General features: G+C 38.7%; 6 protein-coding genes across 9 annotated transcripts; all 6 read right to left on the bottom strand.

Annotated features, from left to right (window-relative positions):
• Window positions 1–37,044: 37,044 nt before the first annotated feature.
• LOC139352313 (uncharacterized) lies at window positions 37,045–37,778 on the bottom strand. Of its 3 annotated transcripts, none has more exons than XM_070994406.1 (4): window positions 37,669–37,778; window positions 37,472–37,588; window positions 37,299–37,368; window positions 37,045–37,250 (listed from the first exon to the last, which is right to left on the bottom strand). In XM_070994406.1, the coding sequence occupies exons 1-4, from the start codon at window positions 37,711–37,713 to the stop codon at window positions 37,060–37,062; spliced, it is 423 nt and encodes a 140-aa protein (XP_070850507.1). In that variant the 5' UTR covers window positions 37,714–37,778; the 3' UTR covers window positions 37,045–37,059. The 3 variants fall into 3 exon arrangements, with proteins under 3 accessions (XP_070850507.1, XP_070850508.1, XP_070850509.1); XM_070994407.1 differs by having other exon boundaries at window positions 37,045–37,244; XM_070994408.1 differs by having other exon boundaries at window positions 37,045–37,232.
• A 2,578-nt stretch (window positions 37,779–40,356) lies between these two features.
• LOC108012197 (uncharacterized) lies at window positions 40,357–41,316 on the bottom strand. The gene has a single exon (XM_017077527.3). The coding sequence runs from the start codon at window positions 41,254–41,256 to the stop codon at window positions 40,357–40,359; it is 900 nt and encodes a 299-aa protein (XP_016933016.3). The 5' UTR covers window positions 41,257–41,316.
• A 14,762-nt stretch (window positions 41,317–56,078) lies between these two features.
• beat-Ia (beaten path Ia) lies at window positions 56,079–90,715 on the bottom strand. Of its 2 annotated transcripts, none has more exons than XM_036822776.3 (8): window positions 90,031–90,715; window positions 83,887–83,973; window positions 63,375–63,583; window positions 61,853–61,988; window positions 60,076–60,209; window positions 58,185–58,307; window positions 57,914–58,109; window positions 56,079–57,358 (listed from the first exon to the last, which is right to left on the bottom strand). In XM_036822776.3, exons 2-8 carry the CDS (start codon window positions 83,948–83,950, stop codon window positions 56,904–56,906), a joined length of 1,317 nt encoding a protein of 438 aa, XP_036678671.3. In that variant the 5' UTR covers window positions 83,951–83,973; window positions 90,031–90,715; the 3' UTR covers window positions 56,079–56,903. The 2 variants fall into 2 exon arrangements, with proteins under 2 accessions (XP_036678671.3, XP_036678672.3); XM_036822777.3 differs by having other exon boundaries at window positions 56,080–57,328.
• A 1,385-nt stretch (window positions 90,716–92,100) lies between these two features.
• Window positions 92,101–98,006, bottom strand: BicC (protein bicaudal C). The gene is made up of 9 exons (XM_017089987.4): window positions 97,700–98,006; window positions 97,593–97,642; window positions 96,978–97,047; window positions 96,839–96,918; window positions 96,450–96,776; window positions 95,829–95,954; window positions 95,385–95,766; window positions 93,780–94,928; window positions 92,101–92,881 (listed from the first exon to the last, which is right to left on the bottom strand). Exons 1-9 carry the CDS (start codon window positions 98,004–98,006, stop codon window positions 92,634–92,636), a joined length of 2,739 nt encoding a protein of 912 aa, XP_016945476.4. The 3' UTR covers window positions 92,101–92,633.
• LOC108021322 (uncharacterized) lies at window positions 98,005–100,195 on the bottom strand. Its single transcript, XM_017089988.4, has 3 exons — window positions 99,725–100,195; window positions 99,009–99,179; window positions 98,005–98,236 (listed from the first exon to the last, which is right to left on the bottom strand). Exon 2 carries the CDS (start codon window positions 99,165–99,167, stop codon window positions 99,033–99,035), a length of 135 nt encoding a protein of 44 aa, XP_016945477.1. The 5' UTR covers window positions 99,168–99,179; window positions 99,725–100,195; the 3' UTR covers window positions 98,005–98,236; window positions 99,009–99,032.
• Window positions 100,196–102,197: 2,002 nt separating this feature from the next.
• On the bottom strand, window positions 102,198–131,270 carry beat-Ic (beaten path Ic). The gene is made up of 7 exons (XM_070995672.1): window positions 130,948–131,270; window positions 111,444–111,655; window positions 109,555–109,690; window positions 109,202–109,335; window positions 106,382–106,504; window positions 106,108–106,297; window positions 102,198–104,362 (listed from the first exon to the last, which is right to left on the bottom strand). The coding sequence occupies exons 1-7, from the start codon at window positions 131,096–131,098 to the stop codon at window positions 103,683–103,685; spliced, it is 1,626 nt and encodes a 541-aa protein (XP_070851773.1). The 5' UTR covers window positions 131,099–131,270; the 3' UTR covers window positions 102,198–103,682.
• Window positions 131,271–132,001: the final 731 nt, after the last annotated feature.

Here is a 132,001-nt window from a genome sequence, read left to right as displayed (position 1 = left end):
AAGGATTACAAAAGGTTAGTCGGATTATTTATATATTAAAGTACAAGGACGGAAAGCCTAAAAACATCCAATTATAATCTTAAGTTTATCAGGGTGTCACACATAAAAAACAAAACCAACTGAAGCTTTGAAATTACTAGGAAATTACGTTGTAGGTGTCTAAAAGTATGCAACATTATAATTTAAGCTCAAAAGCACAATGAACTCATTCAGCAAGATGACTATCCTTTATTCACTTTATATCCTTAACCACCTAAAATTAATTTAAAAAGTGATTTCAAAACACTCGTTATTCTTAATGGCATCATCTAGTCCCGCTTTTCACATCCTATGACATCATGCATGCATGGTGGACCCGGACAATCTCTGCCATCTTGCGGTTCAGTCAATTAAAGGACAATTAGGAGGTCCACTTGACTTACGGAAATTGAACCTAGTAACCCCCGAACCGACCTCCGAAAATGTGCACTGGCCTCTATTAAACGTACATCCCTACATCTCCCTTCATCGCCCTTCATCATCCAAATTTGCCGACAAGCCCAAATGAGTGCCGTAATTTGGTAACCTTTGTGATCTGAGTTCCGGACTTGCTGCACTTTCAGCTGCAACATGCTCTTCCCTCTTCCAATCGAGGCATTAATTGTGAGTGGAAGGCCTTTTGCAATTTTCACTGGTTCCGGCTGCAATAGTTCATTTGGATAATCAGCTATCTTCGCTATGAGTCCTCGTTTGCTCATAGGAGTATGTGGGTGAGTCAGCAGCTAGCTGAGCTCTCTAAAACTTTTCTGACTGTGGAAAATTTATGATGTTTTCATAGTTTTTCTTTTTCCACCCCCACCGACATGGGGCTGTGGAAAATTGTCGATCCTGCATATTTGAGTTTTTATCCTGTGGTTTATATCATTCGCAAAAACGACAGGGGGAGTCGGAGCCGCACACAAAACTGGGCAGGGCTGCGGGAATTCCGGGGGCTCTGAGACAGCGTTTGCGGTTTATTAATATTTTTGACTGCCTCGATTTGCTGCCACTGTCTGTGGCTTTGACTTTCACAAAAGTTTACAGACGCCCTTGTGGGGTGGCCACGGGATTGGCTTTTTGATTGGGGTTTAGCTTTGTCTGAACTAGAAATAGAAGTATACTGCATATTTTTGGCTTTTATTGAATACGAACATAAGCTTATTTTCCGGGGATCGTCATCGCTTGAAATAAGCTCATAGACACCAGAAAGCGAAAATTTCATAGGCTTAAGTTGTCTGAAATTAATTAACTTAAAACTATGGGGAATAAAAAATACATTTACTTAACAATATATTATTTTAAAGTAAGTCTTGGTAAAGAAAGGATTTTGATTAGATTGATTATTTATTTATTTATAAAATTATTGCTTGGTATATTATTAGGCCAAAAATTAACAGAAAAAGGTCTTTGCTTATACTTCTAATCCCATTTCTCCACTTAATGTTTCATATTATAGTTTTAAGCTTTTAAGGACAAAGCTTCAAAAGTGCATATCATATTTTCCGTTTCCTAGAGTTACTTGGGAAAGTTCAAGAGGAATACAATGGCAGCTGAGCAAAAACTCAGCACACCACAAATAAATATTTGAGGGAAGTATATCTTTTGTGGCACTTGTGCTGCAACAAAAGTTGAAAATGTTTTCTTGCTCTATTATGTTGAAATTTAACTGGAGCTGCAAAATGCCGACGAATGCATTTCCTCAGAGACCTCATGCCCAAAGTTCGTATGTGGATGTAATAGTATTAAATGCAGTTATAAAATATCCTTATCATTGTGTGTCTGCGAAAGTTCAACTTTTTGTCGTTTCCCGCTTTTTGCAACACTTGTTTACGAAATATGAGTGCTACAGTTTTGCCACCAAATGTCCCAAAAAAGGAACTAAAAGCCTTATTTAGTTTTCAAAAAGGATGTGTGTATATACACATGTGGTGTTAATATCTTGAAGGATGTGCGTTGGAAGTGACAAAGAAAAGTTCCGGGGAAAAACTTTTCATTTTATAAATATTTAAAAGAGTTGCACTTCATAATGTTTAGTTACACAATTTGTATAGTCTATGGTAAACTACAATTACATTTATTTCCCTAATAAACTACCTTTGATTTTATATTCAATTTATATGTCAAGACGGATATGTAATCTTATGCGTAAGGGAAAATAAAAACACATTCAAGAGTAAAAATTATGATACCTGTTTATCAGATAAGAGGCCTTCCATATAGATTGCCATCTGGTAATTTAAATGTTCACTTTTAATGGCAGCACACTTCACACCAGACACATTCAGCGTTTAAACACTTGCCACACCTTAACGCCCCCTCCTCGGCCATTGTCTGGGGCCACGCCCACTGGCTTCCCGCCCCCGACCATATAGCAGCTAATAAACGGTAAATATTGAAACATTTAAGCGCACGCAACGCAGACAGGACTCAAGTGAGACAGCACTCGTCGGTGCCAACTCAAGTGTAATTTCCATTGTTTGCGCTCGCAGATACAAATTTATATGGGCACGCACGGCACAAGGATGTATGTGAGTATTATAATTATAATGCAACGATGACAGAAGTGAAGTGTTTGCGGGGATATTTTAGTATTTTGGGGGGGAAGGCAATTAACAAGGATTGCATACCAAGACTTTAAAAATTTCAATTGGTTTAGGAGAAAGAGCGGTGAAACTGTAAGCGTGAAAACTTGAAAAATTGGAGCTGTTGTTGCGGGTGGAGATACATTGTGCCATTTATTAGGCTTATTTTTTTTCTGCAAATTATACGCGTCAAATGACACCTCATTCGTTAAAATCCGAAGCTTCATTCAAAAGTTATGTTATTATAAAAATTTTCGGGCGTTTGCGCTGCGCAGGAACCTCAAGAATGTGCATGCCAAATCCAAAATTTATACCTTTATAGTTACCGTTCACAATTCATAACAACCTCTAGGCTGTCATCAACAATTCATCTAGGCTGTCATTAACAAATCATTGATAACAGCATCAAGGCTGTCATTAACTATACGTTCGAATGATACAAATTGAGAAAGTGCATATATATAGTTGATCGTAAAATGCATCATAATTTTTTTAACTCGCATCATAGAAATCTTAATTTATTCAGAACACCAGGGCAATCATTATAAAACAGGTTTTAATAATTCCGACAGTTTATGATCCTTTTTCACTGCAAACTTTTAAGGCCCTTATGCGAACTTTTGAAATCCTGGTGATATTTTTTGGATCCACCCTATACAAATACTATTTTTATTCAATTCCTAATTTATGTAAGCTAAGAATTTAAAAAAAACCTTCTAAAGATAAAATGCCTGTAAAGCTTTGTTCATAATCATTCACTTATAAAGTGCTGACGGTGTTCTTTTTCTGCCACTCTCATCTGGGAATATTATCCCCTTGAATGCCACATCCTGAGGTTTTCAGGACCCTCCCACTTCAATCACGCTACGCTCGGTATCATGTAGGCGCTTAAGTGTTTAATGTGTTTATTAAAACTGAAATGGCCAACTACTTTTCATGCCTTCGTGCGTGTGTTTAAAACTGTTTGTTTGTTGCCCTTCGACAAGTTGTTATTTTGTTTGAAGTTGGTTGTTGCTGGTTGTTCGGCGCCCGCAGCTTTGGCGCTGGCCTTTTGGCGTTACTCACTCAGCTGGCGCGTAATTGTTGCCACTTTCGGAGTTGGTTGTTGTGATAGTAGTTTGTGGCTTATAGGTTTACACATCTGTGGTTGAGCAGTGGGTATTGTGAGTCAACGGGCGGAGTTATATGAGCTTAAATGGCTTAATGGAGAGCAGATTATATTATATCAGCCGGATTATGTGTTATAATTAAATCATTTCGTTATTTTATTATTTTAAACTTAATTATGCGAACTTTTTAGTTGCATTTGAAACCAGTTTACTAAAAAAATCTTGCCAAAACTAGCTTTATTTTAAACAAAATTCCCGAAAAATAAAACTTTCCTTTAATTTTACGATTTTTTTTAGTTTCAAAATTTTTTTTCTTAATATTTTGCGTCATTTTCCTGCTGTTCTTTCTTTTTTAAACATTTTATGACTTTAATATACAAGAAAAAAATCTGTGTGTTGAGGAATTCCAAAGCAAGCTGGGTGGTAACTGCGGTTTACTCGTTGACATCGTTAGTGCTTAAGATGCATTCTCCATTTCGGGGATTTGTTTACAGACCAACCAAAATGTCCCCCTCGGTTATATTTGGCTTATATGGGTATAGAGAAGTATCTGGAACCTTTACAAATGTTTCACGGCAATAAAAGTAACATGGTTGAGAGCGACAGAGTTGCTTGTTTTTTAAAACCCCCACACCCATCGTTTGGCCCTGTCTCAGCTGCGTTTGGCTCACTTTCAAATCAATTTGTTGTCTTTTCCTGGACAATGCAAATGACTTTGTTTTTGTTATTCCATTGTTTTCATGTGTTTTTAGCTTCTTTTTTTATTTAACATTTCCCGGAGAATTTTGTGCTGGAAGTGAAAGCCACTGACCATGAAATTGAATGACAAGCTAAATCAGTCAAGCAACGAAATAAAATGCCACACTCACAGGACACGAGGGCCAAGTGCAGATGTGTGGGTGGATGGGTGTGTGTGTGAGTGGCGTGTGTGTGGGCCATTTGCAACTATTTTGCGTACTGCCTCAACATCATTTGTTGTGAACTTCCCATATACAGAATCTATATGTGGTAGGAGCAATCAGAGCAAACATCAAATCAAAATAATGCCATCATTTATTTTCAATGAACTTTAACGCCACTTTCACTGCGAATTGCAGGCAGACATGCAGAATTCACGATGGGAAGTGGTGGCTCAGAACCGGATTTCCACTCAATCCTCTCCAGCAGCCTCAATCCCTGGCTGTCATTGATTACATAACAATGGATAAACATTCTATGCCCATTGAGCGAGGCGAGCACACACAATGAGCGGAGGCCTCAGCTGGATGCTAAAGCATTTCACATCAAAATTGTAATGAAAGTCATTCATATGTTCGGTTTTTCTATTCTCCATTTCCTTTTCCCGGCTGTTGTTTTCCTACTATTTATATTTCTTTTTTCTTGTTTTGGTTGATGGGTTTTCCTGCAGGTCGCGTGGTAGGCATGGAATTTATTGCATACTTTTAGGCGTTGCATAGTGGATTCTACGGATGTGGGAGTGACGGGGTCTGTTGTTCTTCGTTTAGCAATTAAAGTGAATGGGATTCTGTTGTTCTGCCGAAGGAAGTCGATTTAAGTTTTAATAGCTCGGGCAGCCAGGATTGAGATGTGTTCTTAGCACAATTGATGAATGGCGGATGGGAAGGGGATTGGATTGATGTTGGGGGTTATTGATTTAGGTACTAGTTTTTGTGATATGGTTTTACCTTTGGTAAACTGGTACTTCTGATATCAAGTTTCTAGGCCTGACATGTTTATTAATCAATAAAGTTATATTTAAAATTTAATAAGGCAATTTTTGGTAAGGGAGTTTTATTTATTCTCTGCTTTACCCAACGTGATTTCTTGAGCCTCATTTTATAAATTACCAAGTTAAAGAAGAGCTATCCCACCCAATATTTTGGAAGTACTTTAACGTACTTTACTAGAACAAGGAAGTTAAATTTAACAAGGAAGAACGCTATAGTCGAGTACCTCGACTATCAGATACCCGTTACTCAGCTAAATGGAGATATGCAAGCAGCAAAGCGAGATTAAAATGCGCCACCTACCGGCGGTAGACAGATTTAAGCGTTATGGGCGTTAGAGTGGGCGTGGCAAATTTATTTTTGGATAAATCGATAGGTATTGACGACACCAATACATTTCAGTTAAAATTTTTTATGTAGCATGCAAATTGTGGGCGTCACAGGTTTTCGCGGTTTGTGTGCGTTTAAGTGGGCGTGGCAAACTTTTTTTTAGGTCAATCGATAGGTATTGATGAGAACAATACATTTCAGTTAAAATTTTTTATCTAGCATCAAAACTGTTGGAGTTACAGTTTTGGGCGGTTTGTGGGCGTTAGAGTGGGCGTGGCAGTCTACTGAAACAAACTTGCGCTGCGTAGGAAGCTCAGGAATCTGTACGCCAAATCTCAATAGCCTAGCTCTCATAGTTTCCGAGATCTCAGCGTTCATCCGGACAGACAGACGGACAGACGGACAGACGGACAGACGGACAGACGGACAGACGGACAGACGGACAGACGGACAGACGGACAGACGGACAGACGGACATGGCTAGATCGACTCGGCTAGTGATCCTGATCAAGAATATATATACTTTATGGGGTCGGAAACGCTTCCTTCTGCCTGTTACATACTTTCCGACGAATCTAGTATACCCTTTTACTCTACGAGTAACGGGTATAAAAATAAATAAGGCAATAGTATGGGAGGTTTATCTATTCTCTGCTTTATCCAGCGTGAATTCTTGAGCCTCATTTCATAATTTACCAAATTAAAGAAGAACTAACTTACCCAATATTTTGGACGCACTTTAAGCATTGCTGGCCAGGAACTTTATGGCCTCAGCTCCGACCCCCACCAAGCAATACTTGACTTATGGCTGTCCAGTTCGGTTGAAATTTGACAAGCGCACATTACTCAAAACGCGCTCTACGGGGTGCAGCCACAAAATGGGGAAAATCGAGGGTCCTTTCGGGACGAGGCTCTTGCCACCTGCAAGGGCACGCACAGACACATACTGACAGTTTAACTGTCATTAATAAAGAGCACCAGGCAGCGGCACACTCGCACACTCGCACACCCACATACATATCCACATGTGCGGAGACTCCGCATAATTGATGTGTTTTTGTGAGTTATGTCTGAGCTCGTCGACCCGGCTCACTGCTGACTTGCCAACTTTCTGGGCGTCCTAGTCCTGACCTCCTCACTCATGGCCTGTTGGCCTACGTGTATACTTGGAGAAATCCATGGTCCAAAATCGAAGGATTTCCATGAAAATTCGGCCACCTTATAGATTACATTACCTTCAAAAAAAATGTGGAAGCTTTACGTTACTTAATTTTAAATATAAGCCTTATTTAAATAATTTTGTTATGAAATATATTTATAGTTATTAAAATAACAACATCAACTCACATTGTAAAATATGCAGCTTGTTTATAATTTATATTTTCTATATAATACTTGATTTGGTAAAATTTTTGCAAGTAAATTTAAGGCCAATCTTAAATTCCAGTGTAAAAGTGTGCTTGGCTGGTGTTATCAGTGCGACGGGGTGCTTAGAGCGTTTCCGGTTCCGCCTCGACCGCCGACTGCCGGCTGTTGTTTGTCCGTGCTGAGTGATGACTTCAAATTGGCCATCTCTGATGATGACGGCATATACGTGTAGTCCTTTGTATTCGATGGCCCGGTTACATGTCGAAACACATGTGCGAATGTCTGAATTTGGCTAAAAGCGAAGGAACTTCTTCATTTGTTAGAGCTATTTCTTTGGCGTGATTGCTGATTATGACGAAGAAATACATACTTAAGTCGGGAATTGAAACATATATTTTTAACTTGGTAGCAGCATTAAGATTATATAAGTAATATTATTCATCCATTGTTTTTCATACCAAATGCTATTTTTTATAATTGTTATAATAAAATGTTTTTTTTATTTAATAATTTTTCTATTATCATACTTTTACGATAAAACATAATGAATATATAAATCTGGCACAGTTTTTTGAAGATGGTATATCTTATTTTGTTACTTACCAATTACTACATTTTTTAATTTTCTTCATTTTCTTGTTAACTCAAATTGATGGCAGGGCATGTCACCGGTCGTCTTTCCTTCGTTAATTCAACCCATCTGCCTGTTATTCATGAATTCCGCACCATTACCAATTTCTCAGGTGTGTTCCGTCCCTGACCATTTGACACCCAGAACACCCAGGATGGCCTGATATACACAATCGCACCCACCTCGAAATCACACACCCACTCCATACTGTGACTTTCAGCTTGGCTTGATAAATGATGCACCATTTGTAGGCGCAGCTTTGTTAATAGAAACAAATTGCCGGCCTTTAGTGCAGCCAGGTGGCGAAATCGAGGGGGCAGGTGGAAGGTGCGACGATTAGTGTTGCTTATTTATAAAAATTATAGTCCTACAGTGGCTGGCAAATTAATTAAAATTGATTGAAAGGATGTGTGCGTTTGTGCACTGTGTGCGTTTTTCAATTGGGTTTTAGGCAAATGAAAAGGCAGGTTGAATTTGGCACACAGTACAAAACATTTATGGTTATAGTTTCTACAAAAAAAAATAAATTTGTAAAGTAATCCTTTACTATGTCTTGGTATCATAGGTATTCAAGGAATAAATTCAATTTTTATAAATACTTTAATAAAAATATTTGGTTCCAGGTTAAGATTGTAGGTATGTGGAGTTCGGAAGAAGAATTCTCGTTATCAAACTAGTAATTCAATTGATAAATCTGGGGGCTACACCATTTTTGTGCTGTGCATTTTAATTTAAATATATTTTCTCCCGGCTTGGCCTCTAGTTTCTGCCTTTCATTCTGTTGCTGCATTTAATTTCATTTAATTTTCAGCCACGCCCCACATAACATCACTTCTTGCTAGTCATTTCGGCAATCCACCACTGATCCCGCCGCCCTGCCCCGCCCCCTTTTCCCCTCCGCCCCCAATTTTCCAGCGCCATCATCTTCTGGTGGCTGTTGCACTGCACGCTTTTCACTTTTCATGAATAATAAAGTGAAAGTCTAGTTAGTTTGGCGTTTTTCAGCTCACTACTCGACGGCGGCTTCCTGGCGGAAAACTCTGGTTCGGGTTTTGGCCTCGTCAAGCCCACAGCCTCCCCCCACACCCCTCAACCACCCACCACCCGCTTTTCCACCTCACCAACACACTGCAGCGTACATTTGTAATTTCGTTGCATACTTTGGCGAGCATAAAAACTCTGAAAAGGCGGCACCTCGCAATTGTTCGGGATGCCAGGATGCAGAGGGCCAAAAAGAAAAGGTTTGGGGGGGCTTTTCCCGTAAGTTTTTCATTTCCTTGTTCCTCTGGCTGCACTTTCCCTCTATTGTTGTTGCTCGCCTTATTGTGTTCCGTATTTAATGAATAATTTTTAATAGCTTCGCTATTGCTTCTGGCATCACTTGGCTGCTTGTTGGCGCAAAGGGGCATAACGGAAACTATTGGCCCTAGAAGTGGATTAATTTGCCGGCCAAACTTTCCGGCAATGATGAAACGAAATTAAGTTTGGATTAAATCATTGCAAAAAGTTGGGCTTGATGTCCCTGGGTGTTTGTGAACGTTTCAGAGTTCAATTAAATTTAGTTTTGCAAGTGTTGAAAAGTGTTGTTTTGACTTTTCTCATTCGTTGAATCGTTAGAAGATTTTTAGGTATTTTTACAAAAACTTATAAACAAATGTTTGTTTAAATAAAAAGGTAATGGTTAATTAATTAATTATTTCAGTAGTACTAAAGTGAACCCATATTTCATTCTTCAGAGTTCAATTAAATAGTTATTCAAGTGTTAAAACATGTTGTTTTAACTTTTCTCATTCGTAGTAGATGGATAGATATTTTTAACTAAACTCTTAAGAAAATTTTTGTTTAAATTAAAAGTCAAAAGCTAATTATTGAAGGTTTATACAACGGAAAAATTAGTTCTTTAGTTTATGTTTTATCGAAATTGTTTTCAAACTGTTTCAGTAGTACTAAAGTGAACCCATATTTCATGCCATCACTATCCAATCTCTCACTTTTACTTCCTCTCGTTTTATGTTCACCTGCATTTTCCACTCATAAAATTCAATTATATGCACTTGCCGCATAAATTCCTTGAGGTGCACATTTATTCCTATTAGGTTTTATGCACCCTGACCCCGCCATCCTGTTATCCTACCATCCTGCCATCCCACCATCAGCTCCCTCTATTTTTTATTTGCCAGTGCAATTGTTGCATAAATCAAGGCGAGTTTCACGCATATAAACAGTGCAAAGTGTGCGTAACGAGCGTTTCAATTTAAGAGCTAGACTTTCATTTTTCTTTTTGATTTTCTTCCTAAATTTCTGTGTTTTTTTGGCTGTTTTCGAATGGACGAGGGGTGGTGAGCAGCACTGGTAACAAATTCAATTTTTCATTTTGAGAGCAGTCAGATTGCTGGCACTCGTGCCCCCAACTCGCCTGCAGCTCCATTCCGACAGTTTGAAAACACTAAAGTTGAATTACAATTGCAATTTTTTCTCCCTCGCACTCTGGTTGGTTTTTGTTTGCTTCATTTTTGCCGTCGCCTTGGTGTTAAGAGATTTTTATGTGCCTACGTATTTGAAATGCTAAAATGATGTATGGCACCGGGGCCAGACTGAAACTCTTTTCCCCCTCCCATTTGCCAATTTTTTTTTTATACGTTTCCCGTGTGTGTAAAGGGAGAGTGCTATAAAATGTCCATTAAGCTTTTCGAGGAAACCTGCTGAAATGCACTTTTCGCATTCTAAACTGCCAACAGGTTCACTTGACGAAGGCCAAAAGGAGTAACTTGGAGTTGGCTTTCAAGAGTGGTTCGCGGCCACTTAAATATTTTCTAGGTGAGAGAAAGTAGGCTTTGTGGGGAGAAAAAAGGACTCAGTGCACAAACAATTAGGTATGCCATTTTATACAATTACCTTTAATCATTCAAGAATATAAACTAACATTTTCTTTAAATTTTCTTAAGATTGAAGCAATTTAACAAGTAAAAGTGGATTTTGAAAAGGTATTTTTTTAAATTATTAATAAGTAATTATTAACACCTTTTCTGCTCTTCCTCTTCATACTTTCAAGATGTTTTTATTTGAACTTTGTTCGTCTTACTTTTCCAGCCATTCCTCAAGTCACGCTCTCCTTCTGGGCTAATAAAAATTTATTTATTTGGCTCTTGTAAATCACAATTACGCTGTCATCTATTAGTTATTAATATAGATGTGCCAGGGCCATTTATTATAAGCGTATAAACACATAGCTCCCACTCGAAGATTAATGATAGCAAAATATTCCACATAATCAAGTGATTTGGGTTTCCCTTTTGTTGGGCTTTCGCATTGGCCCCTCGTTTTATTTGGCTTGAGGACTTATTTTGTGAGTGGGCGGTACGCCTTGTTGTTGGTCCTGAATTCTTGGCCAAGGGGAGTGACCTCAAGCAGACACAAAAACATCTTGATTTGTCAATATTTTATTTATTGCTTATTGTGTGTAATTAGAGCAGGCGTTTTATCGTTGATCCTTCATGTCGGAAGGGGATTATTTAGTGACCTCGGGTGATTTTCTGAACTTGTGAGCTTGTTTCTTTGATTGAGATAAACGAAATTTGTGATGAAACGAAGGCATTAAGTTAATCTTTATATATCTGAGCCTTTCAAAGAACTAGATTAAATTGATTCATAAAATCTGTGTGTTCGTTCTTTTCTATTCAGAAATTCACTGCTCTATAGTTATTGCAAATCGTAAACATTCTATTATTATTTAATTTATTTAAATTTTATTTCGTATTTTATGGAAACAAACAGCCTGTTTTCCCCTTTTATCCATCTTTATTTTCTGTCTAACTCGTACGCAAAAATATAAATTGGCTCTTCAGACTAAAGAATACAAATGCCATATCAGTTACCTGTTATCAACGAGTTCTCGCATTGTGATACCGTCAATTATGCTGTTCCCTGAACAACAGTCATAACAAAAGACAATCATAATCGGCTGGCGGGAGGAAAATGAATAGAACAAGAGCCAAAACACAGAACGCAATCTAGCGGATTGCCGCGGGTTGGGGCGACCTTTGACCAGACAACCGAGCAATAACCAGACGCGTTCAGCTTGATGACCCCAATAGAAATAAAATGCATACTTTTTGCAACATTTGCCTGTACTGTCCCCTCTGCACAGAGAGAACAAAATATAAAAAAAAAAATGAGGAAAATACGCCACCCCTTTGGACTATTGAAACAAACGCAGCGCTTGAAAAGGACATTCGCTGCAAGTGTCGCGCATCGCAATCCTGCTCGCTTTATCCTGGCTTGGACATTGTCCTCCAACTGCAGATCCTGACCACCTCCCCTCATTTCTCCACTCCTGCCGACTGTCTGCCCCCTGCACATTGTTGTGGCTTTTTATTGTTTTATTTTGGTTATCCTTTGACTACGTTGTTTTCATTCGCCTTTATTGCCGGCTTTGTTTTTCGGCTGATTGTGCGCGGTTGTTACGGGGTTCTGTCTTAATTTCAGTGTGGCCAGGACCAACTATGCATAAATGTCTATAAATTTAACAGCAGCATTATGTTTGCTCGGTACCTCCTATCTGCCGGATTTTTCCACTCAAACGGTGCAGGGGAGTTACAATTCAATTTAGGACGATAACGTGACAGTGGGACAGTGACACAATTGCATTGCTTTCTCCGCCCCCCAAGTGTGCGCGCCAAATTGACTTGGCTATAAATTATACGACAGACAGTGAAGTAGACTCAAAGGGATGCAATAACACTTGAATTGGTGAATGTTTTTTTTACCCGCGAATTCTTGAGGAATTTTTATTGACGCAAGGTATCTACTTGATGAATGACCAAGTAATTGAATTTGCCTTGTCTCGGGTGAAAATAAGAATGAGTTCTGGTAAAGCAACAATAAAATGGTATACATGGTTTTAGGCACGCGAATTCTTCAGAACCATTTTGCAATTTTTCCTTGTTATGGAGAATGGGATATCGTAAGTCGTTTGAAATATATTATCTTAAATATTTTTCGCAATAAGATATTTTATATACTTTTAACACAGTTCTGTCTCAATCCATAAAATTGTTTATGTGCATTTTGACGAGCGAATTCTTCAGCACCATTTTGCAGTTCTCCTTTAAACCGAAGAGCGTGATGTCATAAGAAGACTGAAATTATAATTAACTCGCAATAAGATATTTTACACCCCCTTCACAAAGTGCTACCTCCACCCATGTCGCCCCTTTCTATATTGTAAATGCATTGCCAATTGTTGGCGGCCAGGTATGTGTGAAACATTTGCACTCCCCAGCACACGCATGCAGACTAATTTGCGAAATCTGAATTGTCATATCAACAGATGGATCCGAGCACCGAATGGAGCTGAGATTGTTCCCCCTACTGACCCGGCTCATGGCGCCTTACGTTAATTGCATTGAATTGGGACAGGTTGGACGCCTTCGTTTCGGTTGGAGGCACGAGGCAGAAGGCAGGTCCCATTTGCAACTGCATCTGCAGCTCCCTCCATCGCACCGGTGGTCTAGGACCCTTGACTGAAACTGTCTAATATGCTAATTACACTGCAGGCAACAATGCTGAGTGGGCTTCACTCCGCTTCCCCTTTCGCCATCAGTGTCTGTGACTGCAATGCGTTTTGGTCGTTCATTTGGTTCGGGATTTGAGCAGATTGAGGGACATATAGGGCATACAGAGGCGGTCCCCCGTACCCGTCCTTGTATCCATGTCCTTTCTCATTCCGGCTTCCCTGTCTAGGACTAAGCCGCTTTGGTGAAGTACCCTTTACAGAAGTATGTGTACCGAGAGAAACAAATTTGGTGCTTTCTATACGATAGAAAATGGTTAAAACCCATCTAAAAATATATGCATGAAACAGATTAACTATGGTCTGTTTTGAATACTTTTTAGGCTACTTACCCTTAATAAACTCATAATCCATGATTATAAATTTTATATACATTTATATAACATTTTGTATACGTTACATTTTTATATCAAAACCATAAACAATATATTAAAAATATACTTTGAGTAGATGGGTTTAATTGTCTTAGCACCTTTACATGAAATACAATAGGAGTACAGTTGTGGGTATTAAAATTACTTCCAATAAAGTGATTTTATTGTCCTAGCACCTTTAAATGAAATATAATAGGAATATAGTTGTGGATATCAAAATCACTTTACCTGTTTAAGGATTCTTTAAGAAGTATTATATTCATTAGGAGGTTACATTCAGCTTGATTGGATAATCCCGCAATTACTCATCCCGACCTTATGTGAACGACATGTTCCTTCAATTAAAGTGAAATTTTTCTTTCTGTACGAGTGTGCTCGACTCTATTCTTTGCACCCCGCACTGCGTCTGTCTAATTAATTATACTTTTCAATTGTATCGCAAACAATGACAATGACATTTGCCGGCACGCCCCCTTTCCGGCGCCTTCAGTCGCACTTTACCCATTTCAGTTAGCTGGTTTCGGTGCGGTTCGCTTATCTATGTGGCATACTTTTTGGCGCTTTTCGCCTTTCGACGCTGCAGCGTCAAAAGTTTTCGGCGTGTGGGAGTAAAGTTGAGGGGTAGAAATTTGCATGCGCCATAGATAAATGTTTGTCAGAGTCGCTTATCGCGATTTCCCATTCCGCCGCTGTCGCCGAAGAAAGAGACGGAAGAACGCCGGCTCTCATTGCCAGATTAGTCAAGTTTTTCACCAAAAAGATTATGGACTTTATAAATTAGTTTGCTTGGCTGTGGAGTTCGAGGAGTTTGTTGAACATACTTATAATAAAACTCGTGATTATAATTTAATATTATACAGCAATGCCCAAAAAGGATGATGAGTTATATAACTAATGGTGGTCTTAAAATCACAAAGTATGCAGTGTAATAATGGAATGCTTACAGATTCTAAAATTATTGTTGCATACTTTTAGACATATTTTTAAGCGATTTTAAAATCTCTTCAATTTCTGTGATATTATCGAAAAGTTCAGTGCATTGCAAATGAAAAAGTTACAAAAATGAATGTAAAATGACTCTGTTCTTTCCACTAGGTCTAGGTTAATTTAAACATAATCTGTGCTTTACTTAACCACAATCATCTCTAATGAGCCTCTCTTTATTTACGCCATGATTATTCTGAAAACCGATTCCCCCCACACACAACTTGCTCGTTTCATATTCATTATCCATTTAAGAGCAATAAACAAATGCTGAATGCACTGGGTATTTACCACACATCTAAATTAGAGATCCCAAACTGAATCAACCATTGATAGCCACTTCACTTCCGTTGACGCGCTTCCAGTCCACCGCTTGTAATCAAATACGACCGATAGTTTGTTGTTTGGCCAATACACATAAATATATGTTTATAGCCAGCCATTGAGCGATAAATGCAATTTTGATATGCCATACCGCAGCTGTCAATGCCGGAATAATATTTTCAATAATTTTAAAATGCTTCCCCCGCCAAATAAATTAATCGAAAATGCCAGAAATGGGCGCAAACAAACCAAATGAATGCAAATGGAATTATGGCATCATTTATTTCCACTACCATATATTAAAAAGTACATATTTTATGGAAGATAAATTAATATTCATCCGGTTTGATCCTCGCTAAAGCCAATTTAGATTTCAAAAAGTGTTTAATGGAATTTGCCGAAAGATCTGGGGAATATTTTATGACATAATTTACATAGTATTAATAATAATTAATTAAAGCAAGTATTTTAAATCTTATTATCATTGTGATTTTGCTAATTTCACTTAATTTTATTAAGAAATAAATTTAAAAAAATTAAAATCTAAGCCATGATTTATTAAAACTAATTATAGAAATACGTCTTGTCTTACATTCGGAACTGTGCCAGGGAAAGTCTAATATCCTACAGAAGCTAAGACTTCATTTATTTTATGAAATCTAAGCTCCCTTTGCATGGGATGAAGCCCGAATGATGCCAAAGTTGCCGAAACAATGTGAGCCATAAGCCGAGCACATAAATGAAATCGTGCGTAAAATGCGAACAAAAGGAACCCGTTTGTCGTACCATATTGGATCCAATATTATTGTAAAAATGGAGGAAAAAAACAAAAGTCAATACGTATGAATATGAAAATTGATGTATGAGAAAATTGCAAAGGACACGCAAAGCATTTTGTATTGCCGAGCTGAGTGATTGGAGACGGGTAGAACTTCGAACTGGGATTCTGAATCAGATGGCAGGCAATAGGTTGTTAGGGGGCGAAGTGAAATTCCTTTGAATGGCTGGGGCTGAGAATCCGAACAAAATGAGCTTTGATTTTGATTCTGGGCACAAGGCAGATGGGGGGACCAGCAGTAATAAAATTTGGACTGCCTTGGCAATTTTATGGGCTTACTGTCGAACAGGTACTTTGAGCATTTGCACATTTCTAAAGTCTTTTTTCTGCTACTTTGCATAACTAATTGTTGCTGGCAGAGGCAGAGAAACAGAAGACGATGTCGAATTGGTTGCATAATCTCGGGCATTTCGTTATCATATTACACATGTTCAATTTCGACATATTATTGAGTGATTTGCATTTTGACTTGAAGGCACACAACGTGCTGGGGATGCTTGAATAATCTCAAAAATTTTATTGAGTTTAAAATGTAACCAAGTTGGAAAATATTTATCTTGCATATTTATTCATAGCTTAATGCTTAACTAACTTTGCGTTTTTCGCATGAATAAGTTTTCAGTTTCCTTGCGAAATGCCACACAATTGTTCTTTGCAAATGTTACTTGTCACTTCTTGGTTAAACAAACGCATTAACTAAATCAACAACTTACGAACTTCTGGAGTTTCAGTAGTTTCATTAAGGAAAACAGTATTCTTGCTATCTTCCCCGTTTCAACTACTGCAAATTTTAATTAAAATTTGCAACCCAATTTTTCCAAGTTTTCCTTCTGTATTTTCTTATGGCGAATTGTCACATCATTTTTAAAGTGTTATTTAAAATGCATTTTCTAGTAAATGATGTGCGGCATTTTAATTAGCTCTCCTTCCCCAAGCAAAACTAATTCAATTTGCACTTGGCAAGCAGAAGCACAAAGAGAGGAAGAACCTCTAACACGAAATTTGGCTGCGTTTTCATATTATTTTCTTTTATTTTTTTGCGACTTCAAAGACAAGCCAAGACGGTTGGTTCTTCGCCTGGTTGAAACGACTTAACGACTTCTGCTGCCTGGCATACAAATTAGGTTTTTTTTTACGCCAACTGAACGTAGGAAATGTAGAGTAAAGAAAAATTCGCTTGAACGCTTTTTTTTATTTTTTTTTTAACTTTTTCTGTTAACCGAAAAAATTAAAACATCATCATTTGGTGCACTCAGCCAAAAAGTCAAGTCTACTCGAGTCAAGTCAAGTCGAGTCAACTCATCTCAACTCAGTCTCTGGTCGGTGTGTCTGTTGAATTTCAATTTCGCTGGCCTGCCTTGTCACCCCGAAAAGGCCGGAGTTCATATGAAAAACATTACGCATACGCACGGTTGCACAATTTTAAATGGCACGCGCACAACAAATTTTCGCCACCGAGCAAAATCAAACCGAGTTAAGATTTTTCTTTATCTCCTCTGTTTGACTAACCAGCCGTGTTTTCAGAGCAGCGGATTAGTTAACTACTTGACAACACCATCTAAATTCCAAAATCCGGCATACAACATCCAACTCCCCCATGAGTCTTCACTTTGAATCAAAGTTTTCCCACGGGAGGCTGAGACTGGGTAGACTTTGTCTCATGTGACGATGTCGACGAACATGGATAACATTTGTTGCCTCCGTGTGACTCGGCTTCTTCAGGTGATTCGCAAATAATCAAGAAACTTTTCGTATTAATTTGAGAGAAGCCTTACCCGTGTTGTTGTCTCCTATTGACCCCAATTTATTCAGACCACGTTGGCTTTTGGTTTGCTTGAGGAAGCTCAAAATTTGTCAAGGATTTACTGGCAGATATTGCGACGGTATCTGCAAATAAATATAACCACTCAGGGTAGATTCTTCGTAGCAAATTATAATTTGCAAGGTTATCTTCAGTTTTAAAATAACAAGCTGAAAAACACTTTTGTTCTTCTATTTAACGAAATGATAGACCGAACTTTAAATGTATGAAATAATATATTTTTGAAACCCATTCTAAATAATAAGAAAGCAATATATATCCTTTGATGTGAAACAAGCTATGCTGAACATGGATCGCAAGCTTTCACTTTCGTTGGAATCCATTTGCCTTTATGGAGCGTCCATTCTGGATCGACATCTCAATCAAAATCAATTAACGCCCCAACGTTAAGCTACCGATTGTTGCCATTTCATTTCCCCTCAGACATACAGATAGCACAGTCCCTTAACACCCGACTGCCCAGCTGCCTAACCCCTTCCTATAAAGCTTGTCATATGTTACCCTGGGCAACGACAATGGCAGGCAACAAAAGCGCCTGGCATCAACTCCTCCAAATGAAGCCAGAAAGCAACGCAAAACAAAAAAAAGTAAGTAAACAAAAGATGGGGTTCCAAATATTGAAGATAGCATACCCTTTATAAATGGATATATCGTATATTTAATATAGCTATTTTTACAATGTTTACCAAACGCGAATTCTTTAGGATTCCTTTGTTTCTAGAGACTAAAGATAATAAAGCTTGGTTGTGATATACAAGATTCAGTGCATTTGTTTTATATTAATATCAATCCAAAACATCTTTCTTTCTTGGCTTACTTTAATTTAAAAACATCATATCAAAATAACATTCCCTGTTTACCTTTCAAGCCCAAGGATCCCAATCAATGTTACATGCATTGCAACAAATCTGGTATACCCTCTTACTGTATGTCAACCGGAAATAAAAAAAGGGGACTCCACAAACAAGGATTCTCTTTGGGGAGTGGGCGATCGCTGAGGAGTCGCCAAATTGGGTAGCAAAAAAAAGTGCCAGCGGGTGGGGAAAACCCTTTTGTCAACATAAATGAAATGCGCCCACAATTTCAAGTTTGGCGACGCCGTCTTTTCACTCCCCCTCCGCAGCGACTCTAAAAGTATAAAATGAATGAAAAGCGAAAAGCACAATAACAACACGGGCAACGAAGAGTGGTTAAAGGTTGGTTAGGGCTTTCGATGGCTGGGCTGGGGTTTTCGGTGCTCCAGCCATACAAAAGAAATGACATTCGAGTGCAGTGCAGTGCAAAAAATGACATAAGAATGCATTAAAAGCGCGCGTCAACGTTGACTGACTACGATGGCTCTGAACGGGGGGGGCGAAAGAGACGGCAACAGGGGCGGGGAAAGAGACGGCAGTAGGGGCAGGGGGACAGAGACAGGGACAGAGAAACAGCGACAGAACGAGACAAGGAGAACACAGCCAGAAACTGCGAGAAAATGCTTTTCCAACAATGCAACAGACGAGACGGCGTCAAGTTGACTTCCACATCACAACCTCAACTCCCTCACAGGAGACATCCGTGGTCCCCGAGCCCATTCCACCGATTCCTCAACAGGAACGGGAAGGACGGAGGAGTAGTCCTCGAAAAGTGCTCGCACAAAATGACAAACAGTCATACTGATTGAATAATGGTCGTAAATCGCATTGGTGACATTGCTCCAGGTGCTTTGCCGGGGCAATATCGAGATTTTGGGCAATGGAACAAGCTTGCGAAGATGTTCAGAAGCTTCTCACTTTGCAAAAAATATATCGCATTGTAAAACATACATGTGAATTTGGTATGTGAGCTTGAAAAGCGGAAATAAAAATAGTTGTAGGTGTAAAGTACATTTATTTTTTGGTTTCAACTTATTTGTTAGATAGTTCATAACACACCAACTTTATAATTGCTAAGGGTGCACTTGGAAGGTGTATTTTTGTCCATTTACTTACTACACTGAGATTGAAAATGAACAATTTATTAATCTTAAAATCTTTTTGCCCTTATACCTTACGCATTATATTGCCGGAAGTTAGTTAGCTTTAGGTAAGGTTTACTTTACCATTTTTTGGGTGTTGTAACTCTAATACCTTTCTAATACCTCCGTTGAAGATTAGGCTCCCTTAGAATTTGAAATGATTTTTACCGCAATTTTTTTCGGGCTCTACACCTATTGAAAGTGCAGTTGTTTTTTAAGCGTTTAGCTTCGTGGAGGCCTCCCTTTCAAAAAGCTTAGGGATTTTTCATGGCCAAATACCCCGATCTAGAGATCCATATACAATATACAGGTTTGGAATTTATGTGTTCAGCAAAAATGCAATGCATTTTTTCCATTGCAGCCAAGTTCTTCAGTTTTTTTTTTTCAGCTCTGGCGATTTATATAGAACTTGTTTGGCAGCCAGCAATTGGATTAGAGCCGTGAGATGGTTGACAGGTTTTTTCCGGGGTGCGAATGGTCTGGGTGGGCTTTGGGCAACAGTAACATGTTGATGTTAAATTGATTGGTGGCAATAGGATTACCTAGACACGCCGTCTCCATCGCAAAGCGAAGTAGTTCGACGTGGACTCAATCGACCCAGTTGGTCCAATTTTGCGGAATGAAGGGTTGGAAAGTTATTTAGAATCAGAAATGCCTAGCCTCTATGGGAAGCGATTCAAATATAATTTATTTGGAATGAAAAAATTCCAAACACTCACGTCTTTATAATATTATTTATCTATCCATCATTTCCATAACCTTAACTTTACTTTCGCTCAATTTAATTTTACAATTCCTAATGGTCTTCAAACCAATAGCCGTACCCCAAATTATAAATACACCCTCCCAAAAGCCACCCCCAACATTAAAATGCATTTTATGCACTGGCACACAACATGATATCACTTTAGTTCTCCACCCATTTGCAATTTGTCTATTTATGTCTTTATATGAATAGACCTCATTTCCTAGTCCCCTTAATCAATGGATTCCAACCCCAATGTCAACGAAAGGAAGTCAAATCAATAGCCACAAATTTTGACATTTGTCCAACGACTTTGCGAAACTTTTTTTTTCCCGTTAGGATTAAAGAGGCACGGAGCGAAAATTTGCAATTTTATGAGAAGACGAAATGCGTATCGTTCACCCCAAGGAACGGAATTAATACATTAGACATTTAAGCCCCCTCGAACTTGATGTGGGACTAACCCCGAAGAGCGAAGTGCGGGCATGACGAGATCGAATGTTGCACATAATTCGGGGCAAAGTATTTTCAGCGCGTGCCGGAAAACTGGGGTGGAAACTGCCATTTCCCAATCCCACACCCATTTCCCCTGCTCAAATTCACCCCCCATGGTGGTGGTGTTCCTAACGCATTGGCTCAAGAAAGTTAAATCGCAACGGCGTCGGCAATCAATTGATTTATACAAGTCTGTGGGCGGACTGGGTAGTCTTTGATATTTATTTGCCAAATATTTGGCGTGGCTGTTGCCCCCTGTGATAAAGGACATTGTTTCATGACCCGGATATTGGCTTAGTCCGATTGAACTTCCTCGACTTAATTGCCCAGGGCAGTTAAGTTTAAGATATTTTTTTAGTGCCCCCATCGTTTATTTCAATTTGATGTTTACATCAGAAATTTTTCACTGCTCTTGCCTCCGGCTTTTATGATTGCTCTTTTATTTTATAATCGAATTTTTGTTTGGCTTAAGCTGCTTTCCGCGGCTCAGGCAAAAGTTGACCCCGGTTTATGGCTGGCAAGTCGTTTCAAAAGCATCCCGAAGATTCCCAAAGGATTAGTGCTTGTTTACCAAATATTTGCGGGATGTGCCTCGTACTATGCATGCTAAATGATAAGGCAGAAGACTTTGGGAACCGTGGTTTATGGTTCTTTAATATGTTATGATAAAAATATAATATAATAATATTTTTATTAACATTTTATATATAATCAAAATTAATAAAATATTTTAAAGTATTTAGTAAATACTATATACTTAACTTAACATACAAAATAGGAAATGTTTATTCATTTAAGCTCCTGAATTATAAATTTTCTTATAAATCATACTTACGCGGAAGACTTATATTTAAACATTTTTTTTAATCTTTGCCCACTGTTTATTTTATAAGCCCCATTTCACTCCTTACTGCAACCTTTTGCTCCATTTTTGTTTGGTTATTTAAGAAACGTCTTATCACTTTCTTATCATTTATCTTTATTATGACCTAAGACCCTCAACAAACACGGCTTCATTTACTTTTCAACAAGAACACAAAAAATGTAAAAGTAAATAAAGAAAAGAAAAGAAAAGCCGAAAACCGAAAACCTCAATGAAAGGCAACTTCCGTGTGCGTAGCCTTTTCCTTCCTGGCTGCCATTGTCATTGAAACTTTGTGTTTTGCTTGGGGTGAGATTTCGAAAAAAGAGGAAAATAACGATGGAGTGCCCCAGAGAAGAATCAAGCGAAACAAGTTTGTTATTTAGCTTTGGCACCTAGTGCCCCTTTACGTCCGGGTTATTTACGGCGGGAAAAAGGCAAAACGGATGTAGCATAAACGCCTTTTGAGGGTAAACACTTCAAAATGGAAAGGACCTGGTTCCTTTGCCAACAGTTGTACACTGGAGAGACAGCTCAATCTTTGCTAATTGATTGCCATTAGGTGGTCGATTCCCTTTCACCGCCTCTTTGGATTGAAGATACCGCCAGTTCGTATCGAACAAAAATAGTTAGAGGCAAAAAAAGAAATGGTCAAATAGGCAAACAAACCACGAAAGAGCGTTCATTCAATGGCATATAAAAAAGCGATTTAAAGGCAGTTGTCTTTGGGGCCAACGTTGACAAAAGACAGCAGCCATCCCGCCCCGTTCCTTTGGACCACCTTTGTCCAGGATTTCGGTCCTTTGGCCTATGCAAACATATTGAACTTCCGCTTGTGTGGACGCTTCGGACATTGGGTTTTACTTAAGGTTTGCGCTTCAGATTGAAATGGACTAGAGGTCTCCATTGTTGGCACTATTTGCCGAGGACAGACGAGATATTTATTATGCCATCACACAAAAGGCATGCGATCCACTCAAAGAGCTTCGCACAAAGGATTCCACTGCATCCTCTAAGCATAAATTTTGACTTCCCAGGACTTCTTCAATGCGATTGTCGTCTTCTTTAACTGCCTTTCACTCCTCAATTACGTAAGCTCATAACAAACACTTTTCTAACTCATTAGAGCCTTTAAAACGTGGTCCAAAAAAAATTTATATAATATTATATTATTCTATCTGCAGAATAAATTAAAGACTTTCCCAAAACTTTAACAAAATCAAAAAAATATTACGAAATTTAATTACTTTTAAAAGGGTATTCAATAATCGTATGTCATTCAGTGGGCCAAAGCCAAAGGCTCTTCAGACAAGTGAATCCATTTCGAGGGGATTTCGCCCAGTTGCCTGGCTCGCAGTGGGTCCAAGCTTTCTTTTATAACTTGTAGAATGTGCGCACAATCAAATATTTAAAGACAAGGAATATTTAAAAAATTTCATTACATTTATTAAAAAAGATGGGCATTTCTCTCGTGCTTAGTTATAAGTCAAGGCCGTTTTGTATGTATACGCTCATGTGAAGTTGCCCATTAGGCGTAATTCAATATTCCATTCAAGCTGCCCAAAGAACAATGTCCTAGAGTGGGAGAAAATTCAGAGAATATTATGGACAAAGGGAACCACGCGATGGACAATGGACGGTCCGACAATTACGGCTGCTAAAACATTTTCTAAAAGGTTGCGAAAATTTGTCCCCCACATTTTTAGCCCCGTGCTTTCCCGCTTTCATTTTTTAAGCGTAACTTGAACTCATTCTGGTCCCTTCCTTGACATAATGGCCACGTTATGGGGTATTAACTTCCGGCTAGCATATTTTTGGGACATTTTTCCTTTTTCTCCTCCTTGTCTGCCAAACTAGGCATCTAATAGGCCGCTTTTCCTGGGTTAATCAATCAATAACATATTTTAATGGGGCTAAGCATGTGGTTGCCTTTTTTGTGGTTTCAGTTACATGGCTTCGATGGAACTTATTATGATAATAATATTAAAATAACACAATTCTTGTTCGAGTTTATTATATTGACTACTTAATTTTTATAACTTACTTTTCATATCAATTATTTTTATAAAACAATGGTAGTTTATGCCTTTATGCGCTTTTTGTGCTTTATTAAAATTCAAATACACCTTTTTCACAAATTGACCACCAAAGACAAAAACTATCGGTGCAAGCATAATACAAATGAATTCGATTTGTGAAACAATAAAGCTCAATGAGAGCTGATGGCCAATAATGATGATGGTGATGCCGGCGATGTGAAACGAAATAACATCACGTATACGCGGGGTTGTGCAGCCAATGCAAACTATTTATTTGCCTACTTCGAACGTGACAAATAATGCACAAATTTCCAGTCCGCATGTCATTTAAATCGTGAAACCGGAAAGAGTTGATTTCGAGGAATAATGCCTCACGTTTTCATTCACCACATGGAAGGCCTACTACCACTTCCGACTTTGGTACAACAAAGTTTCCATGCCATAATCCCCATTAAGACAATAACAGTCTCAAAAGTTACTTCAATGACATGTAAGTGGCGAAATAGACCCGAGTATATTTATTTTATTGTACACCAGAAGCTGGCAAACTGGTGATGAGAGTTTGCCAAATTATTGTCATTAGTTTTCCGAATGAGACGTGCCCCGCCCACGTCCTTCCCCAAATATACGGTATACATATGTCTGGGATTGAGATGAGCTTGTTGGGTCAGAATGGCCCGAAGGGAAAGGGCGGTGTGTTTCCTGTTTGGTCTGGTATTTGCTAGTTAATTAGGCCATTTGGCTTGGAAGTCTGCCTCTCTTTTCGGCCCATATCTCTTTTACTTGTGATGTGGCAAAAGTTTTTGGGCTAATGTCAAAAATAAACCACTCGTGTAGGAGGTGATTTCTGTATCGGGCTTTAATGAATGAACTGGTTTGCTTGATTTGGGTTGGCCTTCGTCTTATAATTTAAAGAATTTAAAGAAAATAAATTGTTTTCCTGTTCATTAAAAAGCTATGTACGTCATGGAATATTTCAAAAACGTAGTAATTAGCTTTCCACTCAAGGGGAAAATGTCGAAACTAGGCACACAAACAATTTTCTGATTATCCACTGGATCGACAGGCATCAGGATGCCGAGGTTCCTGTCATTTCATGGATTTATGAACCCAAATGGGACTACCTTTCTACTTCTATGTCACTCACTCACGCACAGTTTAATTTCAATTTGCTTTTATAAAAAGACCAAAAAGGCGTTAAAATTTGATTTGCACGCTTCTGTGGCATCAAGCCTCGGGCTCAGAACGTTAATCACTTCGTTAATTAATTGGTAAATTGTGTTTGTAGCTTAAATTATGTCACCGTAGTTCCAGGGCATTAAAATAACAGAGCGCTCTCTATATATATAAATGTGTTAATACGTAATAATGAAATAAAAGATTAAATGGGATTTGATGGCAGCGAACTTACAAGCGGCTTGTCAGCGAAGTAAATGCGGATTAAAAGAGTTTATGTATATTAATTACAAAAATGGGTTAACATTCAAGGGGAAATAAATAACAGAACTTTAAAGCTTACCCATTAAGGATTCGAGTATTTTTATTTACAGGTTTATAAATTATGTTGCACCATTTTATGATAAAATTTATCTTTAAAATTATGGCCAATTAACATGGTAAACTCATTTGTCGAACTAAAATTACTCAATGTGTACATTTACCTATTAAATGACTTTATGTCCGTGTCCCCTTTCTGTGTTTGCCTGTCGGCCTGACAAAATTTCCAATTACAGCCAAAGGACGAGGCCTTCGAAGCCATAATTGCTTGGCAGTCAATTCATTCCAAATATTTTTCTTACCGTCTCGGACGCATGAGTCAAACTAGAAATATTCCCTTGGCATTTTGGCCAAACGGCAATTTGCTTCAATTAACTGCAATTACAAAGCATAGAAATGGACACATTTGGCTGCACTTAATTAGTCCGTTAGCAAACTGTTCTGTTCTGTACTGTTCTGCGATATTCAATAAATAGTTTTTCTCATCCAATGACAGATTGCTGATTGGAGTCCGTAGTCGGGGGTGAAACGAAAACAATGCAGACTTTGCAATTAAAAGAGTCGTATTTCGCGCAATTAAGTTTCAATTAAAGTTGCCTACAGTGCGGACAAAAGTTTTGCACCCACTTCAGTCTGGGCCGAGTGGCTGCAAGAAGGGAAACGGAAACGGGGAACCGTCACAATTACATAAGTAAACAAACGTTCCTCAAGTGTCTTGGTCCTCGGAACAATGTGCTACAATTTAGCAGCGCCTTTGAGCTACGTATTCAGAACTCGGCACTTGGCACTCAGTACTCAGTACTCAGTACTCGGTACTCACTACTCAGTACTCATCGTGTGCCACGCCCGTGGGCGTAATAAACACTTGACCCATAAAATTCGCAAGTGTGTGCTCCACTCCTCGTTCCCCGAGTGCAATGAAGTCCAAGTGAAGTGCGCACGTGTGAGCGGAATGAGTAGGGGTCGTTCTATGCTAATTTGCCCATTTGTTTTGGCCCGCTTTTTGGGTGACGGCGTTGAAGGGAATGATGTTGGCCAACTCGGCCTGCATTTTGGCCATCTCTTCTGGGACTCGAATGCCACTTGCTTTGTCCTCCAGCGATCCGCAGATTACGCAAAAAGCTTAACTTTACTTTGCCGTTTTGCAATTAAAATACTCGAATGGGGAAAGGCGAATGGCAAATGGCGCCGTGTAAAATGTTTTCTCATTTATTTTCAATTTCATTAAACTTTTCGCTGCTCGGCCATTTGCTCGATGTCACCGTGCACTAAGCAAGGAGAAATGTGCAATTGCGAGAAGCAAAACAAAACTTATAATTGGTTTCAGTGCTTATTTATGCCGCATTTCTTTCAAAACGAATACCCTCATCTAAAAAGGAGTGCGAGTGCTCAATGACGGGTTTTCAAAGCTCCATTAAAATCAGATCCATAACCACCTATAATTTTTTAGCCTTTGATAGTATAATAGTATTATAAAGTGATACAATTTTTATTTTAACCGTACTTACATGACATGAATAAAAAGATCACCTTATAGTATTATAAAGTGGTACAATTTTTATTTTAACCATACGGAAAAAAAACATAGGATAAGTGTATATTACACGAAAAAAAAGATCACCTTACATGCCATTTGACTTACATTTTACTTATAAAATTTATCGTAATACAGAGTTTATGATTTTATTTTCTTTATTTGCTGAATATTATATATACATTTTAGATAAGTATTTTCTTATAGTTATTCCTACGTTACTAAATCTAAAATGAATTTTTTTATACAATCAATTTTCTATCAGTGCACCTTATAGGGCTTTCAGCAAGGGCATTTAAAATTCTCCGGTAACTTAATTTCTACCCAACCTTGTTTCTTTATTCCCGTCGACCCACTAAATGCAATTACAGCATAAATCTCTGTCATTAGACCATGTTTGCTGGGCCGCAGCCATTGGAGCTTACGTAGCACTCCGGTCGAGGTGGAGAGTTGGGGTCAGCCCAGGTTCCGAGATGAACCCGACCAAACCTGTACGTAAACCCACCCACTTGCCACCCGGATTGCGGTTGCTGCGGCATACACGGCGTATGAGTTATGCTTGCTTACGGTTTCTATGAAAGTTGCACACAATGCAGAATATTTAATAAAAAATACGGACAACAATTTAAGAGCTAAGCCTGGGACAATGCGAAGCTTAATGAAAGGACACGAACCACAATAAATATGAACTCAATGTTTCAAAATTTACGCACGTACCCATCCCAAAACATGTCATTCGATGTTTTATTAACTCGACTCTAAGCCCTCCCACCACTCGAAACGGAAAGAGAAAATCTCAGCTGTCAATACTTTCCAGATATTAATCAGAACAACCCCAGAACCCGGGAAATAAGTATGTATGCAAAGCATTCTGTTTAAGCACATGGGAGGCATATTAAAAACGAGTCGGAAGTTTTCCAGCGTTGACAGGACAGGCACACACACATCAATTCCATCATCGCATATCTTCGCAGGGGAAAATGGGGAAAAAAACCCCATTGACAGGTGTCGATTAAGAATTTAGCATTATTTCTGCTCGTCCGCAATGCATATAAAAAATTTATTACACGCACGAAAACACACAAACGTGTCACATTTGCAGACATCCCCCTCCAAGTCGGTCCTCTATGCTGCAGGGACCTTCGATTGGCACTTGGAAGTGCGCTTATGTCGTGACATGTAAAATAAATCAAGCATAGGACATCCTTCCCTTTCTTGGGTTCTTTCCTCAAGACCGAAGAAAGAAATCGAAGGAATGAAGTGAAAGTTGGAAGGATTTTTTCCTGCAGGAGCAGATGAGACCGCTGAAGAATGATTTGGAAAAATTATTTGTAACACGTAAACGAAAATAAAATTCTATTGTATGAACTTGAATTTTTTGTTAATTTTCAGATTATCCGTTGACTCAATAGTTGTTGATATAACGGACAAAAATACTAATGTGGTCTTTTTCCTCTTCTCATTCATTCAAACCATATTTGTCAGTTGTCAATTTTCAATGAATTCCGGAGTCAGAAGACCTTAATTGATGGCTTTTTCTAATTGTCCTTTAATAAAACTTGATTTGTAAGTTTGATTTCACCCTCTCTGTGGTCTACGTCCAGATTTAGATTATTATTGATTTTAGTACCTGTTCTAGTCAAGTGCATTTCAGTATTTCTGTGGCTTCACGTGCAAACTTTTCATTTTGGTTTTCAATTTTTATGCACTTATCTAATTAAATGTCGATTGAACAAATATTACAGTCTATCATGTGACTTTTAGCTGAGGTCCATAATGTTTTGTGTACTCAGCGGCTATAAGAATAAAATGTTTTTTACGAACTGAAGGTCGGGTATTTTACGGTCGGGGGTAAAGACTACTTTTTCACTGGTTTATGCTCTTGTGGAACTTAACATAAAAACTGCTCGAAGCACATTTTTAAGGAAGTCCTTTTCAATCAGGATGTTTCTATACAACATTTAAGAAGAATATAATTACTATAATTTGTTTAAAGACAACGAATTTGTTCCACTACAAGAACTTTCGTTATTTAGGTATTTTAAAAGAGTATTCTAACCCTCAACCACCTCCTTTCTCATACTTTTTGTTGTTTTCCGGTCTTGGTCGAAAAATATGTGCATACACAGAAGCGCATACTATAGTATTTTGCATACTTACCTTAGTTTAATCCAAAATGTAACCACATTTGTGTACTTTGTGTAACTTCATAAAAATGAAAATTTACAGCGTATATCCTTTATGCTCATATGCTTGCCAGTAACTTCAGGCCGCAGTATCTGGAGCAACAAGAATATGCGATAGACGTGGCTCAGATCGTTTCCCCTTTTCCCCTCTCCCCTAGTTCTCAGTGCATCAACTTTTGTGGCTTTTTCGACTGCATGTAGAGTTGGTAGGAGGGGAAATGGGTGAATGGGGGGCGGAAACTTTGTTGCATCACAATGCCAAGAGCAGCGGCGAAAGGGTTGCAGCCGAATGCTGATTAGGTGTTGAGCGATTACGTGAAATGTTTACGCATTTGCTGAAATGGCTTAAATGGGCGAGCTTCTGTGGCAACTGGCAAAGAAGTTCAGGGCATGTTGTGCCGCATTAAACCGAAAGTTTACCCCAACATCTGAGGATGAAGTATGATGTAGTGGCAATAAAGATAAATCGGGAAATTAAGTAGTTCTCAACATAAAACATGGATAGGGATAGGGATAGTTCGAAAAGCGTTTTATTAAATGTTTAATTGATCAAGGTATCTTATACTTTCTTGAAAACAATGATTACTATTTAAACATTAATTTTATTGTATTTTTCTTATTCTAAAAATATTTAAAAATTAAAAAAAAATTTCAAAAATGGTTTTGGTATATTTAAAAATAAATGTATTCAAACTTATGGAAATTTAAAGTTCAAGCCCCTGTTCAGACGTTCTTAAAGCTATATATTTAAATTTTATGTTGTATTTAAAATCGGAGGATATAACTTGAGTCAAAAATGAAACCCTCTTGTATAAATAAGAAACAAGACCACTTAATTAAGTAATTCAAGACAATAGACAGAACGTTTTCTTTTCCATTTCCCCTCGACCCGGTTACTCACGCTGCGAATCTTAAACAAATTTAATTAAAGTATTTTCGAGTAGTTCGGCAAAAGAAAACGGGGCGAACAAGTGGAGAGAATCGAAAAGATTTATTTACCGAGCGTAAATTTATTTTCACTTCCCCCACTTAATGACTTTATGCTGGCAGACTGCGGGAAACACTTGGCGCGGAGGAGACATAACATATGTCGCTTCAGATGCCAGCCAGAACCCTCCCGAAAACTCACGCCCAAGCTCCTTGAGGCGGTGTCTTAAATAAAGGTGCCAGGACTTCACTTTCGCCCTTAAAACAAAAAAAAAATAAAATATATATATGTACCTTGATAGAAAAAAGAGGAGCAAGAAGGATAGCGGAACTGGGAGCTTCTTGACTTGCTCAGTTTCAGGAAGCAGCAGCAACAACACGTTGTATAATTTCCTTTTCTTTGCATTAAAATTGCGCTCGAGTTTTTGTTAAATGCATTTTCCCCCTACCATTTTACTTGCATTTTGCAGCATCCTGCTCCTCGCACACACAACAAGTTTGTATAAATATCCTTAGCCTCAGCGCGTGGCACGTATGAGTCTTGCGTTGCTTAAGAAGCATGTAATGCGAGTACCTCCCGTTTTTCCCCGCTTTTCCGCTCTGGAAAATGCAATTTTCACCTTGCATTGTCTGTTGCGTGCCATGTAATTATTTTCCTCTTCCCATCGCCCCACAAACATTTGCTCGTCTTTTCGATTTGTAGAGGGGGTTTATGTATTGCTTATCGCATTGCGTTTTTAATTAATTTGCCTCGAGCCGCAAATTAAAGAGGCAAACCGAATAGTGCCCTTGAACAGCTTGGAATTCCAAGTTTTTTAATAACAATTGTACACCTTTTCACTTTAAATTACAATTAGTTAAAAGTCTTTAAGCTAAAAAAAATGATACGGGAAAAATGGTAACACTCTTTTATATTTTATTATTAAATATATATATCTTCATTTATTAATCTATACAAATATTTTTAGTGTAAGAAAAGATAGAGAAAGACTTTATAACTTATAATTTTTTTTGGTCAATAAATTTATTTATTTAACAAATTAAGCTTATCATACAATGTTAAACTTAATACTACATTTTCGAGCACTGGCTGCGGAGGCCTTCGACAATAAATAAATGGTATGTTTTAGGTTGACTGGTAATATATATTCTATCCTATCCCAAAATTTGACTGCCATTGGCATACAACCAGTTTGTATTTAAGCAGTAATTTTAGCACTCCCATCTTCGATTGATAACACTTTTTAATTTGCTAAATTGGAGAGCTTTTTGGACGATGCAAGGATAACCTAGCCAAGGTCCTTTGGTCGCCCACAATAGAGTGGTTAAATCAAAGGATCGGGAATGGCCAGAGCTGTTCGCTCTCGGCTTTATTCTCGCACATGCTTCAGGTGGCAATGAATTTTTGGTGCGTGGCTTGATTGTAAATTGGAGCATAAAAATGTTTTACAAACCCACTCTACCTCGGACCAGTTCTTATGCAAGAAGCAGCCAGGCAAATGGATGCATGTACATCATACATTTATATTTTTGCGTTAAAAATGCATTTATTGTTATATACTCTCCGGCATTCGTATGTGTATTCCTGTTTTCCAGTGCAATTTTCATCTGGTTTTCGTCTGTGTGTTTGTGGTAAATGAAAAATGCAAGCGGTGTGAAAATGCAGCTACAAATATCCACCACCGCATTGCCGTCGCGACGTCACTCTGCCATTTCTTGCATAATGACATTGACATGCCGCATGCTGTTGGCATACTTTTGCATGCCACTATTTAAAATCCCTTAAATTGCATGTCATTAGAGGGGAAAGTAAGGCATATCCTCAAGGACGAAAGCTCTCTTCTTGGGGGGCTTCATCTTCGGTTAAAGGTGTTTGGCAGACTCGACTCAACAAGTAGACTCAAGACGACTTGTCTCCTTTGAGGTCTTGTGGGGCGTCTGTTTTTTAATGAGCAAACGGGGACAGACAGTCAACTCATTCCAATAATTGATTTTTCTTACCCCAAGCAAACTGGATAAAGGCCGAAAAGGTACGGGCTAAAATATATCTAGTACCTAATATTTTATTTACATTTTTATTTTATGTAAGTATAACCAATGTCCTACTCTCAAGACCAAAAATATTGACCTTTCTTTCCTACAACAGGCTTGTAAGGAAACTCCAGTAGCGTAACGAATTAAGCTTAGCCTTATACAATTTACTTCCGCCAATGGTTTAACTAGCCATGAATAACTCAATTTTTGCAAAACGTTTTTTACGTGAAGTTTCCTTTAAGAATGCCCAAGTTACCTTGCTCACTTATCGTTGATTTCAGAACAGCAATCTCGGTTAACGTACATTATTTAGATGCTGAAATAAAAGTTGATTCAACTATTTGAGCGCGCTCAACTTCAACTTTTCGTTCCTCCTGGAATTAAACAAAAGTTCAATTAACTTATCAACGAACAATGCCAAGCACTTAGGGTCAAAGTCACTAAGCGAATCTTTACGCTTATTTGCATTCAATTCGACGACTTTCAATGGCCTGCAAAACAGTGCGTGAATTTGTGCCAAATTTGATTCGCTGGTGGCACATAATTCACGCTTGAGGCAATTTGAATGCCCGATAATAAGCACAAAATGCCACAAGTTCTGTTCCGACTTTTATTGACTTACTTGGTTTCTGGTTTTGATTATAAATTTAACAAGTGCGCCCGGGCAATGTGAATAATTTTCCCATCATTTTGCATTTTGATGGTTGTCTGTTGAGTTCGTCCTTCCAATGCCACAAATTGGCTTAAGTTTAGATTGGTGGGGTCAATCAATAAATTACCGAATTCGTCTCGACCCACTGAAGCAGGTTTTAATTTAATATTGAATCTGTGTGTTTGCCCTGTTATGCGACGGACAACGCGGCGTATGGGTAATGGCAAAATAATCAATGCCGCATCCTTGGAAGAATCTGCCACAAAATCCTTCGGTCATGGCCCATAAATATGCCAACGATATGGTTGCCGTTCGAGTATTTTCCTTTCTGTTCGATTCGATTCGACTCGATTCATCCTGCTGCTTTTTCGCCATTTTTGCATGTCTGGGACGTGTCTTTAGTATGGCGCTGGTTTAAATTTCTAAAAGGTCAGACGAAAGTGCACTGTGGGTCTTGAATAGACTTAAATAATCATACTTATTCCTATAAATAAAAGTGTTAATTAATGTGGTTCCCCGCCAAATGGTAGTGTGTAATGATTACCTTCATAAAGGACTTAATTGAGGAGTATCTGGCCACATAACCTTACCATTTTATCCACTGTGCTTAAGTATTGTACTTTGGATGCCTTTTTGGAGCTGGGCACGTCTTGGGCCGCCTAGTTGGGCCATTCGAAGCCAAGATGTCTAGCCCGGCTTATAACAGTTCAATGCTTCCAGTTTGATATGGGTTTAATTTGCTTGTTGCATTTCCAGACCCTGTCGTATTGCTTACTCTCAGGATTCCCATGGGAGCCACAACTACAGCTTGGTCCTGACAGCCAGGGGGGTGGGGGGTGCGTTGTCCTTTTGGCCAACTGGAAAGTTATAACTTCCAGGAAAGTGGAAAGTGGGACACACCTCGGCACACGCTTATTAGTTGCCCAGCCAAGCTTTGTGTATTAGTGTCAGGTCCAATGCCATGGCATTTGTGTTGCGGCCAGTCCGTCGAGAAGTCCTGGAGTCGAGAAGTCCGGACCAGAAGCTAATGGTTGAACCGGAACCGGTCGGGCTTCACCCAACGCCAATTCCCCTGTCACTTGCACAACGGGCTTCCTCGAGAAGTCCCCGCCCAAAGTTGCATGAGGAACATCAGTCAAATAGTATACATGGAACAAGTTCTTAATTTGATTTTAAAAGGTACAAAAATAAAAGTAATTTTTTTTAAAACACCCCTCAAAACTAAGGTACAAACAAGCAATGGAAAAAAAAAAGATACATTTTTAAAAAATATTTATAAAGTTCATGTTTATATTTCCTGTTTTTCTTAATCATTTTCTTACTATTTAAAAGAAGGTAGATTTTCTAAAACCTTACCCTTTAAAGTGTATTTAAATATAATTGATACGATTTTGTCCCGTTTTGTTTCTTATAAACATTTTTTTTATTAATTTTAACCTCTATTGTTCATGTTTTAGAGGCACACAAAACCTGCTATTATTCTGAGCATCATTGTTTGAAAAGCTTCCTAAATACATTTTATCACACCCAGTGAAGTTGACGATAAATTGATTTTGATGGTTTCAGATTGAGTCTGGGAGTTTTAAGAGTTATTTAGGTTTGCGGCTGGATTGTATTGTGTTTTCTATTGCGCTTTTCAGTTTTCTTTCATCTCCAGCATATTTAATGAAACCCGAAATCCCTCAATCTGTACTTGACGCATATGGCAATACTTACGGGCTGCCTTGATAAATATTGAAATAGATGTCAATAACATTTTCACACGCTGGGCCCAAAACCCACACCTTTCTGCCTTTCGACCAGCTAGCCCCGGGATAAATGGATAGCTCAGAGACATTTTTTGGGCCTCGTGCGTGTCGCACCCGAAAATCTGTTAATAATGATGCTTGACATATGTAGGCAGTTGGCCGTAAGTCGGGCCCAAACAAAAGTGGAAGCCAACCGAAAGCCGGCGCATTTGTGCGTGTGAAATATGTTTTGTCAACTTATTAAATATGCTCACTTCCATTTCCCTGCTCCTTTTTTCGGTGAATTTGTTTTGTCTGCCCTTTTTCCCGCTGTGGCTTTCGATACGTGCCGGGGCATTTGAATGGTCGTAATGGCACAAACAAACGCGGTCGGTCTGGTTGGTCGGATCTGCATGGGTTGGCCCCGGGTCTTATGTGGCTGGGCTGAATTGATGTTGATGAAATTATAAGGTACGAGCTTGTGGGGCCGAGGGCGTGATTGAGCTCTATTGGCATGGAATTGAAATGAATTATATCGGCAAAATATTTGCTGAAACATTGATGAAGTAAGGCATAACAGTTGTGTCATCTAAATATTTTTGGGCCGCGAGGAATTTGTGTTTGCGTTGCAAAACTGCAGGGTTATGTCAGTTTTATAGCCACCATTATTTAGATCGCTTTCGGGCATTGATAAATAAATTATACAGTTTAAGATAACATGATCTGTTTAATGTCATTTGTTACTTTAAATTTATACAAAACACTTGGACAGTTTCGTAAATTCCGTAAATAATTAACACAGGCATTCGAGCGCATTTCGCGTAATTGTACACATTCAGTTAATTATATAACGGTGAATAATTCAATCAATCTTATGATGAAAACGAAATATATTTTGAAACAGAAAACAATTTTCATTATACCACCACAACCTCAACCGTTATTCAGTTTGCCTGGGGAGAATAAAATAATCATCAACCGAGTCACACATATGGCCACAGGACATTCATCTGAGGGAATGACCAACATTTTAGAGTCCTGTCCGCCTTGCCTTACCATTCAACTCCCATGTTTATTGTCAATTGCAGGCAGCAGGCAAAGCTCTCTGTTCCACAGCACTTATTTTTATTTAGCCAAAGAAAAACAAGATGGGATAAAAGTGAATTCGTGCTGGTTTCTGTCCACCGATGTCGATATACACTAAGTGATAAAATGTAATAATTCTGCAGATTAAAATAGGGAAGAAACCCGAATATGATCAGTCATACAAAAACTTTTAGGATTGTTTGATATCCAAAATTATCAACAAAACATTCAGCATGGTAAAAAATGGTCACACATTTTTGTAACTACTCTAATAAATATTTAAATTTACATTTTTTAGGTTTAGATTTAGGTTAAAAGCTAATTATAATCCATAGTTTCAGCTATACCGGACCTGCAAACTTCTCAAAGGGTTCGTAATAACCCAATCTAGGGTATGTCAATCTACCGTGTCTTAACTCGCACTGAAAAGATACTTTATCCGTTTCGAGGACGGCTGCGTGGCGATTGTCGGGCAGATGGACTGTTGTGTTGCCCCTTCGCTCGGTTGGCAGTATTTACAGGTAAAAACCCCATTGAAATGTGGCCCCGTGTTTTGTTTGGGAACAATCTGCTTTTTGTTTTCGCAGTCTCGGCGGCGCCAAGTGAGGAAAAAAGACGGCACAAAAGCAGCACAACTTCATTTTAATGGAGTAGACAACGTCAGCCATGGCGTCACAAAACGGCGCCACACTAGAATCTGGTTGGTCCTGCGGGGATCCTGCGATGCCACACCCCTTTTTGCCACATTTAGTGCGCCCTTTTATCGAAATGGTGTGGGCGTCACGACCCTCTTGCTTAATTGTGGCATTAAATTTTAGTATTAGCAGACATAACTTTCAGCCACCTTTATTTTATTGTTAGCAATTTGTGGTTGCAATCGAAAATTGGACAACGGTTATGTAATTATCAGGGATTTTGGTATAATTTAAAAATACATTTCCACACACATTTAAAAATATTGAAGCTCTAAAATTATTTTAGATATAGATGATAAAATTATTTTTTATGTTTTGTTTAAATATTGGCTAATAGTCTCTAGTTTTTCTGTTAAAATACTGTACAAATCACTGCTTTGAAAATAGAAATCCTCCTTCTCCCTCTTGTTGGTAACGTGATCATTATTTTTTATACTACCTAAAAATAAAAATAAATAATAAACTCTTTATAATTCACTATAAACATTATAGGAATGTACTTATATTTACCATCAATTTGTGGTTCGTAGATTCCAACATTATTATGATCGCCACTACCATAATGATCGTGACCAAAATGATCCCCACTTCCATGGTGATGATGATCACCACTTCCATGATGATAGTGATCGCCACTTCCTTGGTGATCGCCGCTACCTTCGTGACTTCCACTGCCTTCCACTTCTTCACTAATTTCGAGGTCCTAAAATTTAAATTTGTTAATATTTTTCACCTACTTGGACGGTAAAGAATTTATGAGAAGTGATTTTACCTCTGGGGGTGTTGAAAGTCGAGTTGATAAGGCATATTTTCTCCCTTTTTTAGTGTTGTTTAAAATCTGTAAAATGGGAATACCAAATATAAGCTTCTTCTTCTATTAAAATAAAAAGTTATATAAAAAAAGTTCAACATGAAACTATGAGATTAAAAATATGTCGGCGTTTTTTTAAATTTCTTGATTTTTTACTGAAATTCATGTAGATTACCTTCTCATTTGACTGATGAGTCATCCATAAATTTTCTGTTATAGTGGTTATTTCCTCTAAAGTACTGGTCGTCATAGTTGTTGTTGGCGTAACTGTTGTGGAAGCTGCGGCTGTAGCTTTATGATATAATTGTACAAATTATATTTACTTTTACTTACCTTCAATTTGTGGCTCATAAGCACCTTCACCACTACCACTTCCTTCAACTTCTTCACTAACTTCGAGGTCCTGAAATACATATTTTTTTAAGAATCTAGTATTGCTTTTTTTAAGGTTAAGTTAATGTTTCGGGTAGATTGCTAGGATCATATATTATCAGGAGTGGATTTACCTCTGGGGGCGTCGAAAGTCGTGTGAATGGAGTATCCATAGCTTTAGTAAGTGGTATTTCAGCTGTGCCTTCTCTAATTGTTGCTTTAGTATTCTGTATATAATTATTGTTAAAAATCTGTAAAAAAAAAACGAAAAAATGTCAGCCCAAATTGTCGAAACAACTCAGATTGCTGCTCTTGAGCATGAGTACAATACCGTAATCGATGAATTTTCCGATGAAGGGGTTGATGCTGATGTCATTATTGAATCATTCGTCCTTGTAGTTGTTTTAGTAGCGTTTGGTTCTGTTGCTGGTGTAGTTTCGAAATTCACTTGGTGTCACTTGGTTGAAACATTTTCAAATTAAATGTAATGCTCAATGTATCATTATTTGGAAGTTTTATTTTCACATCTTGATTATCAGTATAATCGTTGATTTCTATATAAATAACAGTCATATTAACATATTGTGGTATTATAAGGGCGTAGAGCACTTTAATAATATGAATTTTTGACAGCATCGCCGATTTGAATAATTTCTTTTTATTTTGCGATCCGGAAATATTTGCGTCCTAACGCGAGAGCTTTCATTAAATTTCTGTTCTCATTCAAATTAACGTTTGCCAAATAACTGGTCGGTTATCTTGAAAAATAATATAAATTCATGTATGTATATACATGTATATGGCACAGATTAAGGGCACGTGAATTCACAGAAATCAAACGATAAGGGTTCTAGCTAAACTTGAATATGAAACAATCGTGCTGAAAAAAGCAGGGAATAACCCTTTATCACCAATTAAAATTTTAAGTTCCGGATTACTATATGGTAATGGTTTCCTGGTATAATTAATTACTTGATTAGCGACAAGCAATTAAATTCAGCTGTCAAAAGCAACGAGTACCCCTATATCACCAAATCTAATTTGTACTCTCTGATTAGCCTAAGTTATTGCGTCTTTTGTGTTAGGAATTGTATTTATTAACAATTAAAATAAATCGACTCATTAAAGAAAAGTTCATGGGGTGAGAATTAATACATTTGAAAAATTAAATGGAACTAAATGTGTATTTTAAGAAACGCTAGTACTTATTTTCAACAATTTACAATTTATCTACATGTTAATTATACTTTAATACCATCTCTGACCTAACATTTCTGAATAGAGATCTGATATTGGCCCATTTAAATCCAAAAACGTATATATCCTAGCATTCCTTAACTAAAATTCCTGATGGACTCCAACTATGCTTCGACCACTACAATGCTGTTCAATGGAAGTCCGCTGTGCTTTTCGCAGGCCAGTATTCCTGAGGCCCGGCTCGTCGCGTGGGATGCAAATGTAAAAGCCATGGCCCAAAGCTTTCAGATCCCGCTCTTCATGGCCGGCTCAAGCGATTGGGAAAGGTGTCATTAACAAAGGCCACCTCGGCGAACCACCGCACCACCCGCAGCCATCGAACCGCCCACTATTTTCCAGCCGCGTCAACATAATTGATGAGTTTCGCTCTAAGCTAGAGGCGAATGTCGACATCGGTTTCCCGTGAGCAGTGTTTGTATGTTTGCGGTCACCTCTCACACAGATACTCACACGGACACTCACACAGATACCCACGCACACCACCAAACTATGCGGGTGTTCGCCGGTGCTGGTAAATTGGCTTACTTTGTCGACAGCTCAAGTCCCTCGGGTGTTTATTGAAATTTAGTTGAAAATAGCTAAACACTTAAGTTGGCATTTCGGGCCCATCGGAAGATAAATGATGGCCATGCATCCGTTTATTAAGTTCCTCTCTCTGACGTCACAAACTTTATTGTGGGTACGTCGCCGAGGCCGTTGACAGCTTAGAATGGCTATAAATTCACTTATTTTTACTATTTTTACCAACCAAATTCCCAAGTTGGATGTGTGATCTACATAACAGAGAGCTAAAAATTTGTACATTAAAATGTCAGTTCCAGCGGTATAAAGCAATAAAATAATTGCAGTAGTTATAAAATAAAGTTTTATGAAACTCGAACAAATAAATTCTCTAGCTAGATTTATTACTTGAATCCATTTTCTATATAAAGCTACAAATTAATAATGAAGCTTAAAAACCAGATGTTGCTTCTGTAAGCTCTCAAAAAAATTTTTAAATAATTCAAGAAATGAATCACGATGGACGGCAGTCCACGTAGTGACGAAGCGCACCAGGAGAGTGTTCAAGAAAAATTAAATATCTGCAATCGAAATGTTTCGTAAAAACTAATAGGATTGTATACCAAGACAAAAGTAACAACTTGGAAAATTGGATCTGTTGGGGCCGTTGTGGATAAAGGCCCCAATTTATAAGCCTGGTTATATATTTATTGAAAATACGCGTCGGGTGACACATCTTTTGTTAAAATTAGAATTTGGGGGCTTTTCGAAATGAAAATTTTATTTTATCCGTCAGTTTTTACCAAAATGTTGTTTTGGGGTCCTGTAAATTTTATATTTTAGATGATGTTAATCAGCTTAGTGTAAGAAAATTCAGTTCTACCATCTCTGGAAAATTCCGCTATCTATTTATATAAGGAAAACAGATATAAATAGCTAGATTTCGAAGGCCCGTAACTTGTGAACTACCAAAGCTACAGACTTGAGCTATATGTCGCTGAAAAGGTATTTTGAAATAGTATGTACGCTATGCTAACCTGATTTGTCTAAATACCATAGTTAAAAAAATATGGCCATTTTTTTAAATTGGGTTTTTCTTAGCTTTTTTCTCAAAAACGGCTCTTACTGCACGTACAGCTTATGTATTGAAGGTGCGATCGTTACTAGTATTTAGCTCTTTGGGAGCTGTTTTTAGTGGAGATTTCTCTACTATTTTTATGGCAGTATTTGTACTTCCTTCCGCTAAAGACACAACTGCTTTTTATAATGGAAATATATATTCAAGGCCTGCGACCCAAAAGATAATGTGCAAAATATGAAATGAATTAAACCAAGGGCAACCCACGCCCACCCCGTTATTTGCGCTGATGGGCATGGCATTGTCCACGCGGGGCAACCTTTTGTTGACCGCGCACCTGTGAGTCATGGCCCGGCCCATGCTGTCCCCGGCGAAGGATCTCAGCTGCTTGGCGACCTCGACTCCGCACAGCAGGGCGGCCCTTGTATAATAGCAGTCCAGGACATCGTTGAAGATGTGGCACACCTTGGTGGCATTCCGCCGCTCGTACCAATCCGCCGGAGCCTCGCACTCGATCATGTCCGTTCGCAGTTCCCGCAGGCAGTTGTGCGACTCCTGGAGTCCTGTGCATCGCTTCCGGTTGCTGCCATCGCCGCCCTCACAGACTTCCGTCTGGAAGTAGCTGAGACCATCCTTTAGCCGACCGTAGATATTGTCCGGTGCGAGGATGCAGTTGCGCATGGACTTCCTTATGTTGCCCAGCACATCGGTGATCTCGGCGCAGGAATCGGTGAGCGAGGGTTGGGCCAGCAGCAGGACAATCCTCTCGGGACTGACTACATAAAGACGGGCCAGCTGCATCAGGACGGGATTGTCGTCGCAGATTCGATGTCCTGGTTGTTTCGATCCTGACACCCTTTCACAGCCGGCCATTCCTCCTGTCAACCCCACCGCCGGGGACTTGGGTTCGTAGCCAGGTGGACAGGTTGAATCCGTCTTGTTCTTGTGACCTCCGCCATGTCGCGTCGAATGCGGGGCCAATCCGTACCGCTGGAAGTACCAGGGAAACCAAATCGCCTCACCCGTCTCCAAATTTCCGAGCAGCTGTAGCAATAGCAGCAAAGCTGTCCACTTTTCTGGCATGATTCTTTAATATTTCTGATATTTTTTCTGGGGAGCTTGAGCTTTATCAAAGGTAACTTGGTTAGATGGGCATTACATCAATCGTATGAGAGATATGTGTTAATATTTTCAATTTTACACCTATAAATAACAACGATTTTAGGTGCAGTGATCTGTAAACTTGGTCAAAAATAAAGTATATTAAAAGCGTTTCAAGAAAAAAGGAACACATATTTTATATAAGAACACCACACCGCATAACCACTGTTGAAACTCCAAGCAAGCAGAATTTCATATATATGATCATCAACCATACTGCACACAATAGCTAAAAATCTTGGAAAATCACAGTCGCAAAAGCACACCTCATAATACCCACTAAGCTTATGCATCGGAGATTTTATCAGGGTTTTCTTTCTTCATTCGACAACCGTTTCATTCTGTGCGAAATTATCACAGAAATTGCAAAAGGCAACCCATCCACTCCTTCTCTCCGCAGCTCTGACACAATAAATTGTTAAATTTAAAATGAAATCCTTGCCTTTTATTCTGTCCATTGGGATCTCGGCACCACTTAGTCCCCGCAGCCAAAACGGACTCGCTCCGAAGGGGAGTTCCTTATCAAAGCGCACACCTTGAAGAACTCTCTGAATTTTTTCGAAGGACTTGCGGGTTATATGTGTGTCTTGTCTGTGCCGAGTGAATTTTATTAGCACTCATAAGTTGTAAAGTGTATGGGCAGAAGGCAGCGGAGACAGAACAAGATGATTTCCGAGGATCTCCCTTCACTACTGTGTCAGACTTTTGTGCGTTTGCCGCACTTCATGTTAAACAGATTTTTATTGCAGCTTTTTATTTGCCCGGCCCCAGCTTCCCCTCTCTATGAAATTTTCTTTGTCGCTCATTTCGCCTGCCGTCGCTTTCTTTTATTTTTTTATTATTAAGCATTTCGCTGCTGGAGGAAATGAAATATTTTTGCATGTAAAAACCATTCGACTTCATGCTGTGACAATGTTTTCGCGCTGTTTATGTGGACGCTGCTCTTGCCGGCGCTTTTCTTTTTATTTTATTGCATTTTATATTTCTGTTCATTTCCGTCACGTAATAAAATAACAAGGTAAATATGCAAAGAGCAACAATTTAAGCGCATCATAAATAAAAAAGGGAGCTTTGAATTCCCAAGGATGCAGCACTTCATCACACTTACATTGTCTTCATTGGGCCCAGGGAATCGAATTCATTCCCTGTCCTACCCGAAATAACTTCATTAGGCCTTCCCGATCATTAATCTTTGGCTTCGGGCTTATAACAGATTGTAATGTGTCCTGGGCAGGACCTACATACAACAATTAACTGACCAAGAGTGAGGGGGATGGGAATAAGTGTGTCCTGGGCATTATCTAATCCAGTCAATGGCAAAATTATGTCATTAGCTTCAGCCGTGTTCAAATTTGCCCAATGAACTGTGTTAAATTTTCCGACTAATTGCTTCTGTATGCGTATGTCCTGTCCAGGATGCTATTGGCAAATTGTTGTGCGCCACAAAAAAAAAAACTACAGAATAAAGCAACCAACACAATGTATAAAAATTAATTGGTTTTTGATGTGCTGGCCAGGGAAATGAGATGAAGGGCCAGAAAGATGGTATATAATTAAAGTGATTGCTTGTGGAGCAAAAAGACCACAGAAATTCAGAAAGTTGTGGCTTTAATTGAAGGTCAGTACTGTTGAATAACCTCCATCTGTTTATTGATTGAAACAGCATTTTCTCTTAAATTACTAACTAGTAAAAATATTTTTAAAACGCATAATTGTAATGTGGATTATTCAATGGACAAAATGTAATAACCAACCCACTTTTTATGCTTTTTCACAGTGATTTGTCTATGAGCGGAAACCTACTGCATTTTAAGTGCATAATTTTGCACATAATTTAATGCAATTAATGGAACATTAAAAATTGAACGTTAAGCAACAAAAATTAAAACAAATGGCCGGATATTTAAGAGCATAAAAAAGAACTTAATGAAAGTCACTCACACGCCGGCACATGGAGATATCTGCATGATTGTTTGTTTGCTGCTGCGTCGGCGAGCATAATTAAAATGTCAAACACGGCATAAATCATTTTTCAGTTAATGTTAATGCACTTACGCCAGGAACTGTGCTAAATTTTTAATTGCATTTCCATTGCCATTAAAATCAATAAAAAAGCAAATGACTGGGGGGGTAATAAAAAGACTCCCAAAACTCTGTTTAACTACCGAGAGCACTTTTTCATACCCCTGCAAAAAAAAAGAATCTTGTGAAAACAAAATCGAAGAAAAATGACACTTAATTTCGTCCAGAATGAACTTTTTAGCCAGCTTCCAGGTGCGGCTGCCTCCGAATGGAAACCTAATGAAAAAGCCAACAAAGTAGGGTCATTTTGGTAGGGGCGGCGAATGGGTAAATGGAAATTAGATTGCCTTGGCGCCTTGGTCACCCGGCAGACAACAACTTGATACAACTTTTCGGTCCCCGTGGATCCCCCCATTCCGTTCCCAGAGGGGAATTCAGGACTTCGGGACTCCAACTGGCGGCATAACTAGTTCAAGTCGCTTCCAGTAATTATAAATTTACCTAGGGAATTACCTGGCCCCCCGTTGAGTGGCCATCCAAAAGGAGCGCAGCCGAGGTGGGTTTGGTTAAAACTTCTGAGTGCGGATAGTGCAGCCAGCTGAAGAGAAGCTAACTAACTAACTAACTAACTAACTTGCTTCAAGTAATAATATTATTGATAGATTACGGTGCGCCTCAAGTGGGTTTGTTTTCGATGACGGGTGGGGTGGGGGTCGGGGGTGCCCCGGAATGGGGTTAAGTATTTTAATGCCGAAGTTAACAAAGTGGATCCGAAAGTCTGTTTGCACTGCAGTTTCCCGAGTGGCTGTCATGCCAAAGGTAAAAGTAGTTTAGACATTTGTTGGAGCCTTTATGAAGAGCGGCTGGAAATGGCTACAGTCCTAATTAATTTTCTAGTAACGAAAATGCGCCAATGGTAAACTTCTATAAAGCAATACCGCACATGAGACTGTGAAGAGATATATTTACAATGTTTTTTAAAGTTCCTAGTAGTTCAATTGCTCGCTAAATAAAATCCCAATCACATTTTTGCCTCATACATTGCTTATTATACCTCATGTTTAGTAGCTTGTATAATCGTTTGACCTCTAACAATATTGCCAAAAACAGAATCCTTTGAAGTCTTAAATTAAAGCACACGCACAAGGGTACAAAGAGCGTAACTTCAAATCGAAAACTGAAGCCCCATTTTTTTAGACTTTTTCTCCAGAGCCAAAATAGGCCATATGAAAAGTGGCAAAAGCAAATGCAGAAGCGGAAGGTGTTAAGACCCCAGAAAATCCTCGTAGACTTTGAGCCAAGTCTTAGCTGGGTCATGCTGTTTCGGTTTTGTTTCCCAATCCCCGAATTTCGTTTTGGTTATTCGCTTCAATTGTCTTTCAGAAAAAGAAAGTGGCGAAAAAAGGCTATGAAAAGCCGTCGACGAGAAGAGTTGTTAAAGGAAACCCAAGAACAATGAAAAGCACAATAGTCTTGAAGTGCAAAGTTCTTCTCGCTTCTGCCATTTTTTGTGTCGAGATATAGTATTTTTTGAATAGGGAATGCTTGGTGTTGCATTGTTCCATTAATTAACAGTGGTCTTGAGAAGTAGTTTTTTAATAGATACAGTTTTGTTTTAATACTCGCGCTTAACTATGATAAGCAGAAAAAACACTCAGAATAAAAAAATAAAAAAGTATAAGATACCTTTCTTTGCTATTAATTAAAGAAAGCAGCAAACGGGTATTTTGCTCATTTTAATTTTTAGTTCGGCTTAGTTGTATAATCTTGCCTTACTTTAAGTAATTCGAATATTAGAGGAGCTAGATCCATAGAACATAAGGTAAAGCATTTCGGAAACTGTTTATTATACGAAATAATTCGATTAATTAAAAACGTTATAATACAAAGTAGGCATATTAAATAAAATTATAATTAATTCACAGGCAGTTTGTCAAGCTTTTCTGTCCTTTATTGCTTTATTAAATTTACTTCTGTGCTTCGGATTATTATTCCATTAGGGGAGTTCGCTAATCGGGCATTAGAATGCCGCGAAATTGCCCCCGTCCAGAGTTTATCGGCCACGAAAGACCCTAAGCGCGCTTTCGCTGCAACTTTTACCTAAATTACAATCACTTAGAACACTTTTAGCAGACATTATGCACTCATTTTAGACTTCCGTCTAATTTACATGCTATTTAAATTATGCTGTTGCAAGCAGCGGCTCCTGCAAGGAGCAGGGCCACCCAGCGAAAGCCCGCACCCAATATATAAGGCAGCTTCATCAAAATGCCTGTCTGTTCCCCGCCCTTTCACCCCGTTCTCGCCCCCTTTCCCATTGCGCTCCTTTTGCCATCATGGATGCTGTTCAAACTTGCAGCAGCTGCCGCAGCTACTTTGTAAAAACTTTTGTATGGCATGCAGCGCCGGAGGGATGCGGATCCTGAAGGACGAAGGATGCCGAATGAAGCACGGAGCGGCGGGCAGCCGCATCCCTGGGATCGCCTTGCTTAGCATCTCCAACTGCATAAAATTCTGCCCAATATAAATTAAAGAGCACACCCAAGTGGCCTTTACTACTCCTTCGTCCTGGCGGCGCTGGCTCCACACCTATATCCTTACCCACTATCTGTCTGTAAGCTTTTGCAATAAAAATGAATTAAATGCAATGAAGCAGCATCCTGCACTGGGAAAAATTGTGGAGTGTGAAAAAATAAATGTATTATATCTCAGAAAAAAAATTTTTTAATATTAATATTTACTTGAATAAATACCTTGACTTTACTTAAATAAATATACCTTACTATTTTTAATAATATTTTAATTATAAATAATTTGCCTTTGCCTTGTATGCACTCCAATTTTTATCTGCAATTTATTCAATTAAATTATTTTTTATATTTTCATTACTTAAAAATACATATATTTTGGTGGCTCAAAGATTTTAAGCTTGTTATACAAATAAAGATTGTTCTTTATTAAACTCCTTTGCATGTTGTAAAAACTATTATTTAGAGTCCCTGGCTTGTACTTATTTGAAAATTTATCAATTAAGTTTCATTTTAATATCTAAAAATTAAAAAATAAAATGGTTTTAAATTCTTTGATGGTTTATTTCAAGTGCAACATCGCCCAAACATGCCACATCCTCAGCCGGCGCTCCAGGCGCGCAAATTGTTGCAACAAAGTGGAAAGTGGAAAGAGCCGAGCAACTGGTGTCAGTTATTGTTGGGACAGCCAGGTGAGGTGGGTGGGTTGTGCTGGGGGATTCGTTAACGGCCACGCCCACCAGCCAGCAAAACGCCCCTTGTTGCCTGCATTTAATGGCAATTTGTAGTCGAAGGCGACGGCTTCATGCAAATTTGTGGCTTATAGTTTATCAAGCCGAGCTTCTCCGCCTCGTCCGACTCGTATTATGGCTAAATTCCCCCCTGCACCCGCAATCCATCAGGCATTGCGAAATGCGTAAGCTTGCATAAAATGCGTAAATGGTTAGTTTTCTGTTGCCGGGGGAAATAGGTGGAATGGAGCATACTTTCTCCCCGAAGAGAGTTTCTATTCTAGTGGCTTTTACGGGCTTCAAGCTGGCACAAATGCGTTTAACGCCAAGAGGAGATGGCGTAAGGGGCGGGATGAGCCAATTAAAAAGTTGTATTGCTGTTGTGTACTTCGATTAGGATGATAAATTGTGGAGAGCCAGCATGGCAGTTGGATGAAACAAGATGCATTGAAAAGTGGGTTAAACTGGGAAAATTGAAGCCCCAAAAAAAGTTTGGGAACAGAAGCATTTTGGGAAGTATAATAGGTAATCAAATCCATCGATTAAATATAAAGCTGTTAAAATAATATGTTACGAACATAAACTACTAGAAATTTAATTCCTTAATAATAATATTTTATTAAAAATCCAATGAAAATGTAAGTATTATTTGATGTTTTATATTTTTAAACTATGTCAGATCACTTTTGTTATAAGTACACGGCATAAGGGAATACTTCTTAGAAAAATATGAAATTTAAAAAATATATTTTAGTTTTTTAAAAACCGTTTAAACCTTAATGCTTCTATAGATGTCTCCTGCTTACATGAGCTGTAAGTTATAAAAATGTAAAACTTTGCTTACTGAAATAAAAGTTAACTAGCTGCGGGAGAATAACAATAAAGGTCAGCTAAGGGATTCTAAAATTCTATCAGTTTAAAAACAACTTTCCTGGCCATTTCTGTTTTTTTTTTCAGTTTTATTCCTAGCTGGGCAACGGAAAAGTGCGTCCCACATGGCGTATGAAAGTTGGCAACTTGTTCGCGTGTTTTTTCTCATCTTCGGCTGCCGCCAAAGTAAAAAGTGAAATAAAAAGAATTGCAAAAGGACCCGGGACCTGGGGAATTGAAGTGGTTGTTGTTGCTCGAAGGGGATGCGGAAAAAAAAACACCAGCGAATTGCAGTAAGCTATGCAAATTTTCTTGTTATTGTAGTGGCTGTGCTGGTGTTGGCGCTACTTCTTCTTTGGCAAATCAAAGCCGAAAGCGGCTAAGGAAACCGGCGGCAGCCAGAGAATCCACTCCTGTGATGTCCTGTTGCGTCGTCCGGGAAAAGGAAAACGTGCGCCAGCTGCTCCAGCACTTACCATGCTCCCACCATCCTCCACATCCCCCACATCCTTCGCATTTCCCATCCTCCGAAGATTTTCCTTTTGGCCCAGCTCTTGCCATTATTTCTGCATGCTTCGCATGGCACCTCGTCCTTGGGGATCCCCAAGCTCGCCCCAGCCTTTGTTTGCACATCCTTGTTTGTATTGTGTTTGCTCCTCCAGCTCCCTGCTATTTGTTTGATTGTGGAAACATTTGCATGCCAGTATAGTTTTTATTGGCACAGCGTTGACACTGATAAGTTCCCCTTGGGCAATCCACGGGAATTCTGCCCCCGCCTTCCCCCATGGTTGTCTGCGGGAAATTAAATAACAGCTCTGGGGGTTCGAAAATGGGAAGTATGGAGGGTGTGGGTGCCGAGCAGACCACTTGCATATTAATTAATGCTTTCGGTTATCCCAACCATCCCTTTTCCGATTTTCCTCGGTGCGTTGCACCTTCTGTCTCTGTTTTCTTTTTTTCCCTTCTGATATTCCAGATATTGCCCCTTTGGCTCCTGTCATTCGATTTGCATAGCAAACATTCGGTCCGAGTTCAAGGGAAGGGACCTTGCTTTCAATTAAAAGTTATTAAATATCAAATTGTTCTGAAGGGGACAACAATGTTCAGAAAGACGACGCAGGGGGTGTCCTTAGGAGGTAGTTTATTTATCCAAAACTTTACTCGTTATGAGACTCTAATAAAATTGTATTCGTTCTATTCTATTTTATTTGTTGTTATTAACAAGTAATATTCCTAAATTTATTTTATTTCTTGACGTTTTACTATTATTTGTTACTTATATCGAAACATATATTGTAATCTGTATCTTACCATGACTATGGTATTTAAATTCACATTGTTAAGAAGAAACCTTTTTAACTTAACCTATTTAAGACCGTCTGATCTAAGGAAATCCAAACATTCAACAATGCATTCGTTGGCCAATCCTTAAATTTTCTCAACGTTTCCAGTTAAATCGAGGCTGGACATTGGAAATATTAGACCCACTCGAGACCACTGTGAGTACTGACAAACAGTCAATGAAATTGAATCGCCGGCACAAAAAACATTGGCACAAAAACGAAAAATCGCAATCTGTGTCTTGCACACTCCCTAATAATAGACAAAATGCAAAGAGACAAACTGAGATTTGCGGAAAAAGGGAGCGAAATGGGGAAAAAGTGTTGCTTTTGGACTGCCTATTTCAGATGCATGTGAAATGGAATTGGAAAAAACGGAGAGCTCAAAAAACAGTTGAAAGTCCTAGATGAACACTCTCAATTTTTAAATACCCCGTAGAAGCTAAAGGAACATTTAGGAAAATATTTGAAGAACTGAAAGATTTTCTAGCAAAACGGTTGGGTTTTTAAACAGGATGGAAAAATAAACCAAATCCGAAAAATCATTTTTATGAAATTAGATTGAATGCATTATTATAATATAAATTGTATTACGGATCTATTGATGCATTTCTATGTGGAACCATTCCTCATTCAATTTGTCCTGAATGCAAAATGTATCGAAAGAGTGGTCTCACTACCAAAAATACAAATATACCCGAGGCTTTCTCCCAAACTCTCATATTGGAACCCACAGAAATAGGGTATTTCGGCACTTCCGTTTGCGAGGGCCTGGGACCATTCATTAGAGGACTTCGCATTTCGCGACGCAGTCAATGTCGGTGCATATTTTCGACGGCAAACAGAAGGCGGCTGGCTGTTAGATTTGAAATCATCGCCGGATTCGGTTTCATTTCGGTTCCCACAGGCGCGCATTTCTGGATGGAAATATGTACATTTTACATATGGGGCTACGTGCCTGTGACGACCGAAACTCATTTCGGCGTAACGGTATGCCTAATAAAATATTTATTCACCGCCCAAACAGGTGCGAAATTTTAAATGCATGCATTTGCTTTTTACACTCTCCTGTTTTCGTAATGTAATGTAATTTTATTTACTTACACATTCAGTGTGGAGATGTGCGAAAATTGTCCCATGTCCTTTTTTTCTGTATTATTTCAGGGCCGCCTCGCCCAAATGAAATTTGTTTCCCTTTCGTTTCATTTCGTTCAATTTGCGCTCATAGGTCGGAAATGATTTCGAGTGTGCACTTCATTAACAATCAGTTGCGTAATGAGTAGGGGAAATAAGGATATGTGCGTGCTTATCGACTAATACGTGCGCGGATTTCGCCACTTTTATTTGTATATCATCTTTTTTTTTGTGCTCTGCATATTTGAGTTTTGTTCATTATTAAATTTCAGCTTTTCAAAAGTGACGCCTGGTTGGCCCGAGGCGTGAAACAGGTGTAGCGAACATTTAATTGAATGGATATCTGCATATTTATATTTTCCTCGTTTTTTGTTCCATCCGAAATTAGTTTTGGAACTAATTGGAAAATGCTCTCACGGTTCTGGCAGTTGAAATTTGTTGAACAACTTTACAAATAGGGATAATCTGACGATGAAAGCTGGACAACATGCAGTTTTAAAATCAATTATCGTCAATCTTAATGTATTTTGCCCTTGGATAGCAAAGCAAATGGTAACCCAAAATTTTAAATTTTATTGAATGAAATTCCCTGGCCTGAAATAATTTTGAATTTGATAATTAAGCTGTTTTTTTTTTTGTCAGTACTAAAGAATTGCCATCTTAGATACAAACTTTGTTCACCCCAAAATTGGTCTAGAAATGATGGCACATTTCACTTATCATTCACTTTACACGCAACATCAACTAGTCCTAAAAAAAAGGAAGGAAACTGGAAAATATTTGTTTATCTCAACGTATCTAACTATGTTAGGCTACATGGCTGCATTTCCTGCCGTCCACTCCAACCCAACTCGATCCTGCTCCACAGTCGACCTCGGGCAAATTTGAAACCCAAAATGGCGAAATATGTATGCGAATCCTTGGCTCCCCTCAGGCGGGTTGTTCTTCTGTGCTGGCTTTGATTTTGATTTATGTTGCAGTAAACACAGCCAGCCCAAGAAGAAGGAGAAATAGCAACCTCATTTGCTACTTACTTTGTCGCATCATTTCACCATAGACGACACTCCCTGCCGGCACCACCGTATTTTATTTCTAACCGTATCCCCTGACCCACTAGAACTCAGCCCCACTGAATCTCAGTTAGACAACGCATGCCAACGCACGGAAGTTGTGATTTTTTTGGCCCTGGTTTGGGTTGTTTGGTTCTTGTTCCGCAGGATTCTCTCAGGCGACAGGCCAAATGTTCGCCATCCCTCGAAAGCTTCTCACATAATTGTGGTGGCGGTGGCAGTAGTGGCGGTGCAAAAAAGCCAAAGGAAATGTCAGTCCTTGTTCTTGGTTTCAGCTGTCTCCATATTTTAGTCGTTAATAATTAACCATAAAAACTGATTCTTACGGAAAAAATATATAGATAAATTTGGCACTGGATTATGTGCAAGACACTCTTGAAAGTAAGCAAACTTTGGAAGGATATATTTCTTTAAAAATCTTAAATCTTAAGAATGTAATAAAATCATTTTAAAAATCAATTTATGCTTAAATATTCAATATATTTAGGTTTAGTCCTTAAAAATTGCTTAATTCCTAAATCGTTTTGTTTTGAATATATTTCATATGTGGTATAGGTACTACTGATAAAAATAGATATTCAAAATTGACGTAAAACTTATTTTTTTATACTTCCATATAGAGTACAGCTCCGATTACATTAAATCATATAATATTTTATTTAAGCAGTCGAAATTTGAGAATAATTCTACTAAAAGTTCCCAGGACTTTTGCGTCAGTATACAGAGGCATCAAAAAAAAAATGAATTTGGTCAATATCTCAAAACAATGCTTTCGAAACTACTCAACAAAATATGGTTTTAAAACAAGCCATCGGTTATAAAAATTATACTATAGTCATAAAATAAATTACAAATATAATTTATTCATTCAAAAAGATCTTCATAAAATTTGAACATTTTAAATAATCCATTATTTTCAAAAAAAAACAAGTTAAAAAGTCTTTAACTCGTTACCACTAATTTTCAGATTTTCAGATTTTGAGAACATCCTAGATTAAGTCATCTTGGCAATCGCACTGTGAGTGTTTTCGCTTTATAAAGTGCAACATTTTCGGCGAAGGCAGCATTAGAATTCAGCCCGGCCTGGCAGTTGGCAAGGCGACAAACTTGCTTTTAGCCCAACTCGAAGCTTTTGGGCAATAAGACGCGTAACGCTTTGTTTGACTTGAATTTATGGTGATGTTTCTTTTTACTTCACTGCTTTTTTTGGCAAGCCCCCAGCTGACTCATGGCGAAGTGCCTGGAACGGCAGACAGTGTCTGGTTGGTTTGTCTGGCACTTCTTCCAGAAATGTTTTAATTCCTTCGCCTCGACACAATAATTTACACACTCGTGCCTGCTGCTCGGCCATTAAATCCTTGTTTGACTTGCATTCCGGCCAATAATTATGTTTGCACATTTTATGTAGTCAGCGGCATCCCTATTAAAATTTATACGACAATTCGTTAGTTTGTTGCTCAGCCATAATAATTCATGGCCTTCGTTTTTTTTTGTGTCTTGTTATTTTTTGGCTGCAATGTCTGCGATACTTTTTATTCCTTCTGTTGACTTTAACATATGCCCATCAAAATTGATTGCTCACTTTTTGGCTGCCACAAAGCACGTAGTAAAATGTTCTATCCCACTGTGACCATACTTTTTATGGTTTATCAATATATCTAGATCATAACTTTGCGCTTTTATACTTTAGTTAGTTTTATGATGCCAACACCATTGAAATTTTGGGTATATTTTTAAAGAAATAATGTTATTTGCTATGAAATTAGGAAAGTATAATCTTTAAGACGTTGTAAGATCATAACAAATATAAGTTAGGAAATATTATTTTAAAGAACGGGTAGCCCGTCAAAATTGATTTTTAAAATTAAAGATAGAAAAGTATACAAAGCCAAAAAGCAGCTAAACATATTTACCATCTGCCATCCCAAGTAACTAATTGCGTAGTAAACAGCTCAGAAGAACCCCAGGTCAGCTTAAGAGCTTTATTTCTCCAAATTTCCAAAGCACAAATCATACAACTGAAAACTGAAAACTAAAAACCACCAAAGAATAACCATAACCAGCTGCTAACCAGCAGGAAAAGAAAATGTGGGGTAATCTAAAGAGAATTTTCCATTAACGCACGTGTGCCGGTGTCGAAGACCAGGAGCGGTTCAGCTTGCCACATTGCAACAAAAAGAATTTGAAGCTCGGTTTGGGAATCTCAGTCGGAGTTGGCATTGCCATTGGTATGAGGGTTGCGTTTTGGGGCGAAAAGCCAGCTTCGCAAACTGACTGACAAAACCTCAACGTGCCACTAAAAGCATAATCATGCACTTAACTAAAGCCCGGCCAAAGGATGTTGTAAAGGATGTTCGGTGGCCAGGGGGCGGGATGTTTTCGAGGTGCTGAGGTAACGCACGTAGAACTTAAGTCATCATCATATAAATAAAAATTTATGACTTTAAATGTGTTTGTGCGTGAGTCGGTTTGTTTGTTTGTGTGCGATGTGGTTGCTGGAGTGCGGTGGAAAACCCAAGTCATGGTTTATCACCGGTGAGCAGTTTGAGTTCCAGTTCCTGTTCCCGAGTTTCCGAGCTCCTGAGTTCCTGAGCTAAGAGGGGGGTGTCGACATGCGTGACTATATTTGCACTTGCAGCTGCTGAAAGGGTGATTTAAAAGTGGTGTGATAACCGGTTGAAGTTATTTCTAGAAAGCACAAGTGGAGAAACGTTAAATGTTCAGATTTATAAATAATTCTAAGCATTGTAACTAGCATGAAAAAACTACTCTTGGTGGTCTTGAAAATAATTAAAATAACTAAGAAAAGCAAAACAATTCACTGTGAATGGCAATCCACGTAGTGACGAAGCGCACTGGAGAGAGAGTGCGAAGGAAACATGCTGGGAACATTAAAACAGGTGTTAAACTGTTACATTACAAATTTTAGTTCCACCACTTTTGAAAAACCCGCTAGTTAAGCGGGAAAACAGCTGTAATTGGCTAAACTATACAATAAAATAAGCGCGCGTTAGTAAATATTTTGCTAAGCGGGTCTAATGGGAAATAGTGTACTTATGTTTTCGCATGTAAAATCATTTGTAGTCACAATAGTTGATATCAGAACTTTAATATGCTGAAGGTGGTATCGTCACTATTTTTGTTCTCTTTTATAAGTGTTTTTGTTTGGTTTACTTTTCGTGATTTAACTTAAAAAACAATTTTACGACCTACGCAACTTGAAACCTCTGTTAATTCATTTACCTTTTGTGCGTCGTGAAACCTAAAAGTTTCATAACTTAAACTTAAATTGGACGTTTCTCAGTTGACTCTTTTCAACTGCAAAAAAGGAAAACTCAAGAAAAGTGTGGGGAATTCCACGAAAGACCCACCTACAATGGGCCACCCCTTCCAGCTGTGTCGTTGCTGATGACCTCTTAAGTGCTCCTAATCACACATAATATTCATGGCAAACATCTTGATGCCTCCGAGTTTCTGCGCAATTATGACAACAGACAGCTTTTACTTTCCCGTACTTAGACATATACCCGAATGTAAATTTCAGTTCCACAAGGGTCCTGGGTAATGCGAGAAACTAACAACAGAAAGCCGCTTGCCAGGCTACTTTTCAAGTTAAAGTTATTATCCTTGGGGCGGAGCCACTTGCAGGACTTGGCCACGCCCACGCCGCCGCCCCGCCCTCGTGCCAGACTTGACAAAACTCGGCAGACTTTTGAATAAATTTTCAATCCCCAGGACAACGAGGAGGGCGACGAAGGGCAGGGAGGAAATCGGCATTATGAATATGTAGCTACATCTTCTTAAATGTATCTGCCTGTTGTTCGCGTTGTTGGCTAAGTGAAAAGCCAAAGCCGAGTTGCGCCTGCAACATTTTTAAAAGCCGCTTTACTTTCCCTCTAAGACGCCAACTTTATTAAATTTTATTCCTATTTTTTCTATTTTTTGGCCCAGGCCAGTGAAAACTTTCCTTAGCTGCAGCCAACAAAAAAAAAAGAACTATCCAAAATAGAATGGAAAGTTCTCTGGCTTTCGTCTTCTTGCACTTCTTGTTAAATGCTTTTAGCCGCTTTTTGTTGGCAACTTTTGGCCAGAAGTTGCGCTCGAAATGGCGAACGAATTTCGTACTTTGCAGAAATATGATTTAATACCAGCTGATTTCGTGATAGGGGTTTTAAAAATAATTAAGCCACTAAACAGCTGATAACAAATACCCAATTAAGCCGAGGACAATTAATTGTAATGCCTCTAAGGCAGAGAATTTTCTTTGGGCCGATAAAATGCGGCCGAGAACGAAGTGCGACCATTTCTCTTATTGTGGTCAACCGCCATTAACGTTTATTACACCCACCAAGTGCCGGCAAAAACCAAAGAGCACATGCACAAAAATAAAGCCCCCCCTAAATGGAAAACCCAAGGAAAAAGAGCAAATGGGGGAAAAAATATAATTAAAAATAAACATTACGCGGCGACAGACAATGGAGGGAAAAAACCAAGGAAAACTCACCAGCCAAAAGGAGGTCGGTCGAAAAAAGGCGAAGAAATGTGTAATAAAATAAAAACAGGAGCCAGGTGAAAATTGCATTTGTCCAAAGGAGAGAGAGATAAAGACAAAGGATCGAGGGTCTTTCTGCAGCAGCATTTTAGGCGCCTAATTGAGCGTTTTAGTTATGCTAATTGTTTGCCAGCAACAAGGACAACGAACACGGGCTAATGTCCCCCTATCCAAGATGTCCTTTCGAGTCCCCAATTCCGGCTCACTTTTATTGTTGCCCATTTGTTATAAGTGCAAGCCCCGAGATCATTAAAGCCAGGGGCTATTGGCCACATCTTGGAGTGTTTTTCTTTTCTTATGCTACTGGGGACTGACAAATGTGAACTAATTTAATACGTTATTGTGCGGAAAAACAGAGATGATTAAGGTTTTTGGGCAACTCCTATTAAGGTAGCACTTAAGTGGTGGATGAGTTGTTGAGATGTGTGAATTAATTTCCTGAAAAAAATCTCTCATTAACAATTTCCCATTCAATAAAACTGCTAATTTTCTTTTCTCTCTTTTTGTTTTGTTTTTTATTTTGATTATCTACCGTAAATTCTTATATCATACATATCTCGATCTTTTTGGTTTTCGTTTCATTTATATAATATATACAAGTACAATACATATATACTTTTACATATATAGGCAATATTTAGACTTAAGACCTAATTGCTTACTTTTGCCTTACATTTTGTGTCTTAAGGGGGATTCTCTTTGGGGGCAAATACATTTAGGCGTAGTATGTTTATATATATATCTTTTTGTTTTCATATAGAACATATACATATATAAATATCATTTATACGATTTATAAATAATCTTGACTTTGATATATAAATGTATAGAGAACCTAAAATTAAAAGCTTAGCACAACAATTTTCATTTGCTTTGTAAAATGAACTTTGGAGTTGGCGGACTAGGCTTTAAAATGTATTCAAGAATATTCGAAAATGGCATAGAATCGTAAAATTTGAAAGCTGCCAAAAGTGTAAGCCTCCCGACCAGCTCCTTCTTAGGAAAAGTTGAACAAACAGATATCGTTGCATTAATGATGAACTAGCGTTTTGCTTGTAATTCGCTTATCTGGCTTACAATGTTTCGTATTCCCTCCTTAAATGCATTTGAAGTTACTTTGAGCTAGCTGAAACGAGTGTGTCTGTTGTGTAAGTGTAAATATTTTAGATACATCCTGCAGTTGCTTCTGGGTCTTGGCCTTGGGCTGAACTCCTTCCCACATCGCACATCGTACATAGCACATCCTCTAACTATGACTATAGCTGGACTCCACTTTAATTTCTACCCCTGAAGTGTGGCACTGGAGTTGTGTGACAACTGAATCATGTTAATTGCCTGATGCATCTGCTGTTGGTCCTGCCGATGCCGATGCTGCATCCCCATCCGCATCCGCATCCGCATCCTTTCCAGCTGCATTTCGACACCCGCAGGCAGGATTTCTCCTCCTGCTGCTTTTGCCTCTGCCTTTGCCTCTGCTTTTGCTTTGTTACGATGACCCGCATTCCAAGGGGTCTTGTCCGCCGGATTGTGCACCTTCCGCTCGCGTTGCACGCCGCACCGCCGACCTTTGTCATCACCGCCTGCAACGGCGACACTAATTGCCTGGCCAGCGTCCAGCTGAGCACCGCCATCAGCGATCCACCGACCATCCACCGGGATTGACTTGATCTGGAGCTGGACGAGCCGGCTCCTCGCCAGGCGGCTCCTCCATCACCCAATCCACCCTCGGTGCCGTCGTCTTCTTCGCCTGAGGGTACAAAATGATAGAAAAGAAAGTCTAGCGAGAAATAGAAAGAAATGCAGACAGAAATGCAGGCCATGTATTCAATGTATTCCGGTACTTTCTCCATCTGACTACAGGCGAACTTGTGTAACTTCAACCAGAAAACCCTTGCATTTTCATATGGGATATAAAAAGGTTCTAAAACCATAAAGGAAGCCATTTTGCGGCAACACATTTTTTTAAAATACTAAAGCACATGGCAAAAAAGCAAGTTGGAAAGTATTATATCCAACCAACTATAAAAACTTTTAAAACGTTGAAATTAAGTGTATTATTGTAGTTACTTATAACAAAGGGATTTTAGAATCATTTCATCTTCACATAAGTTTTAATGAAATCCACTTTTTACTTTCAATTATTAAAATATAATATCAAACGCAATCCCTAAAAGTGTTTTACAACTGGTTTTGTATTCAGTTTTAATTAATGCCTCATGGATGAGCTACCAAAGTTCGAATGTAGTCCTATGTGGGAATTTTTTATTTTTTTGGTAGTGCTTGTGTAGTGTGTGTTTTGTGTTTTGGGAAAATAATTGGCTGCATAACTCACCCTGAAACTGCGTCAAATAGCTATTCTTCTTGTTTTGCGAATGGTCTTCGTGCAGGGCATATTGATCATAGAAATCGTCGGGATTGACGTGATTTCCATTGGCCACGCTTCCGTGTTTGGGAAACAGATCCGCTTCGAGGACGATCTTCTCGGTGGTTTTCCAGTAGATGTCGTGCAACTGGGCACTGCAGCGTAACTATTAAATAAAATATTTAATAAAATATATATCTTATATTTGGTATTTCATCAAGAAGTGGATAATCCAACTCACTTTGAGTTTGCCATTATCAAAGTGCTGATCTGTGACCACAAAATGAATGCCCACAATGGCGGTTTCCATGTCATTGCGGGCATCTCGAAGTATTTTATGATGACGCACAAGCGAGGGATTAACCTGAAAAATTGGATATTAACAGGGATTAAAATGGGGAATATATAATAGTAAATTCTGAGAGGTAAGGTCATTTAGGAATAATGTAGTTTTTAAAGGGGGAATTCAAATGAATATAGAATACTTTATAATAAACTAAAATATAATAATATGTGGTGATAGTAAATTCTGAGGAGTAAGGTCATTTGCAGTTTTTTATAGGAGGAATTTAAATGATTATAAAACACTTTATAATAAACTTTTCAGGTTTCCTTCCAGGGCTTCTTAGAAATGTGCGATATGAAAATGGCATTCGTTTATAACTGTCCAGGTCTGGCATTTGAAAGCCATTATCCCTGACGTGTTTGACCCCTTGAAACTGTGACTTTGATTGACTGTCTGGCTGCCAATTAGTTTGCCCTATGTGGCCCGATTTCACTTTAAATTTGCCCAGCCATCGCAGATACTTCTATTTTTTTTTTAGCCAACTTTAGCATGTTGCAGTTGTTTCGCGTATATTTAGCTGGTTTGTTGCCTGGTTTTGGCGGTATGTCTTTGTTGGCTTATTGTTTAAGCGCATTTTGTGGCCAACAAAGGCGGGGGAGTTGAGGAAATAGTCCGCACATCCAATCAACCGAGCGTGGCCAACTCAACTCAATTCGACAACCAGTTCGGCGGCATTCGCTTTTCCATTCAACCATCGCCATATTGCGGCTTGTGTAGGTGTGGGGCTTAAAGTGTGTGGGTGTGTGTGTGCGTATCGTTTGGCTATGTATGTGTTAGCCTTGTTTTCCCAACCACCCGGTGGTACCTATTTTCCCGTTTCCGCTGTGGCACCTATTATGCAGCATCAATAAGCATTGTTTGCCGTCGGGTGATGAAACTATCACCGTCTCTTTCTGTGGCATCCCCCATCTCTCTTACTCCTCTTCCGATTGTTCAGGATATGTAAGTTCATTATTTAGCATTTATTTTTATATTTTGAACATGTTTGGCCCCTGGTTTGAAACACATTTGGTTGTGAACATTTTAATTAGACATTTGAGAAATCACAAATTGTGGGAAATATTTACGCCTAGGCAAAACAATTTTATTCCCTTAACAATCATCAAACAACGGGGTAACTATTTGCATAGCTAGAATTGCAAAATGAATGTAATCTGAATCATAATTAAAGATTTCCTATTGTGTGCACTAATTCATTTGCCACACTAAACAGAAATGTTTGGCCATTTTAGTTTCAGCTTACACGGAAGTTAATGATTTGCATTCTCATGTTTTTGCTAGAACTATTGCTCTAGTCAAACTCGCTTGTGATTAAGTAGACACCCAAAGGCACCAAAAATAATTGAGAAATGTAATATGCAAATTACTGTAAATCGTTCCCAACTCTGGAGGACTTTTATCTGCCTCTACATTTTGCACATTTCCCAGAATCATTTCCATTTGGCTCCCAATTGCCAGGATATGGATATGGATATGGTTAGTTTGAACAAAAAATTACACCTAAAATTTGACGCTGCCGGAAAATGGGCGGGAATAATAATGTAGGGCTGTGCAAGGGGGCGTGTCTCCATGCGTTGATCTCCGCGAATGCGTGTGTTTTTCTGGTAATTACAGGGGGGGCCCTTAACCCCTTCCAAAAAGCAGACGCATAAATTCCCGACAGATGCCAACGCTTGAAAACAAGAAAATTGTGTTTGCATAATTTCGGGCGCATCCAGTGGTGTTGTTTGAGAGGGGGTTTGGGTGAGTGGGGCGGTTGGATACCCAAACAGGGGGCGGTACTCACCTCTTCATTATTCACTGTCCATGTGAGATTGGCCGCTGGCCGCGAGTGTCGCGATGTGCAATTACCTCGCAATATGTCGCCGACCCGATATCGAGGACGAATGCCCGATATGAATGGCGCATTGTGCGGCGTTTCTGCAAGGAAAATGGGGAAAAAAAAGATGGGGAAATGGGGGAAAATGAGATGGCATCATCAGCATCAGTTCAGAGGTAAACCGGATCGATTGTCACTATATTTTTGATACTCTGCGGCATTCGGAAAACCGAAATCCGTACCCAACCTGTCGTCCTGTCAATTGGCATTGCCAAGTGGGTGTGTGTTACTTGTGTATGTGTGTGTGGCGCAATCAATAACCGACGGCTGTGTGAGTGAGGCCCATTTCATAATTGAAATAATTACGAACCCTCCAGATCTGCAGAGTTGGAATTTGAATTGGGTGCTGCGAGCAGACCCAAAGCAAGCCCCAAAAATTTGAAATCAGATTCTAGGCTCAGCACTCCACAAATTTATCCATCAATTAATATGATGTTAAATACAACAAGATTTCACTATCAAATTCAAGCAAGCTTATTAACATTAAACTACATTTTTTGTATATAAGGGTGAAAGATATTTACATTTAAAAAGAAATTGTTTATTTTCTCATGTTTAAGTTTACTGTTAGTGGTCAAGAGAAGATTACTCCAAAACTAGACCAAAGCTTATCTCAAAAGTTTTCAATTAGATTTTAGCTTCAACACTCTACAAATTTTATTCATCAATTAAAATTCTGATAAGTATTATTGAAATTGTCTCTTTTCTCTTAATTGAATTTAACGTGTATGATTATTTATCAACCAAAATAAGATTATTCCAAAAATAGATCGTTTAAAAAGTAATCTATATAGTTGACTTGAAATTAGTTTTATTTTACTTTAAGGTAACAGTCTGTGGGTTAAAAAAAAGTTTGTCAGACCAGCTCTATTAATTTCTTGTTAGTTAAAATTATTCACAAACATTACATAAAAATGTCTGTTTATTTTTTCCAAGTGCATATCTCTCAGGCATATCTTCTAAAATCCTTACTCCTCCTGCTGTCCATTATCCTTGAAAGTCGAAATGGAAACCAGCAGACACATATCCGCATACATGTGACATATAAACATGAAATAGACACTTTCAAAAGTTTGTCAAGCCAATTTTAGTTCACCTACGTCAACATATCCAGCCCACAGAACATACAACCCACACAGCCAGTTTGGCAGTTTATTGACCGTCTCCATTGGAATTGTCCAAATGTTTGCTCTTAAGGCTTTCACTTTGTTTGCCGGCTTAAACGTCCTCATCTTTATCTCGTTTACCCCCCAAATTTGTTTGTATTTTGTCTGCTTAACTGCCAAAACATTCGAACTTGGAGTTTATTTTTAAGTTTTGTGTCCACAATCCCCACACAAGTATTTTGAGTCCGTCTGGAAGGACGACTTCCATTTGGCCTGGCCAATTGAATAAGACACTTGGTCAAGTTGGCAAGTTTGTATCTGTCTTTGACTCCTCGCCTCGGGTAAGCTTAACTTTTTTGGCTTGGCTTTTTCTGTCTCAAGAGAAATACTCGAACTTAAAATTAATTTAGTTTGGAATTTACAATTTTGAATATCCAAATTAGTTAAATATCTACAATCAGACTCAGTTGGTTAGTTTTTGTTCGATTTTTTAATGAAACACACCAGATTCGGATTCAGATAAAGCCCTTCCGATATTTTTTGTAAATTATTTTTGCCCGACTGAATTTTTTACTTACCAATAACTTCCAATTCTGCTGCCGCTATTAATGTATGAAATGAGGGCGCATCCGCCGATACTTCGCAACTGTATTTACCGGATGTAGCCATTGTCACCGCATCGAGCACCACTTGGCTCTCGTTCGAGGACACGCGCTGCAAAAAAGTTAACAAAAGTCCAGGTGAATGAAATAAAAGGAATATTTTTATAGCTGTCCAGAGCTTACATATACCCATATTTATTTATACATATCGTTCTCGCTGGCCAGATGAAAAATTTCAACAAACGTATCTGTATCTCGTTGGATTACTTCCGGTCTCCATGTATTTATATTCTTTTTACACATGTTTAATGGGTGCATTCAATAATTGAGGTATTTTTTTCGTTTCTGGCATCTCATAAATATTTTTAATTTTACTGTCGTTTATTAATAAATAATCATTTACGCAATAGCAAAATTGGACGGTTATAAATGTTTCTCTTACTAATCCTTTCGATCGACCAATCATTGCCTTAGAAGTACCCACACTTCAAAATTATATTCTCGCAACCATCTAAACTCGTTCTCTATATTTTTATAGCGTTCTCAGCTGAACATTGTATGTTTCCGTTGTTTTTGTGCTTTCTTTCTCTATTGGAGGCAAACAATTCTATTCGGGCCCTATTTTCACCATTTTCTATATATGGCAACTCTTCAAATGAAAAGAATGCTGTTTTGTCGTATTTTTTGTCACATGGATTGGAAACAGAAATTTGAATGAAAAATACGAAATACACACAAAAGCAGTAAGCAAATAAATAAAATGCCAACGTGTTTTTTCTATACGCCTGAATAATTTTCAAACCAATTTAAAAATGCCAATATTTATTGAAAAATATTGCCAGCTACGTTGAACGCATTTTGAAACTAAAAAACGAAGCTAAAGATCCAAATGGGAATCGAAAAGTTCAGCACACGTGTGCCACATTCTGTTTTTCCGGCTCCTAACTGCCATGAAGCGGAAGTTAAAAACCGTGTTTTGATTTGATTGCGCATCGAAATTTCACATGTGCCTGCCCCTTCTTGTTAACTGTAGCGTTTCGTTCGATTTGAAGGCCCTGGAAATGCAAATGTTTTACATTGTTTAAGCCGCAACCCGTTTAGTTCAGTTTAATTTATTTGGCTCCCATTTTTGCTTTTGTTCTATTGCCTATTTTATTGGCTTTTTGAATGGCATGGGAAAACTAAAATAAAAATTCGGTGGCAATAATATAGTTTTCCAAGCCAGATTTATTGGAATGGCAGGTATGTGTTGGTTTACAAACAAAGAGGTGTGATATAGAAATCGCCGAAATGTAAAAATGTGAATAGGTAAAATATTAATCAAAGTTTTTATATATTGTTAAAAATGGGAAAATATGTTTCATTATCATTACATTTAAACAGGCGCTCTTAATTGCACATAACCTTTGCTAAGTAAGGGTATTTAAGTTATAATGGGATATAGTATTTTAAAAACATTTAACTTAATTTAATTGAAAGATAATGGTTTCTAACTTACTCTCACTTTGACGCCTGGGAAGTGAAAAACCTTCATGGGCGGCGTTTCCTTGGGAGTGTATCTGTAAAACTCTCGCCTGCCCTTATACCATTTCACCGAGTACAGGCTGTCATCCTCGATGTCGTAGAAGCACTTCAGTATGGCCTTCTCACTACGCCTCACCGCGTGCGGTACTCGAACCCGGACATCTCTTAAAGCCTCGGTCAGTTCTGAAATGAAACAATAATAACAACACGCCATTTCAGAAAAACAATCCACCAACAATTATACTTAATTATTTAAAACTGCCATGCTTTCAGCGAAAAGGGACTAAACAAACAATTCCCGGGGGCCATGCCTAATAGAAATCAACTGTAGGCGATAAAAAATCATCGCATTTCGCATTTTTAATTCACTGTTTGCCTTTATTTTATTATCATTTCATTTTTTTTATTTGGTCACTGTTGTTCTGTTTCTTCGTTTTGGTTTACGGCGTTGTGCATAATTTATTACGGACATTTTGTGTTTTATTATTTGGAATTTTTATTAAATAAATCCCAAACGGATTTTATTGACTTGACAATTCCCACGATATTTTAGATGGGCTTTTACCCTTTCGAGCGAGTGAGTATATAAATTACAAGCTAGATTTTTAATGCCTACTTTCAAGAAATAAATAACATCTAAGCCAACAACCACTTCTTAATATGAAAGTTAAAGAACTGCTTATTTTGGTGTGCTATAAAAAATATTACCAAAGAACAGAATTAAATTTTAAATTAATTTTCACAGAAAGAGTAACTCGATATCGACCACTGCCTATTGAAATTTGGGAATTTTAATATCTAGTCTGATCACGTATTGACATGGCTTTCGGCATCGTTGTATGCCAAAAATCTCTAAATGACTGAGCACTCACACAGCCATATGCTCGCACATTCATACATATTTATAAATAAATATAGGTATATACTTTCAGGATATTTCTGACATTTGTACGTATGGCTGATTTCCTGTTTTACAGCCATGCCATTTTTTCCTTTGTCCTGGCTTCGCATTATAAATCAGCTTATAACAGGCAAAAGGCAAAAATGGCCCATGTGAATTCAACCCTCTCCATGCCACCTGTTTGCATTTATTGTTTTTCCCCAATAAAATATGAATAAATTGTTGCCTGATTATGTGAGATGAAATTAAAAATGATTTTATCCGCTTGTCGTAAAAAAATGTAACGCTGCTGAACGGCCATCAAACATTTTTCGCACATTTATGAATTCGGCAGGAACGAAAAATTTGCTTTTTTATGGCTAGCATAAGTATTTGATGGGGATTAAATGTTTTATACTATAGTCTTAAGCGATTATATTTTTTGGGTGAATTTTAAAATTTATCACCTACTGGTATTTTTAAGATGTATTGTTAAGCAACATGTAAGCTGATTAATTTTTATGAATGCCAAAAAGTATTAATAATTTATAAGCTTGTTAAAAGAAAGAAAAATAAAGTAAATATAATAACGAGTCCTACAAAACCTGTCATAACCCAAAGGGTATTATTTTAATCCAATTGCATTGTCCTTGAGAGGCACTCTACCTGTGTTCAAGCAAGGTTGCCATTAAAAAGCGATTTCCCACGACTGCAACTCAATTCCATTTCATTAGGTTAGACTTTCCGGTTTTTCCTCTGTCATTTAGCGCCTTTTGCCTTCTGTGGCTTCCATTTCATGCCACACTAAATAGACAAGGTTGCAACAATCCGGCAACAAATGAATGTCCAAACAAGCCAGCACGACTGTGGGAGGTGCTTTCCAAATCCCATCAAATAACTGTAATTGCAAAGTTTTTACAGCCAGACACGAGGAGCACGCCTATGAAGACCCCAAGCCCCCATTCCCATTCCCATACAATCCCCAACCCCTAACCCAGAACCCTTCTCTCTTCTGCCCCCTAACTCGCAAGGACAATGCACATGCAACCCGGACATTTGTCGGCCGAGAGAGAGGGGCAGGTCCCGCAGGACTCCTCCGGAGGAGGAGGTGGAACAACTACGTCCCCACAACGTGTGCAATAAATATGAATAACGAGCACAACGTGAGTGGCACACAAAGTAAAAACGAGACCGCTCTCGACATCGCACTGGCAGTGAAAAGGCAGATTCAGCAGGCCATCCTGCCGAGTCCTGGCCACCCACCCATACCCATGCCCATTCTACTCCAAATCCTTGGAGAGCATCCAACCTCATTGTTGGCGACACGCGGCGGCAAATATTTGCCACTGCCGCTGCCTTTTGTTTAAATCTTGTTTATGCAACATGCATGGCATATATTAAGAAGTGCCGGCCAGACTCGAGCAAATGTCCAGCAGCGCTCTGATTTACACCAGGCCACCGGATGACCAGATGGGAGTGCTCCAAGTGCCGGTTCGGTTAACAGATTGCTCTGCGGGTTGGTTACTTCTGAGCAGGCCAGGGACTTTAGTTGGTATATAATCGAATTGTACAGTGGTCAAGGGGCCTATCTGGGCTAGTAAACCTCGTATAAGAAGCTACATTAAATTTTTTAAGGACTTTTAAACGATGTAAGAGTTATAATCATCCTATAAGAAATTACCTATATATTGTAGTAAATTTCTTTTAAATTAATTGCTCGTATTCATGTTGACATTAAATTATATAAAAACATATTGAATAATTATTTTTAATAGGTTGCTCACTATAAGAATTGAATCAAGACTTATAGTTGGATGCCACAGAAATTTTTAACGTTTTAGCGGCAAACGGCAAATTTTAATTCCAACTAAAATATTCGTCGATGTCTCAGATTCGACTACATTTGTATTATATTTTATTTTGTGACACTTCAAAAAAGCGGACAAATCAATAGGGTCTTAAAAGTATGAAAGAATATATTATTAAAATCAAGAGAACAATGAACTTTTTCGGAAAGACGATTACGTTTTGTTAACTTTTGCACACCTAAAATTTCATTCAAAAGGGATTTAAAAACCATAGTGATTTGTGTGGCTTCAGGAACTACAATAGTTTACCATTTTCGCTCAGCTGATTGCAACAACTTAGTTTTTAAGCACCACTTCAAACTTCCGTTTCTTTTTCTTCGCCTGGCTGCTAAGTTAACCCATGTTGTGAATAAATTTAATTTTGACCCTAGAGTATCCTTGCTCAGCTGCTGAAATTATGACACTTTCTGTCAAAGCATATTTCGGCAAACTTACAGCCAGCTAATTGAAAAGAGTAAAACTAAGAAGAAGCATACTGGAAAGTTTGGCCAGGACTTGACCCGAACTAGCACATAATTTCCCTTCCACATGAACTCCTGGCCAAGAGCGGCATTTGCCTGGCTGACCACATAGTATAGCATGGTATAGTATACGCAAGCGAAGGAACTTGGCCAAGAGGAAACTTTGTAAAGTACAAGTTTATGGAGCTTGGCTTTTGAGTTACACTTACACTTATGCAACAGATGGGCCAAGACGGCAAACTGGCATTTTAATTTTCTATTAGCGGGCAACTTGGGGTTGCTTGTTCTCAGCACTTGAACCATCGACCTTTAAAACATCCGGGGATGACTGGCGCCAAATTCATCATAATTTGCGCTGACGTTAAACATGTAAATTCCCATTTCGGTCTGTAACCCAATACGAGACCTAGATATAACTCCCCTTTTTAGACCCCATCGAGCACTATTAGTGGCTCGACACTGTGCAGTCATTATTCAGTCAGATTTGACTGCCATCTGGGGTTATCAGCCTCCGTTTTTGAAACAGAGGGAGGTTTATTCAGGCGGACTTGACGCCAACGCGTCGGGGATGCTGATGCCCCACGAAGGAGCTAACGTCCTTTGGGGGTGGCTTGAAAAATTGTTGACAATTTCAGCTTAATGCATTTTGATGTCACTTCTTCTGGTTTAGCGAAAATGAATGCTCCTGCTGCTGTTGTTTGTCCTGCACAAACACAAACACAAACACAGACCCACTCCGTCAGTCACAAACACATGAGTTGTAGTCCTTGCATCCGCAGAACCACCAATTCTGACCAAGTTGCCTCCTTTCCGTCCTTTTCGCAGGATCGCTGAAGCCATAGCCATTCAGCTCTGTCTGATTCTGTGTCTGAGTCTGTCCTTTGTGTTGATTATGAAATTTAAGCACAAAAACCCGTGACAGTCTGTCCGCCCCCCTTTTTTGTTTACGCTTAAAGAGTTGGCTCCTTGGCGTTTGGCTTTTAATGGCACATTTTCCACTTTTCGCTCGCCTTTTTGGGGGATGCTACATTACAATTTAATGGCTTCCGCTCTGTAATTGTGAGCAGATTCGTAGAATGGCATAGCCAATGTAAGACCGAAGTTAAAGATATTTAATACCCAAAGCCCAAAATCAGATAGCCATAAGAAATCCAACAAGTTTCAGGCACTTCTTGCTAAGAGTGAAAAAAACCCAAAGCCAACTTAACATCCTTGGCCATTTATTTAAAAACTAAATAAGACAAGCATCGCTAAATCGCCAACTAAGCTCATAAAATCCCACGAACAAGTGCCCGAGTGTAAAGCAACGTGGGAAATGTTCAAGTACGAGAAAAATGGAATAAAACCAGAATAGATAGTTGGGCGGTAAAACGAGGAGGTTGTTGGGGTGTAAAGCTATGAAAAAGTGCAAGGATCAAACAGCTGAATGGGAGGCAAAGTCACATAGCTGGGCCAAAAATTAAAAGGAAAAGGAAAAGGGTGGCAAAAAATGCTAGCCTCTGGAATGAGTCGAAAAACGAAGGGACCCGCGTTCCATGTGGTGTCTGGTCTCCTTTTAGAACCCACTTCTGCCTTGGCCCCTCGACTCTCGTTTCTAATCTAACACGGGAAATTGTGCAGGAATTTGTTGCAATGAGCTTTTTATTATCCTTTTTCGATCTCACTTTCTCTGTGTGTGTGTGTGAAATACTAGGTGCTCCTTTTCTTTTTTTCGGCGATTTTCGCTCGCTTTTGCATTCATTTTCCGATGCGAAAGGCGAAAATTGCAGTGGCAGCGTGTTTTTCCTCACACGGAGCACAGGTGGAAATTTATACTGTTACCATGTTGCCACGCCCCCAAAAACACACACACACACACAAAGAGGGTGTTGCGCCCAGACGTTCATATTATTTGAGGATTTGTTAAATTTTCCGGGCTTTCTCTGCATTTTTGTCCACCATACCAACCTATTTTATTTTTTACACAATTTGTCGAGGCAAGGCGAACAAAATGGGCCACACAAGTGTCTGTTAAATGGTCGTTTAGGCCGAGGGGAACTCTATTTGTACTCGCGGACTGGGTGGGTTCAAGGTTTCCTTTTTGTATTTTTTGCACTTTTACCTTTTCTATCGCGAAAAGAGCTGCTGACTTGTTGACCTGTAAATAACTTGAGTTTAACGAAGAGATTAACGTTCCAGATTCGCTGGCGAAATTTTATACATTTTTTGTGAGCTCCCATTTTAGGGTGGAAATAAAAAACGCTTGTAAATGGAAAAAATGTGCAAAGGAAATTTGCGAATTGCTGAATAGAACTGATGAAGCTTTAGATTTTTCCAACAAATTTAGATTGATGATAAAACTCTTGGTGCTATCAAGACATTTGTTCATTGATTTAGGCTTCTTAAACAATTTCCGATATTCTTTCTGGAATATTAAAAAAAAAAGTACGAGTATCTTGTTTTTCAACCCTCTAAGAATTTTTCATTTCTTGTCAAGTCATAGAAACCATTATGCATATTTGAACCATATATCAAATTTATCATCCAACTCTAACCATAAAAACTATTTCATATATCGGATCTAAGCGAAATAGAAACATTACCGAGCAACCCCTATGCCATTTTCTATATCTTTATTTTCTAATCTCACCCACTCAACAGACTTAAACCACCCCCGGTCCACCCACACTTATCCACCCTTGGGATTAACCCTCCTCTGCCGGAACGGAACTCTGCTTACTTGTAAGAAGTTGGGAGCACGCGTAATTTTTAATTTACCATGACATAAATCGTATAAAACTGTCAAAGTCACTAAAAGCACGAAGCAACAGCCTGTTCTCCCTGCTGACTGCAGTGTCCTTTGTCCTGCGACCTCCTTCGGGGCACAAATTACGTCCCAAACACACAGAAGGGTGTCGAAAGTCAACAGAGGAGCAGTCGAAAAAGGTAGAGGGGCCATTGGAAAGACTTCAAAACAAAGCAATGGACTCCGTTTCCCACTGTACAGGATGTCGGCCCAGGACTCGGGACCAGGACATTAATAAGTAAATCTCCAGCATGTGACGGCTATCAGTGGCACTTCCGCTTCCCCAGGATACAATATATATACATCGATATATGTACAGTATGTATGACCGCCCACTCGCAAGTAAACCGAAACCATTTATATTTTATCTTGTCCTTGCCGTCGGTTCATGCGGAGCGAACTTCTCTAAAGTTCCCTGCTCCTGTGAAATGAAGTTGCCAGTCCTCAGAAACTGGGGAATTCCCCGAACCTGTATGTATGTCTGTGTGTGTATTTTGGCCGGAAGTTGCAATTCCTGCCCTCAATGCCTATAAATTTAACTTAGTCTTTTGCGGAACTTCTTCGCCAGCCGCCTCAGTGGCTTTTGTTGTTTTGTCATGTTTTGTTATCCTATTTGTCCTGGCTAAAAACAAGCCTGGAGTCCGGAGCACAGAGTCCAGCAGATCCAACATATATATCCTGGCTTGACTTAACACTCTGGCTGTTGATTTTCGGCCGAGGATTGCATTAGTTTAATTAGGTGAACAGAGGTGACAGCATCCAAGATAGATGCGGTCAATTTGTTTGGCTTGGCTTAAAAGCCGAATCTATAAAGTTTGTCACTTTGCCTAAATTCTTAATGCAACTTGGAAACTAAATAGCTAAGGAATTGAATAAGTTGTTCATTACTTAACTGATAAATAGCAGAATAGCAGAAGCGTATGTATAAAATATAATTTTGACTTACGAATTCAGTCTTCTATTGGAACTAAAAAACTCTAAGCGGGAGTTATTAAAAGGGAGTTCGACCTATTTATTTTCTCGAGCAAAAACTAAAATCCTTTGAGAGGTAAAAACAAATACTTGACGAGAGCATTTCACCAGAATAGACATGTCTGCCCAGAACCCTGTGACTGACATTATGATAACCCGATGACAGCTATTTGCCAAATCAGACATGTTAGCGGGTGGGGGGCTTTGTGTAAATCAATTGATTGGCAATGCGTTTTGATTGCCAGCCGAAATTTGGCCAGGACACGCGACGGGAGGGTGGTGGATGGGGATGGTTTTGTGGCCGAGGGTGAATAGAATTGGTTTGAGTTCTTTTGCCATGAGGAGGGGATCTTCCCCTTTTAATATATTATTTCCCGACATGCACTCCGTACGGCCTTTATTGTCTAAAAATCAAGACAGGCAAGACAGTCGTGGGGGACTGCGATAAATCCAAATGAATCGAAATTGCAAATTAAAGCGGCTTGCGTTAATTTCCACTTGCCAGCTGCAGTTCAATGACACAAAAAAACTGGAATGGCAACATCCAAAATGGAGTTTTCTTTGGTTTTCAGAGGGGGAGTGGAAGCTGGCAACTTATTGAAAGACGAATTTCTGGCTCTGAGCTGACAGCCTTAATTCGCTTTGATTTGTTCAGCCTGGCGGGGAAACAAAATGTTCAATGAAAGTTTGCCATTCAAAGTGGAACGGAGATTTCCGATGAATGAAAAGGAGTTTTGCCAGGCAAAGTTGGCTCAAAATATTGCGATTTTCTTTGAAAATGAGTAATTAATTGCTTAGTATTTATGTAGAAGCTTTGCGTTCGTTTTTTCTTATTAATATTTAAGTCGATTTATATTACGAGTTTATTTACCGGAGTCAGCTTCTTTAATTAACTATTCCAAAATTTATTAACCTTTGAGGAATTTCATTAATTTAAGTGGTAATAAATACGGTATTTATTTGGCAGCAATCTTTATAAGGTATTAGAAGACTTATTCTTTTCTGACTTTCTCATGGCAACTCATGGATTTTACTTGCGTGACCTACAAGCAAACAATAATTGTATTAATATGAAAAAACAAGCTAGCTAAACCGCTTATAATCGAATCTCATTGTTGTCTTGGACTCACCCACTTACCCACTCACTCAACTGAGCCGTGATCCTTGTTCAATATTCCCTTAGAAATATGCTTATATGTATGTTATTTCAGGGATATACAAATTTGTTCCTCTAATATTTCTCGTACATATGTTTTTTCCTCTTGATTTATTTTAATATTTTATTATACTTCTCGTTTGATGCAGAATGCATTTTGGGATTTTTTCCCCTCCCGTTCTTTTTGCCTTCTAATATTCTTTCATATTTCTCTTAACAAGATTTAGCCATCCACATGAAAATGCGATTTTTCTTTTATTTATTCTGGCTTGTAAATAAATATTGCTTGTATTGAAATAAATTTTACATGCATTTTTCCTTGTGGTTTTTGGTTGCAATGTTAAAGGAAATTTCAGATCCTTGCATTTTGCCATGGATTTTTGTGTAAATACCTTGGCCAAAATCAGAGGTTGAATACTCTTAGAAAATGTAATTAAACTAGTAAACAAACAACAAAGCATTAATTGACCTTTCATATGATGAAAGAAACTTTAAAATTATTCGAAATGGCTGTCCTAATCGAATAAATTAGTAAAAATAGGTATGCATTAGTATAACACTGGATAAAGTGTGGTTTTTATTACCTTGACCCGAATGGCTGATGTCAAATGCACTTTTTCCCAGTGCCCCAATGAAAAGGGGGTCAAAGTTACCGGCAAATTAAACGCAAATTACTTGCCAGAAACACAATAACATCCAACTTCTATACATATGCTTAGCTGCATAGATATAGCATGCATCAAACACCAGGCAGTTTGACATTGCCTGGCCTACCGCAACAACAATAAAAGGGGGTGACCTAGTGGGTGGGCGGATTGGATGGGTGTACGGATTGGATGGTGGGTTGGGGTTGTTTTTGGGGGCCGGACAATTACCGTTGCGGAGAGAAGGCAGACACCGCAGAACAATAGTTTCCTGTTTCCTGAGTGCTAAAGTTTTCATATGTCTGACCCATGGAGCACCACCACCTTGCCAAATCCACCTTTCCCAATTTGGTACCCACCACCCACCGGGCAACCCCAGATATTTAGGCTGGTTCCATGTGGGGTAAATCGGGGTTTATTTTGAGAGCTCGCATGCCTAGGTTATTACACAGGAAAAATAAACATGCTACCTATTTTTTTTTCCATTCCATTCAAGCAATTTCTTAAACCATATCCTAGTAAGATACTATTATAGATTTTTGTACATGGCCTCCAATCTTGTGACACAATAATAGATATTAGAGTATAAAATTAATTGAATTAAAAAAAATATATCGTGAGTAAAGTTCAAAGCTTTGAAGTTTAAAAACAAAAAAAAATCCATATTAAGTGCTACTTATTGACAGTGCAGGAGAACATTGAGCCCCCTACTGGAACATTTTTAATGCAATTTTCACCTAGCCAGGGCATCTCCTTTCTCCTCCTAATCGCCCAACCCATCCCGTCGCTCCCTCGACGTAATTACTAAATACCCTTGGTGCTTCCTCTGTCCTGGTCAGGACCTTTTTTCCTGCGCTCTCTTTTCCCTTGCTCCTTGTTACTTTTTTTCTTATCGTCTCGGATTTGTGGCCGCAAAATGTTTCGTGAGCTTTTGTTTGGAATTTGGCTAGCCCGGCTTTCATTTTTCTTATTTGTCTGGATATGGGTTTTTCCTCATCGCCTCCTTTGTTTTTCCTCTTCTCTCTTTTTTTCCCTCTGCCGCCTGCGGTCTATTTTCGTTGGCATTCCTTAAGTACAAGCGTGTGCCATGTTTATTTTTAATTAATTTTCCCTAAGCAGTCTAAGACTTTGCCACCGCCGAAGAGCCGAAAATCTCCGGCAGTTTGGGCCAAACTCATTGGAGCTCTCGATTTAGTGGCTTTTTTTCTGTTTTGTTAATTTTAACAATTTTCTACTTAATTACCTAACGGGTTTTTTGAGTTGGAGCCAGTCTCTTCTGCCGGTTAGGGCCAACCACATAAATGTTAAATGTGGTAATTGCGAGAGGCGAACAGAAGTACCTAATGTTCTTTGAATTTTTATGTTTGGATTACTATATTTAACAAAAAATGTACCATTTTATATTTGGTTCATATGAAACTTGGTCGTTTTAAAAGAAATTTATTGAGCTTCTAGTCCCATTTGTTAAAACTTAGTCGATAAAAGTCTATGATTCATGGCAAACTGCCTTTGGCAGAGTCTGCGGCATTCCGTTTAGCCCTGGATTCAATTCCAGAGCGCTGATCTGTCGGAACGTTCCGCAAGTCGTGCAAATTTCAAGCACAATTGAAGCCAGCTCAATTAGACCCACCGCCATGAAAAGGAGGTGAAAGGAAAGGGGAAATCCTGTCGACGAATTCCCCAACCAAAAATTCGTTCGGGAATTCCGTTGGCCAAGTCGAATCGGGCTCAAATTAGCCTGGTTTAAAGTATAATGAGCGTATAAATGATTAATTGTTTTTCAGGAAACTGATAAGGACAGGAGGGCGGGTCAATCTGTCGCTTAATTAACTAGACTTTATTGACTGCGCGAATTAGTCTAATTGCTCTCTTGTCACTCGACACCTGGTAGAGTCCTGAAGACCGAATGTTTCTTGGTGAATTTCCATTTGGAAAAATCAGTTTCAGTCCCCAGACTCGCCACGCTGACTGCCAGACTGAAGAATTAAATAATCTTTTATCAATGCCCCTGGGCATTGTCAACAACAATTGAGGCCGGTCCTGGGGACCATTCAACGATTTGTCACAAAGCGATTTCTGCTTATTTTCACAATAATTTCATTTGTCCTTTTGATAGCGAACAACAAAAAACTTTTCCATTCTCTTTCTCGAATGACCGCAAAGTTTCAATTACTTGAACTAATTTATTAATGTTGTTGAAATGTTATTCGAGGACTTGTATTTCTGCCTCGGCATACTTTGTTGTGTATTTTGTGTCGAGTGGGGAGTAGAAATTCGGAAAATTAGAGGTCCTAAGATATTTTCGAAAATTTAAATGGAATTAAATAGTTTGAATTCTTGGGCAGATAAGTTAGATAGAAAATCTGTCGTTTATTTGGTTTGCTTTAAATACAATTTTGTTGTTTTGTTAACACACAGAATTACTGTTTAAATTATATGTAAATGCTTTAAAATCCGCTTTAAATATTTATTTATAAAATTTATTTTATTTACTGAGCTCGAACTCTTTTTTCCCCCCTTAAAATTAATGTCTGTCATGACTGCTAATTGATGGCTAATTCAGTCAGACTTTAAGCCATGCTCCTGTCGAGTTCGGGAAATCAATTTAACTTTAATTAGTATGCCAGACATGCATGTGCTGGAAGCACTCATTTTACAGAGTGCCGAGAATAATAAAACGGCCAACTGGAGCTGCATAATTTTTGGCGTTAATTCAATTTACACTTTTCAAAAGCGAGGCGGAAGTTCATCCCGTCCACGTCCACCCAGTGACCGTTTTTATAATAAAATAATTTCAAAACTGTATAGAAATTTGTGAAATTCTAGCGAAAATGTGTGCAACAGCTATAAAATATTTGACAGGCAAAGGAAAAACTTTTGCAACTAATAAAAAGCGGAAATGCCGCGCAAACCGGATGGCAAAGGGGGGGCTATTTTGACTCAGACATCAGGGGAAAATGCGTCTTGTCAGCCCGTCTATTGGCTGATTTGCCCCCTTTTTTGGCACCCCTTTGGCTGCGGGCATAAATAATAAATATGGCATGTAGTAAATGTAAATGCGCAGTGGAAATTCCATAAATTCAAAGGCCCAGCTGCGCATTCCCTTCATGACATTTAACACTTTGGCAAACAGCAGCAGCAGCCCGGCGATTCGGCGAGGCGGCAAGTTAGCAAGCCATTCAAATGCACTTGAGATTCCAGGAGCAACAGCTGCGTCCTTCCGAGGACCAAATGGAAGGACTCCCGCCAGCGGTGGCAACGTGACGCGATTGGCATGGCCAACTGTCGGGGGGAAATTAGGTGGAAACTACTCGAAAAAGCAATAGCAAATTGATTAATGATGATCCAATATTAAGAAACGTGCCTGAGAAACTTAACTTTTTGCCAAAAAAAAAAAATAAAATTAATATGTATCGCCCGATTTTCTATCTAATATTAAGGGTCTTCCAAAATTTTCCTCGAAGGCTCCTAGAAAAACTCAAACGCCTTGCATCGCCTTTTTGAACCGTGATTACCAAAAAGTTCCTTATGCAAGTATTTATAGAAAAAGGACCTTAAAGTGAAAGGAACGAAGACTTTTGCCTTTTAGAACCGCAATTACAATGAACGCATTCTATATTTTTGAATTCGTCAAAACATTTGAAAAGTGTTACTCCTTATCTATCGAACTCCATACTCAAAATAATTTGAGGACTTTTTTAAAGGAAGATATAAAGGATTCATAGGAAATAAGAATTTCTGGCAGCCATCGAGGTAAACAAGAAGGGTCCAATTTTGTAGCCCAGTGTTGTTATTTGAACGTTAAAAAAATGTCGCCTGTTTAACAAAAACATGTCTTTTTGAATTATATATAAAGTCTAACCTGCCCACTGAAAATTTTTTAACGGCTTTTTAACGATTTTTCATGTTTATTTATTATTAAAATATTCACTTGAAGGACAAAAATCTATTTTTCTGTGACCTATTTTAGATTATTCTTTCACGGTGCCATCTCTGCTGAATCGAATGGGACTTGACGTGCGGAGGAGCCAAATCCAAATTAAATAAGATTTGTTTGGCCGCCTTTCAGAGATGCCGATGCCGAACGGCAGTTCAGCTCAGTTCAGGTCGAGTCAGGTCAGGTCAGGTCCTGTTGGCCACCCGCAGGATGTCTTCGCCACATCCACATCCAGATCCACATTTCTGGCCCTCTGGCTGGGCTTTAACTTTCGTTGATGGCACCGACCCGATGCCGCGCATTTTAATGAGTCAAAAACACAGCCCGCTTGAGTTCTGGGGGCGTGAGATGTCGGATTGTTTGCCAACAAACATGCGTCAAGTTCAAGTTGGCGTGTGAAAGGCAAGAAACCGCCTTCGTCAGGGTAAATAAAAAAAAATAAACCAGAGGCAAGCAAGCATCTGAAAAGGACAAAAGTTTTTATCATGACGTCTTGGCCTTAATTTCGAGTTTCAGTCTCGGCTTTCGAGGTTTTTGGTGTCGGCCACATTGTGTCGCTTCGAATTGTTTGCTGGGCGGGGCCCAAGAAAAATGTGTTTAGAATACGGAAAACTTGTTGAAAATTGAGTTTTGTGTGAAGTTTTATTCATTGATTTGCGGGTTCGTGTGGGTGGTTTGCAAGATGCGGTTTCTTGGTGGAGTTTTGTGGCAGGCAAAGTATGCGTAAGCCGGGGATGTGTGGTTACAGGAACTGAATAAGACCCTTAATGGCCTTTTGAAACGGGGCTTAAAGTTTCCTAATATATAAAATCAATTAAAGGCTTAACTAGGAATTATAAAATATACGAGAATATATTGAAAGGATGTCTGGGGGAATCCATCAAAACTATTTACAAAATATTTTTTTTTACAATTTAAATTGTAAAATGTATCCCTCATCGTAGCTTCTCAATGCTGCTTTGCGTTTAATTAAGTAAAATGTTTTGCCAATCCTTTTAAAATGCCAACAACTTAAAACACCCCTTGGCAATAACACTTAAGAAGGGTATCAATTAAATTGACAGTAATTCTTGGAGCTTACTTGCCACACTTTCCTATAAATAGGGGGGTTCCCCGACACCCGGGGAATGTGTCAATCGCAATTGGCGAATGCCAACTTTGGACCCGGAAAGTTTCCCTTTGACCCGCTAGTGCCATTCGATACGTACGTGTTTATTGGAAACCCGGTTGCACGTTCATTATTTGAGGTCACAACAATAGTGAAAGCATCCGCCACGACCAAATGTGCAATAATTTTTAGCTGGCAAACTTTTGTTAGAAACGAATACGAAGTCGACACAATTCGACGGAACGACATGGGGAATTTTTAATCAATAACTTTGATTACTTTCGTTGTTGTCGCAGCCATAACCAGGTGTTTTGAAAGGCATCAAAAAGGGGCAGGGAAGTCTGTTAAGTTTATTAATTTGCCACTTGAGCGTTGCAATTGCGCTGTTGCAGTCTCTCGTAAATTTTGTAATGGCAAGATATTCATGGAAAATGCTTTCATTAAGCTTTTATTGCTGCGTCGTCGGCGAAGGTGAAAGGTAAATCGTAAAGGTTGGGGCCTTGGTCACGTTTTGCGCCGTTTGTTGATTGCCCCGACTTTCAGTTGCACATGTGAGGCGATATGGCCATTAAAAATGCAGCACCAACTCCTTTCCCCCGGATTGAGACCCTTTTTCCGCTCTCTCTGGGTTATGAATTGCAATGCATTTCGTAGTGGCAGTCCAAAAGGGCAGCCTGCAAAGGAATTTACCTACGACCTGGCTCTCGGCAATGAAGTGAGTGAAAAGTACCTTTGTTTTTGCCAGACAGACCGTTGAAATATTGTGTAAAAGAGTTTTATATTTATTGCAAATCAAATTTAATCTTGTTAAGTTCCACTAAACCCTTGACCCAATTTACAAGAGTTTAACTTTAATCAAACAGTTGCTAAATTCCACAAAGCCCAGGAAATGGGAAAATTATTTACTAAATTCCATTAAGCATTCACAACGATAAAGCATTTTCAAAAAATTAAATATATCCACATGGAAAGTAGTTTAGCAAATAAAAGTGATCAAACATTTACAAAAGATTATAGTTTGCATGTTTCCAAACGTGATAGGAATTGTTATGCCAAAAAATACGCAGTTTTAAATTCTACTAAACTATTTGGGGACAGAACAAATGGTTCATAAATTTCCTTTAATATTTTCATTAGCTTAATTAAATAATGTTATCGAATTATTCTTAAATTATCTATCATCAAAGGCTGCAGCTATCACTTCCCAAAATACCCGTTTTCATAAAAAGAAAAAGAAGATGCTAATTATTTAATTAAAAACTGTCGCATATATGTAGTCTTTTCACTTTATAGTGCATTTTAATAGAGCTCAAGTGGGCGGCCAGTGGGGGCGTGGCACGTGGGAGGGGCGGCTTAGCGGTTTGCTGCATAATGGAGGTGAAAATTGTTGTCTCTGCGCCCCAGTTTATGTTCATGTGCGGGGCTTTGGTGTTATGCGCCAGGCATTTACCCACGTAAATATTAATAACGATTATTAACTATTTGCGAGCGTTGGCAAGGAACAGGATCGGGCTGCAACAACAACAGAGGATAATGGCATGCATATCATATATGTATGTTCGCATGCATGCGTATATTAAAATTCTTGAGCATGCAAATCTGTCGCGAACCCCAGGGCGAGCTGGATAATTGGTGTGTTTTTAAAACAATAACGCGCCGCAGGGGACTTTAATATGATATATATCGTCCTTAATGAACTCCCCCTTTTGTAATTCGCTGTTACGTGGCGGGACGAAGGGCAAATTCAAGGTCTTGTTATCCTTTCATCTTCTCTGGTATTTGCTTTTTAATTTCATGCTATTATAACCATTATCGCCCTATTATTTAGGGTTAAACAGAGATCATATAATAAAATATTACTATACGCCGTATTTTGCTAACAAAGACTAATAATAAAATTTAAAAGAGAATATGATAATATTAGTAGATAATACCATAACACAATCTAGGGGAAAGGTTTTGTAAAAAGGGATTTCTAAAATCCTTCCAACGTATCCCTATATGGATTTTACTCTCTCCACAGCTGCTCGATTTGGCGTTCCTGCTGCATTTTGTCAAACTAACACATCGTTTTCCGGTGCATAGTTTTGGGGCCCCCTTTTGGCCAGACCCAAAGCGATGCCAATGACCGGGGTCAGATGGGAACCCTAATGGGAACCCATAGGGCACGCACTCGCACACACAGGCAAAATTGTTTCCTGTTATTATGCAAATTTCTTCATGGCTCACCCGCAGGCACATGCCATGGAAATAGTTTTCCTCTTCGAGGGCTTTGCATCCCCGAATTGACCTTACCAGAGCAATTAAGCCGCTTAACCCATGGCTGCAGCCATATTTTGCAGCCCACCCATAAAAATTGTTAAGCTTCATCCCATCCGCTTGACAACGACAACGAAAACGAAGCGAAAATGAAAAATAAAATGGCCAAAAACATTTGGCCGTTACAGCTGCAGTTTGTCAGTCGTGGCTAAAGCTTCAATTTGTTTCCCTTCCGCTCCTCCATCGCCTTCTCCTTCTCCTGCTCCACCTCTGCCTGGTTTTGGCCCGCTTTTTTTGCTCTTAGCCGAATCGAGATTTTCATGCATTTTATGTAACGATCCGACCACCTACCCATCACGCCCCTCACACAGGTCTTTGCATCAATAATAGTTGTTTGGGGGTTCCAATCGGTGCACTGACGGAAAAAAAACAATCTTAGCTTACATGGCACAGTTTTGTATTAAGAGTTATGTTAGGTATAGAAAGTATATTTTTCTAAAATTTACACAAATAACAAAAATCCCAGCCCTGTCCTATTTTTTATATTTATATATTTTTAAACTGCCATTTATATTTTAGCCTCTTAGATAACAGTTCCTCATATAAGAACCCGTTGAATCGTGTCCTAAAATTCATATTAAAATGTTAAAAAATATTTTTTTTGTTTATAAATGTGTTTAGACTATTCCATAAAACACACAACATTTTTCAACATTTTAAAATACCAATTCAGTTTTTAAACCCTTTTTACCTCAAGTACGAAGTTTTCACTTTTGTTTCTGTGTGTTTGCTGGTTATGGTTTGCTTTGGTTTGACGGTTGTCGTTTGCGTTTGGCTATGATTTTTTAGTAAACGAGCAAAGGACTCAAATTCGAAATTCCCAACACTCTGGCAGAGCTGAGCTTATTCATATTTTTTGCAATACCCATCCCGATGCCATCCCCCCGTCCATCGATTTGCCTGTTAGTTTTAAGTATGCCAAGCGAAAGGCGAAGCCAAGTCAAGCATCCTCGAAAGGGGAAACGGAAACTGTGCGGTGGCCTGTCTCGAGTGGAAAAGTGGTTGGCGAGATGACATCGGATCAGGAATCCTACGCCACCGAATGCACTGTAATTGGTTCGATAATATATACAGGAATTGATTTTCCAATCAAAGTGGTTGCCTCGATTGAGCCTTAATTAAAGTCGGGTTGGTGATGCCACTCGAGGTGACAATTTGTGACCTGTTTGTTGTCTTTTTCCTTTGAGTGAAATAAAACTATCAAAGGATATTTCTAATTGCTTGGAATGATTTATTGAAGTAATGACATTTTTATGATCGGCCGGAATTTGATATGTTACAGAGGGGTATATGTTAATTGGAATTTCAAATATTATTTACCACAAATCGTTTTTCCCCCTGACAAATAGTCAAAGCACTTATTCTCTGATTGAGCCCAGTGGAATAAAATCAATAAACTCTGGGAAAACCACACCTTTCCATTTGGCTGGCCTTCCGGTCCCTTGCAATTTAAATCACATTTGCGGCTAATACAAATTACAGCCTATTGTGCTCGATATCCACTAATTTCACCCACCGACAAACCGACAAACCAACTAACCTCAAGGCCCCGAAAGGCCCCAAATAAATGACAATTTCCCCAACAACATTAAGACGTTAAGGCAAGTTTTGAAACAATCCGAACTGGAAATAATATTGTCACAAATTTGCAAGCACTCTCGGCATGTGGTTATTAAAAGTAAATCAAGTGCACGACCGATTTACGTGGCCCCAGACTAATTAGCCACTTGTGTGTACTAAGCCCGGTACTCAGCCACAGAAGGGAACCGATTCCCCAGTCCTATGCCATCTGAAACCCATCCAAATGGGGGTACAAAAACATTTTGCTGTTTTCCCGATTGTTGTGCGTGTTGGAGATTTTTATCGTCTCCTGTAAATTGTGGGAGTTCTATTCAGTGGGTGGGTATATGGGTGTTTTTTTAGGGTAAGGCAAAGGTCTCCGGAGTCTAGTACAATGCCGTCGTCTACATCGAGTGCACTTGGGCAACCGGCTCGATAATGGCAGGTTAATAAACGTTTTTGTGCGACATTGAACGTGTGGCGAGACGCAGACGCCCAGGTGTGGGCAGACTGTCGTCCTTCGTCCTTTTTGCATGGCTAATGTCCGACCCGCCCCCTTAAAGGCTTGCCAGGACCACGTGGGCGGACTGAACTTTCGATGCAGGGCTTATGTGCATATCGCACTAAATCACGGTTCAATGGGGCTTATATTCGGCAAACACAAAGAAGGTATTGGCCAATTTAGAAAAGGGCAATCACATGTTGGTGACCAAAATGAGATGTGAGTAAATATACAACCCTAACTATAGCTTTTCTAAAATCATTTTAAGCCCCGAAGCTTTGAAATATTTTATACACATATATTAGGGAAAGCAAAACTTAATAATTAATTTGTATTGAAGAGACGGCATTAAGTGGAATTTAATTTTGACTTTTTATTTAAATATAGAACAATATTAAGGATAATATTTAAATAAGACTCCCTGGCCATACCAAAAAAATCAATAATCGATAAATTTGTATTTCATTTAAATTTCTACACTCAAATGAAACCGCAAAGAATACCTGTTTTTTGTACATCTTCGTTAGTTATTTCGTTGTGTTCATGCCTTAACTTATAATAATCCCATTTCAACACCACTTTAAGCTGATGTTATTTTGTCTCCAGCCTACGAAGAAACTAGAGAAAGCTAAGCCCGACAGTCACTTGTCACAGCATCCAGAGCCTACACAAAAGTAGTGGGCGAACTACTAAATAAAGCCCGAAAAGGTATGCTACACGAAACAAATGCCAGGCACGTTGGAGGCATTTATCAAGAGTCCCTCCACAGATGTCCTGTGGCAGAAACTAGGGGCTGCAAAAAGGCGGGGGGTAACGCTGTGAAAGAGGATAACAGGCCCAAATCCAGATCGCTCCGAGTGACAAAGAGTCGAAAATTTCAGTCACGCGAAGGGCTTAAATGTCGTTTGATGTATTCGCCGTCATTTAAGTTCCCGTTGACGAAGCTGGCGATAGATATATACCCATATATGTAGGAGAAAAATCAACTGTCAGATCCCGCTTTTGCCCATAGAGAAACGCCTAGGACTTTGGGGCCAAAGGCAAATGCATTTGTGTGATAGATTCGCCACTTTATTGACATGTGTCCTGGCAGCCAGCTCCTGGAACCGATTGACTGGGCCGAAGATGCAGATAAAACTCAAATCAGCGGCACACGTTCAAGGGTTAAGGCCAGGTGAATGGCGGTGGTGGTGGTGGTGGTGGAAGCAACTTGTGTGATTTATTGAATAAATCAGTTTGGAAGTCTCCTTCCCGAAGATGCTGAAATATTTATGTGTATGCTATGTACATACGTTCGACTGTGCGTGCGGTTTTTGAAATTTATGTGCGATGGTAAATAAAATGAGACTTCCAACGGTGGCGCAAGCCGCAAAGTCGAGGCAATAAAAATTTGGAGTGTGTGTAAAGCTCGGTCAGATATAATCCTATATGGTATGTTTGCTCGTACGCCAAAAGATGCTGACAGCATGAGTTATTGGCTGAAAAGAATTGAGATTTGAATGTGGCCACGCTTTAAATCAAATTTAAGAATTATGTGGTGCCAAACAAACTAGGAGTTATTAGCATAATTTATGCATGGAATGGATTTAAGCAGCATCGTTAAATTGTCTGTTTATTTTCTATGCACATGTGACTACAATGTAAAAGGGATTAAAATTATTTTTGATAACTGGTACTCAGTAAATTAAATTTTAGTTTTTTGTTCAACTTTATTGAATTTAAAGTGAATGCACTTTCAAAAGCTCTATTAAAGGGTGTTTTTACTCACTAATCTGATATTTATTTACAACTTAACTGTAATATGGGCTACGAATACATTTCAACAAATTATTCATATTGATTTACAAAAAATTCATTTGGTAGTGTCATTAATTCAATTTTAGACGCTTTTCTATGATATCAATTTTAATCACAACTAATTAACATTAAGGGTGTAAGCCATCAGGAAAAAACAACAAAAGTGAATATTTATAAATATTGTTTTTTTGTTTTGCTTTCTCATAATTGCATTTCAATGTTTCCTATCAATTTCATTTATTAATTTCATATTTTGTTAAGCTCTGATTAATTTTTTCGTGACTATATCTATATGCTTGGCTCTGTCACTTTTTATATTATTCTTTGTTTTACAATTTAAGTCATTAAATAAAATAATATTTTAAATATGCCGCTGGTTACCAAATCACAGTTTGAAATTAATGAGCAATTAGGCATGGATGGATTTCAATTTGTTATACCAACATATTATATAAAGGTAAATTTGGTTAATTTGGAGGAATTTTAAATTCACTTACCTGATGTGATTGCCAGAAGAATTGTGGTCAAAGCTGTTTGGTAGACAATTTGTGGAAACCGCATGTTGCTAAGTGTTCTTTGTTATGCTGAAATTATAAATGCAAGAGTTTAATTTTAAAAGGCCAAGATAGGTGAACAAATTTGTATCTAATATTTGTATAATATAAATATAGATTCTTAACTTCTTGTTAAAATAATACAAAATACAATATATATTATTAATTGGTTCACTATCTAATCTTAGTAAAGGCAACTTTAAGCAAATCAGATTACTTTTAAGTAGTAGTTAAAACTGTCCCTAAACGTTCGTTATTTCTTTTGAAATGTAAAACTCATGGGTAGCCAAAACTAAGCCCAACTAAAGCCCTAAAAGCGATCTTACCAAAAACAACCTTAACACAACGCAACCACAAAATGCCGAAACTGTGGCAGACAACAACATCGGTTCTTAATGCGTTAAACTTTGGCTGCAACACGTAACTCTCGTTGGCCACTGCAACCTGGTCGACTGGGCCTGAGCCGACTGGTTTCCCTGGGTGCTGCAGGTGTGGCAAAGTGAGTTTCTTATAGTCACTACTTTGGCCCAAAGTATTGAAAGCAATTTCGTAATCAGCAGGAAAAGAACAAGGGGAAACTGAAACTGTATAAAGTAATAACTATAAAGAAAACTGCAGCGATTTTCCTCGTCTGAGTGAAAAGTTTGGCATTAGAGGGTATGGGGGATGTGGCCGAAAAAACACATTGTTGCCTAACTGCACATCGACTTTGGGCATAATATTTTCGCATAAATTCTTCGGGTTTTTTTTCTCGGGCACATTTAAAGTTGAAAATCGGATTATAATAATCCCCTGGTCGACTTGAAAGGGTCAGTCGAAAGATTCGATGGAGGAACTTTAACAAGTTGTAATCTTTTATGGCAGCAAATTGTATTACAGCAACGGGCCAAAAAGCCAGGACAAGAAGATCTCGTATGCGAATTCCCAGGGCTGCTCATATGGCCCAAAGACTCGACACTCGATGGCTATTCTGTGTATACTCCATTAACTTTGCAAGGCCCTGGCTTAATTGCTTTGGCTTCATTAAGGTCAGCACGATACTAGCCCACAAAGGCGGAGGATTGGGTAAAAACGTTGAACTTTTTAATTTATGCATTGACAAACTTAAGCGACGGGGTGCGACAAACAAAAGGCCAAGTCTGTTCCCAATGCGATAAGCCACAAACTGCACTTCCAGACGCTCCTTTTTGCAGACAAGGCAACCGAAAAAAGGATATAATAAAAATCCACTGCCCTTAAACCCGTGTTCCTTCTCTTAATTGCATCTAAAGCAAAGCTAAGTAAGGAAGTGAAAGAAACAGATTCTTAAAACCGACTTTTTTTCTCAGAAAACCAATGCAATCTGCTGCCGGAATGAACTTGGCGATTTTCCGGACTTGTAAACAGAACTTCTATTTCTTGGTCTAAAGTTAAATTGCTAGGCAGATGCAAAGGGGAAAAGTCTTAAAGTCTAAAGGTAAATATTTTATTTTCCATCTTTCTCCACTCTTTAGTTACTTTGTTTCACTAGCATTGTTTGTTAAAATACACATAGTTTCCTAAACATTCCATTTTAATTGACAAAGGCTTTATTTCCAAAATGACAATAAGTTCTTTACATACATTCTCCAAATTTGCTCCAATTTCATGCGGAAAATATTCAGTTTTAATCTGAAAAATCAAGTTCATAAATCCTTTAAGAGCCATCCAATCAAAACAGCCCTGCTCCCTTCATCCAGAGCAATTTGCAAAACTATCATTGCAATAAATATGTCCAGTCATCCTTACCAATTGCCAATGACATCTGCTGCTGTTGAGTCTGTAGCATTTCACAGATTGCTCGATTACAAAACAACTACTGGGATCCGGCTGCACAATGGCAAGGAAATACATTTTTAAACCCACCAAGATAGATTGCTGGGCACTGGGAGCTAAATCAAAATAGGTTTTCCAAGAGGAGGAGACCGATTAAACCGCTTTTAGCCTTCAAAGGCAAAAGGCACATTCAAACAGACACACACACACACAGAGATGGCGATGGAGTTGCACAGAACTTGTGAAAATTGGTAAACAATTTATGTGGTCAAATAAAATTGCACCGAAGTGGAGCAATGGCAGTGCAGCAGCAGAAAAGCCAGACACCACAACAGGAGCAGAAACAAATTTATGACCGCTCAGTCCAATACCAGAAAATTCGCAAAAACTTCCGCCGCAGAAAAAGAGATATTTCGCAATATGAACAGAGGCGCAGTGGGCAGATATCAGCAAAACACCTATATTTTACTGCATTTTTTATGACGAAATTCGAAATTAAAACGCAAAGACATTAAGTATTTTTATAAAAAAACTAAACCTTCGTATCTACCTTTTGTATCAACGAAAATAAATTTAATTTATTACACAAATTATTTAAACATATTAATAATCATCTACTTTCGGTTTTATTAGCAATATCAAAAAATATTTAAGGATGTTTAGTAAAGAAAATACGAAAAATATTTTTATGATAACTAGTTTTCTCTACTGTTTTCTCCGAAAACCTATTCGATAAGCTCAGTAGAAGAGTCCCTTTTACTATTCCCCTTTTAATTTCCCCACCCGCGCCCCTGGGCATCGGCAATAACTGCATAGATGATACCAAAAGTCCAGGAGAAACCCGCAAACTGAAGGGAGTTTGCAAGGGGCCAAAAGAGGGGCCATTCAAGGATATAAATTACATGCTTAGCTACTCGTAGTTCCCCTGCCAGATCCGTTCGCTCATATGCAAAAGTTTTCCCCCCCATTTTTTTGTTGTATTGCAATACGGGATTTTTGTTGCAGAGATTATGAAATAAATTTCCACATGCCACAACATTTTCGCAGCCGCAAAGGAACAACAAATATGCTGGGTACAGATAAAGGGCTCGGCAAGGATTTTGCACTTGAGATGCGCCTTTAGCGCCAAAAAGTAGGCAACGAAAGTGCACACACACACACACTGCCGAAGTCAGGGGAGCCACTCCAGATCCTTGATCCTTGGAATAGGAGAACCACTGGCCATGCCAATAACAACAATGGATTTGCATATGAGATATTTTTCAATCGCCCCAAGGTCCTTTGTACCGCCATGTTTTCGTATTTGTTGAGGCGAAGTTTGAGTCGGCAGTAAAAAAAAGTTGTGCATCCCGACGGTGGAAAATTTGTAAAGTTTCTTTCATATTCAATCCATATATCACATGAGATAAGAATTAGAATTGGGAGCTGTGCAAAAGTTCTCCGCGAGATGGCAGTTTGCGCTTAAAAATTAATGTGAAATCTTGAATCGCCTTGAAGTTCGATTTTAGAAAATTGGCCTATAGAAAAGACATAAACTTTTCACTTAAAAATATTAAAATCGTTTAGGTCATTGAACGCCCCTTAGATTCAAAAATAAATAATGTCTGGTCCTGTTCAAATATAAACATTTTATTTATAATGTTGCTATATACCATGTTTTAACAATATTTGCTTCAAAATTAAATTAATTTCTGAATTTAATCTTCAAATTCAAATCTGAATTAATACCCAAACAGAAAATTAATAAATCAATTCCTTAATTGCATATGTTGCATGGCATCATAAATGTCATTTAATTATGCAATAAATATTAAATGCCTGGCAGAAATCAAGACAAACTTAGTTATACCACAACTAATTGAATCAATTGTTAACTTCATTCACCAGATTTTGTAAATCAAAGCTGAAGGGGGATAACCAAGGAATAAATTGCGAGCAAATACCTCAAGGATAAGCTGCCATAATTGGCTATATAAATACTATACCCATAAATCTGTACGCATAAATGTGTGCAAAATAAATACGAAAGCATAATTGCAGGCCACAAGATTTTCTAATAAATATTCGCACAAGGAGCGCGAAAACTAATTAACGCCCACGCCTGGTTAAGCCTTGCTTTTTCATTTCTGCCTGAATTTCTTTCTTTTTCATAAACCACTGCAATCGCAGCCACTCAGAAACAAAACAAAAACGGGGAAATAAAAGAGCCGGGCTATAAGGAAAATGCCTGGCCGAGAAAAGAATGCGACACCGTTGCAGGTGGCAGTAAAAAATGGCTGAAATTTCTCCAGCTGAACAGCGAACTGGAGGACGGGGCCTCGGGTCATTCGCGGCTCAGATCAGAACACAGCTCATTAAACGCCGGTCTTAGTTTACCTCTTTGGGCGGATATTACACAGGCAAAATATATTAAAAAGGCCTGTCATCAGAAAACCACAACACCGTTTGTCTCAGTCAATAATTTCCGTCTTTTCAATCAAGGAAGAGACTTAGGAATTTTGTAACTTTTTATTTGAGGAAGTTATCTGTGAACCTTTTTGGCAAAGATGACTTAATAATCCTAAAATATATAATCCTATATATAAGAGAAGCAGACTCACAAACCCACGTGGATGTATAAAGCTAAAAGTAAAATTAAGATGTTTTTATCGATAAGTACAGGCTCTATTAACTGACCAGTAATCTATTATCTATTTATCGAGTTATATCTTGAATCTATATAAAAATGCAAATATGTTTTTAAGAATTATTTAAGGAGTATACAACATGTACATCTTAGGCTATTGCACTTTTTTTTAGAATATACTTCATTTTTAAAAGATGTCTTATTGTGAAAAAGATTTTTTAGTGAATAGAATACTATATTATTTTTCAAAACATTTCAGTATTCTTATTTGTTTGGCAATATTAGCAGTATCAGCAGCTTCTCTTTTAGTAATAATATTAAAACAAGCACTGGTTTTCTCACAGTGTGGATCTGTTTGCCTGGTCCTGTTGTTATTTTTAAGCCGGTCGCAGGATAATCCGAAAAGGCTGGCGACGACTTAATGCGCCCCTTGGCTGTGCTAAATAGCTTTCATTATTTACTTTATTCTCGCATAAAGCGTGCGAAAAAGTTTGGTCCAAGCCATTTTTACAGAGCTGGGAACTTTCAGCAGCAAAAAAAACAGAGTAGGACATGGAAAATGGCTGAGATGGAGTGGTGAAATAAATGCCCCAACTCGACTGGTTAAAGGTTCCATCGTTTTGTTTCGAAACTTTTGCGACTCAGCTGTTTGTGGACACTTGCCTGCGCTTTTCCTCCACCTCCTTCCCCTCCAGTGGCAATAAATCATTTCACATATCAATCAGTCAATCAAATAAATGTTTGACTGCCGCCCAACTGGCTGCCCCTCGGGCCCCCCTCATCCGATATTGATTGTCCCACTAAATACAATTTTTGCCTAGTCAGAGGCTTGCCCCGAAAGTGAGTAGGAAAAACTCTGCCAGGCAGTTGACATTTTCCATCAACAAAAAATGGGGAAATTGAAGGAGCAAAGCAGGGCTCAAGACATTGTTGCCTAGTTCCAGGGCAACTATGGGAAATGTTTACCAAAAAAGGAGGAGCCCGGGGTCCCGGAGACACGCTCCTTTGCAATTGACAAGTTTTGTTTGCCTGCTGGATGGCTGGATGGATCCGGGCACGCCCTTCTGTCTATCTTCCGGCTTATCTTCCGCTGGCTGGGATGTGAAAGGTTGCCCCCGGAGTCCTCAAATTGGCTTGCCAAGCGCAGCGAAGTTGTGCATCACATTTTAAATGTCGAAAATTGCGATATATGTAATTACAGAAGCACAGGGGATTGTACAAAGAACGCGGATGATTGGTACAATTTTGGGGATCTCATCTGACAGCTTTTTTGCAAACAACTTTATTGCACCCTTCCACAGAAAATAAATGTATTTTTTTATATTATGATGATTCAAAAATGTTTTTAATTTAAAAATGCTTTAGGTTTTTATACAAATTTAAACTAAATGTACTAGAATTTAACTTTCCAAATTCTACAATAAATTTTGTAGTAACTGTATTTTATTTTAAAAACAATTGTTATTTAAAAAAAAGGTAATACTTTAATCTAGCTAGTTCCTTAAGATCGTTAAAAATTTTCTCGATCTTTATGTCATATATTCTAACTACAAGAATTTAGAAAAAAATGGTATTATCCAATTCCATATATTATCCAATATTCTGAATGTCCCAAACATATTCCAAAATGTCGTCTTATATCTTAGTAAGGTAAATGGTTTTCCTACCTTCAGGTTATTGGGAATAGAATTTGCTTGTTTTATATTTTTGTACGATAATTTCAATGTAACTCGCTAGTCATATTTCACATGTGTATTTGCGTACGATTTTTGTGTTTTGTTTTTCCTTGATTTCTTTCCCTTGCTGCGCGCAATTTGGCAAACAATTTTATTTTATGCAATTTTCGGTTGATTTATCTGCGAATCCTTTAAGGCGCACCGAGCACCAAGTATCCTGTGTGTCCTGGCGAACGGGGATTTGGGTATCTGGCTGCTCCTTGCTGCTCCTTTTTTCTGTCCGCCTAAGCCGCTTGCTCCTCTCGATTGTGCTCCTTTCTCGTCCTTATCTTATTTCGCGTATCACGGAACTCGTTAAAATCACCTTAGAACACGTGACTGCACAAGCACACACACACACGCACACAAGAAGCAACAGCCTCACACACACACACAGATCCTTTGCCAGATCTTTTTGCCTATTTTCCGCCTTCTGTTTTGGTAAATGCTATGTCAGGAACACAGAAACGGCATCGCACACACGCCAAAGCCAAAAAGGAGTTCAATCCTGCGGTTCAGTTCAACTCAGCTATTTTTTTTACAATTTGTTTTTGTTATTTCGCTGTGTAAAGCTCCCGAAGTTCGTAATACTGCGAGAATCGAGTGGTGATCTACGCACGTCCTCACGCAAGGACAACGCAATGTAAACTGCAGCAGGAGTCGCAGGATTCGCGTCGCTGGGAGTCCTGTGCACAGATTTCTCGCCGGAAAACCCACCACACTTTTCTCTCCCAATGGCTTTCGATTCGTGATTTTCCTCCGATTTGGTCGGGACACGAAGACTGTTCGGAAAATCCTTCGGAGAATCCGACTGAAAATCGCGAATGGAAAAGCGAGGGGAAAGAAAAGCGTAGTGGGTTTTCCGGGTGTTAGGCTTGTAGCTAAAACTGCTTGAGTTACCACTTATTTCCCCTTCACTGCTTGATCGACTGCTTGGTGTACTGCTTGACAGACTGCTTGACCAAACTCACCACGATTTCCCCTTAAAAAAGAGCACGTTTTGCCAGCAATATCGTTTTTTAATCAAGATGTTAAAAAAGTAAGAAAATAAATTTTAAGTTTAAAAAAGGGCTTTGACGATACCAGTGGACTTATATTTCCTTTTAAACGCAGTATCGATTGAGTTTTTCAGTTAACCATTCGATGCGCTATGATGTTCACCGAAAATTCTTTAAAAACCTACCTCCCCTTAAAAATCTTAAATGTACCGACAAAAATATAAAGTATTTATTTAATTCAAAATAAATATTTAACATTTTGCTTGCCACTTGAACAGTAAAATGTAACTTTAAATTGTTTTAGTATTATTTTTTTATTAAATATTATTGGCCATTATTTTTCGTATGATTTATATTAGCCAAGTTTATGTTTATAGTACTTTGTATTCTCAAATGAGACCTAAATTAAAAAATGGTCAGCAGTGGCCCAACTGGCGCCTCTCCGGCTGGTCAGTGACTCCATATCCCGATTCCGACTGAAATCCAGCATAATTGTAAATCAAATCGCTTGCCAAAAAGTCCTACAAAAGCCCACTTGAAGCTCTTAAGTGGAACATATCCCCAATGTAAATGACGCCCAGACGGAGACTGAGTTGGCTGCAGAAATTAGTTGCCATTGGCAGAAGCACTTTGCGCCCAAAATGTCATAATCATAAAAATTTGCAATTATGCTGATGACCGCAACACGGTAGCAACAACCGGCAACTGGAGCAAAACATTCCAGTTCATTAGCCCAGCCACGCCCCTTTTTGCCGCCCATTTGCTCCGTGTGAGGAGGATACACATTCGATTTTGTTGCCCTGGAAGTTCTTTCTTGGCTCGACTTTCAGGCCAAGAATAATGCAATACAAATTATGCAGACAACTGGAGACAATAAAGTCATTAACCTCCTTTCTGGGATTTCTGGAATAGAGTTCAACGTGTGGTGGTTTACTCAATAAAATCTTTTTAAAAAGATAAATGTGCCAAAGATATATAACATACATTTAAGTTTTGTTTAAGGAAGGAATAATAGATCGGTGAGTTTTGTTTTTCATAGACATCAATTTATTCATATCAAATGTTTTGTGCGTGACTGTTTAGCTTATCACTTAATACATGCTGTGTTTTCCTTTTTCAGTTAATTTACATAAATTCATTTCTTACAATACGTGATTTCGTTTTGGTTAGATTTCATAAATAATTCACAATATTTTTGCTTAAGACGGGGGGCTTTCTCTCTTTTCTATATAAATAATTTCGAAATAAATTAATCGCTTAAAACGAGGGCTACTACGATCTACGATCTGCGGGCAAACTGGGCGAAAACTTTCCCTTGCGCAGCTCTGCTACTTTGAATTTGAGTACAAATGCGAGTATAAGTCAAGGTCAAGGCTGTGAGTTTTCGGGGAAAGGTGTGTTTGCTGGCCCAGTGAGTTTGCCGTTTTCCTTCTGTTTTTCCTATACTGATTCCGTTCCGACTCCGCTCCTGATCTCTCTTACGACTACCAAATAAGTAAGGGGGCATGCAGAAAAATGTAGATAGAAAGAAAAAAGAAAGCAGACCACAGGGGCGGATCACCACTGGTTGGAGGGACGGCGCTCAGCGCCCGGGGCCGCACTGCCGGAGAATCGCGGCGACGAGGAGTTCTGCGAGGAGCTGCTGCTGGGCATTGTGCTGCAGGCCGCCTCGTTGGCCAGCAGCGTGTGAATGGCCGTCAGCAGCTTCTTGCGAGCTCCAAACGCCGCGATACCCAGCTCCATCAGGTTGTCCTCGGTCAGCGTGGTGAACACCTCCAGGTCGATTTCGTTCAGCACGAAAATTTCTGCAAGGATAAGTACGAGATACAGCTTCAGTTACACGCAAGACGAGTTAAGATCATAAGTAACTAGATAAATATTACATTTTCAACTTGTCTAGAATATAGAAAGGATCTTACGAAAAAGAAAAAAACATATAACATATATTATGATATCAAGTTTGCCCTTCCCTGCAACATAACTCTTTTAATACCTTAATTCGTACACCTTTCAATAACTTCAAAATTTCGTATACATCTTTTGTTAATACGGTAACATTCACTTTGATACAATAGTCATCTTTTTGAGATCAAGATTCTTTAAAAATAGATTAATGGTAAATTTCGAACACGTCTAGAATTCAAATCTAAAGTTATTACCTTAAGGATGATGCCTACAAAAGAAACACCTTATAAGATGTATCAAATTTGCCCTTCCCTTCCCTTCAAATCAAATCTTATGATAATTTCGATAACTACACTTTTAAATGACTTGATAAGTTCTACTAAATGTTTCGTAAATAAAAATAAAGATATGTATATATTTTTAAATCTGAAACTACTAAAAACTAGAATGGAGTTTATATACAAGAGAGTTAAGTAAACTTCGGAAAATGGCAGCAACTACCTAGTTGCACAATAGATTCACACAGAAATAGTACTAATAACCAAGAAAAATTATATAAGTTCAGACTTTAACTATGTACAAAAAGAATAAACCCACTTCGCATTCCACGCCTGATGCATAAGAAAGTTTTTTAGACACATTCCGATCCTGATATAAAAATACGATTTCATTTAAAAAAGACAAAATAATTGTGATTTCCAAGTGTATGGAATAAAAAACTTCGGTAAGATGGCTTTATGAAAAACACACTTCGTACACAGTTCGTAAAAACAAAGGCAATCAGCGGGAACTACTCACTGATGTAATGCTCCAGACCCAAGCTGGTGAGCAGAGTCTGGATGTCCTTGTGCTGGGCGAGCTGCAGCCGTCGGTTGACTGGCGTGGCGTCCAGCAGTCCTGTGGTGGCACTCAACCCATAGGGAGAACCAAGTCCTGGCGGTAGGCGCCAGCCACCACCACCACCACCCCCATTTCCTTCCCCGTTCTCCAGCGGGGCGGGGGCGGGGGCGGGCGAGGTGCTGCTCAGGCCCATGCCCATCCAGGCGGGCGTGGGTGTGCGCATCTCCCCCGCCACCGGAGTGCGCTCCATGGCCTTGTAGCCCAGGGCCCGTTTCATGTCGAAGTCGAAGGCGCGGTGGCCGCTGTTGTGCTTGTTCCCGCCGCCGCCGAGGTCGTAGTGGAGGCTGCGGTAGCTCTCGGCGCTGCCGGGCAGCAGATGGGCTCCGCCGCCCGAGGATGATCCTGCGCCACCGCTGGAATTTCCCAGTCCCAGGAGCACTCCATCGCTGAGGCGGCGACCCAGCCGCGCCCCAGCACCAGCACCGCCACCACCACCACCAGCACCACCGCCCTCACTGCCGTAGGTGGAGTCCGGCGAGTAGTGGGCCCTGTTTGGACATCCCGCCGTTGAGGAGGACGTGGATGACACGGCGCCCGGCAGCTGAGCATACGGCGGATACGACTGCTCCAGGGAGGTGGTGCTGCTGCTGAAGCTCTGGTAGCCACTGGTATTCTGGCTGCAGCTGTTCCGCGGCGAAACGGTGGGCGGCTTGAGAGGCGCAACCGCTCCAGGAACCTGCAGATAGTTGTTGTTTTGGCTGGTGCCACCGCCCACCAGCGAACGACCTTGACTCTGCTGGAAGCTGTTGTGCAACTGCATGTACTTCTGCGTGGGCGCACATATGCCAGTGGGCGTGGCCAGGCCGTTGGCGTTCAACAGCAAGTGATTGTTGTTGGCATAGGGGGTCAGCTGGCCGGTGAGAGCGGGCGGCAGCAGCGATGGGGTCTTCGGGCTGTCCACATAGCCGGCCAGCAGGGCGGTCAGCTGGGTGCGGTAGGCCAGGTTGAGGTCCTTGTCCTTGGGCATGAAGTAGTAGTCGGGGAGCTCGGGCTTCACGATCGGCGTGGCCAGGCGCAGGATCTCCTGGCGGGCCTCGTAGATTTTGTCTAGGATAGGGCGATTCCAAATTATTATAAGACATCGAGACGGGGATATGTATAAGTTCAATAATAGTCATAACAGTTAGAATAAAAATATATAATAATAAAAAAGTCAATATATATTTATATATATTTTTCATGATGAAAACAATACCACCTTTTGAAATATTTAATATTATGACTTCCCATTTATATACGATTTTTTGGAAAACCCATATCTAAGCTTAGAAAAATACAAGAAAATATGTATTTATAGTTTTTGAAGTTTTAGAATGTCCTGAATTCTTTTGACTTCCCTAACTAATTGGAAAAAAACAACTATTCATTGAAATCTTCGCAGTCGTAATAGGTCTGAATTCTAAATTACCTAATTAGTTTTGATCTACTATACAACCAACTAAAATATTTCGAACCCAACTATTAACCACAATTTTTTTTCAGGGGGTAGTTGGCCCATCTCACCTATAAACTTCTCCACTCCCTTGACCACAATGGCCAGAGTGCTCTGCCGCTGCTTTTGGCGCAGGGTGATGTAGACGCCGTACTTGGTATTCAGGCTCATTATCTCGGAGGCATCGTTCTGGTTGTCCGGAAAGTCAAAAATCAATGCTACGGGCAAATTGCCAAGCAATTGTTGTCGCGCCAAGTAGACGTCGTCGATGCGTCCGCTGATCGTGACCTGCGACTTCTTCAGCGGCTTCACGTTCATGTCGCTCAGATCGGGGAAGATGATCTTGGTCTGGGTGCGATCCATGATGCTGAGCAGGTTCACGTTGTTCTTGCCCTTGACGATCTCGTGGTGCTGCGGCGAGATCTCCATCTGGACATTCACCAGGATTTGGCTCTGAAAAGGCAGTAAAATCGGTGATGTGATCGGTATAATACGGGTGATTCTCCTGAACTTACCGCAATGCTCTCGCAGGCAAAATTAATAAGCAGCTGAGTGGCATCTCGGACCTGAGCTGATTCCTTCTCGGATCCTTTCACCAAAACCAACGAGGTGTGCAGCTTAGGACGCGTGGAGAAAATAACCTGGATGGGCCATAAACAAGTAGAGATATTAAATGCTTTCAACTTAGTTTGGAAAACTTATCATTGTAATATATGTTAAATTGAAAAACCATTTAGAAGATGATTTGGAAAAAAGGATGAATTCGATTTTCACTTAGAGAATTTGATGTTAATATAACATATAAACATTTAAAACTAATTTAAATATGTTAATACTACGATCTATAACTTATAAAAGAGGTATAAGTCCAAATCAACATAGAACTAACCTTAAACATCTATAAGAACAATTTGAAAAATTGTTTTTCTTAAAAAAGCCAGTTAAATTAGCAATCTCTCCAAAAAGCATTTACAATTCTAGATCCTTAGAATAACTACAGGATATGAAGTCAAAGAGATATCTTTATGACACACCAGATGAAAACGATTTCAGTTTTGACTCATTACGCTGTTTATTTTTCCCAACATAAGGATTTTGAAATCATATTCAAAAAGTTCAGTTCCAGCCTCACTCACCTGCACATTGAACTTGGTCTCGATCATCTTGATGTAGGGTGTCTCGTGGTCGGGCTGCGGCTTGCTGGGTCCCATCACGGGCATCTCGAAGGAGATGAGCAGCGGGGTGGACAGCCGGACGAGGGCCCGGGCCCGCTCCACGCCCTCCAGACTGCCGCACAGCGACACCTGGTTGGACTTCTCCGTGGGATTGGAGCGGTTCGAGTCGGGGAAGTGGATGTGGGTGTGGGTGTCGTCCATGATGCGCTTGATGTTGTTGCCACCTCGTCCGATGATGTACGAGTGGTCCGTGTAGCTGACGTCCATTTTCATGATCACCCGGGTGCCCTGCTCGAAATAGGGATATAGTATTAAATGGGATCAGACCATAAAAAAATAGTAGGACCCACCCTCGAGTCAAGGCTGCTCAGGATGCGCTCCTTGGCCCGCTGCACTTGCTCCACCTTGCCCACAATTCGCACATGCGGATCTTTAATTAAAATATACATTAATCAAGTAATACTGCGATAGAGAAATTTGAAACCTCACCCTTCTTGCTCTTGGCACCAATTTTGAGTCTGCAAGGCCAGCTCACATACGTATCCGTCGTGTTCATGATCTAGTAAAAAATATGTATGGGATATATGGCTATATTTATATACCAAGTCAGCAGAGCTTTTGGCGGTCTAAAAGTATCTTAAAACTAGTTGCGTTGCACACTTAAATTTTAGTGGTGGATTGCCAAACAAAGACATGGATCATTTAACTTAAAAATTTTGCTCAAAGAGTAAATAACTTAAGACCCTAGTGAATCGAAAACATATTATTTTCTGTTGTAATGTAAATGTATAAAGCATGGCAATCTAAGTCTTAAAAAATATATGATAGAAAGAGGCTTTAAGGAATTAATAAGAGATTAAACAGATATAAAAAATTAAAAGAACCAATTGAGTTCAATCATTGTTCTCAATCATATTGAATGGTAAGTCATTAATATTTACTTTAAGTAGATAATATTTTTTTGTTTAAATTGTTTTAACTCAATGTATTTATAAAATGTAGTATCTGTTTAAAATTATTTAAAGCTAACGATAAATATCATTATTATTATAATTATAAGTAATAAGAAAGGATGTTTGCTTAAAATTATAACGAACTACTTACGTCATGAAAGAAATACTCGGCTCCATTCATTCCCTCGATGGAGCTATCCGCTGTAAGTTATATAATGAGTTATAGGTTTAGAAATATACTTATAAGAACAGCATTACCCTTTATCAGCTGCTCTAGTTTCTGGCGATCGACCTTGAAACGCTCGGTGTGCAGATCGTCTGGGTTTTGAACGCCCAACTTCATGGCGATGGCGCGTATGTCACTCCAATCGCTGTCCACCGAGGAGATCTCGCTCTGGGTCTCGCTGGGGGCTCCACTGCCCGCCGATGTGGTTGAAGGCAGGGCCTGGAGACTGGCCAGCGATCCCATGGAGCCGCTATCCACCTCCAAACCCACCATCGGCGACTTGGCCACATCTGCGGCCGTTGGATACATAAGTTTGTTGAAAGAGGCACAGGACAGCATCGTGGGAGGTGAATGAATGGATCAGTGGGTCGGCTTGTGGACCGAGGGATATGAATGTGTGAAAGGTCAACAGGTGCGGCTACCAAAGAGTCGTTTAGTTTTAAAAACCAAGCAAAACGTCCGTCTCAGTTAGGGATTCTGGATGTCGAGGCGTTTATTGGTCAGCGTTGTGAGATGCTTGCGATGTGTTAATGAAGGTGGTAGTGTATCTGGGTGATTGATGGGTTGAGCTGGCGACGAAATGTAAGAAGTCCGAGGTCAATAATATTAAAAATAGATGATGGTGGTGAAAGTTAAACTTAATATGAACATTGAATTTTTGCATTAAAATGATTTAAAACGAAGATGAAAATACTGTTTATTTATCCATTAACATTTTAACTTCATAAGTAGAGTGTTACTTTTAGGTCTTTCATTTTTGACCTCCAATTTTTTTTCTAAATAATTTTTTGATTTGATTTTTTGTTGCTTATATTTATTATCTCTTTTTATATAAGAGATATTTTTTGTAAATTGCCTACCAGTACAAAAAGAAAAACAAAGAGTTCATATTTTTCTTAAAACATTTATGTTTATATACCAAATTAACTAGTTTAAAAACTGCTGGAGTAATTTTCTATGTATTACTTTTTATAATATATGCTGTTTAAAAATGAAAACACAAATTTATATATCTCCTGTTGTGGGCATTTGTAATTCTAGAACCCTCAAAAAAAAAAAAAATTGTAAAAGTTTTGGCACTAAACTAATTGTGGTAACTTGTAGTTTAATTGTTTAACTATTGACATCCAATAAAATGTGGTTGATTGCTGTAGTTATGAGGAACGAACATTGCTAACATTTTTAAACTTCCTTTCTTTTCCTTTCCTTTGACATAACCTCTCAAAATGGAGGGCTGCTGCCATGAGGTTTCCACTTTCCCCTTTCTCCCGAAAACCCGATAACCGTAATTTCTCCCGCACTTTCACTTTTCGCGGCCCGCGGCCAAATGGCGTGACTTACCGCTGGGAGATCGCTCGGGAATCTCTACTTGAGGTTGAACAGGCCCTGGAGGTCCAGGCAGAGGGCATGCGTGAGGTCCTGCACGAATTGGATGGCCTCGACGAGGCAGACGTTCATAACAAAATTACGTATTTGTTGGAATCTCTGGACGAAAGGCATTTAAAGGGTGATCTGCGCAATATATATAGATCTATATATCAGTATATAGCTGTGTGTGATTGCGAGGGGTCTGTCTGGGGGATTTCGTCAGAGTATCAAGTTACGGGATAATCTCTCCGATTCCTGCGGGGCTCTACCACTTCTAAGTACGGCTCGAAGGCAACTGAACGCGGCTCTCGATTTCGCCGATCGACTTTGCCTGCTGTTGGACTAGAATTATTTCTAACTGTAGAACGGATGAATTCTGCAAATCGCTGGGAAGGAGAAGATATGGCGAATATTGTTGTTGCTGGGTCAATGAACCGCTCCCGTTCCAAAATAAGAGATTCTACATATCAAAGAGAGAGCGCCAAACAAAACAAAGTCGGAGAGGTGTTCCAGAATTTCTAACATGTTCCCTTACAAGTTCCCCTAACAGTGGTTCGATTCGAATGTTGCCATGTTAAGTTGAAAATGTTGCCAACCGTTTTCATTCATTTTGGCGCCAGAAAAATCGGGAGAGAAATACGACGCAAAAGGAAACCGATTTTATTCCCGCCAAAAATCACACCACTTACCGCAATATCGGAATTTCGGATCGTAGCACAAACACATAGATATATCTCAGGTTAATTTACTTAAACACAATCAGTTGTAAAATCTTTTTGACAAATAACACGCTCGTTTCACGTAAAAAAAATTATATATTCGCTTGCTAATTAATTTTGTGCGCAATTAATTTTCCGTCAATTGGTCAAATTAAGGTTCGAATGGGAATTCGGCTGGCAGTCGATGTACTTTTTTCAATGTAACCCAAAAAAAATAACCACTACCGAAGTGCGAGTAACAGAAGAACACCACGTGTGTGGAAAACACAAAGGAAAAAATTATATGGAAATCTAAGGAAAAGCGAAACTGAATTGTTGTCAAAAAATCGTGCACCGCGCGTTCAATGTTAATATTATTTTTTATTTAATTATTTTTTTTAAGTTTATTTTTGGAAAAATATATATTATTAATGGGGGCGCGCCGTGCAGTTGTCGTCGTTTAAGCGCGCTGACTATTAAACTAAGCTCGACTTGTGGGTCCAAGTCCCAACTGACCTTCAGATCCGAAAGCTCTGGGTTCTGTGGGAAGTGCATTTATCTACTACCTCTCCAGTGCATAAACAACCTTAGAAAGCTCCCATTCAGTTAAAATCCTACGTCAGCTTTTATCTTCGGCACTTTACCTAAGTAAAGTAAAGCTTTTGAAATTGAGTAAGCTCCCCAGATGGCGCTCCAGAAAAATTTTGATACAGTGAGCGTCAAAAGTGTACTACTTAAACTAATTTTCTTAGGAAGGAATTTTTAAAATAGGCATACATTTTCAGTTACAATTTCAAAAATAATTTATGTTTAAAAATATAAACTAAATAATTTTCTACAAAGGTTACTAGCCTTAATTAGAGGTTTACGCCGATGGTTTCAGCAGCGGCGGCGGCGTAGAGTTCTAAATTACCCAGCGGCGGCGGCGTAGCCGTTAGAAAGAACCGGCGGCGGCGGCGTAAGCATTTAATAAACTGATTTTTTTTTCCTTTTATTAATAAGTGAGTCAAGCGAAATAACAAATTAAACTAAAACTAAATAAGAGTCTTTTCTTGACTTGATAATTAATAAGTAAGTTAAGCGAAATAACAAATTAAACTGAAATTATTGACTTCATAATTAATAAGTAAGTAAAGCGAAATAACAACTTAAACTAAAATTAAAACAAAATAACAGTCTTTTCTTGATTTGACAGTTTTGAGATTCATTGTAAGACACCAAAAAACTCCCAAACTCCCTTTTACGACTTGCGTTGCGCTGTAGTTCAATTGAATACATGTTCAGTGCCTTATCCATCTGTTTGTTGGGATATTTAATTCTTATACATAATTCTTAATCCAATTATAACACTGTAAAACTTACTTCGTGAAATTAATTACGCACTCAGCTGTTAAATGTTTTAGAGATGGGACACATGTAAGGAGATGGGAGATGAGACATTTAATCGATAACTGAAAGCGATTATTGTCGAAAATTTGTTTAGGATATATTAATAATAACCTTTTTTATTTATAAAATGAATAAAAATTTGTATGACGCCGAACGCCGGCGTCATAGCAATTTTTATTTCATCTATTAAAATATTTTTAAAATAATAAGAAAATCAAAAACAAAAAGGATTTTTTCTTAGTCAAAAAGAATATTTTTTATAATGACAATTCAAATGCTAAGAGGAAATTGAACTTTAAAATGTTATTGTTATCTTTTATAATAAGAAGTGTTCATACCAATTTCCATTTCTTCTTCTAACACATTTTTAAAATAACTGCGGTAATAGAAAAGAAAGCTTTTTCAGTCAAAAATAATATTTCTAATAATGATAATTCAAATACCAAGAAGAACTTGAACTTTAAAATGTTATTCAAAATATTTACCCTAACAGCTAGTGATATCCTCATTAAAACAAGTTTTAATTTTTTTATTGATTAGAGGGTTACTTTATTTCCTTGCTGAGTGTTTTTACATCACTATTTTGTTTTCTTAGAGCTTATTATTACATTTATTCTGGCTTTACACATGTTCGATTATTTATTGGGGATATGAATATATTATATTTAATGCAAAATGCATTCGCTTGTGTTTTTGATTCTCATTATAAATCTATGACTTATCGTTGTCCCTAGCAGCTAGAAACATGTAGGGTTCCTTATTCTAATTTCATATCTCTTGGTTAATATTTGTAATATTATTCAGTAACATCAAAATGGGTTTTGTCTCTTTTCTATATACATAAAACTAATTTTTTACATTCTTATTTATCTCTTAATAATTAACGGCTATAATTGAAACCATAGTGAAATTAAAATTAAAATGAAAACTCCCTTCCAATGTTTCATAATGTAATGGGCATAAATTAGGGAAGACAACTTTCACAACACGATTTGATTACAGAAATCTTGGCGCATGCATTTATTACTATAGGTTTTTATTAATTGTTTTCAACATTTACACCAATTTATTTTCCTTTGTTTATTTACATATTCTATGAAATATTTATTTAATTTATATAGATTAATAAATCATTCAACATTTGTTATGTTTGTGTCCAAAACGCATTTTCTTAATTTTTTTCATTTACATTTTTTGTTTTCTTTTTCGGTCAAGAGTACCCATTGCATTACATTGATTTATTTTTAAGGTAAAGGAACTATTTACCGCTGGATTTTTGTTGGCCAAAAATTGTTAAATAATTGTTTGTTTTTTTGAAGTTTTTATTTTGCCGAAATAAGAGTGGAACTTAAATGTTCACTTTCGTTTTTGCTTGATCTATGTATTCTGATTTTTCTACAAATAACTGATTGCTATAATAATTAATTTTGCTTTTGATTTCCACAACCGTAAAAAGTTCCTTTCTGTACATTGGATGTTATTTAATATGAAATTTTATTTTTGTTTTTATTTTATTATATTTACACATTGTCTTTATGCCAAGGAGAAGACATATCATTATTGATTTCTTTTGCTTTAGCTTGAGTTGTTTACAATGTTTAAGCTTTGAAAGACCCACTTTAAAATGCACTACGGTACCCGAAAGCTAAGCTCAAGTGCAGTCTAAAGTTCAGCTTGCTGTACACTGTTCACATTTTATATATACCTTTTTGATTTTTTTTTTTTGTGAATATGTTTAATGCTAAATTCAACAGAGGGAGTAAAACGAACATGGCAAGCATTTTGAGTACTTTTCGCATTCCAGTGACTAAGCACATGTATTTTTTCACCCTGTACGCCATCCAAACATTAACTGTGCATTTTGGGTATTTCTTTCAGCAATTATTGAGGTTCCTCTCATTGAAAGGTTTGCCCTTAGTACTTGGTTTATTATGATCTTTTATTAACAGTAAAAGTTCGCTCAGAAATAAAGATGAGAAAAATGTACCATTCAATTAAACCCAAAGTAGGGTTTATTATTGTCAGTAAATTTGTGTTGTCTAAATTATTGCGGAGGTGGAAATAAAAAAATGGGATTATTTATATTTAATAATAAGTGCCTCGCCTTTTTTATAACATTTTAAAATGCAAAGAATGTTTAAAGAGCGTGAATAAAAATGTGCAGTTAAGAAAATAAAAAAAGGAGTGTGATTGCAACGTACAGGGTATCCGCTATTTCATTGGTTTCACCATATGTTTTATTTTTCCCCGACTTAAGATTAAGTTATTTCCTGTTTTTATTCATCGACTTCATAGCTACTTGCTGGCTTTATCCTCAATAATTAAATACGCCGCATTTCTGCACTTTCCCTGACCTTATGCGTACAACACTTAAGAGCTACGACCAGATCGATTTATGCAGCTGGCTCATGCAATCAATACGAGTTCGCATGTATATTAATTATGCCCTTCAAAAATTCGCAGGGGAAGAGGAAAAGGGTCCGTTTTTCTTCCATTTCAGCACGGTGGCACGGAGCACCTTAAGCTACTTTCGGAAATGGATTTCATCATCAATTCGGCATCAGCACGCGCTGCAACGCGACTGCATCATCGCATCCATCGCCTGCGATTTCTTTTGGCACTTTTGCCGCTTTTGCCGCCGCCGAGTCATCAATAATCGTTGATCCGGCCAACTGGCCACGCCCCTTACACCCACGCCGCCCCCCACAAGTGTCGCTGACAGCCGCTTAATGCTGCAACTCGCACTCGCAGTCGCACCCGCAGCAACTCCTCCAGCAACAGCAGCAACATCTGCAACATCAGCAGTTGCTGTTGCTGTTGCTGTTGCAGTTGTGCTGCCAATATTCGCATCACCATCATCATCACCATCGCGACTCTGAGTTGGCATCGCCGTAGCCATTTGACAATTATAAAAGCATTTGACGCTGGATGCGGATGCGGATGTTGCCGCTTTTGAAGCCGTCACATCGATGTTGCTGCTGTGATGTTGCTGCTGCTGCTGCTGTTGCTGTTGCACCTTGCCAGTCGCCGGCTTTGTGTATTGACAGTTGATAATTTGATGGGTTAGCGGCCCTAGGAGCAACGGCAACATCAGAAGGGCTGCCGCTCCACCGCCCCCGCAGATCCAGTGCCACGCCCCCGCCAACTGCCTGTTGATGGGCGGCTTTGCTAGCTTCAATGGCCAGAACTGCCAAAAGATTTCCTGCGCAGCTGTCGAAGCTCCCGATGCCGCGTTATCCGCTGGAAATGGAAAGATTAGATAGGTGAGTTTAGGGTGGGTGAAACAGGGACAATGCCATTAAATGTGGCCCATGCCTTTTGCCAATGATGCCAATGTGAAAACTAAAGCATTAATTGAATTTGCGATTTGTACCTTATTTTTAATATTTTTTAGAAACTTAAATTGATTAGTTTATTGATTTAAAATTAAGACTTTGACTTCCTTCCTTATGTAAGAAATTCTATTTACTTTAAAAAAAACGAACATTAATTTTTTTGAAAACTAAATGATAATTTTTGATATGCTTTCCTAAACTTGTTAGCTACATATGTATACATTTATTCTTGGACTGAGTCAAAAAGTATTTAGGTATAATTTAGTTTCCATCTAACGCTTCTCAATTCTATTATAGAAATTTCAACGAATTATGGAACGTCGCCGAAGGAATCCAGTTCCTCAACAAAAAACAAACTAGATATTCAGCCAGACTGCTTTTCCTATGTGAGTGGGTGTGTCAACAGTGCATTTGCATAAAGTTCAGAGCGGAATGCAAGCAAGGAATCGGAATATGCAATCTCCTCATTCCTTCAACTTAATAACGAGGGTGGGTTGCAAACTTCCGCTTTGAGGGTTTCCCCTGGGCGCTGTGACCGAAATATTGTTGCATACGTTGATATTTCGCTGGTTTCACATAACCGTTCCCCAGCTGGTTTCATCGGTAGTAAGCCAGTGAACTCAATTTTAAATACAATTTTCAGCTCAATGCGTTTACACACTTGTTATTCCTGGTGTTGTCGTTACTCGGTGTTAAGTAAATGTTGTCGCTAGTAAGTGGCAAAAGGGAGAACCGCAAAAGGAACAGGGCGCAGAAAAGAAGGATATAGAAAGGATCCCCCACAATTTCGCCAGAGGCCCCAATCACGGTTCCGTCCTGCACAGTCTGCCGCAATTCCGCGACAATCTTTCATGTCTAAACTTAGTTTATAGCAATTTGATTTCCCCGCCATCTGATTCGATAAGCCTGCTCCTTGCTCCTGGTTGTTAGCAGTCTGGAGGAGTGTTTATGCTGCACAATTTTATTTACATAATTTACATTGTGTGCCCGGGACATCGACAGGATGCAGTGGGCTGAACTGAGTGGGATGCAGTCCATCTGGGTTGTTTGCCAAAGACTTTGCCTTTTCCTTAGATGGGATCACTTAAACGTATCGAATGGCTAACTGCAATCTTTTTGATTCGGTAAGTTATTGAAGTAAATATCTGTATTTGAGATATAACTAAATTATTAGTTTGTCGCTAGGAAATCTTTAGTAATTGAACTTTTACATGATATATTTTATATATAGATTAGTATTATTACCAAAACAAAGTCATCATTACGGCGAAACGATTTTTAAACATTTCGAACATCAAGATTGTTTAAGAGGAGTTGTTAAAAGTGGTTTGCTAACATATACTATGTTTATGCTATGAATATCAGGCATTTTTGAAAACAGACAAATTCATTAAATGATTTCCGGTGAGATGTCAAATTATTTGACATTTTTATAGAGATCTATAGAATAATAATGGCTCATCAATTCCTGCACTGGGGCTTAATTTGTAGTCAACTTTAGTCTGTTATCGAAATCATGAAGCAGTGTTTGTGTACATACTATTTGGCTCATTTCATTAAATTATTTCACCAAATATCTTATATGTAATTCCCTTATTTAGTGGCAATCTTCTACTCAATCGTCCCCCTTTTCAAGCCCAAAGTACTCACCCGAGTAGTAAGTCAAATAGGACTCGTTGTGATCCTCAAAGCCGCCCCGCTCGCCATTCGTGTGCTCCTCCAGGGGATAATTGTTGATGTCATACGATCTGCCCGAGGCCATTATCCTGGGCCGGTCCTCCTCGATGACACTCTCCATTTCCTCCTTGAAGATGTCAAAGATATTGGCCGTGCACTTGAGCTAACAACAGGAAATGGGACGAAACAGTGGGGGGCTCTATTAGAACCTCAACTGGTGCGGATTGTATTTGTACTATATGCTTACCCTCATCTGACTCTTGAGGAAATGCTGATTGGTGACCATGAAATGTATGGCACTCGTCACCGATTCCAGGGTGCTGTTCTCCCGCCTCTCCGTCTGGTAAGTCTTTATGTGATGCGGTGGCACCTACAAGATACGAATGGGCACGAATAATGTCAAGTGGCATCTCGAATTTGCAGCGAAATCAATTTGTAAATATCCAGCAATCCTTTTCTCGATGAAGTGGGCCGGCAATATGAAAGCGAAAACTATTCCCCCCCCCCAACCAAAGCTGACACTTTTGGCCCGAAAAATAAAGGCGACCATGCCAGAGCGGCCGAGGCAAATTTATAACTTATGAATGATGAATAGATTTACGCTTGAGTGATTAACTAGAGCAGATGATGGTGATGATGATGGCCAGAATGGGGGGATGGGGGAGGCCAGGGGCAGGATCCAAAGGACATGGGTGAGCTGTGTCGAGAAGACGAGGCCACTTTGTTTGCGGTGAGTTTAGTTTGAAGTGCCTGGCAGATACGATGGCCTGGCCCGCACCACCCAAACCACCCAAACCACCCAAAACCACCCACAGCTGACAGCACACATGATGGCTGTGGGTCGTGGGCGGTGGGTGGTGGTTGGGGTGGGTGAGTGGTGCTCCTGTTGAAATGCGCTCGTTAGCTAAAAGATCAAGTGGCACCACACCCACTGTAGGCAACACTCAAGTGCTGTTTGTGTTAGTTTCTTTCTGCTTTATTTTGGTATATTTATAAATATGTTTTTTGTTGAATTGCTTGTTTTGATGGCGATTAAATCAGAAACTTTGCCATTTCACATGCATTTTCTATTTATTCTTAGCCAGGCTTAAAGCGGAAAATACACAGAAATATTATTTTATTGGTTTTACCTAATATAAAGATAGAAATACAAAATTGCAATTTTTTCTTAAATGTTTTATAATTGAGAAATACCTACATTTTAAATAAATAACTAGATGTAAGTGGGTTCATGACTTAATATTTTATTTATTGCTTGGCTTGTTTATGTAAAAAATTTTAAGATAAATGAAAACAATTCAAGCAAGCCGAATATTTTTTTGTACAACCATAAAAATGTAAGTAATTTTCATAGCTTTCAATGTGAAAGGCTGCGAGGTTGAAAATGCTTAGATCCAATTAAACTTTCATTATTAAGCTCGTACTTGAATGACAGATTCATATCTGCCGACTCATGAAACCGACTTAATTTTCTTTAGAGTCAAGGACTGACTAAGCGCAACCAACTTACAACTTGATCTCTAACCTAGAAAAACACACTCTCAAAGGGCGCTGGCTTGAAATATGACTTGTAGGGGCCTCCGTGACTTTGACAACGCATTTACTATACTCCAGCTGCCACCAGGTAACCCTCTGTCTGGATTGGGGAAACAATAACAATAACACCAGCCGAAAGTCTGGAAGAAGAAAGGCCGTAATGTTCTGGGCCGCCATAAAAACGCCACAGAGAAAAACTAGCTGACAACCTAAACGTTTCTTGAAAAACCGAACGCAAAATGCCAGGACATGTCAGGCCGGCTCGTCCTTGCAGCCCCGCATCACACCTGTGCAATCATGCGGAGAGGAGAGCCGTGACAGCAGCTGGGCGCAAACTGGCAGGAGGCACTGTGCCAGTATGACCTCCTGTTGGAGTCGACAGTCGACTGCTGTGGTTGCGGCCATAAAACATCCAGACCAGCCCACCAGCCCGGCTCAGCCCATTCTGGCCAAAAGCGAAATGGCATAAAAACTGACGGCATATCAAAAAATGTATATAACCGAAGGAGCGAAAGAAAAAGCGGATTCTAGGCAAATATAAATGCCAAAAGATGGGCCTGCAAAATGGAAACGCCGCACTCACAGGTGCCAAAAAGTATGCAACAGACGAGCAATGAAAAATCGCACACTAAACGCAAAAAATTGCAAAACCAATGGCCACGTTTCACCATGTTTTCCCCCTTTTTTTTTTAAACAACTCGATTGATCAAATGCGAGGAGGCAATTAAAGAGTTCACTATTTAATGTACTCCAATTTGAAACTGTTCGAATAAAAGCAAATATGTTCAAACGATTTGCTGACCAATCTGTGTTTTATTTTAGAAAATCACCCATTTAGACTATCAAGACTGTGTTAAAAATGAAACTGAAATGTACCAACAATAATAAATAGACTTTAAAATTTTAATGAAAAATGGTAGATTACTTTTTAAGCCAATATGCAGCATACTAGTGCATAGCAATATTATTGCAATATATTATAAGTTTTCCGAATTATGTTTAACATTTTGTGTTTTGACTATTTTACAACATATATTTGAACAACTTTATGAACAATATGTTTAAATCAAAAAAGCAATTTACAGGTTATAGGTTAAATTGAGGTAACATTATTATAACACACCACAATATATATTTAGGTTATTTATTTATGAACTAAGAATGAGTAATTTTGATACAAATCTCCCTTGCAAAAACGTAAACACTTTCCAACAGATCGATTTTTCAATTAAATGTGAGTTGACAGGGCTTTGAAACCGATATTTAATTAGGGAAAGTACCTGGCTACCAATAAACTTGCATTAGCCAACCGCTATTCGACACTCAGAGTGCATTCAAACCCGGAACAAAGTTGCAGCCCCTCTCTTAACCAATGACTAATTGAAAAACTGGCGCCCATCCATGGAAGGCGATCAAAGACCTCCGTTCACCGATTTCCGAATGCCTGCTAATTGAAGGGCGGTGTGGGCGGTATCGCCGGAATGGGCGTGTCCGGGTGCCTATAGCTGGGGTAAACGAAACCAAAACTTACCACAATACCATTAATAGTCCATGTCAAATTAGCAGCCGGTTTCGAGTATTTAATTGAGCAATTGCCGTCGACCAAATCGCCGATGCGATAACGTGCCTGTATCCCGGTAACCACAGTGTGCTCTTCCGGCAGCTCTGCAAAAAGTGGGCCAAAAAGTGGGTCGTTAGCCAAGGAATGGAAATGTAAAATTAGCCCAAAAGGACCAAGTCGGTGGCGGGCTCAAATAGATTTGTTCTAATTAATTTGCCAGCCTCGGCCACCGGTTCGCCCTTCCATTAGGCCATTGCAATTCTTAACGCTGTATAAGGTATATATTTTTTTGATTTTTGGATGCTCTTCTTTTTTTTACTTACCAACCACCTCCATTTCGCCGGACACCATGGCCGTTTGAAAGGTGGGCGCCTCCACGGATATTTCGCATGTAAATTTTCCCGAAATATTCAGCGGCACCGACTGCAGGACTACGTGGCTCTGATTCGAAAGGTTGCGCTGGAGAAAAGGAGAAAGCGAACGGAGAAAGTCAGCAAACGGGCGGGGAAATGAAGAACGTAATAAAAATTAGTTGGTACAAAATTGGCTGGACGCGGTGCATAGAAATTGAATATAGCCAGCTAGGATAGAGAAAAATGAGATGGGGAAAGTATAAAAATTGTTGTCTTCGTTCTTCTGAATAACGACGAAAAGCACAGCAGTTGGCGATGGAAGATTGCCTGATGGAAAGTGACTGCAAATTGAGGGCACAAAGGTGAAGGGTTGATTTTAAAGCTGAAGGGCTCATCTTCATTTGATTAAGGTTTTCTTTGACTCAAAGCAACTTCACTTAGAGGTAGCTGCTTTCTTTTTAATCACAAGTGTAATCCTTGTTGCCATCTTTCTCGTGGGCTCTTAAGCATCTAATAATACGAAAGTAAGAAGCATCGCTTGACCCATCTGAAGTGCTATTTCACAGGCACTTGTCTTGTTTTAAGACAAATATAACTTTTTAAAAAGAAGATGAAAGCAGATACTCCAATGTTAAAGTTTAAATGAAAAGGTTATTTTTAAATTCTGATCAATTCATAATCATTTTTGAATGAGTGGTCGCACATTCTTTCATAAACAAAAAATATATACTGAACAAATTAGAGTGTTAATTCAAAATGAATTTAAACTTTCGTTGAACTAATTTTTGCCATCGGTTTTTGCTAGTCCTTTATACACTTTTACTTTAAACATAAGCCATTGAATTTAAGTCTTGAATTAATACACAATTTGTGTAGTCTGCCCAACGCTTAAGCTTTTCGAATAAAAATGAGTGTTACATTTTGATTACGCCGCTGGCAAAATGTAATCTTCTGAAGGGAAAATGAGGAAACCTCATAAAACAATTCACTTAATAAAAATCAAGTTTAATAAATTGCATTTAATATTGTGCGTAATTTTCAGCATAAATAAATGTGGCATAAAACCAGTGGAGAGGACAAAATTAAATGAGAGTGGTGGGCGGTGAAAAGGTCATTGGCAGTTCCAGAGGATCAATGGCTGAAGTTCGTGCGAGTGTTTAACCCAATTTGTTGCCACTGATACCTAATTGGCCCTTGTGTATTCCGCCGTAATAATTAAAGGTTGCCATTATACCCTTGCTACGGGTCTCTACTTTAAAAGATTAACATAATCATAAGATTAAAAATTTACATTGACTATAAATGCACCAGAAATATTTGATTTTTTTTTAATTTGTGCCATTAAAAATATATAAAGATTATAAATTTTCGATTTTTTTTGCCAGATTACTATAAAAGGAAATTATGTTTACATAATATCCTTTTTTAAGATTTGGAATTTTAATTATATAATTAAAAATAAAGAATTTCTAAAGTGTATATAGAGCTTTATTTAATGCTCGCAGGTGTAATTTTTCCCGTAAGGCCTTATGCAATCTGTATATATTGTTTTTTAATGAGCCGCAAGTCAATCGCAAGAGCGACTAATTGGCCACGCCCAACAACTCTTAACGGATCCGGTTCCGTCTCCGGATGGACTGGCATAATTACAACGGGCAGTGGGGCAAATAAGCCGGCAAATGTCGTTATGAAAACGAATTCTCCCCGGTTTCGGGGTCCTGGCAATCAGCCATTATGGATATAATTTACACGCGACTGCAGTAACATGTGCGCGTTATGGGGACATGGAAATGGTGCTAAGGGAATTAACCATATCCACATCCATATCCATGTCTGGGCACTGCTGTACTTGTACTTACCTCGACATTGAGACCACTTGTCATGGCAAAGACCTTCATAGCCGGATTCTCCTTGGGCGTGTAGCGATAAAACTCACGCTTGCCCTTATACCATTTCACCGAATATAGAGTATCGTTTTCCATATCGTAATTACACGTGAACAGCGCGTTGCTGCCACGTTTCACCGCCTGTGGTATCATTACCGACACATCCTTGAGTGCCACAATAAAATCTGCAAATAAAATGAGTTCGGGGGTAAGTGAAATATGCGTGAATCCAAGGGGGTTCATAAATATATAGTGTTTTTTCAAGTATACGATTAAAGGTATAATTGGCGTTGCTGCTTAAGTCACGGTAGCATAATGACGAATTTTAGAAAGAAAGCAATAAACACTTCATTTGTAATCTTCCCATGCCAGTGATTTCTTATTATACTTTGCCTGGCTTGGCAATGACAACTTTAACCCCATCCATTTAGGGGGAATGGCAAACCAGAAAGGTGAGTGCAAAGCTGACCTTTCCTTAAAAACCTGGGCACTCCGATTGGATGTCATCCCTTCCTTTGATAAGAGAGTGACCAGCTGACCCGACCACTGCTTTCCGTTCGATGTTTCAAATGACAACACAAAATGTTGCAAACAAAGTAGAATCCCATCCAACCACCGATATCTCGATTTGCTTTCTTTTTTCCGTCTTTTTTTCTCGTCCCTATCATTTGGCTACTCTGGTTAAGGGGTGAGTGAAAAATAGGATTACTGAAAAGAATTATGTGTTTTGTTAAACCTTAAGCACAAAACCCTTTTGAAATTAAAATACAGTAAGCTAAAAGTTGTTTATATGATTTGATGTAATTTTTTCGTTAAAATAAAAATAGCTTAGAAATTATCTAAATTTTGTTTGTTCGAATAAACTGTATATATTTAAAAAGAAATTCGAAAAAACCTATCTATTTTCTGAAATAAATGGTTTAAGCCCTGTTAAATAACTATAACTTTTACTTTATAGTTCATGTACAATATGTTCTAATTTTCATTGCCTTTAATTAAAATAACTCTTAACTACATTGTAAATTATTCAAAAATAATCAAGAACCTGTTTGCAACATTAATTAAAAACTTTCTTACAGTGCATGTGGTTTTTGTTGCGCTGCCTCCGCCTTTTTTCCTGTTTCTACCGGTGAACAATGCTTTTGTTTCCCATATTGACCCATATAACGAGCGAGCATTTTGTTGTGCCCTCCGACCCCCAACCCAATCCCCCAGCCATCTGACCTTCCGACCCGCACTTGATGTGGCTGCATTTATCGCAGGGCGCACAAAATTGTCCTTCAGCTGCACATTGTTGTTTAGCACTGACCACCTTCCGATTTCCAGATACACAGAGATACCCAATCCACTCAATCTCCGCCCCCAAAGAACCACAGCAAGAACAACAACTTTCCCAGCCCTTTTATTTTGTTATAAAAAACTTTTACAATCTACGTTTGTTAAGTATTTTAACTGCTTTCCCTGGTTAGAAGTATGTGTGTGTGTTTGGGTCGGGTTCCTACCTTTCCCTTGATATATTCGTGTGGCTGTGCAATATAAACCAATGAAAATTGCAGGGGCAACTCTTCGTATCATTCACTTTCCCTTCCCTTTCCCTTTTCCCCCCGGGGTGGGAGAAAGTTCTGTGTCTGCTCTGGGTGTTTATCTGTCAGTTTATGTTTACAAATGTCCACTTTTAATGGTTCACCATTTAACTGAAGGGACGCCAACAAAAGTTGGGTATCCTGGGATGCTACTGCCTGACATGCTTTATCATGCATATTGTTATGTTCCATTGTGTGCCTTTTTGTACTTCTAGGTTTTCTTTCTTGGGGCTGAATTGTTGGTATGACTTACACAAGCCGTTTGTAATAACTACTCTTCAGCAATCACAAGATGTTTATTTCTGTAAGTATTTATATTTCCTAAAATCGTGAAGCAAATAAAAATGTTGTTAAATAAATTCCCTTGTTAGTATATAATTTTTTGTGGCCATAATTAATCCCCTTGGTTATTATTTTGCAATGGAAAACACTGCATTAATTTGGCCAAATAAATTGCTAAGCCCAGCTGGACTCTCAATAAGTAGTTTTAGTTTAGCTGGCTTACTAAAGCTTATTGCAAAACTGTTTACAAATTTATGATCTGGTGCACATTTTTTTGTGTTGACCGCAATTTCAATGTACATTATTTGCAATAAAACTTTACAGACGAAATGCATTTAATTTGGGCACATTAAGTTATATTAAAAGCTGATCAAAAGTTAAGCAGCAAAACAAAGTGCCAGACAGCCACAGACAAAACAAACAGATGGGAAAGGGAAAGGAGCCGCCGAAATAAGGTCTCCTCTAAGTTGCCTTGTAAGTGCTTCTCACACTTAACTGAAGCCCCCGAAAATGTATTATTCTACATATATACACGATATAGCCAGCAGACTCAAAGCAGACTCCAGACCGAGACGCGACCACAGAACTCGACCAGAAAAAAAGGAAAAGCTCAACGGGAATGCGGGGAAAACGGCAACCGATGACGACGATGGGCATTGTAGCTGACATGGCTGTCAACACTGTAGCCATTGCCGGGAAAGGACCTCGTCCTGCTACATCCATCTCCTCACTTTGCAGTCATTTCAACTTTGGAATTTCAATAAGAGTCTCGGCGAGTGAAAATGCCGCAGGTGGTAGGCACACGGAGACCAGGGTCGATGGGAAAACCAAGTTGCCGGCTGGCATAAAGAAAGGCAAATAAACCAGAAAAGTAAATACATAAATTAAAAGTGTAAAGGCGAAAAATGTTTAATTCGCGAATGGAAGCGTGGGGGTGTGCCCAAATGGAATGGATTGAAAAACTGAGGCGACAAGGTGGTAAGACTTTCACCTTAATAGACCCATGCCGATAAGGTATAAGATATGGTTAAGATATCATCTATGTTCCTGATCAATCCTGCATCTGGTATTAGTTTTTCTTAGCCTTTCTGCAATTCAAAATAATTATTTAACAAAAGATATGGTCTAGGAAAATGGGCTTTAATACAATCTGGTATCGGTTTTTCCTAACTTTTTTGCAACCCAAAATAATTAATAAGGAAATGATATGGTCTGAACGGGCCTTAATATAACACTTATGTTCTTGAACATTCTTGTATTGGGTATCAGTATTTCAAAAGTAATTTCTAATTACGAAATTTAAGGAATCCGATTTGCCGAAGTAAGTACAACATCTCTGCTATTTTCTAAAAATGTCTGTCTTTTCCAATTTCAGCTACTATATCATTTGGCACCCACCACTTGCCAAAGTCAAGTCCCAAAAGTAATGCGTTTTACTTTTCTTTTTAAGCCACATCTAACTGGCCATTTTTCCTGCCAGCTCCAAAATCCTTTCTAGTCCCTACTTTCCCCTTCACTTCTCTCGTTCTCTGTTTTTCCAGGCTTTTGGTTTATTTTTCAAACAATTTTTTATCATCAGCTGTCAATAGTTCAGGCAGCTGACCCACCGAAAGGAGCAACCGAAACGAAAAATAAGCCAGAAAGGGGGGTTTAAAAAAAAGAAATCATTACATAAAAAATGTTTTATGCTCTACTATTGCAACTTTGACCAAGCAGGACGGCAACTGCAGCGAAAAAGGATGAAACTATTTGTTTTTGTTGCGTAACATGCTCCCTGGCTTTGGAAGTAGTCCAAACTTGCACGTATAAATACATTTTTGATGGCGACTTTGTTGCTCTTGTTGTTTGCAGCTTCATTGCCTGCCATAAAAAACTAAAAAATCGCCAAATAGAAATAAACGCATTTTTATATGTATCTGTATTTATGAACCCCATAAATATGTCAAATAAATTACGAAACAGTCAAAATATTGCTCCATGTTTGCGTTGCCAATGTGAATGTGTTTATGTGCGAAGTCATATATGTTTGACTATTGGGCCATCCTTTTTTTTTGTAGCTTTGTAGGTATAAATCTATTTCCATATAGACTAACCTTCAAGCAGGATTAAGATTAAAGCTGTGACACAGAAGTAGTTTTACTTATGCAAGTAAACTCGTTATGAATAATGAAATGTATTTCTATCTTCTTGTTTGTATTCAATATAAAATTATTATGTTATTTACAATATTTTTCTCTTCAGTTCATGCAGTGCGTTTAAATTTAATAATTCTGATCCATTTGTTTTATACAGCTTTCCATCCATTTGAGCACACACAAATGAGCGTTGCTTATTCAGCATTTGTTAATTTAATACTCGAATTCAAAAACACCCAGAACACAAAACCTCTATCTCTAAAATTGTCCGCTAATTTGGGTTTCTCTTTTGTTGGTTTTCTGTTTTCAGTTTTGGTTTTGGGTTGTGTTTTGTTTTTAGAGTGTCATAAAATTTTGCGGCCTGTGACAAAAACAAATGCAAAGAGTGCGAACAAAGCTCGGCCCGCAGACAATTTCATTAGGATAGAAGTTAAAAAAAATTACTCACATTATGAGATACTCAATGGCAGCGTAAAAAGGGGGTTTACCCACCCCCCCAGGGGCAGTAAAAAGCGAGAACCCAATGTAGAGTTTCGCAGTTTTTGGCCTTTACCGAAATGTTTGTCACTGCAATGCACGGTGCTCATATGCGACTGTTTGTGGGTGTGTGTGTGCAAAGGACATTCGGTCCTGTGTGTTTTTTTCAGGGGGGGATTGGCCTGGCGGAGGGTCATTTGGGCGCCCTATGCGCTGGGGCTATTAAATAAACATGCAAATTATTGCGCAATTTTTGATTACGATTTTTCAACACGAGGCAACCATCGTGGGGAACAACAACAATAGCAACTCCCCTTGCATATTTGTATATGTAAATCGAGACACTACCCGATGAAACATCCCCCCCCATGCACCACCCTGAACCACCCTGCACCACAATACGCCCCGTGGTTTTACCCTGCAATCTTTGCATGCATTCAACACTCAACGCCTATTTTGCATACAAATTTTATTATTATTGTATTGAATTGGAGCCGCGACAATGGCGGCAGACTCCCACTTTTGTATGTGTTTTGTTTGGTTTCTCGCCACTCTGGTTTGCCCAATTTTTTTCGCTTTTTTGGGGAATTATGTTAAATGAAAATCTGTGCAATTTTTAGCATGACACTTGTTCGTTGTCATGTTTTTTCGTTATGCATTGTGCCTCACTTCAAATTGAATATATCGAATTGCTAGTGAAAATACAGGTTTAAATATTTACTAAGGATAACGTCACAAGATACAAAAATGAAGAGTAAATGGGGAAATTTTTAAAATATATGCAAATTGTTTTGCTGTGTAAGTTTTTTCTACTTTAAAAAGAAATTAGCTTTTAACACACAATTATTTTGATATATATAATATACAATAATAAGTGTAATAATTCTTTAACTCTCTAAAAAGGGTTTTATTATATACATTTAAGAGCCTTCTACATCATAAAATATAAGCTTACCAATAATTTTGACTTACAAACTTTGTCTTATAATTGGCTCATCTCTCAGCTGTGTAAAAATCAATAATTTATTTCAATGAAAAATTAACCAATAAATATTTTTTTTAAAATTATTCAAAAAAGGGACAGCACAAGGAAAACTGATAGCCCATTGAGTTTATCCTGAGCGATCCTGAGGTTGGTCGGGATTGAGACAAAAGGACGTTGGGCCCGGCATTCACTGGAGTTTTGCATGAGTGTCTGCAGAGCGTAGAGTGTGTATTCGCAGGCAGCCGCCAAAGCGTCGCCAAAAGCATCATCGCACATGGAAACCAACAAAGCCCCGAGTTCGGACCCCGCCCATCAAACAACGCTTCTCCGGTCAAAAAGAACTTTCCGTAAGAACTCGTTTCTATTGATATGCAATGAGATGGTAGGGGGCGGAGATGGCTGAAAATGGGCGGCTTGTCCTTTGAATACTTTCGCAAACGTTTGCTTTTAGTTCTGCGTTGTCCTGATTTTACCCAGAACAAGTTCTTGGAATCCGGAACCATTCTTAAAGATATGCATTTTTCTAGTCACCAGATACGTAATTTGTTTGACGAATTTTCAATATTTAATAATTAAGATAATTAAGATTAAGATATAATCTGCAAATCTCACAAGAACAATATATTGGAAAACTTTCTTATTGTGGTAATCAAAACGTGTATATTTTCTAATACTTTAACGTGTCCATGGAGGTTAGCTCTTCCCGGATGTCCCGCCACCATTGGTTGTCATCTAAAAATGGGACTGTTGATTCTCCCCTTTGGAACTATTTGCGTGTGGGAATTTCGCAGAGGCGGATGACAAGTGTGCGATGTGCCAAATATAAACATAAATGGTTTGCTGGGCTCCCGAGAATCTGTGGCACAATTGCCGAGTGTGAGTGGGATGTGTCAACTACCTGGTCGACAACAGTTGCTGAAAGCCCGCATGCAAAATGCATAGATACAAATATACTTTTTGTTTTTCGCCAGCAATCTTCTATGGTCAGCTGCAACTGCAGTTGATGGATCGATTTGTTTGGTCCTCTGAACCCCCTCGGAATTCCATCGAGACCGATTCGTCTCGTCGATTGTTGCATAAATTAAAATTCGTATTTCTTGTAAATATTTGCTGCGAAAAACGATTTCCTCCATATGTGCATAGAGAGTTTGCATTTCGAGTGCTTTTCCATGAATGCTTCAATGATTCAAAATGTTTGTAAATGTTGTAGTAACATGAGCAAAGTATTTTTGAGAGGCTAGAATAGTATTTAGGTGAGCTGGGGATTGGAGAAGGAAACTTTTCTGGTAAGGAGTTTAAAGTTTTCCTAAAAAAATTAAACCTATGGAATTTGCACCAATTTTAAATAAAGTAAATAATAAAATTCAAATGAATAAATGACATATATTGTGTGTAAGTTGCTCCAATACTTAAAAAAACATTTCAAAAGGCACTCAGAACTCTTTATGAAGAACATGTAAAACGTTGCCAGTTATTCATTCATTTATTTATTTGACTACGCGAAAGCGATATGAATGGGATACCTTAACTCATGTAAAGTTATTAAGAGAAGCAAAAACTGTATATCAAACTCAACATAAAGGTCCTGATTGACTGTCTATCGTTTGCTGGGCCCCTTATCTTTTTGTGTTTATTTTTTTCCGGACGTTAAAGTTTTTGTTCCCTATCAGAGTAATTTCTTTTGCTATCCGAGAGTTTTCGACAATGACGGTAACTATATGCGATATATATACAAAATACGTTTCGGTGGGAGCGTGTGTATATATAGGTGTGTTATTTCGCCAGACATCGGGCCGTCAAACAAACCAATTTTCAGTGCTTTTCCAATAACGTGTCCCATGTACCGCCCCCACCGCCCCCCGATCTGCTGTTAAATGTAAACTGCAAATTGTTGGTTTCCATTTTTTTATCCCCTGACAGGACGATGTGGGGTCGGGGTTTTTCAGGCGAATGGAATCGTTGGGTTTTTGGTAACAGCTGCGCTGTTAAAAATCGAAATGAAGTCTGACTCTTTGGCCAGACTCCGAGCGTTCTTAATTAAGGCATTCTGATAGAGAACTCCATGGCCGACAATGGACAATAAAGGATTTCAACTTTTTGCTGTATCCTGTTCACCTTATTGTTTCCCCCGCCTGTTCCTTTCATTTTTATTTCTTTTCTGGTAATGGACAGTTTTACCATTTGCGTATTGCCTAACCAAAAAAAAAGTATTCTGGGGGAACCTAGGTAAATATCGGGATACCAGAGAGAGCCCCAAAATATCAATTTATCTTTAGTCCAGAGCTCAGGAGAATTGTGCATGCCTTGCATGAGAAGTGGACGTGGCTCCTGGGGCACGTAATGTTGCAATTTCTCAGTGAGGGAAAAACCCAGGGAAAACCAGACCGGAAAACCTGCTGCCGTAGAGTGCCTTGTTTATGCAATGACGACGCATAAGTAGCAAGTTGATTTCGGTCCGGGGAACCTGCAACTCGCTATGGAAAAACTGTCTGAAACAAAATAAATTACAAAACAATGTTGCCGGGCAGCCACGCCCACCCAATGCCAGGTTCCCAAGTTTTCCGTGTGCAGTTTCAGTTGCCGTCTGCCATTTTCCAGCACCTTAGCATCATCGTTGCTACTTGACATGCTGGCATCTTCGGATCTGTGGGCACTATAATCTAAGGAAATTTATGTGAAAGCCAGGCGGGCAGGCAACTGGAAAGGGAAAGTGAATGGGAATTGAAAACCCGAAGGTCTCGCATTCCGAACACTTTGTTTATGCCACTCAAATGGAGCTTTTGGGATTATTGATTGGTCTGGGTTCGGTCTGATTGTTTGACATCGGCAGAAGAAATGGTGAAGACATGGCACATTTGGAATAATGGCAATTGAGGCGAAAATCTTTGAAAAACAATATACTAATCGAATACGATTTTGAAAAGAAAACACATTGCCAAAATTGTTTAAAAATAATGGTAAGCTAATATATTCTTCTGCACCACCTATAATAAATTCCACCGGTGTAGTTATAATATAGTAATATTTGTACAAAATTCTATTTTTTAGTTTGTTCGCCGATTTCTAGAAAATCTTTTTAATATTTAATAACGTTTTTCGCTTTCAGGCTTGTAACAAATCCACTTTCATATTCGATTGTAATACCACAAAAACATTTCTAGGTCATGTCAAGTTTGCCTTCTTCGAAGGATGTTCGAACATTTACAGCAGCAACCACAAAAACTTGAATGTCCTTGTTTTTAGCATTTTAATTGATTATAGCGATTTGATTTATAACAAGCTCGTTCTGTCTCTCATTGATATATGCAAATATTTGCTGATTTATTCGCCAGCTAGCCGAGGTTATTTCTAATTGTGTAAATGTTTTTGGTTTTGTTTGACTTGGATCATCGATTGGCCATATATCATCCGACCCCGGGGCTGAGTTGACAATTTTCGCATTGATCAAAAGGCCAAATCGTAAATTTCAAAGAAGCAGTTCGCAAATGAGCTGTCAAATGCAAAATAGTCCACAATTCTACCTTTTGAAGATGAGGAATTGGGCCGGTCCTGGTTCATATTACCCATACGACCGGTTGCACCACAGAACCACATGTAAGTCGAAATTGGCCACAGAGCCCTCGGTGTGGGGGCTCACTTTCGATTGCGAAGACCTTTTGACACAAGTCCCAGTTATTGTCCCATGTTTGTATCTGGCATTTTCGGACTGGTGTCTGTATTTGGCTTGGGTTTTGCCATTCGGTCTGCTTTTGTATTAATTGCTGTGACATATTTAAGTTGAGGTTTTATTGTTCTCTGTGCCTGGGCATGAGCTTGCCTTCTTTCTTTGTTTGCGTGGCTGAGTATGTGTCTCTGTGCGGTGCCTCGGCCAAATTGATTGAAATTACTACTTAAGTCAAGCTACAAGTCCCCCCAAAGGAAAGCCAACTGGCAAAGGCAGCTCTTGCCATAAGGACAGTCAGAGATGGCACAGTGGGTTAAGCCCAGGATAAGCCAAAGTAAAAGAAATGGTAAAGAAAATTTCAACAACTATATACGTAGCATGCGTGGATCCACGGGGGAATATCTGGGATAGATCCCTCCTCAAGTAAAAAGTATATGTAATCTGTATTTTATTCCAAATTTTTTATTTCTACTCAACAAAGTTTTTTTTATCCCTAAAGAATTCGCGTTTAAAAAAAATTTATTGTAGCTTTTGGAAAAACAAAAGTGGACAAGGTATTATTAAGTAAGTTGTCAAGTTTCGAGAAAACAAGCTTTTAAATTAAGTCTATGGTCTATTAAAAATACATTAACTTTGGCTAATTATTAACTAGTTCCTGACCCACTGTGCGATCCTGGGCGGGGGCTTCGGCTCATAGCTTTAGAGGACAGGCAGAACATTTCATTGAGATCCACAAGGCGAAAGCCAGCTAGGATTTGTAATGAAGATATACAGACACGTTCTGTGAGACAAACACGGACGGGGTAAGGGATACAATCGCACACATGTCCGGCTCAAATCACTTAGTTTCACATTACAAAGCCATCCTGACGAAGGAGGCGAACTCCTTTCTGCTTGTGCGATTTCCCGCCTGATACTCATCGAACATATAAATTAATGAATTCGATGCTTATCAAAAGTGGAGCAACAACACAGCACAATGTCTGTCCTTTCTCCGATTAGTTGGTTTTGGTTAGCTGGGCTTGTTTTATTTGCTGGCCCCCGATTATATTCGAGTGACTGAGATTTGCAGTGTCTTGTCCAACTTAAAGTTAAGACAAGAAGTCGACGTTTTGGTCTCCACACATTTGTCTTGCTCGCATTTATTATGGCACATTCAGTTGATAAAAGACTCTGGCCCCTTCAATCATCCCATTGTTGTTCCGGGGGCTTATCCCTTGGGGTTTCGCCCCCCGACTTCTCATCTATTTTTCCTCGTCGGGGATTTGTAATTTGGTTTTGATAAGGGCAGAATCCCGTGCTTTAACTGATTCGCCTAGCGGTTATCTGTTTTCTGCGAGTGGCGGGCTTTCGAACCGAGTCTTTATTTTGGCATTAGTAACATTGTTAGATGTATCTTATTGGGTTTATTAGTAGAGAACATCTTCGTATCCTAAGTAGCAGATACTCACAGATGTCATTCTCTTTAAGATTATTTCATCGAAAGGCTTTAAGAAGCAGACCTGAATGCATCTGAAGCAATTTAGGTTTTAGAGAACTTTATTATTTCATTGCCGTACATATTTAAATGACTGGCCATTTACCAATCAATTGGACATCTCAAACTGAGGACCCTAGTGAAAGCTGCTACAAAGTAGCCTAATTAGAAGTGAATGGTACTATGCATGCTACCTACATAATGTATCCTCCACCTGCAGCGTTTACCTTGCAAAACTGCCTTTGCAAACCAGAAATGGCAATAACGATGGCTAAGCGAAGTCTGCCAGGCCAATGGCCCATTCATAGTGATTTTAAAATGCAGTTATGCAAGATTCTGATGCAATCGCTTGCAAAATGGAAGTAGAGGAAGACCAGTGTCGACTGGCAACTGGATTGCAGGAATGAGAACTGAAACTGGTCAAGGCATATCCTGAGTCTTGGCAGCTGAATAGAGGCAATAAAGATGGTATGCTCTGAGCTGGGGGAAATCCAAATCGGATTCCCATCAAAATGCAATAAGTGGCCTATGGATTGGTCATATTCGATACCAAATGGGCGCCCTAGAAGAAAAAGGGAAGCAGAAGGTCGAAAACATTGTCGGAATGTATGCCATAGAAGTCTTGGTGAAAAGATAGTTGGATAAACACCGTTTCAAGACGTCTCCATATTTTAATATTTCCAAAATCAATATTCTTTTCTAGACCTACTTAAACATAAATTTAAAAAAAATTCTTGAATGGATAAAACTATTAAAAAATCTTTATTTTATATTTATAAGCACAGATGTTTTCTTTGAATATTTTCCCCTGTGTATCCACATTATTAGTTCCTTGCCCCCAAGAACTTTGTCGCTGATTGATTTTCCGCCCAACCCAAATACAAAACCGAACATTGCCAAGGAAAACTTTCTTCGAACTGCCATAATTTCTTAATCTACATCAACTGTTGACAGTTTTATTAAAAAAATTTTCGCATCTGACATGCCAAATGTGAACAAATGAACAGGAAACGGAAGCTATACGACAAAAGCAACCCAGAGTGGAGCAGTCGCGGACCAAAAATAAAAGAGACCCAAGGAAGAAAACCGAAAACAACTCAAAAGATGTGTAAATTTGTTCGCCCAAGACAGGACGAAGGGCAAGTGCCAAATGTCACTTGGATTTGTGGTGGCTAGCAGCGAAAAGTATCGAAAAGTATCCACAAACCCCAAGGAAAATATCTCGAAGAGAATCCAACAGCCAACATCCGTGGCTGTATGCTGTGTATCGAAAGTAGAAATGAGAAAAGTTTTCGGCTCCACAGACCGATGGCATTTATTTTATATTTGTAGCAACTTTTCCAGGGGGTTGAAATTTAGTTTAGTAATCAAAGCAAGAATTTGTCGAAGGGGCGGCGGCCATCGAAATCGCCCCCCAAAAATTTGTTTGTTTTCGTGCAGAGGCATAAAGAACATCATAAGGGAAGCAGGGAAAAAACAACAACCGAAACTAATGTAATGGAAATTTCGATTCGAAATTATTGAAAATAAATGAAAGCAAATAAATATTCCGTGGGCATTTTATGGCTCAGGGGGCACCGGCAACTCAGGAAGGCGATGGAGCAAGGCGTTGCCTGTTTTCATCATTTTTGTTATCTTGGGAAAATAAAGCTTTTACCGGCCTAAGGTTACTCAGCTGGATTAAACCTTGGTTATATTTCACAAAAAATATTTGGATCTTAAGGTTTGAAACTTGTATTGTATAAAAGGATGAATAATTTCAAAATTAATCCATTGTTTCAGCTATAATTATCAACTAACTAAAACAAACTCATTTTATATTCTTAAAATTCTCTTCGGGAAGTGTATTTTAATTATCGCCTTGGTTTCCGGATCTCGGCTAATTTCTCGTTTCATGTCCTGCTTAATGGCGTGTAAGTGTACAAATTGCCTAGATTAGTGCCTAAATTAAAAGTGAAATTGAAATAAATTAAAAATTTTCATGCACACACACATTTCCCAGCCGAAGAAGCGCCAGACGAGAACGTTTTAAGGGGCCACTTAGACTACTTTTTTCTAATAGGCGTTAAGGAATATTCCTGACGGAATTTATGAGGCTTTCTGGGGAGTCTCAGTCTCCATTGTTTGTTTTTGGTTCAGACTGGTATGAGGCGGCGCAATTAAGAAGAAAGTGGGTAGGGTGAAGTGTTTATTATTTGCTAGCAAAATCAATTAACTTAAAATGGAAAGCATTTTATGAGACTTTCACTTTGCATCAGACAAATGAATGGTTTATTTACACTTCTATTTTACATTGTTGAGACTTTATTCTATTGAAAAATATATTTAGTTCATTAGTCTATCATAGCAAAGACAAAATATTTATTGAAATATTGCCATGGAACTTCATTATTGTTTTATGTAACATTAAACTAAACGGAAAATCATTGTTCTAACTTAGTAAGATTTATAATTTCAAAGAAAACTTGAGATATTCCCAAGTTGGGTGTGGCAATCTCGTTTGCGTTAGAAACACTTAAATATATCAGCAAGTTAAGTGCAAAATTCAACTTCCGGTTCCTGTCGCGATGATAAATGTTTATGTTATGACATGTTTTAAATTTTCAGGTGCATTAGTGTAAAGTGCTTTTTCCTCGCCGAAAAAGATGCCAAGGAATGGTGGTGAAAAATGTCTGTGAATTGTGTGCCAGGCGAGACGAAGAGCTAAAATGCTCTTAACACTTTCAATCTTTTTTTTCCTTCTTTTATTTCTACCATTTTTGCCCTTTCTGTGGCTGGCTCAGACTGTGTGTGTGTGGGTGTGTGTGTGTTAACCACCTGACACCCGATATTAAAATGGAAAGCTCATAGAGTGGAGAAGTTATGTCCATAATGAATTTACACCAACGAGCCGTGAGACTAGAAATTCAGCGTTCTGTTTTGGGAACCATAGAAGCATTTTAATAACTTGGATTTTAAAAACTGTATAAGCTGAAGTCATAAATAAAAAAAGGAATATATATATTTTATTAAAAAAGTTCGTATTTATACTTATGATAGTAGTAAAGTTCTCCAGAAAAATTATACTATATCAAATATTTTAGTAAAATCTATTATAAGGAAGTCAAATAGTGTGCATTATTTTCACTCTCTTCTTGTTCAGCTGCAACTATTATTCTGCCCACCACTGTAGCATCCGAAACCGAATGCGACACTTTTGTCGCCTGTAAGTGTATCCTGCAGGTGTACAATTTATTTTCGAGTATGAGTGCGTGTGTTAAAATTTAGCACAACATTCTTCCAGATGCACCTGCTTTAGTTTCAGTTTCAGCCAGACCGGCACACTCAACTCCTGCCGCCATTTTACGCATTAAGGCTCTTTTGCGATGGCGCAAAATGCAATTTATACATTTCCGTTAAGCAAGCGAAATTCCAACGATATTTTTTCGCCTCTTCTCCGCGGAGTGCCGACATGTTTTTGCTTTTAGCCAGAATGCCACATGGAAGCGACAACAATGCGGTGAATGCTACATCTACCAAACACATCCAACTCGCTCACAAAACAGCTCGTCTATTTCCCCCGAAAGTTGCGATCCCTTGTAGTTTCCTTTTCTTTTTTTTTTTCCAGGGAATTTAAACTAATTAAAATGCTTTCTAAGGGCATCCGGTAAATTCATAAAATAAGCAAGGCACAGCGGCAAATCGGATTGCGTTATTTATGGCAAAATATATATGCGGAGGGTCGCGACTCCTCCTCGTTTGCATTCAGCATCGCCGCACTGGGAAATCAAGGAAAAATATTTAATTTTCCAAATCAATAAACACGCTGATTGCATTGCCTGACAATTGGCATCAGAGTGAGGCAGAGTGGGAGGCAATAAATCTGGGCATGTGTAAGCGATGCTTCGGTATTTATTCGCCGGGTACTCCAATGGCCCATCCACCCAGTTATTGGTGGTCAAAATGGAGGAGCCGAACAACAAGACAAACTGTCAACTTGCATGTTCAGTGTTCAGTGGGTGGTAGTCCTATTTTCCCCCTGCCCCCGGGGGCGACAAGAAATAATTGAATTCCCCAAATGCCAAAGTGGAATTTTAATTTGCGCCCGACACTTCCTAGTTGGCCTCGGGCCCTCAAGAAAGTTCGAAGAATTGTTGCCACTGATTGCTGATCAGTATGCAAAATGTGTGCGTGCCAAAAATCAGCGCAAAAAACGCTGCGTGGCTGGGTGGCGCAAAAAGGGGGGGTCAGCATTGTCACACGTACTTTCATCGCTCTCCTCGAATTGATGTCTTAGAAAATTAGCAAACGCCTTTCCACCCGTGACTTGGCATCCTCAACACCTTTTCTTTCATTTTTCCACTTTCCATTCCGCTTTTTCACAAGCACTCTTTTTTCGAGGCCTGATTGAATGCAATGCATTTTTTATTACCAAACGGGTTGGTGTATTGGTTTCTGTTAATTTAAATAAATTTGTAGTAGTAAAAAGTGATAGAAGTTGAATGAATCTTATCTTATTTAACCAGTCACAGTGTGGTGTTATTTTAATATTAATTGTTTGTATCCCCTTTGGTAATTATACGAGAATCAATAAGGTATTACCAGATTAAAGGTACATTTTTTCCAGTACTTGGCTTTATAGCAAGCACCCTCATAGTTATAACATTAAAGGCTTTTACAAACATAATTATGAAACCCATTTTTGAGAGTGTGTGCTGGCCGAAACTGGCCACCATTTTGGCTGAAAATAGAGCTTCCGCTTTATAACATATATCCTTCTCTCTTCGTCGACAGTATCGTGGCATTTATAAACGCATACATATGCATGAGATCATAAAGATTGCGACAGTGAGTGTGCGTGTGTGAGCTTTGTGAGTGCAATGCATTTGTCATAAATGTAAAAAAAACCGAAAGGAACTCTATAATGGCATACATGTGTGCTTGTCGCTCTCGCTCACTCCATCCTGTCGTCTCGCTCCCACACTCCACCCCTCTCACTTCCTCCCACTGTGGAAGCCTCTCGTCAACGGCATAATGAATGCATCCGGCATGCATTGAAAACTTGACTCATATTTCATACCCAAAAAAAAAAAAAAAATAACATGACAAAAAAACAGAAGAATACAAATTCTACGGGTACATTGACCATCTTGTTGGGGCTTTATTGTTGTTGCTCGCCCACAAATTTGTTGCACTTGCATGTGTGTGTGTGTGTGTCGTATATGTGAGATTTTATGCCAGTTTTTCACATCATATTTGATCATATTTCATAATCTTTTATGCCACACCGTCCCCAGTCGTACAAATAAATACGTATTAAATTGCATTTTAAGGCAATTTTATAAATATATATTTTTCCTTTTTCGCATTGTGCAAATTAAATGCAATTTTTTTTGCACAACACACTTTTAAGTGCAGCTCAGCCGGCTATAACGTGCGTAGGCCACTTTGAAGTTGATACACATTATGGGATTACAAAACAGATCCGGCATATTAATTTTCAATTGCGATGTACAATTTGGATGGATGCCATTGTGATGTGAAAGCGTATTTAATTTGCACGAATGTAATGCACAATGCAAACGAGATGTATTTCCATTCCATTGTTTCGCCAATTTGAGCTGTTGGTCAATTGATTTATATTTTTGCCGGTTCAATCGGCACTTTTAAAAAAGAGAAAAATAAAATTAATGGGTAATCAAATTACCACAGTATTTTATTATGACGTAAATAAATATTTGGTACGTTGGTATGCACATACTTAAGAGTGTAAATCTCGTTAAATTTTACATAATTTGTAATCCATTTGTAATATCAAATTATTTCTTTTTTTGTTCAAAGCATGAGATAGGTTCTCTTTTAAAGTAGTTCTCGTAGTAGAAACCAGAGTAAACTAATATAGTAAAAACAATGAAGTAAAGGACCCTTTTGTAGTGCCATTATTTTGTAGAACTAAAACACAAAACCTTAGCAAAAAAACACCCCCATTGGCATTTAAAATCCCTTATTAAATTAAATTACATATTTTTATCCAAAACATATAATAGAATTTATTAAAGTTTTACACATTCAGTAGAAACCAGAGTAAATACATAAGTAAAATCAAAGTAATAATGGACCCTTTTGTAATGCCATTATTTTGTAGAACTAAAACACACATCTTTGCCACAAAAACACAGCGTTAGAATTTATAATCCATTTATATTATCAAACTAAATTAGTTTTAAACAGTTGACTCGATCTTTTTAAAAATTCAGTAGAAACCAGTGTATATTAGGGTAGTAAAAACGAAGTAATAAAGGACCCTTTTGTAATTCCATAATTTGGTCTAAGTAAAACAGGATGCCCTGGCATAGATACACCGCATTAGCCATCAGATTACGAAAATATTTTTACCCCCTGCTGCTCGACGGACTGACAAACTGGCTGACATCAACCGCACTCTTCACGCAGTTGCAGGAAGCTGACAAAAGGCACGTCAGTCGCCTGCCTGCATTGCAGCCGAGCTGGAATGTCAGGTCGGTAAACGGCAAATGTCTGCTAGACAAAGACGACTCAGCTGCAGAACCCCTCAAACTTTCGCCCTACACATCAGCCTGCCTTTCTTCCAGCTTCCAGAGCCTTAATTCCTGCATCCACCTGCTGTCTTGCCGAAATGGCAAAAACAAAAAATCCAAAGTGCAAGTTCATGTGATATGCAAAGTGGAGTGTGTGAGAGAGTCTCTGTGCGGGCTTATATGCAAGTGTGGTGCACTCATGGAAAATACTGAAACGTATGACCAAAAAAATATACCAATCATATCTATAGTTTCACCTTTTTAGATATTCTCCTTGTTCTACCAAACCCTATCCTATTAAGTTGTGCTATTATTCCACTAAGTAATCATTATCAGATACTAGATAGAGGCAGTATTTTCTCCGAGTGCAGCTGAGATGCTAAACAGAAGGCCTGCCAGCGAATGGCTGATAAAGCTCAGGCACACCAGGGCGTATGTGTGATATGCGGTCTAGGATCATGATGATGACGATAATGATGATGTCGCTGAAGAATGCCAACTGACTTTTGTGCATTCTGGAAAATTGAAAACGTATCTACAGACCAGTCGCTGCCGCTGTTTCCTTTCCATTGTGATTGAAACTGCCCGCAGAGGAGAAACTTTTTCTAGCCAAACCTATATTGGGGGATATAGCCAATTTTGGCCATTGTTCTCAGAGGAGGGCCCCTCAACATGTTGCATGTTTTCCTCATGTGCTAGGCCAAACTTGAATGGAATAGTTTCCCTTTTTTTTTTTGGACCTCTGTGGGTCGATGAGTCTCCCACTTAATCCCCACATACGACGATGCAGTGCATTGTTTATTGTTTGGCCCTCAAAAGGATGGTCACGGTAGGCACTTTCCCTACCACAGCTTCTTTTGTGTGCGTTTAGCATAAATTAGAAAGTATCGATCGATCTGTGGCGAAATTGAAAAGGCAACTTTGCCGCAATCGAAAAAAGTTTCAAATCAATAACCCTGGCCAGGCAATGTTTTTCGGCTAAGCTGCTGGCCAACTGAAATTGTAATTTCGAAGAGTACTGGGGTGGGATTGTGGAAAATGAGTCGAAAATAAATAAAACTTATGCCCTAACCACGCATTCGGTAATTGCAAGAAAATCTCATTTAATCCCAACAAATGCGACTTCATCACGCAAAAAATTATGAAATATATATTCCCCGTCTCTGAACAGCAATTGCTTTCGCCCCCTATATATATATCTCTATTTATATATCCTTTCCCGCTGCTATCGGCCCTAAGTTGCCTTTTTGTTTTGCTTGTTTACACATTGTCCCGCTCGCGCCTTTTGGCCAGACTAAAAAAAAAGGGAAGAAAATAAATATAGCCAGCAAAAATGGCAGTCAGAAGCATTGGTTGGATATTTAGTATCGTAGTTTCTTTTGCAATATCATCATTTTGGTCTTGTTGCGGTTGGATGGCAGCACTTGAGGGGAAAAGAAAAGCTCAATGAGTTGAATCCGTTGAGTACCGAAATTGGGGTGGCTTAAGGAATTGGTTGCTTGGTAACCATGTTTTTTTCTCAATACTCGAAAGCCGATTAAAATTCTTTCAGAAATCGTGCTATGCTTATTAAAAAAATTTAAAAAAAATATTTATTAGTAAATTTAATTATTTTGCCCGTGTTTTCAATGTATAGTTATTAAAAAAAAAGCTGTTATTAATAAAATGCACTAAAAATTGTTCATAAGTAAATATTTTTGAAAACACAAAAGCATAACTTATCAGTTAAATGTAATTATTTCATATTTCAATTCTTTATGGATATAAAAATACCATTTTCTTTCTTTGGAAAACTATAAGCCACCCTCGAATTGTTTAACTGCTTCCTGGGCTCTTCTTTTTCTGGCCATCGTTTCATGCAGATGAATGCGCGTATTTATGGAAAACGTTGTTGTCATCGCAGATTTGTTGTTTTTATTGCCATTTGCTGAATGTGTTTTCCGCCCCGCATTGGGCTGATGAGAAATAATGTTTGCGGAAAAATAAGATTTGTTTATTTTACGAACGATTGATTTCGTCTTCCGCTGTCCTTGTCGCTCCATTTAGCCTGCTTTCCCCGACCCCACCCACTTTTCCGCTTTTCCACTTTCCCGCTTTTCACCCCCCACCCACTTCGGCCACTTGTCCTCGCTTCATTTTGCGCGGCTTAAAAATTAATTATCGCCAAAGTCGGGGACTCATCTAGGACTCTCGGCTGTCACCCTCGACGACTGTCATTTATATTTGGCAGGCTTTGCCCAACTTTTTGAAATATCTCATCAAAGTTTTTGTCGTCCTGCGACTTTGTGTCACTTGACTTAGCTGTGATTTGGACTCGCTCGGTTTATAATTCACTTACCAGGCACAAGGACGAGTATGAGCACCAAGGATATCCAGCAAACGCAGCCACGCCCACTGAAGGATCCATACCCCTGGAATCCACAGTCCTTCTTCGCCCTCCACTTGTTGGCCATTTGCATGTGATGGGTCGGAATAGTCGTTGTCGGCATTGAAATAGATATTTTAACTATTTTCTATCTGTAGAGGATGTGCTCTTCTTTTTTGCTATTTCTTTCTCGATATTCCTTCGCTTCCGTTAGGGCCTTTTATATACATATATATTGGCCAATAAATGTCAATTGAATTTGACCTATTTCTGAGTTTTGTGAGGAGAATGCCCAGCTGCAATTGTAAGGAAGTTTAAGTTTAAGATTAGAATGGATTTATTGGCAATAAAATTAAAATGTGGAAAATCCATTTTTATAGGAATTTGAAAAATTCGTTTTCAATCTTTGCATATATTATATTAATGTAACTTCAAACTTTTTATTATATCTGATATAAATAATAATGGTCGTTTCTAATATAAATATTAAATTGAAAATATACCCGTTTAGGGTAACATATTAATAATTAATAACAGCAATTTGAATCCCAAAACAAAAACATGGCTAAACATCATTGCTTTTTGATTGCCCATTAAATAATCCAGCAAAATTCTGTTAAATAATTCATTAAGCGTTGCGTTTCAAACCATTTCTATTTGATGGTATTCAGCGGCACGTATATGCCCCAACGCTCTCGGCAAATACAGTGATTAATGCAATTAACTGCAGTACTTTAATTAAAAATCGCCTCAAACAGAGTTGCAGAACAAACACACACTCTGAAATCGATTTCATTTTAACACTAATCCGTGCGTGTGTTGCACTGGGCAAATGAAAAAATAATAGCACGAAGAACCGGGGCAAAAACTTAATCCACAGAAAAAATATAAAGAAAGGAAATGAGGGAAATGGTGTCCAGATGGAATCGTTAAATAGCTTCAATCGCAGTGTAAAAAATGCAGGATATAGTTGGAGATATTATATTGGACTGAACTTTTTTTTCAACACACAGATACAAATATGTTG

The sequence above is a fragment of the Drosophila suzukii genome, chromosome 2L (genome assembly GCF_043229965.1).
Source record: "Drosophila suzukii chromosome 2L, CBGP_Dsuzu_IsoJpt1.0, whole genome shotgun sequence".
In the NCBI taxonomy this organism is placed as follows: domain Eukaryota; kingdom Metazoa; phylum Arthropoda; class Insecta; order Diptera; family Drosophilidae; genus Drosophila; species Drosophila suzukii.
This window is presented reverse-complemented; position numbering and strand designations above follow the sequence as displayed.

Coding starts and splice junctions, on each gene's coding strand:
- LOC108012197 (XM_017077527.3), bottom strand. CDS start 41,256: ATGCCAGAAAAGTGGACAGCTTTGCTGCTATTGCTACAGCTGCTCGGA.
- beat-Ia (XM_036822776.3), bottom strand. CDS start 83,950: ATGCGGTTTCCACAAATTGTCTACCAAACAGCTTTGACCACAATTCTT. Junction 60,210..61,852: donor AGCAGAATTGGAAGTTATTG/GTAAGTAAAAAA, acceptor TTTTCCTTGCAG/AAACGCCGCACAATGCGCCA. Junction 58,110..58,184: donor TTGATAATGGCAAACTCAAA/GTGAGTTGGATT, acceptor TTTATTTAATAG/TTACGCTGCAGTGCCCAGTT.
- beat-Ic (XM_070995672.1), bottom strand. CDS start 131,098: ATGCCGACAACGACTATTCCGACCCATCACATGCAAATGGCCAACAAG. Junction 106,505..109,201: donor GGACTATTAATGGTATTGTG/GTAAGTTTTGGT, acceptor CGTATCTTGTAG/GTGCCACCGCATCACATAAA. Junction 106,298..106,381: donor TCCTCAAGAGTCAGATGAGG/GTAAGCATATAG, acceptor TCCTGTTGTTAG/CTCAAGTGCACGGCCAATAT.
- BicC (XM_017089987.4), bottom strand. CDS start 98,006: ATGCTGTCCTGTGCCTCTTTCAACAAACTTATGTATCCAACGGCCGCA. Junction 96,777..96,838: donor TGAGCAGCCTTGACTCGAGG/GTGGGTCCTACT, acceptor TATTTCGAGCAG/GGCACCCGGGTGATCATGAA. Junction 94,929..95,384: donor GGGAGTGGAGAAGTTTATAG/GTGAGATGGGCC, acceptor GCCCTATCCTAG/ACAAAATCTACGAGGCCCGC.
- LOC139352313 (XM_070994406.1), bottom strand. CDS start 37,713: ATGACATCAGCATCAACCCCTTCATCGGAAAATTCATCGATTACG. Junction 37,589..37,668: donor CGGAAAATTCATCGATTACG/GTATTGTACTCA, acceptor TTTTTTTTACAG/ATTTTTAACAATAATTATAT. Junction 37,369..37,471: donor GACTTTCGACGCCCCCAGAG/GTAAATCCACTC, acceptor TATGTATTTCAG/GACCTCGAAGTTAGTGAAGA.
- LOC108021322 (XM_017089988.4), bottom strand. CDS start 99,167: ATGCCTTTCGTCCAGAGATTCCAACAAATACGTAATTTTGTTATGAAC.